The sequence below is a fragment of the Panthera tigris genome, chromosome A3 (genome assembly GCF_018350195.1).
Source record: "Panthera tigris isolate Pti1 chromosome A3, P.tigris_Pti1_mat1.1, whole genome shotgun sequence".
Classification (NCBI taxonomy): Eukaryota; Metazoa; Chordata; class Mammalia; order Carnivora; family Felidae; genus Panthera; species Panthera tigris.
In genome coordinates this window covers 103,351,735-103,473,630 of record NC_056662.1, presented here as the reverse complement: position 1 = coordinate 103,473,630, position 121,896 = coordinate 103,351,735, and the positions used below count along the sequence as shown (strand labels likewise).

The window sequence follows — 121,896 nt, the reverse complement described above, 5'->3', positions numbered from 1 at the left end:
ATAACCTTCAGTAAAGTGGTAAACGTGAGTAAGAGTTTCCCTGAGTTCTGTGAGCTGCTCTAGCAAATTAATCAAACCCAAGGAGGAGGTGGTTGGAACCTCCAATCTGTAGCTGGTTAGTTAGAAGCACAGGTAACAACCTAGGGCTTGTGACTGGTATCTGAAGTGGGTATGGGAAACAGTCTTGTAAGACTGAAACTTTAGCCTGTGGAATCTCATGTCACATCTGGGTAGATAGTGTTAAGAATTAAGTTGACTTTTCTGATACCCTGCTGGTGTCTGGAAATTGTTTGGTGTTGTGGTGGAAGAGGGGGGAGAGGATCCCCCCCCTTGCCATGTTGGAATTGGATCCAGAAACCTTAAAAGACTATAAGACTACCTTTACTTCTGATGCCAGCCTCAAGTGCCAGAGGTTCTCAGCCACCCACACTTCTGACTGATTGGCTACAAAGTCAGGGGTTCCCATAACCTTGATAATTCACTAGAATGACAGAACTCAGGAAACTTACAATTACAGTTTTATTATGATTTTTCTGAGAGAGAGAGAGAGAGAGCTGGGGAAGGTCAGAGAGAGAGAGAGAGAGAGGGAAAGACAGAATCCAAAGCAGATTCCAGGCTCTGAGCTGTCAGCACAGAGCCTGATGCGGGGCTCGAACTTGTGAACCATGAGATCATGACCTGAGCCGAAGTCGGACACTTAACTGACTGAGCCACCCAGTTTGCCTCAGTCAGGGGCACCCAGGCATCCCTACGGTTTTATTATAAAATACATACAGGGTGAGGTCTGGGAAAGTCCTGGACGTGGCCCTTCCATGCCCTCTCTCCCCAGAGTCAGGTACATTATTTTTGTGGCACAGCAATGTGCTAACCGACGAGGAATCTCCACGGAGCTTCAGTGTTCTGGGTTTTGCCTGGAGTTTCATTATGTAAGAATGATTGATTAGATCGCTGGCCGCATGGGTGAAGTCCATCTCCCAATCACCCTCCTCTCTCCTGAGGTCGGGAGGACTGGCTTCATAACCTGTGACTCAAAGCCCCAAATTTCTAATCGATTGGTGTATCTTTCTGCTGACCAGCCCCCATCCTGAAGCTATCCAGAGACCCATCAAGGGTCACCTCGTTAACATAACGAAGATTCCTGTCACTTAGGAGTTTCAAACGTTTCTGAGGATCTGCCAGGAACCCAGGTTGAGACCAGACAAATTTTTTATTATACCGTGGGGTGATCTGCATCTTTGAGCATAAGCTCAGAATTTCATTAGCATCAATAGCCTCTGTTATTTTATAACGTCTGCACTTTCAGGAAAGCAATTCTGTCCTCTCATGAAATTGGTAACCAGTTGGTATTCTTGCTCAGACTGGGTTTGCTTCCGTCCCTTCAAAGAGCTGGACACTTCCCAAGCTAGAGAAAAGAGCTAAATCAAGGCTCAGACTCGGTGACTTCAAAGCATCCGTTTCAGAGACAGGCCTGACAGATGTGTACGCAGCTGAGCACTGACACAATTCTTGTCCGTGTGTCGCCGTCTGAATTGGGTCCCGTAGCTTGTCCTTTTGGAGACAAAGGAACGGCATGAGGAAACGGAAGTGATACCATGAGTTACTTGTCGCCTGGTTTACCAGATGCCCCATTTTCACACGTACGTGGTGTTAAAATGAAGACAGTTGAGACCATCCGGACTTTATTTAACACTTCATAAAGCAGCCGGTCTCCATTCTCAAGAGTGCAGAGCATGGTGAGGCATGTGAGAAAGTGGCAAGTTTTTATACAAAATGAACAACGAAGAGAAACCTTTTTTAAAGGGGAAAAGAGGGGTGCCTGGGTGGCTCAGTCGGTTAAGCGTCCGACTCTTGATTTCTGCTCAGATCATGATCTCGCAGTTGGTGAGTCTGAGCCCCCACATTGGGCTCTGTGCTGATAGTGCAGAGCCTGCTTGGGATTTCCTCTTTCCCTCTTCTCTGCCCCTCCCCTGCTCGTGCTCATGCTCTCTCTCTCTCTCTCTCTTTCTCTCTCTCTGAAAAATAAACCTAAAAAAAAAAGGGAAAAGGAAAACTTTGGAGTTAGTTAGGGATCAGGGATTGGTCTCCTGGATGGTGCAGCTTCTGGGCAGATAGAATCCTTATAAGAACATGAGACTTTCTTTTTTCTGTTTTTTTTTTTTTTTAAGTTTATTCATTTTTTGAGAGTGAGAGAGACAGAATGTGAGGGGGAAGGGGCAGAGAGAGAGGGAGTCACAGAATCCGAAGCAGGCTCCAGGCTCTGAGTTGTCAGCACAGAGCCTAATGGGGGGCTTGAACTCACGAGCCATGAGATCATGACCTGAGCTGAAGTCGGACACTTAACCCACTGAGCCACCCAGGCCTGTCCCAGAACATGAGGCTTTGAATGTTAGGTTTGGGTTTGTGGATGTAATCTCCCTGAATTAATAATGCCTGGGCTAAGGAGGAAGGTAATGTTACCAGACACACGTCAACCTTAAGAGGCTACTCAGCCTTTGCAGCATTTACCTAAGTTGTATTTCTATCATATAAGGCTTTCTGTCTGGCCTGCTACTTTTGCGGTCACTGTCCCTACAGTCACCCTCATACTGTCATCTTGTATCCTTGTATCTTTGCAGTCCCTTTGCCTTTGCATGTTGATGCACTACATCACTAACCCCTGTGTTGTTCAAGCCTCAGCTGTTGTTCTTTTGCCTTTATTGGGCTATCTTCCTAGTGGGCTATACAGTCAAAGTAATGAATGTAAGGTTAACTGAAATAATTTTTCTCCTGTGGTTATGCCACAATGGAATGGAATTGCATACGTTTGTTTCAGTTTGCTTTTGATTTTTAGCGACTTTTTTTTCCTGTTAGATTTAGTGTTTTCTTTTAATGGTTATTTATTTATTTTGAGAGAGAAAGAGTATGTGAGTGGAGGATGGGCAGAGAGAGAGGGAGAGAGAGACTCCAAGCAGGCTCCACGCTGTCAGTGCAGAGCCCGAGGCGGGACTCTATCTCACCAACCATGAGATGGTGACCTGAGCTGAAATCAAGAGTCGGACACTTAACTGACTGAGCCACCCAGGCGCCCCTAGATTTAATGTTTTAAAGTTATGTAAATATTTACCAAATTCCAAAGTCAACATTATAAAACAAGGTGTATTCAGAGAAGTTTACTTTCCATCTCTATTCCCTCCCACCTCCTATAGGCAACATCTACAACATGTTATTGGCTTTTGGTGTATCCTTATTTCTTTTGGAAAATATAAATGTACAATATACACATTCCTCCTATTATACAAACGATGGCGGAATTTACATATTGTTCCTCACTTGCTTTTTAATCCGTAGTACCTCTGACAATCCCTTGCATGGCAACACACAGAGAAAATCCTCAGTCTGGGGAATCCATGGACTTCACATAGGGCAGCTCTCTCTGCCTTGGACCAGGACTTTGTCTCTTGGAGGAGGGATATGAAAAATCCAGCTGGCCTTGGGGCGCCTGGGTGGCTCAGTCAGTTAAGCATCCGACTTCCGCTCGGGTCATGATCTCGCGGTTTGTGAGTTCGAGCCCCGCATCAGGCTCTGTGCTGACAGGGGCAGAGCCTGGAGCTATTCTGTGTCTCTCTGTCTCTCTCTGCTCTCCCTCCCTTGCTCATGCTCTGTCTCTCTCTCTCTCAAAAATAAATAAACGTTGAAAAAAAATTTTTTTTAAATCCAGCTGGTGTCAAAACTGGCTGGTCTCGCTCTGGGGAGCCAGGGAAAGGCACCATGACAGTTCACAGCCTGATTGCTTCCAAAAGTGAGGATCCATGGGAGTCAAGTCCAGAGCCCCTGATGTCAGACTGCCTGCCATGGGCGTTCCCAGCATGTGCCACGGTGCTCGGCAAGGTGGTGGAGCCTACAGTAAGCCCATCGAGTCTGTTTGCAGACTTTATCCTGGGGAAAAAGGAGGCAGGCTCATCAGAGGTGAGTCTGTAATGAAGCCATGGGTCTTTAGAAGGGAGGGCACTCCTGAGGACAGTGTGGTGGTGATTTTTGGAATCTGTCTCTTCCCTACTCCTGGACACATGTCTAGCTCCTGAGGCAAGACAGGCAGGAAGTATAAGCTGCCAGTTTCCCCATTGCAGGCTATGCTTGAGGGCCCTGTTCACGAAGTGATGACATAAAGGGAAGACATGTCACCTGGGTCCCTTCTCCACACACCACCCTGGGGCTCCATGTCAGGTCAGAGAGTGCCCCGTGGGGGAGGTGGCACAGCTGCTCCTGGTCACATGGGAGAGATTCCTCAATGCTCCCAGAAACCTTGGCAAGATAAGAGGGAGGGGCCATGGTTCTGCATAGGCAGGGGAGGCAAGGGCCAGGTAAATCCGAGCTATTACTGTTACTGGATTTCCCAAAGTCGTCAGACCGGGGAGTACTGGGCAGCATGGGGGACACTGTAAATCAGTTTCCCAAGTTGCCTCATTTCCCTCCTCAAACCTTAGCAAAGTGGCCAGACTCCTCCATTAGAAGCCATGCCCTGCAATGTCCTCATCTAAAAAGAGAGGACTGTCTGGACAAGATCCAGGGTGCCCCCCGTGCTGACACTTTGTGGTTCCATGATTTCTGCAAAACAAACTGAAGTCCCCTGAGAACAGTCTGTGCCTCACCACAGAACCCTGAGCCCTGGATCGTAAAGTTCTTGCCCTAGGTGTCCATGAAAGCGGCATCCAGAAAATTCACCGAGGCCCTGGGGTGAGTCCTGTTGGCGTAGTGTGATATAGGGTATATCTAAGAGCCCTGGGTCCTCTGCCTCAGAGAGCAGCATGCCCTTGGGCCAGTCGGCTAACATGACAGTCCCTCCTCTGCAGAAGGAGCTAGAGGAGACACGGCCGTGTCAAGATCCAAGGAGCCACCGCATGTGGGAATGCTCTTTACATGTTCTAGCCGAGGGCCCACCTCTCAAACAAGAGCCAAGGGTCTGGGGGCAGCACAGAGTACGCCCAGCAGCAGTGTATGGCCTCCCTCTTGCGTGGAGGGTCTAGGGCTATAGAGTAGCCCCCGGACACAACCCCAGATGCCATCCCCAGTCCACTGTGGACCAGTGCATCTTTCTGCGAGGACCGTGCCGCTGGCTCCCTTCATTTCCCTTGAGGCCCAGCTGTGGGGACCCTGGCTCTTGCCCCAGCCTTCTGCTGCCTGATAAAGGACTCAGAGCTGCCCTGAGGAGTGGGCTACTGTGCAGGGGGAGGCGGGGGGTGGGGAAGAGGAAGAAGGAGAAGAGAGTGCTGGTGGACTTGGAGTAGCCGGTCCCAGCTGTTTCTGATACCAGCCACACTCCTGCCCTTCCCCAGTTAGGGTGTCCAAGCCTTCCTTAAATTTTGTGAACCGATGCACTTCCATTTCGCCGAAGAGAGTTCAAATTCGGTTTTATTATTGATAACTGAGAAAGTCCTGGTTCTTTTAGACAGTCCGAGGGGACCCCATTTTTTTTTTCATCCTGATGTGCTCTTTAATCCCCATTCCCTATTCCCTTATCCCTCCACCCACCTCCCCTCTGGAAACCATCAGTTTGTTCTCTATAGTTAAGAGTCTGTTTTTTGATTTCTCGCTCTCTCTCTTTTTCCTTTGATCATTTGTTTTGTTTCTTAAATTGCACATGAGTGAGATCATACATGACTGACTTATTTTGCTTAGTATCATACTTTAGGGGGACAACATTTTATGTCTTCTCCGTCCCTCCCTCCTTTCCCTCCTCTCTTTCTCTCTCTCTCTCTCTCTTTGTGTGTGTGTGTGTGTGTGTGTGTGTGTGTGTGTGTGTATAGTACCTACATATATGCATATGTGTGTTTATATAATATATACACAGTTTTTTCCCTGACATTTAGAGAAAGCTGCCCTTTTACCCCTAAATACTTCAATTTGCATTCCTTTTTTTTTTAAGTTTATTTATTTTGAGAGAGAGTGTGCAAGCATGGAAGGGGGAGAGAGAGAGGGAGAGAGAGAGAATCCCAAGCAGGCTCCACACCATCAGTGCAGAGCCTAACACAGAGCTCAAAAACTCACAAACTGTGAGATCATGACCTGAGCTGAAATCAAGAGTCAGATGCTTAACCAACCGAGCCACCCAGGGGCCCCCAATGTGCATGCTTAGAAACAAGAACATTCACTTATATATCTACAGTACAATTAGCAAAACCAGGAAATTAACAATGATACAATAATATTATTTCATCCATCTTGTTTAATTTTTCCCAATTGTCCTAACCACGTAACGGTCTGCTGTGCAGCAAGGCTGTGAACCACCGGCTTAAGCCAATGGCTTCACATTAGAATCACCTTTGGGGCAGGGGTTTAAAAATACAGACGCCTAGGCTCTACCTCTAGAAATTGGATTTATTTATTTATCTAGTGCGTCTGCACTACTGAGCAATTTTTAAAAACCCAAGGTTACTCTAATGTGCAGCCAATGTGAAAAACAGTTATTTGAACTGATAGTGGTCATTTCCTTCCATTGCTTTATCATATTTTTAGTGATTGGTTTTGGATGGGGACGCAGGGTTGAATAGTGTTCCTCAAAAGTTCGTGTCCACCAGGAACCTCAGAATGTGACCTTATATGGAAATAGGGTCTTTGCAGATGTAGTCAAGTTAAGATGAGGTCATACTGGGGCGCCTGGGTGGCTCAGTCGGTTAAGCGTCCGACTTCAGCTCAGGTCACGATCTCACCATCCGTGAGTTCGAGCCCCGCGTCGGGCTCTGGGCTGATGGCTCGGAGCCTGGAGCCTGCTTCCGATTCTGTGTCTCCCTCTCTCTGACCCTCCCCCGTTCATGCTCTGTCTCTCTCTGTCTCAAAAATAAACATTAAAAAAAATTTATTAAAAAAAAAAAAAAAAAAAAAGATGAGGTCATACTGGATCAGGGTCGGTCCTAACTGATGTCCTCAATAAGGAGAGGGAGATTTGAAGACTCAGGGAAGAAGGTCATGTGACTGTGGAGGCAGCTATAAGCCAAGGTGCACCAAGGACTGTCAGGAGCCACCAGAATCTAGCAAGAGGCAAGGAAGGATTCTTTCCTGGAGTCTTCAGAAGGAACAGGGCACATTGCTGACACCTTGATTTCCAACTGCTGGCTTCCAGGACCATGAAAGAATAAGAAAAAATATCTGTTGTTTTCGGCCACCCAGTTCATGGTAATTTGCTAAGGCAGCCATGGGAAACAATACAGCGGGCATAGGGCCCAGGTAAGACCAGGAGGCCTAAGGGCAATTCTACCGGGTCATTTCTTTGACAACCTTCCCTGCCAAATTCCTTCCCAGATTCAGTTTCCTTGAAAGATTCCTTAGGGCTGGTTGCCAAGTGCTGTTGATTCTCCCCACTTTGGGCACCTGAGAGGGTAACTCTTTTCTGTTCCCTGGAGCAGGTGTGCCGTGTGAACAGATTGGTGCTCATCACTTTGGGGCGCCTTATCAAGCCCATGGGCAATTTGACCTACTCTCGTACTCTGATGCCATGCTAGCGATTCTTCAGATGGGGGTTGCTTGGTCCAACAGGCCCCAGAGTGATAGGTGACTTGCTGGGAACCCCAAAAATCCATCCAGAAGTCTTAACAGGGGTATAGGTCAGACTCTTGCCACAAGAGGCTAAAGGCTAGAGTTTCCCGAGTTTTAATTGGCCTTTATTGCTCAAAACACTTCTGTTTTATCTTTTACTGATAGAACTTGGAGAGCCATTGCCTTTTCCAACTCTGAACATCCCTGGATTTGTGGACTCTCTATTCCGTTTCATCGCTGCTTGCAAACTGCTCAGTTCTTTCTAAGTTCATCTCTTTCTTATTATAGCTAGTCAAACACAGCCAACAGCAGCCAGCAAGCAATGCTAACATTGTCTTTTTAGCATCTTCTCCTCCGGGAGCAATGAGGTCGTTGGCTATATTCTCTGTTGGGCACAGTTTTATCAAACGTTTGCCACTTTGTGTGTGACATGAACTTCCTTCTGTTCAGCTTTGGTTAACAGCATCCTCACTGCCCCTCCCAGTCCCTAAGTCAGTGTGTGTGTGTGTGTGTGTGAATATATATATATATATATATATATATATATATATATATATATATACTATGAGATCATGACCTGAGCTGAAATCAAGTCAGATGCTTAACCAACCAAATATATATATATATATATATATATATATATTTTTTTTTTTTTTTTTTTTTTTTTTTTTAAATTTCAGCAGCAATGTTCTTCCAGTAGCTTTGAGGCTAGACTAGATTGTAGTGGGGTAGCAAACAATGCTCCAAAAAATCTTAGTGGCTTACAACACTAAGCCAAAACAAACAAACAAACAACAAAGGTTGTGGTTGTTTTTTTTTCCCCCCTCACTCAATCTACATGCACTTAGTAACTTGTTTTTAGCTTACAGATCTCTGACTCAAGAGGAACCACACCCTGACTTGAGGGAGAGCCACTGGGCATCCCCCACTGGCCTTGGACTTGATGTTGTGACAGAATGGGAATTTGGTTGCCTCTTTTAAGGAGTGAAGAGTATAGCTTGCCTGTGGAAGGAAGAGTGAGACAAATGTTTAGCTAGGTTTAGTAGTCCCTAGTGGGCAAAGAGGGTAGATTTAGTAGTTATTAGTGCTGCTTGCAGATTATTTGGGGTGTTGGCTTTCTGAGTACGGCCAGAATGGTACTTCCTTCTCCTATACAGTTAGAGTGAACTGCCTTGGCCGGTGGATTGTGAGTGGAAGTCACACGTGTCCTTGAGAGCTGGAAGCTTTAAGAGCCTGTGTGGTCACACAATGGTGGCCGTTGTGTCTGCTGGGATCTGGAAGGAGGGACCGTGGAACAGAACCCTCATGTGGCGTGGGTGAGAAATACCCACGTATCTTTATAAACCCTAACGTTCGGGGGTGGTTTGCAACCACTGCACACCTGGAATGGTTTGGGGGTTGTTTCTCACTGCTATCCTATCCTGACTGATATAGAAGGAAACCCCCCTCACCCGCCGCCAGTTTCTGCTTGGCACTATGTGTTGTTTGGAGCTGCTACATCCAAACAATGGATGGAGGAGATAAGATATGAGACGAGATAAATTAAAAAAAAAAAAAAGATGAAGATAACACACTGAAAAAGGATAGTAGAACAAAAAGATGGAAACAGAACACGGTCCCTGAGTAGAGCTACTGAACTAGCCCTGGGCACTCTCCTACTTCCAGCCCTCGCATTATATGAGAAAAACAATTCCCCTTCTTCATCACATTTGCTTGGGTATTGTCACCTGGGGCTGCACAGATGTTGTGTCGGACAGAATACAGGCCCGCCAGGGGCACCTGGGTGGCTCAGTCGGTTAAGCGTCTGACTCTTGATCTCGGCTCAGGTCATGATCTCGAGGTTTGTGGGATCGAGCCCCGCATCGGGGTCTGCGGTGGCAGCACAGAGACTGCTTGGATTCTCTCTCTTCCTCTCTCTGTGCCCCTCCCCTGCTCACACACTCTCTCTCTCTAAATAAATAAATAACTTAAAAATTTTAGGGCGCCTGGGTGGCTCAGTTGTTAAGCAGCCGACTTCAGCTCAAGTCATGATCTCACAGTTCATGAGTTCGAGCCCCACATCAGAGTCCGTTCTGACAACTCAGAGCTTGGAGCCTGCTTCAGATTCTGTACCTCCCTCTCTCTCTGTCACCCCCCTGCTTGTACTCTCTCTGTCTCTCTCTCTGAAAAAGAAAAAAAAAATTAAAAAAAATTGTTTTAAAAAGGCCTGCCAAAGATATTCATGTCCTAATCCTCAGAACCTGTATGCTACCTCACATGGGAAAAGGGATGCTACAGGTGTGATTTTAAGTGTCTGATTTTAAGACAGAGATTATCTGGGGGCGCCTGGGTGGCTCAGTCGGTTGAGCGTCGGACTTCAGCTCAGGTCACGATCTCACGGTTCGTGAGTTCGAGCCCCGCGTCGGGCTCTGGGCTGATGGCTCAGAGCCTGGAGCCTGCTTCGGATTCTGTGTCTCCCTCTCTCTCTGCCCCTCCCCCATTCATGCTCTGTCTCTCTCTGTCTCAGAAATAAAAAAATAAACATTAAAAAAAATAAGATAGAGATTATCTTCATGTGATTATTTGGGTGGGCTCAATGCAATCACAAGCGTCCTTGTAAGAGGGAGGCAAGAAAGTCAAATCAGAAGAAGGGAATGAGCAGTAGAAGCAGAGGTTTTTGTGATGCACTTTGAAGATGGAGGAAGGAAGGGAATAGGAGCCAACGGATGAAGAAGGTAGCTTCTAGAAGCTGTAAAAGATGAGGAAAGAGATTTTTCTCTGAAGCAGAGTCAAGCTCTGCTAAGACCTTGATCGGCCCTGTGAGATCCATCTTTGACTTCTGACCTCCAGAACTCTAAGAAGATACATCTGTGTTGTTTTCGGCCACTCAGTGTGTGGTAATTTGCCACACGGCCACAGGAAGCTGATAGAGATGACCTCTGCTCACCTAATGACAGCAGACAGCTTCCTAACTGCTGCACTGCATCCCCAGCAGTTCCCTCCCTTGCAGAGTGATTTTTGGAAGGAAAGGGCTAACATTTCCTTTGTATTCAAAAGAATAGGGGCGCCAGAGTGGCTCAGTCAGTTAAATGTTGGAGTCTGCACGTGGTGCCTGCTTGGGACTCTCTCTCTCTCTCTCTCTCTCTCTCTCTCTCTCTCTCTGCTCCTCCCCCACTCGCACGTGCTTTCTCTCTGTCTCTCAGAATAAAAAAATAAAACAAAAAAAGAATCAATAAGATGAGAGTTATCCAGAGGAAAGGGATAAAAAATCGCCACTTAGGTTGTAACTCCTTTCCTACGCCCCAAAACCGCAAGAGGAGGGTCCTGGGAGAGGAATTCCGTGTTCCTGTCCGTTGTCTTGCTCTGCCTGCGTCTCCCAGCTGCTCTGGACCGCACCGGCTGCAGGCTGGCTACCCCCAGATTACAGTCATATTAGAGGTCACTATAAAAGGTCCCATTTTGGGGCTGGGGAGGTGGGGCAGGGATTTGAGCCGAGCAGCAGCTGAGTTGGGGCCAGAGGTAGACCAGTCCCTTACCGGACCCGGAGAGCCAGGCAAAGAGGCTGGCACGCAAGGCCGGCTGAGTAAAATGCCTCCGCTCTGAGCAGCCGGGACTCCCGTGCCCACGTCCACCTGACCGTTTCCCTCTCTAGGGTTCTAATACTTGCTTCTGGTGCACCCCCAGACCGGGGGGACAATTGAAATGGCATGGGCGGTAGAAGCTAAAGCCCCAGGGCGAGGCGGTGGACTTTGAGCTTCCTGGAGGGCGAGAGACCACCCTAGGAGCCCCGACTTTCTGGACAGCTCGTCCCTCGTGCCCAGGGAGCAGTGTCCCGGGAAGGCCGGCTGGGAAGGGGTGGGGCTGGGGCAGGGGACAAGTAGCTGCGGAGGGAGGAGACCGCCCCCGGGCGGCGCGGATAAGAGGGCGTGCGCTCCGGGCTGCACGTGCCGGCATCTCAGAGGAGGAGGCGCGGAGGGCAGACGGCCCCTGGGGTTCCCGCGGCAAAGCCGGAGGCCGGGCGGCGCGATGGAGCCGGCTCCGGACCCGGGGCTCGGGGACTCGTCCCTGCACCGCTACCTGGACGGCGAGTTTTGGAGTCTCAAGAACGAGCCCCGCAGACTCCTGGGAGGCAGCCCGCTCTTCCGCCACAGGTACTGTGCCGCCGCAGGCCGGCTGGCCGTGTGCCCTCGGTCTCCGCGCGTCCCCGGGGGCACCGTCCGGGGTGCCCCGGGCCAGGACGAGGCATCGCCCTCCTACCCTGTGCAGATGGTGGGCTCTCCTCCGCAGAGGTGCGGGCACCGTAGACGGCCGCGGACCTCACAGGCCCGCAGGGAGGGTGGCCTCCGCCTGCCGGCTCCCTCCTACGCGGAGAGTGAAGGGGTGGGCCCGCCGCCGCAGGCGCGGTGATTTCCTGAGAGTCGCGGCTGGAAGGTTCGGCGCGGTTTCTAGACCTCAGTTGTTTGAATGCCCGCCTTTCGTGTCCCACTCCGGGTGGTGGGAGAAGAGGCAGAAAATCCGGGATGGGGTGGGCGTGGACGGCGACCAGGGTCATTGTGCCACCGGCTACGCAACGGGTGCACCGGGTGCGCCCGACCAGGTGCGCAGGAAGCGGGCAAGACAGCTTAGGCTGTGGATGGTGTCTGCCTGGAAGAGAGGGACTTTTATTGGCACGGGGATGGACTGGCCCTGCGCAGGGCATATCTGGGCCTCTGGGGTGGGACGGACTCCCAGGGGCCCAGTACTTGGTTCTAAGGGGTGCTCAAGTCCACAAGGTCATTTGATGCCGGGACAGGTCTGAGAAGTGGACAGAGGGGCGGGTGCTGCTCAAGTTCCATGGAGAGAACTCAGTGACAGGCAGTCAGAACCAGAACTCAGCACGTGTGTCCTATTGTGGGCTCTTTCTCCTGTGCTGGGTAGCTCACCCCTTCACAGGCAGTCTGAAAAGCCCACTCTTAGAACCAAGCTCTGGAGTTGTAGCTTAAGGAAGCCCTTAGTAAAAACGCCAGTATGTTGCGAAGGAAGATTAACTAGCTGGCAGTGCCCAGTCCACCCACTTTGAGCTTCTGTCTTAAGAATGAGCTGGGCTGAGGGGTGCCTGGGTGGCTCATTCGGTTAAGTGTCCAATTTCGGCTCAGGTTATGATCTCAAAGTTCGTGAGTTCCAGCCCCATGTCCTCCCTGTGCTGACAGCTAAGAGCCTGGAGCCTGCTTGGGTTTCTGTGTCTCACTCTCTCTGCCCCTCCCTGCTCACGCTCTGTCTCTCTCTTTCAAAAATAAACAAACATTAAATGAAAAAAAAATTTTTTTAAGTTTTTTTTAAAGTTTGCCCATTTTTGAGAGACAGAGAGAACAGAGCATGGGCTGGGAAGGGGCAGAAAGAGAGGGAGACCGAATCCAAAGCAGGCTCCAGGTTCTGAGCTGTCAGCACAGAGCCGGGTGCGGGGACGCGGGGATCGAACCCACTGACCGCGAGATCATGACCTGAGCCGAAGTCAGGTGCTTAACCGGCGGAGCTGCCTAATTTTTGACAGGCACCCCTAGGTTTTAAAATTTTTATTTATGTATGTATGTATGTATGTATGTATGTATGTATGTATGTATGTATGTATTTATTTATTTTTAAAGAATGAGCTGGGCTGAGGTGGAAGCAGGTGCCTTGCCCTTGGGGAAGAAGCTGGGGTTCCTGCCCTGGAAGGGGGTGGACTTAGGGACAATGAAATGTGAGACGTGTAAGAGGGTGAGTATGTCCTGGAATGTCTTCCCTGCTTTCTCTTTATGTCATGGTTTTCAAAGTGTGGTCTAGGGGTACCCAAGATCGTTTCAGGAGATTCAAAGGGAAAACCAATTTGATAATAATGCTAAGATGTTATTAGCGTTTTCACTCTCATTTTTTCACAGTGTTCAGTGGTGGTTTCCAGAGACTACATTAAGTATAATATCCCAACAGATTAAATACAGAAGCAGATATGAGAATCCAGCTATCTTCTTTTTTTTTTTTAATTTTAACTTGTTTTATTTTTTATTTTTTTAAATTTACATCCAAATTAGTATATAGTGCAACAATGATTTCAGGAGTAGATTCCTTAGTGCCCCTTACCCATTTAGCTCATCCCCCCTCCCACAACCCCTCCCGTAACCCTCAGTTTGTTCTCCATGTTTATGAGTCTCTTCTGTTTTGTCCCCCTCGCTGTTTTTATATTATTTTTGTTTCCCTTTCCTTATGTTCATCTGTTTTGTCTCTTAAAGTCCTCATAGGAGTGAAGTAATATGATATTTGTCTTTCTCTGACTAATTTCACTTAGCATAATGCCCTCTGGTTCCATCCACGTAGTTGCATATGGCAAGATTTCATTCTTTTTGATTGCCAAGTAATACTCCATTGTGTGTGTGTGTGTGTGTGTGTGTGTGTGTGTGTGTGTATACACACACATACATACATACCACTTTTCTTTATCCACTCATCCATGGATGGACATTTGGGCTCTTTCCATACATTGATAGTGGCTATTGTTGATAGTGCTGCTGTAAACATGGGGGTGCATGTGTCCCTTTGAAAAGCACACCTGTATCCCTTGGATAAATGCCTAGTAGTGCCATTGCTGGGTTGTAGGGTAGTTCTAGTTTTAGTTTTTTGAGGGCCCTCCATACTGTTTTCCAGAGTAATGCAAACTGCACCAGCTTTTGCATTCCCAAGAGAATCCAGCTATCTTCTATGAATCCCTTCCATTAAAGGGATTTGTAAAAATGCAAAAAAAAAAAAAATGCCTCTTATTACTAAATTTTGGGGGGAGGCTAGAAAATATAGTTTTTTCATTAAAAATTTAATGAGTTTAATACTATTACTTTTCTTTTTCTTAAAATTTTTAATGTTTATTTATTTTTGAGAGAGAGAGTGAGAGAGAGGCAGAGAGAGAGGGAGACACAGAATCTGAAGCAGGCTCTAGGCTCCGAGCTGTCAGCACAGAGCCTGGTGTGGGCCCAAACCCACAAACCACGAGATTGTGACCTGAGCCAAAGTCAGACGCTCAACTGACTGAGCCACCCATTACTTTCAAATGGTTTAATATATATTTAAATATTTTTCTGTCATAATTTCTAATGTGGTAAATATCAATAAATGCTTGAGGGTCTCAATAATTTCTTAAGAGTTTATTTTTCTTCTAGAGCAGTTTTAGGTTTACAACAATATTGGAAGAGAGATACAGAGATTTTCTGTATTTTGCCTGCCTCCACACAGGCATAGTCTCCCCCATTATCAACATCACCCACCAGATTGATACTTTTTTTAACCAAGATTGAACATCATGATCACCCCAAGTCCATAGTTTATGTTAGGGCTTACTGTTAGCATTGTACATTCTATGGGTTTAGGCAAATATATAATGGTACGCATTTATCATTATGGTTTATTATACAGAGTATTTTCACTGCCCTAAAGATCCTTTGTGCTTTGCCTATTCATCTCTCCCCACAAACCACCCCTGGCAACCACTGAACTTTTTACTCCATAGTTTTGCCTTTTCCAGAATGTCATGTGGCTGGAGTCATACGTCATTAGCTTCTTTCACTTAGTAATGTGCAATGAAGCTTCCTCCATGCCTTTTCATGGCTTGAGAGCTCATTTCCTTTTAGTGCTGAATAATCTTTCATTGTCTGGACGAGCCACAGTTTGTCTATGCATTCAGCTACTAACGGGCATCTTGGCTGCTTCCAAGTTTTGGCAGTTAGCAATAAAGCTACTATAAACATCTGCGTGCAGGTTTGTTTGTTTGTTTGTTTGTTTATTTATTTATTTAAGAGAGAGAGAGAGAGCACATGAGCAGGGGAGAGGGGCAGAGGGAGAGAGAGAGAATCTTAAGCAGACTCCATGCTCAGCGCAGAGCCCTAAACAGGGCTGGATCCCATGACCTTGGGATCATGACCTGAGCCGAAATCAAGAGTCGGACCCTCAACTGACTGAGCCACCCAGGTGGCCTTGTGTGCAGGTTTTTATGTGAAGGCCTCAACCGTTTTTAAGAGTACAAAGAGGTCCTTTCAGTCATACTTTGCTCTGCTACAGCCCTGTCTACACATGTCTACACGTCTCTATTCCTGTACTCGTCAGTCTTCTCAGTGTCATTCCTAGGCTGTTATCACTTTGCCTTTTTCAGTTTAGGGAACTGCAATTTATTTATTTATTTAAAAAAATGTTTTAATGTTTATTTATTCTTGAGAAGAGAGAGAGAGCAGGGGAGGAGCAGAGAGAGATGGAGACACAGAATCGAAAGCAGGCTCCAGGCTCCGTGCTGTCAGCAAAGAGCCCGATGTGGGGCTCGAACTCATGAACCATGAAATTGTGACCTGAGCTGAAGTCAGACGCTTAACCGACAGAGCCACCCAGGTGCCCCAGGAACTGCAGTTTAAAATATGGAACAAGGGGTGCCTGAATGGCTCAGTCAGTTGAGCATCCAACTCCAGCTCGGATTATGATCTCACGGTTCCTGGGTTTGAGCCCTGCGTTGGGCTCTGAGCTGACAGCGAGGAGCCTGGAGCCTGCTTGGAATCCTCTCTCCCTCTCCCTCTCTCTCTCTCTCTGCCCCTCCCTTGCTTGTACTCTCTTCCTCTTTCTCTCTCTCTCTCTCCAAAATAAGTAAATAAACATTAAAAAATAAATAAAATATGGAACAAAATTCTAATATTCAAACTGCTGACTTGGGCCAAGTAGAAATACTTCCCTGAGATTGCACCACTGGCTTTGGGATAGAGGGAAAGGCATACCAGCAGGTCACAAAGCCAGCAGGTGACTTGTTTCCCAGTATGACCGTCAACAAGTGATTTCACCTTACTGAGCTGCCATTTGCATATCCACTAGGTTATTATGTTGCTCGGATGAGAAACTGATGAATAGGTATTCAGTGATGCTGGCTGTGGTGTGATACCACCCCATTCCCCCCCCCCCAAAAAAAAACCCACCAAAAGAAAAACACCAAAAAAGAAAAAGATAAGAACACCATTATGCTAACAAACACTTTTCTCTTCTTTCCAGTTCTCGTTTACTGGCTTCATAAGTTTGGAGTTGTGATAAGAGCATAGACTAAATTTCATATTGTTTTTCCCAAGTGATTCAAGATTCTGATCTCTATTCGAAAGGTCACGCTGTACTATCAGATTTGATCTTATCACGTGCTAGAAGACAGCGATCCTCATTTCTTGATGTTTTAAACGTTCTGCCAGAATAGAACGCTCCATAGGAGACCAGAAATAAAACTTCTCTAGTCACTGATTTGCTGAGGTGTCTGGTCCTCCTCCTCCTCAGGCTTTTGAAGTTAAAATGGTGTTGGGGGTGGGGTAGGGTTTGTGGCCTGTGGCCACAAGGTTCCCTGAGTGCCATGTGTGTGTGTGTGTGTGTGTGTGTGTGTGTGTGTGTGTGTGTGTACAGTGGGAAGTTTGTACGGGGTCAGGCACTCCCAGGACATAAGAGGCTGGGAAATAGATTGCCTCTAAAAGACCAGAGGTTGTGTAATTTCCTGTGCGCATGATGACTACCCTCCTCAAGCACTGGGGTTCGCCTTCTACACTCTGCTCCCAGGGGCGGTGTGGACGCAGTCCAGGCTCCCCTCCTAAGGAATGGCTTGCCCTGTCTCCCAAAGACTGGCTTGTCAGGCTGACTCCACACTGTCCCACTCCGTTAGAGAGTCCCCCCAGCCCCTGGGATACCACGGTTGCTGAGGGCCAGGCTGCCCTGTGACAGCATGCTGTTTATTTTGACAGGGGGAGGATTTGGGGAGACTCGAGGTTCCTCACTGGGGTTTGCGAGGAATGTTTAAAAGCAACGTGTGAAACGAGATACGCTTTTAACGTGTTTTTGAGTGAGTTTCTTGGCAAACGGGAGCTCTTTCCTGAGGGCCGGGCTGGTGAGTGGGTGTGCACGTGTGTAGGTATGGCACAAGTCCCTCAGGACAACAACCTACAAAGCCCCACTAGATGTTGCTGGTCTCTTAAAACCTTTTACCTGCCCTTCCACAGGGTTCCCCTCCCTGGCGTCAATGTGGTGGCTCCCCTCACCCCTTCTTTCTCTCTACTCCCTTGGCTTCCTCTCCCTAGAGCAATGCATGCATCTCTTCCTAACTGTTGATAATTTTCCCCTTAAGTCTTCTTTACATATGCAAGTATACGTGAAGCCGGTCTCATCGCAAAAGGCCAAATAATTTGGAAAACTTGAAAGGTTCCTAAGCTGTCCCCTCCTCCAACTGCTTTTTTCATTGTAGTCAAATACACATAAAATCAGATTGACCACTTTTTAAAAAATTTATTTATTGGGGTGCCTGGGTGGCTCAGTCGGTTAAGTGTCTGACTTCAGCTCAGGTCACGATCTCACAGTCCGTGAGTTCGAGCCCCGCATCGGGCCCTGTGCTGACAGCTCAGAGCCTAGAGCCTGCTTCACATTCTGGGTCTCTTTCTCTCTGCCCCTCCCCAGCTCATGCGTGTGTGCGCGCGCACTCTCTCTCTTTCTGTCAAAAATAAATAAATATTAAAAAATTTAAAGTGCTCACTTTGGCAGCACATATACTAAAAATTTTTTTGAGGAAGATTTATTTATTTGCTTTTGAAAGAGAGAGAGAGAGATCTCAAGTGGTGAAGGGGCAGAGAGAGAGGGAGAGAGAATCCCAAACAGGCTCCGCACTGGCAGCGTGGAGCCCGGTGTAGGGCTCGGCATGGGGCTCGAACCCACAAACCATGATCCGGTAGCAGATTTTTGATTACAAATTCGATTTCCTTACTGGTTATGGGTCTGTTCAAATTTCCTATTTCTTCCTGTTTCAGTTTTGGTAATGTATATGTTTCTAGGAATTTTTCCATTTCTTCCAGATTGCCCATTTTATTGGAATGTAATTGCTCATAATATTCTCTTATTATTGTTTTTATTTCTGCTGTGTTGGTTGTGATCTCTTTTCTTTCATTCTTGATTTATTTGGGTCCTTTCCTTTTTCTTTTTGATCCAACTGGCTAGTGGTTTATCAATTTTGTTAATTCTTTCAAATAACCAGCTTCTGGTTTCATTGATCTGTTCTGTTCTGTTTTGTTTTTTGTTTTTTTTGTTTTTTGGTTTTGATAGCATTAATTTCCGTTCTAATCTTTATTATTTCCTGTCTTCTGCTGGTTTGGGGTTTTATTTGCTGTTCTTTTTCCAGCTCTTTAAGGCGTAAGGTTAGGTTATGTATCTGACATCTTTCTTCCTTCTTTAGGAAGGAGTGGATTGCTATATACATTCCTCTTATGACCGCCTTCGCTGCATCCCAGAGTTTTTGGGTTGTGGTGTTATCATTTTCATTGACTTCCATATACTTTTTAATTTCCTCTTTAACTTCTTGGTTAGCCCATTCATTCTTTAGTATGATGTTTTTCAGTCTCCAAGTATTTGTTACCTTTTCAAATTTTTCTTGTGGTTGATTTCGAGTTTCATAGTGTTGTGGTCTGAAAATACGCACAGTATGATCTCAATCTTTTTTGTCCTTACTTAGGGCTGATTCGTGTCCCAGTATATGGTCTATTCTGGAGAACGTTCCATGTGCACTGGAGAAGAATGTATATTCTGCTGCTTTAGGATGAAATGTTCTGAATATATCTGTTAAGTCCATCTGGTCCAGTATGTCATTCAAAGCCATTGTTTCCTAGTTGATTTTTTGATTAGATGATCTGTCCATTGCTGTGAGTAGGGTGTTGAAGTCTCCTACTATTATGGTATTACTATCGATGAGTTTCTTTATGTTTGTGATTAATTGATGTATATATTTGGGTGTTCCCACATTTGCCGCATAAATGTTTACAATTGTTAGGTCTTCTTGGTGGATAGACCCCTTGATTATGATATAATGCCCTTCTGCATCTCTTGATACAGTCTTTATTTTAAAGTCTAGGTTGTCTGATATAAGTATGGCTACTCTGGCTTTCTTTTGTTGACCATTAGCATGGTAGATGGTTCTCCATCCCCTTATTTTCAATCTGAAGGTGTCTTTAGGTCTCAAGTGGGTTTCTTGTAAACAGCATATAGATGGATCTTTTTTTCTTATGCATTTTGTTACCCTGTGTCTTTTGATTGGAGCATTGAGTCCATTGACGTTTAGAGTGAGTACTGAAAGATATGAATTTATTGCCATTATGATGCTTGTAGAGTTGGAGTTTCTGGTGGTGTTCTCTGGTCCTTTCTAATCTTTGTTGCTTTTGGTAGTTATATATATATTCATCTTTTCTCCCCTCAGAGAGTCCCCCTTAAGATTTCTTGCAGGGCTGGTTTAGTGGTCACAGACTCCTTTAATTTTTTTTTTTGTCTGGGAAACTTCTTATCTCTCCTTCTATTTTGAATGACAGCCTTGCTGGATAAAGAATTCTTGGCTGCATATTTTTCTGATTCAGCACATTGAATGTATCCTGCCACCCCTTTCTGGCCTGCCAAGTTTCTGTGGATAGGTCTGCTGCAAACCTCATCTGTCTTCCCTTGTAGGTTAGGGACTTTTTTTCCCTTGCTGCTTTCATGATTCTCTCCTTGCCTGAGTATTTTGTGAATTTGACTATGATATGCCTTGTTGATGGTCGGTTTTTGTTGAATCTAATGGGGGTCCTCTGTGCTTCCTGGATTTTGATGTCTGTGTCTTTCCCCAGGTTAGGAAAGTTTTCTGCTATGATTTGCTCCCATAACGCTTCTACCCCTATTTCTCTCTCTTCCTCTTCTGGGACCCCTATGATTCTGATGTTGTTCCTTTTTAATGAGTCACTGATCTCTCTGATTCTTATATCGTGCTCTTTTGCCTTAATCTTCCTCTTTTTTTCTGCTTCATTATTCTCTATAAGTTTGTCCTCTATATCACTGATTGTCTGTTCTGCCTCATCCATCCTTCCACTGCTGCATCCATCCATGATTGCAGCTCAGTTATAGCATTTTTAATTTCATCCTGATTATTTTTTACTTTTTATCTCTGCAGAAAGGGATTCTAATCTATTTTCGACTCCAGCTAGTATTCTTATTATCGTGATTCTAAATTCTGGTTCAGACATCTTGTTTGTATCTGTGTTGGTTAAATCCCTGGCTGTCATTACTTCGTACTCTTTCTTTTGGGGTGAATTCCTTCGTTTTGTCATTTTTGAAGGGAGAAAAGGAATTAATGAGGTAGAAAAATTAAAATTAAAAAATATTAAAATTAAAAAATTAAACACACACACACACACACACACACACACACACAGATCGAATAAATGATGCTAGATCCTGGGTGTGTTTTGGTCTGGGTGTTGAAAGTGGTTTGACAGAAAGTGGTTTTAGAGAAAAAAGGCGGGGAGGAAATCGTTTGAGAATTTGAAAAAATGAATACACTGAAGTAGACTAAAATGAGATGATGGGAGTAAAATAGAATTTGAAAAAATTTACACAAAAGTAAAGAATATAGTAGAAAAATTTTAAGAAAAATATTTTTAATAAAAATTAAAAATAAAAATGAATTTTTTCACTTTCTGTATTCAAGAAAAAGAAAAGAAACGAAAAAGAGAAAAAAAGGAAATGTTTTGAAAATTTGAAGAAGTGAATACACTGTAGTAGACTAAAATAAAGTGATGGAAGTAAAATAGAGTTTGAAAAAATTTACATAATAGCAAAAAATGTAGTAAAAAAATGGAAGAAAATGTTTTTAATAGAAACTGAAAGTAAAAATGAAGTTTTTCTGTTTCTGCATTCAAGAAAAAGAAAAGAAATGGAAACGACAAAAAAGAAAAAGAAAAAAAAGGAAATCGTTTGAAAATTTGAAAGGTTGAATACACTGAAATAGACTAAAATAAAATGATGGAAGTAAAATAGAATTTGAAAAAACTTACACAAAAGTAGAAAATATAGTAAAAAAATTAAGGAAAAATATTTTTAATAAAAATTGAAAATAAAAATGAATTTTTTCTCTTTCTGTATTCAAGACAAAGAAAAGAAGTGTAAAAGAGAGAAAAAAAAAGAAAGAAAATTGAATAGATGGACCTGCTAATAGATTGAAATAGGACTGAAATTACTTTGTTTTCCCCTAGAAGTCAGACTATGTAGCGCTTTATAGTCCATAAACTAAGTAGGCGGTGAGACTTGTGTTCTTGAGGAATGAGGTTGGCCCACTTGGGCGGGGCTCAGTGTAGCGGCTCCGTTCTCCACTAGATGACGCTGCTAGCCTACTGGGGTGGAGTGTTGTGGCACTCGTACGTGCATAGGTGCGTGCGCGGGAGCGGTGAAACTGGTGCCACCCAGCTACCCAGTCCCTAGTATTGGAACTCTTCTCCTTGATCAGCCATCGTGTACCCGTCTTCTGTCTTTAGCTTTTGTCCACTCCCCGCTTTTTCTCTGTCTATGACCAGGCCCCAGGCAGTACCTCTCTCCTGAGTTTTGTCTCAGATGCGACTGTTTTCCCCGACCCCTTACTTCTGAAGGACTGTGGCTTTGACCCGTTCTGCCCCTCTATGGGAGGGTCTCACCGAGCAATGGCCGAATGCTGGCTGCAACCAGGAACACTTGCCAGATCCTGCTGCTGCCGGTGCCCCGAGACTGCGGCCAGGTGCCAGCCCGCCCCAGAAAAAGTTTGCTAGATAGTGTAGCAGCAGCTTTTCAGGGATTATGGAAAATCACAACACACATCTGGCACCAGGCTTCACCCTTAATGACCTTGTTCCAGTACCAGTGAATGTGGCCGTTTTCTGGGGCTGCTGGGACCAGGTGGTTTCAACAGTCTCTACCAAATGTCCTTCCAGCAGTGGAACCGTTTTTCCGTGTGTGGCCCAAGAACCTCCCGGACCCCACCCTGTTCCTGGGGATTCGCCCTTCCTACCAGAGCACCACCAGGTATCGAGCTGCAGAGTTGCAACCTTTGCGCTCCCCTTGTTTACAGTCTTAATGGAATTTAAACCCACTCCTTTCTCCTTTCTCCCTTTTTAGTTTAGTCCCTGCAGCTGTTTCCAATTTTCCACTTTCTCTCCAGCTGCTTTTTGGGAGGAGTGCTTTTCCCGTATTCTCTGCCCCCCCCACCGCACCCCCCCCCTCAGTCTCTGTCCTCTCTCTGCTCGCAAAAGCACCTCCCTTCCCTCGCCTTCTTGCTCCCCAATTTCACTGATTTCTGTGGTTCAGGTTGTGCAGATTGTTGTGTTAATCCTCCAATCGACCTAAACAACATACTTAAACCACCACTTCTTGACTATATAATGACTATTATAGAAAACGAAGATCTCACTGCTGCATTTTCTTTGTCTATGCTCTGAAAATCACCGTGTCACCATTTTTGTTTAAATCACTATCCAGTATTCACATTGCTGTGACTATATAAATATTATTCCCAGCTGTGCCCCATAGTGCACTGTGTTTCATTTCCTTTCTTTTATAACTTTTTATCATTTTATCAGTTTCTCCTTTGTTCATTTGCTTAGTTTTCTATAAACTCATCACTGACACCACAGTTTGGTATAGAATGGTTACACTCCTCTCAACTTAGTAAAACCTGTAAGGTAATTGGCAATTCCACTCCCCCAGCCCCTGTGGACACATCCCTTCTGGAGACCTCCTTCTGGGGCTTCTGTCTGGACTGGCTTTCTATGTGTTTCTTCAGTATTATCTTACGAATTGCCTTTGAATCTCCTCTGTATTCCCAGGCTTTCTCTTTCTTAGTTACCCTTTGTGGAGTATGGCCACAAATTCCTTAATGCTACTCCCACTGAGAAGTGTGGTTGTGTCCCCTCCCCTTGAATCTGGGTGGCTTTGTGACTGCTTTGGCCCACAGAATATGGCTGAAGTGACAGCATGCTAGTTGCCAGGCTCAGGTCTGAAGAGACTGACACCTTTCACTTCCTGTCTTTTGAGGTCCTGAGCGTCCATGTAAAATGGTCTGCTAGCCTGTGGCTGGTCCATGGAGAGAGGCTGCAGGAAGAGAGGTGAAGAGTTGCTAACCATTCCCAATGGCTCCAGCTCTCAGCTGTTGAAGTCATCTGAGCTGGGGCTCCAGACACTGTGAAGCAGAGACAAGCCATCCCTACTTGTTCCCATGTGTCCAAATTCCCGATAGGAAGCAGAGAGATAGAAGAATACTGATGCATTGCTCTTTTAAGCCGCTAAGTTTTGGGGTACATTGTTACACAGCTATGGAGAACCAGAACAGTCTTTCATCTAATAGCTTCCTGAGAAAGAATATAAGAGAAGTCACTTTTGGAGATTTTTGAGATGTTTATGTCTGAAGATGTTCACCATCCAATTGACTGAATGTTCTTCTGGGTATAGAATTCTAGGCTGGAAATAAAATTTCCCCCCGATTTTTAAAGGCTTCATGCCATTGCTTTTGGCTATGTATCCAGCATTGCTATGAACAGATATTACCTCTTCTGCACCCTGACCTTTTATAAATGGCTTCTTTTTCTTCCTTTTGGAAGCCACAGCATTATGAGCATTCTTCTTTAGCACTGGGTGTTGCATCATTTACAGAGTGATCTGATGTGGGTGTCTTTTGCTTTCAGTGTGTCGGGCATGTAATGGGCTCTTTAATCTGGAAACTCACACTCTTCAGTTATTTGCACTATTATCTGGAACTCCTTTTGTTTAGATGTTGAAACTCCTGACCTTGTCCTTTGATTTTCTTATCCTTTCTTCCTTATTTATCATCTAATTCTTTATTTTTTTGTTCTACTTCCTGGGAGATTTTCTCTACTTATCTTCCAACTCTTCCTGAGTTAAAAATATCTTCTGTCATATATATTTTTTAATGTTTATTTATTTTTGAGAGAGAGAGAGAGCGAGCATGGGAGGAACAGAGAGAGAGGGAGACACAGAATCTGAAGCAGGCTTCAGGCTGTCAACCTGTCAGCCTGTCAGCTGTCAGCACAAACGTGGAGCTTGAACTCACGAACCGTGAGATCATGACCTGAGCCAAAGTCGGATGCTTAAATGACTGAGCCTGCCAGGCGCCCCTCTTTGTTCCTTTTTGTAATAACACCTGTTCTTGTCTTCTGATTTCAAAATCTCTTACATTTTTAGATGTTCCTTTCTATTCCTCTGCTTTGTCTCTGTTTCCTTTGGTTTTCTTTTTTTCCATTTGTACCTTTGACCTCTGATTTTTGTGTGTGAAGCTTTCCTTAAATGTCTAGTCCATCTTGGCTGTTTGCTCACAATAGGAGCAAAATAAAAAATACAAGTAAAGTTCTGATTGTAAACAGGCAGGGTTGCTGGCCACAGGCTTTCCTGATCACAGAGTAGCCCCTTTCAGTGACAGATCAGTATTACGTTTTGTTTTGGACAGAGTTCCTTTCTCCAGAAAGGACTCTTTTAGTTTTCTGAGGAATGGTGGGTAGAGGATGAAGGACAGACAGGTCATAATCCTGGCTGCCTAAAGTGACCGTGAGCAGGGCTGCTCCCTACATGACTTTAGGCTAACTAGAAAATGCTCCTCTCCTAAGACATTTGACTTCTGTTTGCTGGAGAATGCATGTTAACTCTGATTTTGTTAGAACAAGTCACTTTATAGCTATCTGGTGGGAAGTTGTCAAAGCTGCCCGTGATGTACAGGCCATTCCTGATGTTTGGTTATGTCCTCAATGTTGGTAAGTGGGGCCTCTGGCTGAGGGGTCTCCCCCTGGCCCCACTGTTCTCAGTGTGCATCTTCTCTGTTGCTCTCTCACGTCTCCTTCTCCTGACAGTGAACCTTCAGGCTGTGATGAGCTGGGGGAGGGGACTTGGAGCTGTCAGAGGTGCCTGGAGCCTCCAATCCCCAAGCCTTAGTGGAGTTCAGTTGTACCAGCTGGTTGACTTCCCGGCCCCATAAACTTGGCATTCTCTGTTCTGCGATGTCTGCTCCCCATTCACCTGCCTGGTCACTTTTTGGCTGCCAATATGTTGTTGCTATCCTTTGTCTGCTGTCAGTTTCTCTTCAGTTCTTGGTTGGCCCATGTGGGTAGTCACTCCTGTTTCGGGTGCGGAGACGGAAACACAGCTCACATTGGCTTCAGGCGCAGAGGCTGGAATTCAAGTGCATGGGTGGTGCTGTCAGGAGCCCAAGCATTGGGCTCTGATTGCCTGTCAGTCTCTTCGTAACGATGGCTTTATGGAGCACGTGCAAACCTCTGTTTGTTCTGAAACTGTCTGTGGGCTTACTAAGGGCGCTGCAGACTCCTTGGTCCCTGAGTGCTCTCCTCACCTCCTCCTTGGCTGCCATGGGAGAGTATTGACTCAACCTCTTCTTGACCCTTGAAGGATCTCAGGCCTTGAAGTCTGGGTTGTAATTAGCCCCCAAGGGAATTTCCATGTCCATCTTTCCAGTTCCCATTTACTTGCTTTTTTAAAAAAATTTTTTTCTGTTTTTATTTTATTTTTGAGAGAGAGAGCGTGCGCAGAAGGGGGGAGAGGCGGAGAGAGAGGGAGACACAGAATCCAAAGCAGGCTCCAGGCTCTGAGCTGTCAGCACAGAGCCCAACATGGGGCTCGGACTCGTGAACTGCGAGATCATGGCCTGAGCCAAAGTCAGATGCTTAACTGGCTGAGCCACCCGGGGCGGGGGGGGGGGGGGGTCCCGGTTCCCATTTACTTGTAAATGGACAGGTAGGAGGATAGGTGGCTCTCAAGGTTCAGCAGGGGACCCTGGCTCCTGTGCATGTTGTTTAGCCCACTGAGGGTGATTCCTACATAGCTGTCGAACGGGTTGTTGTTGAAGACGAGGGGTTTCCACTTTGGCCCCTGCAGACCATGTGTACCATAACGTTCAACCAAAAGCGTCCTTTGTGTGACCAACAGTGTCACCACAGCTGGAAACACAAAGCCCAGCAAGCTAGCAGACTCCACCATTCCATGGGCAGGGCACAGCCCTAGGAGGGCGTCAAGGCCTGCTTATGCCTGTCGACCACAGATCTAGCCATCCTCCAATGCACTTAGTTAAGTGGTGCTGCCCGCCCATTTCTGTTTCCTCAACCAACCTCTCTTGTGTCACTTCAGCCTCAGCACCTCTTATTCGCACCCCCCAAAATAATCCTCTTTGTTTGAGATTTCAAGTCTCCTTTCTAAGCCAGATGCCGTCCTGGAGGCTGGGATCACAATGATAGCCTGGAGCTATGAGAGCCACCCCTCGGGCTGAGCTGGTGTGGCACCCTCGGAGTCCTGGTGGGCAAGGTCGAGCCAGCAGCAGTCTCTGGCACGCATACCTTTACCTAGTGAGGGAGCATGTCTGAGTTTGTTGAAAGTTCCTATCTTTTGTCTTGGGTGATTGTACCTGTTCCTGTCTTCCGCTCATTTGGTCATATATCTCCTTTCACTTCCTTCCTGCTCCCTTCCGACCCTTTCCTCCTTACGTCCCCTTCCTGCTCCCTCCCTCCTGGGGACTTCCTCTCTCAGCCCACACACACCCCACTTCTCAGCGGATCCTGCAGAGAGACCCGCTTCTTGCTCCCCTGCCTTCTCACTGCCCCGGCAGCCCGTCCTGACAGAACCAAGGAAAGGTAAATGCTAAACCGAAAGCTTTCTACCGCAGAAAACAACCCTGCCGTCCCTGGGGAGGCAGGAACGGCTCTCTGGCCACCGGAGGTCTTAATGATAATGTGAGAAAGCTCTCTCAGTGTCACGCTGTTTGGGGACCCTCCTTCTCCTCCGGTGTCTTCCAGTCTAGAGGCTGAGCTCCTTGAGGGTAGGAACAGGCCGGATCCGTTTTGAGTGCCCCGTGTTTGGTGTGGTGCAGACGCTTACCGAAAGCGCGGGAAGGAAGACCGAAAGGAAGGATGGAGAGGAGGCATCTCTTCACCCGCAGTTACTGGCCGGCAGGCCTAGGATGCGGGAATGTGGATTGGCAATGCCTCCCGGGATTCCCATCACATTTCTGTCTCTGGCCGGGAGGATCTTTTCTCCCGCCTCCCTCCTTTCTCTCTCTCTCCCTGCCTTCTTTCTGCTACTTTCGTGGAGTTTGCCACTGAGCAAGTGTACTTCTCTGTGGTTGAGCGAACCCCACAGCTACAATTAAACCGCAGTGCTTAGAAAACCCTTCCCGTAGCGTTTTCTGTCACCCTTGTTGGTTCAGGGCCTTAGTCTTTGACACTTACCACAGGATGATTTAACGGTTTCTGTTTCCATTCAGGGTCAGGTCATCCAGGCTGTGCGAGGGCTCCCGGGGGTGGGTGGGGGCTCTGGAAGGTGGAAGGTCAAGTTGTGAGGCAGCTGTGGCACTTACTGGAAGACTGAGGGTTTCTCTTCTCGCTGCTTCTGGGGGTCTGTTCTTCACCGCTGCCTTTCATTTGTGCGAAGGCCTGGCAGTGGGTCCCGCCTCATTTCTTAAGGGAGACGGAGCGTTTTGATTTTTGCCATTTTCAACGAGAAGAGAGTGACCGAGGGAGTTTAACCTGGGCCAAGCTGGAGATGTCTCCCGAAGCAAAATGATAAAAGGGACCAGGACAAAAGAACAGGCTAGCGAAGCAGAGGCACCAGAGTTGATTTCCAAGTTCTTGTCAGTATGCACTCCAGAACGTGGGTGCCGCCCGGATAAGGCTCGGCACCAAGGATATTTCTTGTCAGGAGGGCATTCACATTTGGTATCTGAAAATGTGCTTTCCATTGCCCTAGAGCTGATTTTTGATTTAGATTTTGAGAGGAAAAAAATAACACACAACTGCTTTTTTAAAGTGGTTTTCGGTTTGTTGGGTTTTTACAAGGTTTTTCAAAAAATGCACCAAGATCTGTTTTGTTGTTATTATTGTTGCCTTGTTTCTTGTCTCTTTTCAAAATGGACTTAATTTTGGAATAATTTTCAATTTTTAGAAAAATTGTGAAGAAAATAGAGTTCCCGTATACCCCTCATTAAGTTTCCACTGTTGTCAACATCTGACACAACCATGGTACGTTTGTCAAAACGAAGAAAGCAGCACTGGTTCATTACTATTACCTAAATTCTAGACTGCATTAGAATTTTCTCACTTTTTCCACCAGTGTCTTACTTCCGTTCCAGGCTCCCATCCAAGATGCCACATTACGTTTTGTGGTCATGTCTCTTTAACGTCCTCTGACCTGTGACGGATCCTCAGTCTTCCCGTGCTTTTCTTGACCTCGACACTTTTGAAAAGCTTTGGTCGTGTATTTTGTTGAATACCCTCAGTTTGGTCTGCCTGATGTTTTTCTCATGTCTAGATGGAGGTTATGGGCTTTTGGGAAGAGTATGAGGGCGAGTACCCTTCTCGTCAGTCATAACAGGGGGTACATGCTATCAACATCAGCGGCGATGTTAACCTTGAAACCCCGGGCGGGGTAGTGTTTATCAGATCTTTTCATTGTAAAATGACAGTTCCCCTCTGCAAGCAGGTCGTTAAGCGCAGCCGACGCTCATGGGACAGTAGTAATGGTGTGGAGACAGGTGAAGCCCCACCTGCTAGAGGGGGAGGTAGCTACACAAATTATTTTAGGCTATTCATATCTTTTCCCTATGTATTTATTTATTTTAACTATTTGTATCACTATGGACTCCTGCAGATTTATTTTATGACTGTGTTACAGTCCAGTAGGACGTCATTCATTTTGCTGTCCTCGTCGTTCCAGTGTTGACCCCAGGGGGCTCTTTCAGTCGTCTCCTGTGTCCCCTTGACACGCCTCCAGCCTTGGGGGACTTTTTTTTGAAGGACTTCTTTACTTTCTAATACCGCAAGATGTTCCGGGCTCATCTTGTATTTTCTCTGCCCATTTCTCCAGTGAGCCCATGTTCCTTTTATTTGAGAATAGTTTTTAGAAACCAAGATCTGTCCTTGAAGGTCTCATTTTTACATAAGGAAATGATGCCCTACCATAATTCCCCTTTCTGGTCATCTACTTTCTTCCAGTTTTATATTTAAAAAATTTAAACATATAACGGAATTGAAAGACTTTAACACTGAGTTCCATATACTCACCACCTAGATCCTACCATGAACATATTATTGTATTTGCTATATTACATGTTTGTTCATTTACACCTCCCTCTATCCCCCATGATTCACTCTTGGGATGCATTTCAAAGTCCCCCCTCCCCCCAGATAATTCAGTGTGCATATCATGAACAAGACTTCAAAATGTGTTCAGGTGTTTGTTTTGTCGTGTTTTGCTTAAAATGCAATGCAATGCAAAAATCTTAAATGTCCACTCGCAGAGTTTTGACACCTGCATACGCCTATGTAACTCAAACCTCTTATCAAAATATTGAACGTTACTATCACCCCAGAAAGTTCCCTCATGCCCTTTCCACTCAATCCTTGCTTTTATCTTCCCAGAGGTAACCACTGTTGTGGATCCCCCCGCCCCTACTATGTTTTAATTTTGTCTGTTTTAGAGTTTAATGTAAGTGGAGTCGCACGATCTGTTCACTCAGCATATCTTTGGTGGTATATTAATTCAACGTAATCCTGTGCAGCAGTGAAAATGAATGAGCCACAGCTGCGGTAGATTCCAAAGATAAATCTCACTAGCCATGTGGAGCAAAAGAAATGAGACACAAAAGAATACATAGAGTCTAATCTCATTTCTGTAATATTCAGAAGCAGTCAAAAATAATTGATGGAGTTACAGGTCAAGAGCGCAGCCAGCAGTGGGCAGGAGAGAGGGAGTAATGACTGAGAGGGAGATTACGAGGAGATTCTGTGTGCTGGTGACATAGTGTGATTTTCTTTGACGCGGATGAGGATTATATAGGTGCGTTTTCTTTGTGTTAATTCATTAGGCTATCATTTTATGACTCATGTCTTATTCTTGGTGTATTACATATTGTTAAAGTGTTTTAAAAATAAGATATTAGTTCCTGCCCGTCAGTTGTGTGTATGTGTGTGTGTGTATGACAATGCCACGTGTATTATTTATCGATATGTCACACATGACCTCAAAACTTAGCATCATAAAAAGTAATATGTATTATCTCACCTGGTTCCTGTGGGTTGGGATTTCAGAGCGTCTTAGCTGGGTGGCTCTGGGTCTGTCATGAGGTTGCACGTAGGACTTCAGGTCTGAAGTCCTATGGAGGTTTGACTGGGGCTGGAAGATCCACTCTCAAGATGGTCCACCCACATGACTGTTGGCAGGAGGCCTCAATTTCTCCCCGTGTGGGACTCTCCATGAAGCGACTTGAGTGTCCTCATATCATGGCAGCTGGCTTCCTGCAGAACAAGTGATTCGAGAGAGCTCAGCATAATGTTTTCTAGGTTAATACACGTCATGCATGTGTATCAGTAGTATATTCCTTTTTATTGCTAAGCAGTATCCCATTCCATGGGATCACAGTTTATATAATAAATCACAGTTTATAATAAATCACAGTTTGTTTCTCTGTTCTCTTAGTGATGGATACCTGGGCTGTTTCCAGTTTGGGGCTGTTATGAATAAAGCCGATTTGAACGTTCTTCTACAAGAATTTTGTGAGCATTTTGTTTCTTTTGGGTAAATATCCAGGAGTGTAATTGTTAAGCCATAGGGTAGATACATGTTTAATTTTATGAGAAGTTAACAGGCCTTTTCCCAAAATGATTGTATCATTATATATCTTCACAACAAAGTATGAGTTCGGTGGCCCCTCATCCTTGTTAGCATTTTATTTTGCTTTATTATTATTTTTTTCTAGCCATTCAGGCAGATGTATAGTGGTATCTCATTACGGTTTTAATTTCCATTTCCGTGGTGACCAGTGTTGTTGAGCACTTTCTCGTGTGCTTATTGGCCATTTGTATATCTTCTTTTATAATTTGTCCATCTTCTTTTATAATTTTTCTTTTTTTTCTTAAAAAAAATTTTTTTTAACGTTTATTTATTTTTGAGGAAAGAGACAGAGCCTGATGGGGAGAGGGACAGAGAGGGAGAGGGAGACACAGAATCGGAAGCAGGCTCCAGGCTCTGAGCTGTCAGCACAGAGCCCGACGCGGGGCTCGAACTCACGAACCGTGAGATCATGACCTGGGCTGAAGTCAGACGCTCAACCGACTGAGCCACCCAGGCGCCCCCATAATTTTTCTTTTTTAAAAGAATGTTTATTTATTTATTTTGAGAGAGAAAGAGCATGAGCAGAGGAAGGGCAGAGAGAGAGAGGGAGAGAGAGAATCCCAAGCAGGTTCCACGCTTTCAGTGCAGAGCCCGACCTGGGGCTCCGTCCCACGAACCGTGAGATCATGACCTGAGCCCAAACCAAGAGTTGGATGCTTAACCAACTAAGCCACCCAGGCATCCCTCCTTTAATTAAAAAAAAATGTTTATTTATTTTTGAGAGAGAAAGAGAGAGAGAGAGAGAACACAAGTGGGGGTGGGGCAGAGAGAGAAGGGAACAGAGAATCCGAAGTGGGCTCCTCACTGACAGCAGCAAGCCCGACGTGGGGCTCACACCCACAAACCCCTCAAGGTCACAACCTGAGTTGAAGTCAGGTGTTCAACCGACTGAGCCACCCAGGCACCCCCCCCCCCCACCCATTTCTCCTCTAGAGTCAGATTCTCCCTGTAACTCTCTCCTCTGACAGCCACCGATCTATTCTTCAGCACTATAATTTGTCCTTTTGAGAATGTTATAAAATTGGAATCATATAGTATGTGCCTTTTTTTTTTTTTCACTCGACACAATGCCTTTGAGATCCATTCAAGTTGTCGCGTGTACCAGTGGTTCACTCCTTTTTTTGCTCAATACCACCTTGTACAGATGTACCACACTTTAGTCCCCACTTGGGGGACATTTGGACTGTTTCTAGTTTGGGGCAGTCGGCAAGTGGCTGCGAACATTCATGTATAAGTGTTTGTGTAAACAACGGATTTCATTTCTCTCGGGTAAATACCTGCTATGGGATTGCTGAGTTCCATTTAACTTCGTAAGACACCGTCAGCCTCTTCCAGAGTGGCTGTACCATTTCTTATTCCCGCCACCAGCAAAGGAGAGGTCCAGATGCTCGACATCCTCCTCAACACTCGATACAGTCAGTATTATTTATTTTAGCCATTCTAATAGGCGTTGATGCTTATTTCTGTATTTATTTATTTACTTTGTACCTTGTAGTTTGCTCTTGATTGCACACGTGAGACTTCCTAGACAGGTATCTGACTTCTGCTGGGTGTCTAAACCCCCCGCCTCTCCGAGGGAAGATGACATTAGTACCTCGTTTCAGTTCTTGCTGGTGGCACATGCTGGGGCAGAGGGTTTCAAGCTTGTTCTTAGTAATGGCACCGTCTTCCTTCCAAGCAAAATCCTACACAGAACACCAGTAGATAAGTCAGGTGATGGTGGGACTGCTGGGGGCAGAGCTGGGCCCTCTGTGTACCCCCACAGCTGTCCTCATGGTGTCCCACAGCTCCTAATCCTGACACCCACACCATCCACCCAGGGCCTGCCAAGGCTCTTAGTTCCACAGGGCCTCTGTCCGCAGTCTGAGGCATGGAGAATAATGTTTGCCATATCTTCGTATCTTACGGATTGAAGAAGACAGAGAAATTATGTATGTTGAAATACCGCAAAATAATCCTGGTGGATGATTTATGCCCCATTGTTATGCAAAGAGCATCTGAGGTGTGGCCTATGAAAATTGTTAGGTGTGGAGATTGATATTTAAAGACTGAAAGCGCACAGTTATTCATGTTGTGTAGAAATTTGGAGAGTTTCAGGGTGGGCGCTATTCTTAAAATCCCGTTTTTTTCCATTGCCGAGGTGGTTACTTTTTTTTATTGAAAAGTGTTAGGAATCTAGGTATTTTTATTAAGATAGTCAGATGCTCAAGGTTTCAGGCAGTTTCCAAGACTTCTTCATCCTGCTTTAATTTCTTTCTTGCCTAAATGCCTCGTGGTGGCAGTTCAAATGAAGAGCAATTGCCATCTAGTGGTCATTTTAAGTGCACAATTTAAAAAATTAATACACATTTAGAGAAACCTTTTATCTTTGCCTCCTTCCCCCCCCCCCGTTTTTTTTGTTTTGTTTTGTTTTGTTTTGTTTTGTTTTTTGACAGAAAGAGAGCACAGGGGAGGGGCAGAGAGAGAGAGAGAGAGAGAGAGAGAGGGCGAGAGGGGGAATCCCAAGCAAGTTCCAAACTGTCAGCATGGAGCCCACTGTGGGGCTTGAACTCACGGACCATGAGATGATGGCCTGAGCCAAAATCAAGAGTCGGACGCTCAACCAACTGAGCCACCCACGCACCCCTAAAATATTTTTTTAAATGTGTTTTTTAAAAATACATCTCAATGTGATTGAAAAGTCAGAAGACATAAAAAGGTAGAGTGCTATTTCCCATTTGCCAAGTTTCCCCCATTTCCACCCCACATACACAAACGGTCAACACTGTTAATAGTTTCTGTGTGTCCTTGAAGAGAATGACAATAGCAACAATATATATGCAAGCAAATATGTAGTCTTCTCCCCCTGCTGCTTTTTAACAGTAAAAGTAATATATTCACTTGTTTGCACCTTGCTTTTTTCATTTAAAACGTATCTTGATGGGGCGTCTGTGTGGCTCAGTCTGTTGAGCATCTGACTTCAGCTCGGGTCATCATCTTGCGTTCATGGGTTTGAGCCCCATATCGGACTCTGTGCTGACAGCTCGGAGCCTGGAGCCCGCTTTGGATTCTGTGTCTCCCTCTCCCTCTGCCCCTCCCCTGCTCGTGCTCTGTCTCTGTCTCTGAAAAAAAAAATGTTGAAAAAAAATGTTTTTTCTAAAACTTATCTTGGCAATTTCCTTATGTTGGTATGTAGAGAGATCTTTCTTTTTCTGTAACAATCTCATTATACGGATGCACTGTCCTTCACTCAATCACTCATCTTTTAGATGCTTGCAATGTTGTGCTGCTGAATTGCTGTTTCGGCCCGTGTAATATTATACACATCTCTGGTAGTGCGTTTTGGGAGTGAGGGTGTGCAGGGGAATGGGGTAGACCTCTCACTGAAATGTCTAACTTGTCTCTATTGAGGAATGTTCTTTAATGTCTCTTGATCCGCATTTTTCTTTTTTGAATACAGAATTTCTTCAACTTAGGTTTTAATAGTTGGGAACTATTTAAGAGTCACCCAGTTTTCTTGAGTTTATTTTATAGTTTTTAATAATTTGTCAGGTGCTTTGGCCAGTGTGTGTAGTATCTGTGCACGAACCATCCTCACTTGACCTTGCAGTATGTTTTATTTTTCTGCACAGACTGACACAAAATCATTACTAAAACTTGACTGCTATGAGATGCTTAGTGTCAGTATGAGCATGAAGCTTAATTTTTTTTTATGTTTATTTATTTTTGACAGAGAGAGAGAGACAGAGCGTGAGCAGGGGAGGGGCAGAGAGAGAGGGAGACACAGAATGTGAAGCAGGCTCCAGGCTCCGAGCTGTCAGCACAGAGCCCGATGCGGGGCTCGAACTCACAAACTGTGAGATCATGACCTGAGCCGAAGTCGGACGCTCAACTGACTGAGCCACCCAGGTGCCCCTGGAAGCTTAATTTAATGCGAGAATAGATGTGAATTAAGAAAAATTTTTGAGACAGAGAGAAAGAGAGAGAGAGAGAGAGACAGACAGACAGAGGCAGGCAGGCAAAGGGAGAAGTTGTGGGGAAGGAGCAAAGGGAGAGGGAGAGACTCTTCAGCAGGCTCCCCACCCAGCGTGGAGCCCGACGCGGGGCTCTGTCTCACATGCTGAGATCATGACCTGAGTCGAGATCAAGAGTTCGGATGCCCCACAACGTCCGAGCCACCCAGGTGCTCCCAAAATTTTAAAATAGATGAATAACAACCATTTTATCAAAAAGTGACTGGAATGGAAATGGGAAGAAAATAGCCAATACTTCTGTTCTAGAATCTTGTCTGTGTGACCCACTTCATGGCATTCCCATAGACTTTACTGTGTGGTCTTTGTAGTTTGAAAGGTCACTTGATCCACATTTTTCTTTTCTTTTCTTTTTTCTTTTCTCTTCTCTTCTCTTCTCTTCTCTTCTCTTCTCTTCTCTTCTCTTCTTCTCCTTCTCCGTCATCGTCGTCGTCTTCTTCTTCTTCTTTTTGATTACAGAGTTTATAATGAATAAATACTGGAGTTTATTAAAAAAGAGGATCCATAGCTTATGTGATTCTATAACTTACTCCTCACATGTGTAACGAAATCCAAAGGATAAAGTTTCCGGAAGGGTAATTGCTGAGTCAAAAAGTAGGTACACTTGTAGTTTTGATAAATAATGTCTAATTGCTGTACATATAAATCGTACCGATTTATACCTCTCTCCCTGCCTCCCCTAGGCTAGCACATAAGGGCATCTGGTCTCCATAACCTTACCAACACAGGGTGCTACCAGACTGTCCAGATTTGTTCACATCATAGGTAAAAATGGATATTTCAGTGTAGTTAACTTTTATTGCATATGACAGCAGAGAGTTAAAAATATATTTGTGTCATTTGTGTTCCTTATTCTGTGGGCCATCTGTTCAAATACTTTGCCTACTTGTTGGTCTGTTTTTAATGAGTTATATAGGAGCCCTTTAATTAGGGAGACTGGCCCTTTGCAATGACGTCAGTAATAAATATCTTGTTGCATTTTGTCCTTTGTCTTTTGACTATTCTTACAGTGTTTTGCCATGCAAAAGTTTTTGTTATTATGTAGTCATGTGTATCAGTTTTCTTTTCTTTTTTTTAAGTTTTTATTCATTTATTTTGAGAGAGCCAGAAAGAGAGTACATGCAAGCTGGGGACGGGCAGAGAGAGAGAGAGAGGGAGAGAGAGAATCCCGATCAGGCTCCTCACTGTTAGCGTGGACCCCACTGAGGGGCTTGGTCTCACCAATCGTGAAATCATGACCTGAGCCGCAGTCAAGAGTCGTATGCTTAACTGGCTAAGCTACCTAGGCTCTTCCAGTTTGGGGGTTGCTGGAGGTAAGCTGATCTAGAATGGCCTTGGATGAGACAACCAGGCTCTTCCTCACATGTCTCTCAGTTTATACCTTGCCTCCAGATGGCAAGCTAGCCCAGGTATGTTCTTAGATTAGCTCAAGCATATTCCCATGGGATTGCACAGGAGCAAGGGAGGAAGAGAAATGGAGTAGCTCTTTTTTAAGACTTTTCTTTCTTTTTTAAAATTTTTCTTTGTTTTTGAGAGACAGAGAGAGACAGAGCACAAGTCGGGAGGGGCAGAGAGAGAATGAGACACAGAATCCAAAGCAGGCTCCAGACTCTGAGCTCTTAGCACAGAGCCCGACGTGGGGCTCGAACTCACAAACCATGAGATCAGGACCTGAGCTGAAGTCGGACGCTTAACCAACTGAGCCACCGAGGCGCCCCAAGTCTTTGCTTTTCTCAAGTCTACCAATATCTTAATGACCAAAGCAAATCATGTGGCCAAGCCCAGATTCAAGGGGTGAGGAAGTACAGTCTGCCTCTTTAGGAGAACTGCAGTGTCAAAGCGCAGGGATCAGAGGACATCTGGCAAAGGGGCCATTAAAAGAGTCAATCGAACACGTGTATCACCTGTACATAGTTTTATCTGTTTCTTTCAAATTTTAATTTCTCGAATTTCTTTCCTTTGTCAAATTGCATTGGCTAATACTGCGGGAGTAATGTTTAACAACCTCTGAACGGTTTTTTTCAGAGCCCAGATTTTGGATTTATTAGTTATTACTTTTTCTGTCTTCTAACTGATTGCTTTTCTACTTTTCCTTTAATAATTTATTTTTTCTCCTTTCTTTTAGTTTAATTTTTTTTTTCTAACTTCTTTAGTCAGCTGCTCAGCAACTGCTGGTAACACCCTACCCTGATCCCTTCACCAAACCTGTATACTCATCTCGTAGCTACTGTCAGTGTTGACTGATATCAACTCACAGCTGAACTTACTGGGAATTGTCCTGGACTCATGGGAGTTACTGTCCCAGGAAATGCCTGAGGTTATGCTTTCTGCCCGTGATTGAATGACAGGATGGGACAAGTCCGTGGTGCCATTTATACTCCAGCCTGTCCCATCGAATCAGGCTAAGGCTGGACTTCTGCCGAGCCCACAGTTTTGCAAGCTCCCTGTGCTCTGTGTGCTCTGAAGGTCTGTCCTCGCTGATGCCCATGAACCCCACTGCACACCCACACTGCCAGTCGCCAGTGGCTTGCTTCCCCCGCCTGCGTTCCTAAAGATAGTCTAATATTTGCCCAGCAACTCTAGACCCTTTTCACATCCTTCAGCTAGGGAGAACAGGCTTTTCTTGGAGTATTTTTTGTCTCTGCCTGCTGGAAATTCTGGGTTAGAAGATTCTAAAGCATCTTGTGCAGCATAGACAGGAAACAATAAGGAGACTCAGAGAATCCCCTGACATGCCATTCCTCAAGCCCTGAATGCCCTCTAGGTGGCCTGCCTTCTTTGCACCTATCAGAATCTTCCTATGTTTGTTTATTGCGTACGGTTCACGGGTTTTTTCCTTTGTAAGAGGGAGAATCTGGGAGAAAGAATGGGGCTATTTCATGCTGGCAGAACCAGAAGTCCTCCATTATGTAGAATTTCCACCAATAGACATAAATAACCCTAAGCTCATAGATGATAGTAAAATATGACAAAATAATTAGGAAGTGATGAGTTTGAGTCTTTATTGCCTTTATTTATAAATGTAATTTATTGAAGTGTAACTTCATATAAGTTAATTTTTGATAATGGCTGTGTTTAAAAACCAGTTCACAAAAATTCTTTAACATCTAACAGTTGCATCCCATGAACTGATTTAAGCTGGCTTTATTACACCACTGGTTCCACTTAACATACAGATAATATTTGGTCACAATTTTTTGACCAGATCTTTTTTCTGGTAGTGTTTTGCCTTGTTAATGGATTTGCTGCTCTTTTTCTCCACTTTTCTTATAGGATCATTGTATCAATTCTATGCTAGTATCTTTTTATTACTTGTAATTGGATTACTTGAATACAATTGGATGATTGCTGGCCTGACCTTTTCTTTTCTATTCTTTTCTTTTCTTATTTTATTTATTTAATTGTTTTTTAAAATTTACATCCAAATTAGTTAGCATATAGTGCAACAATGATTTCAGGAGTAGATTCCTTAATGCCCCTTACCCATTTAGCCCATGCCCCCTCCCACAACCCCTCCAGCAACCCTCAGTTTGTTCTCCACATTTATGAGTCTCTTCTGTTTTGTCCCCCTCCCTGTTTTTATATTATTTTTGTTTCCCTTCCCTTATGTTCATCTGTTTTGTCTCTTAAAGTCTTCATAGGAGTGAAGTCATATGATTTTTGTCTTTCTCTGACTGACTAATTTCACCTAGCATAATACCCTCCAGTTCCATCCACATAGTTGCAAATGGCAAGATTTCATTCTTTTTGATTGCCAAGTAATACTCCATTGTGTGTGTGTGTGTGTATACCACATTTTCTTTATCCATTCATCCATTGATGGACATTTGGGCTCTTTCCATACTTTGGCTATTGTTGATAGTGCTGCTATAAACATGGGGGTGCATGTGTCCCTGCGAAACAGCACACCTGTATCCCGTGGATAAATGCCTAGTAGTGCAATTGCTGGGTCGTAGGGTAGTTCTATTTTTAGTTTTTTGAGGAACCTCCATACTGTTTTCCAGAGTGGCTGCACCAGCTTGCATTGCCACCAACAATGCAAAAGAGATCCTCTTTTTCCGCATCCTCACCAACATCTGTTGTTGCCCGAGTTGTTAATGTTAGCCATTCTGACAGGTGTGAGGTGGTATCTCTTTGTGGTTTTAATTTGTATTTCCCTGATGATGAGTGATGCTGAGCATTTTTTCATGTGTCGGTTGGCCATCTGGATGTCTTCTTTGGAGAAGTGTCTATTGATGTCTTTTGCCCATTTCTTCACTGGATTATTTGTTTTTTGGGTGTTGAGTTTGATAAATTCTTTATAGATTTTGGATAGTAACCCTTTATCTGATATGTCATTTGCAGATATCTTCTCCCATTCTGTCAGTTGCCTTTTAGTTTTGCTGATTGTTTCCTTCGCTGTGTAGAAGCTTTTTATTTTGATGAGGTCCCAGTAGTTCATTTTTGCTGCTTTCTTTGCTTTGCTTTTATCTTTTTTTAAAGTTTATTTATTTATTTTGAGAGAGTCAGAGAGAACATGAGTAGGGGAGGGGCAGAGAGAGAGGGAGAGAGGGAGAATCCCAAGCAGGCCCCACATGGTCAGTGCGCAGAGCCTGATGTGGGGCTCAAACCCACAAAACCATGAGATCATGACCTGAGCTGAAATCAAGAGTCAGACACTTAACCAACCACCCAGGTACCCCTGGCCTGGTTATTCTAAGAGGTTTCAGGGTTGGGGAGCAGGAGAAGTTGGGATGGTGGTTCAGGGTTGTCCCTTTTCATAACATAGAACCTTTTCCCTTCCTTGCTGCCACAGAGATAGACTGCTTCTTTAACACATGGCCTGTCCCTGTGATTCTGCACACTGCCCGGACCCTAAACCTGGCTCAGGGACCAGCGAGCCTTCTTACCTGCTAGCTCATTGCCATCCTTATCTTGCTCTTCCAGATTAAAGCTCCAAGTTAAACATCTCAGTGTGTACGTCTTACATTAGGAAGCGCATTTTTGCCAGTGTGTTTTAAGATTTGCCACCATTTGGCCCTTGTGCTGTGATATCTCTTTCTGTGGTTCTTCTTTCCACCTCCTCCTGCCCAAATCCTGCATCAATTCAGATGCATTAGCAGGTATTACCTCTATGTGAGTATCTGGAGATTTTTTCCTGACTCCTAGTTTCATTGAAAATGGAATTTTTGTTTTCTGTTCTCCTGAGGGAAAATGTTGATTGAATGCAGTAATGTGTATACTGAAATCCTCACTAGTGGTTTTCAGATCAGGTCTGCTAGCTGACTCATAAAAAGAAAAAGAGAAGATTCTTCTGTTGGGGAGTTTCTGTGTCCATCTGGCATTCTGGGGGGTGAGTGTTGGCATTTATTTTACATTCCAGGATGAATGGTGGGTCCCCTTGAATTTTTTGTTACCTGCCAGCTGAATGGATGGGAGAAAGTCAAGATAATCAGATTGGTTCTTGTTTGGTCTGAGGCAATCAACCAGCAGGTATTTAGGAAATGTGAGACACTGTGCCGGTCCAGAGGGCTAGACAGTTCAAGACTTGGACCCTGCACCCATGCAGTTTGTATTTCTTGTTAGGAATGAACTTTATATAGGGATAGTATATGTATTTGGCATGCCTTTTGGGACATACATGGGAACGCTGTCTCCAGGATCTGGTCATGAAACTATAGGAAGAAAATAAGTTTAATGGAGCGTAGTGTGGCCAGCCTTGGGTTGGGTGCTGAGACTGTAAAAATGGATCTAACAGAGTTTAGGGGGGTGGGGTGGTAACTAAGGGTATGAATGGAGGTTAATACTATTGAGCACTTACTATATATATGCAAGCACTGGGAACTGGGATAAGCATTTGAGGTGACAATCCTCTGAGTTATGTGCAATTATCATTCCCATCTTCCAGATGGGAGGATGGAGGTACTAGGAAGCCAGGTCACTTGATGTTGGTCACACAGAACCAAGGGTCAAACCTGAATGAGGTTTCTTCCAGGCTCAGGTTATGCTTTGCATTTAAACATTTTAGATGGAAGAGTGGAATCTCCCCCTCTGTGTCAGTTTAGGTTTGTTGAGAAGAAGCAAATGCCAGGATGGGACTAGATGAGTGGGTGACTTATGGGAGGGGCTGGGGTCTGTGAAAGATAATGTAAGGGAGCTGGAGGAGGTGGAGAGAAGCTTCAGAGTGTGTGCAGGCAGGGATGACACTGTGGAATGAGAGAGAAGGGCACAGTGCAGTTATAAGAAAGTCTCAGTGGGCCAGTGTCAGAGGGGGGTGTCCTGACATAAGTTGCCTGTTGGGCAATAATGGCCTTGATCTAGAACGTTACCCTACTCAATCATAGCTAGGAGCAGGCAAGAGGAAAGTAGCCTGGGGTGAATGCCACTACTACTTCCAAGGTATGGCAGCTGGAGCTTGTTTGGAAACTGCTCCCAACTCTGGGTTCTCTTGAAGGAAACTCTAAGTGACAGTCCTCATGGCCAGTACAGTCCACCCCTTGTACCACACAGGTCACTCTCTTCTCCCCCCCTCTCCCTAGTAGCTGCTCTTGAGTCATTTTGGGTACATGAAAATCTTTTGCACCTGAAGAGGGGATGCTGGAGTCTTGTTTTAAAGTCACCCTGTCAGGAAATCCTTCTGTCTTTCATTCCATTTGTACCCCACTATATTGAATACATGGTCTATGTTACACACATAGCTGGCCTCCTTTGACCTGCAGTATCACGTAAGAGAGGGAAGAGGTGTAACAAAGCTGTCTGCTCTGTCACATCCCTTGGTCCAAAGGCTCTACTCAGAGTCACCAAGTCAGTGCCTTAACACTCATTTTGTATCTGTTCTTCACAGGTATGATTTAAGTCTGGATGAAACGGGAGCTTTGACATTTCAGAGAGTGCAGTTTGTCATGGGTCTACCTCTGTTAAAACGTGCAATTCAGGAACAGGTATGTTTCATTGTTATTTTGCTGTGATGTGTATATGAGTGAGACAGAGAGACAGAAAGAGAAAGAAAAATATTTTTATTTTTGTTGTTTACTTCTGTGACATGTGGAAGGACGTTTATTTTGTCCCAGGGAAAACTGTCATTGGTATGGGGAAATGCCTTCTTCAGCCCCTTTTTTCTTTCTTTCTTTAATGTTTTTTAATTTATTTTTGAGAGAGAGAGAGAGAGAGGGAGTGGGAAGGGGCAGAGAGAGAGGGAGACAGCAAATCCGAAGCAGGCTCCATGCTGTCAGCACAGAGCCCAGTGCGGGCATGAATTCACGATCCATGAAATCATGACCTGAGTGGAAGTCAGACATGTAAACAACTGAGCCACCCAGGTGCCCTTTCAGCCCTTTTTTCCTGCCCCACTCCCCCGTAACCTAATTGATCTCCTTCCCTTGGCCCACACATTCACGTCTCTGAAGATCACAGGCTAGGGAATTGGGGACTCAGCAGAAGTAATGACATATTTGTTTGCAAAAGAAATGTAATTTGGGGCGTAAATTCAAATATCTGAGAAATGCAATGAACTAATTTGATAGGCTTTTAAAGCAGTTAGACTTGTCCAAAATGTATGAGTCTTGTTTGTCTAAACATTGCCATTCTAAACTCAGTGAAATTATTTTAGTCAATTTAGCCTCATTAAAAAGAAAGAAGGAAATAAAGAATATGTGATTAGAGAACTCCTTCATGAAGTGAACATTAGGAGCTGTATGTTTTAGCCGAGTTTAAATTGATTTCCAGGGGCGCCTGGGTGGCTCAGTTGGTTAAGGATCTGACTTCGGCTCAGGTCGTGATCTCAGGGTTCATGAGTTTGAGCCCCAAGTGGGGCTCTCTACTGGCTGTGCAAGATCCCACTTCGGATCCTTGGTCTCCCTCTCTCTCTGCCCCTCCCCCCCATCCCCCCCCCCCGCGCTTGCACTATCTCTCAAAAAAAATATTAAAAAAATTGATTTCCATCCATTTCATTCAACTCCATAGCTTCCTTAAACCTAACACTTTCATTAAACAAAACAAAACAAAACAAAACTCCTAGTGAGACCCTAGGAAAGGGGCTTGAATGAGGAATAAGCTTCAGGAACCTATCCTGCAGTGAGCCTGGCTCTTTCCTGCCCAGTGCAAGCTGTGGAGGGGAGTCTGAGGACCGAGGGGATGGAGGTCTTCCCCATTCTGGAGGCCATTGAAGGCTTGTTTCTGTGAAATGTGGATCAGAGCCAGTGGGGGACCTGAGGTGAATAGATCACCACCCTGCCACCCCCTGTGGTTGGCTGTCCTGAGCAAGGACAGACCCAGGATCATCTTGTCAAAAGGTAGAGCTTTGGCACCCCCTGTGGGAGTACTGTAGCCACCTCCGAGGTGACAAGGGCACACTTAGAAGGACAGCATGTGGAAAGAAAATGCCCACATAACAGAGGGAAGCATGCTTGCAAAGCCTGAAAAATCATTTCATACCAAGCAGTTTGGCAAAGTGGATTTTAAGCTAGTAAACTGCCTCTCAGTTGAGCATACGTTCAGAGCTGTGAATATAACCGGCAAAGAAAAAAGACAAAAAGCAAAAGACCCCAACCCTCTTCGATTTCAGCCACTGTATGAGTGAGAGTCTGGTCTCCAGTGCATCTGGCATGGGGCTAGATGGAAGGTGAAATCTTGACACGTGGTCAGTCTCCTCTTAATCAGTCCAATATGTCTATAGCCTCACTCAGTGTCAGTATTCAAGACCGGATGTGACAGTTGATCCCTTAATGAAGTTTACTAATTGCCGCTCATCCTACTGAGTCTGAAGGATTAGCCTGTGTAATCTTGCTCCTGCCGAAGCTGTTGATCCCTGGATCCAATTATCTTGCTGTTTCAGTGGCTCCTTCCGTGGTCTTGGGCAGCCTGGACAACCCTGTCCTGGTTGATTAGGTTTATTCCTCCAGGAGCCACAAGATTGGTCCCAGACAATCCCTCCGGTTCATTTCTGTGACTTACTTCAGCCCATTTGGCGCTTTTCTCTGCGCGAATTCGCAAAAGCCAATGAACCTGAAGGAAATTAAACTAGTCGGTCATCAGCACAGCAGGCTCATCTCTTTGGGTGGATGTCACGAAACTCAGCGGCACATCTATTTTTGAAGGCTCTCAAATTCTGCCCTGTAAACAGCTGGAGGAGCTGTCCACGTCCAGTAATTCTAGAAGGAGTGTTACATGATTCATTCTGCCTCTTAATAAAAATATTGAGTCATGGCTATACTGCCTGTTCAGAGAGCTTTCCAGGTCTTTCCATCCTTCCCTGGCCCCCGTTTCGTGTTGCTGTTAACTTTTGTGGATGATCCGATGAGCTCCAAGGCAGAATGCTGTGTGGAATGTGTAATGATGATGTTCTTGAGGACAAATGAGGAGTGAGTCTCATTCGTTCCAGGTCTCTATGGACAGGCCACCGGCCAAGAATAAGCCATTAAAATGTTTCCACTCTGTGTTTTCCCCTCTGCCATCTGCAGTAGATTTGAGATGTCCTAATAATTTCAAAAGGAAAAAACAATATCCGAGTCTGACTACAGAGTGTGTCTGCACACGCACAGTGTGAACATCGTTGCACCTCGCTGACTTCTCACGTGCCCGTTTCTGGTGATGCCACATTTGTGGCCCTAAGCCAACTGTCCTCTTCTTCCCCTGTGGAAATCCTGGGTGGGGGAAGCCACCGACTCCCTGTATTTCCAGAGTTGGGGAGACAGAGGACCTAGGCGGGAGATCTACTTTATGGGAACACTGAAACTGGGGTCGACTGAGGCTGACGGCCTGCACCAAAATCACCATACCCAATAATGACAGCTCAGACTTACTGAGTACGTATTTAATGCCAGTCACTAGCACCAAGAACTTTAAATGGATGATCTCACTTAATATCCACAACATCCATAATGGTGTTTCCAGTTTACAGATGAGTAAATTGAAGACGGGTAATTGGCCCGAGGTTATACATCTACTAAGTTGTATATGTAATGAGTGGAACACAGATTTGAACCCAGCTGGTCTGCTTTTTGAGCCCACTTAAACCTGGCCGTTCTTATCCCTGGCCGCACATTAGAATTGTCTGGGGGAACTTTCCAAACTCCTGCCGTCCAGGCTTTCACTCAATCAATCAGTATTTAAATTTCCCAAGTGGTCCAGTGTGTATCCTGGCTTGAGTACTGCTCTCTTATCCTTCTTTCCCAAGACTCTGCTGTCTACCCCAAATTGTTCCCATTCAGCACTTGGTCTCTGCCAGTCATGTTTCAGGGCTGACTTATAGGAATGCTCTGTCCCAATGTTTCCTTTCCCCAGGAGGAAGACAGTTGGGATCAAGCTGTTCCTGGCTAACAGGAGTGAGGAGTGAGGGCAGATATTTGAATAATGGAGTACCCATTCCATGCCTGCGTTGCCTCCCCCACCCCAACATCTTCTCTCTCATCCCGAGTTCTGCTTGTCCTCATCCCCATGACCCACATGGGTGTTGGGCATGGCAGCGTCATTATTATTTAAACCCGTGGCTCTGGAAGTATGGTCTGAGGACCCGTGGGGGTACCCAAGACCCTTTCAGGTACTACCTGAAAAGTAGATGTCCAACTACGTGTGTGTGACACCAGATTTTCATCATAACCTTCAACCAAAACAACATATGGCAGCAGACTGAGCGCAGAAGCAAATATGAGAGTTTAGCTGTCTTTCGTTAAGCCAGATGCTAAAATAATTTGTAAAAATATAAAACAACGTCATTCTTCTCACTGATTTTTTTGGTTTGGGAGTTCTTTATTTTTTTAATGTTCTCTTTCTTTCTTTCTTTCTTTGTAACTTTATTTATTTAGAGATTGAGAGAGAGAAAGAGAGATTGCGCAGGGGAGGGGCAGAGAGAGAGAATCCCAAGCAGACTCCACACCATCAGCATGGAGCCCAATGGGGGGCTTGAACTCATGAACTGTGACATCGTGGCCTGAGCCGAAACCAAAAGTCAGGACTTTAACTGACTGAGCCACCCAGGCGCCCCTTTTTAAAGGTTTTTTAAAAAACGTTTATTTGTTTTGAGAGAGACAGAGAGTACGAGCAGGGGAGGGGCAGAGAGAGAGGGAGAGGGAGTCCCAAGCACTAACAGTGTGGAGCTCGACTGGGGGCTCTATCCCATGAACCACGAGATCATGACCTGGGTTGAAGTCAAGAATCAGATGTTCAGCTGACTGAGCCACCCAGGTGTCCCAGTTATGGTGATTTCTCATAAGAATCATGTCAGTTACATGTAATGGGTATAGTATTATTATTTTTAAATGAATAAAAAATTTTTAACCTCTCAGTTTGCATTACTAGTATGGTATCTTGATAGACATAACCTGCATAAACAAAAGCTCTTTGGAATCCTCAATAATTTTTAAGAATGTAAAGGGGTCCAGAGACCGTAAAGTTTGAGAACCACTGATCTAAAACCATCCACTGTCGTCTCAGGAAGTCCACTCTCAGATCAGTTTGAAGGGGAACTGGCAGGAGATTAGTGGCTTTATATTTGTATTTATCATAGTATAATTATTATTTCGGTCAGAATTTTAGTCTAGGTTTAAGATGGTTTTTGTCTTTTTTTTTATTAAAAAAATTTTTTTTAAATGTTTACTTCTGAGACAGAGAGAGGCAGAGTGTGAGTGGGGGAGGGGCAGAGAGAGAGGGAGACACAGAATCCGAAGCAGGCTCCAGGCTCCAGCTGTCGGCACAGAGCCCGACGTGGGGCTCGAACTCACAGACCGCGAGATCATGACCTGAGCCGAAGTCGGATGCTCAATAGACTGAGACACCCAGGCGCCCCTGTCTTTGTTTTTAAAGAAATACCAGGTGGGCGATCATATCTAAAATGGAGTAAGACTCTGAGATCAGCTCACCTTAGAAGGTATTTAGGAATGGGAAGAGTGATTGCATTCCTAATTAACCCCCGAGAAAAGGAGTAGCCTTTCCCAGCAAGTTACGCAGAATCCACAGGTGTGTTGTGGAGAAAGAGCTCAGTAGAGAATATTCCGTGAAGGTGAGGATGTCTACTCTGCCACAGGCCCTTTACACCAGCCCATCCTACTCAGGCCTGCCCTGCTGCCCATAGACACCAGTGCCAGCCCTGATAGGTCCTGCAGACCATGACCAAGTACACACCCCTGCCCCCCCACTCCCTTCCCTGTACTGGTTCTTGGCCTGCTTTGAGCTCTTGGCTCTAACACTCTAGCCTTAGCTCTGCCCTTGGCCCTCTGGCTTCTGTTTGTACTGGAACCCAGGCTCTTCCTAGTGGGCTGTGACAGGCTGCCCCTGGCTCTCAGTCTTGTGTGCTGCCTTTGGCAGGAGGCCCTGTCCCAGCTCCAGCTTTACAGACTTGGACCCTGGCCACTTGGCCAGCAGTCTGGCCAGGCCAGCCCTGGCCACAAGGGATGCTGTGGAGGATTTGAGCAGAGATGACAAGACAGAGTGGCCTGTTTACAGAAGTTCCTCTGTGTAGATTGGCATTTAAAGTGAGTTGTCATCTATGATGGCCACAGGAATTATTTGAGAGAAGATGCCAGGAGTGAGTTGGGATCCACCCAGGGACTCCAGAGCAGCCGGAATCCCAGTGTTCTTTATTTATTGCACTGTAGACAATTTGGCACAATGAAAACTTATTTTGGGGCTTAATTATTATTCTTACGGTGAAATGTCATGTTAAAATAACAATAGTTATTACTTGCTGTGATTTGCTAAGTCCCTTCTCTGTGGCAGGTGAGGCGATTCACTCATTTTACAACTATTTATTGAACACCTACTATGAGCCAGGCATTGTTCAAGAGGCAGTGAACAAAGCAGACCAAAATCACTTGTTTTTTTAAAAAAAATTTTTTTTTTTAACGTTTATTTATTTTTGGGACAGAGAGAGACAGAGCATGAACGGGGGAGGGGCAGAGAGAGAGGGAGACACAGAATCGGAAGCAGGCTCCAGGCTCTGAGCCATCAGCCCAGAGCCCGACGCGGGGCTCGAACTCACAAACTGCGAGATCGTGACCTGAGCTGAAGTCGGACGCTTAACCGACTGAGCCACCCAGGCGCCCCCAAAATCACTTGTTTTTATGGAGCTTATATTTTAGCCTGGGAGGAGGCAGACAATAAAAGAATCAACAAGTAAATTCATATGTCAGATGGTTGTAGACGCTGCAGATAAAAATCAGACATGGTGAGTAATAAAATGATTGGGAACAATAAAAAAAAATCAAACATGGTAAACTGGAAAAGAAGCAAAACTGTCTCTCTTCACGGGCAACATGATCTTTCGTGTTGCAAACATGTAGAAAACTGTTTTACACTAAAATTAATGTAAACTATAAAGAGACTTTGCATTAACATGAAAGTAAGCTCGTGCCTTTTAAGCTAGTCATCAGTATGACACGTTCATCATTACATGCCATCAATGCTGATAAGCTGTGTCATAACATTAATGACAAACACAAAATTTCCAAAGCAGCTAGGAATTTGGTAAGGAAGCGTGTGCTGCGAAGAGAAGAGGCATTAAATTTAACGCAAGAATCTGGAAAATCCTAAACTGTCAGAATACCACACTGATGTTGTTGCGAAAGGAGATAAATCTCCTTAGACAGAGCCGTGGGCACGGCACCTTTCATTGTTCCTGACATTGGGCTTTCCTGGAGTAGTCAAGGCCCCTGGGGAGAACAGAAGTACAGTGGTTACACACGGCCTTTGTCGCAGGATTCTCCCAGCACTCTCCTCAAGCACCCTACCCTACTGTGTGGCTCCCCCAGAGAATCAGCAGAGACTAAGGAGCCAGCAGAGAATAAAAAGAACCAGATGGGGAGGCCATGGTCAGAAGGTTGGATTTTCTTGCAAAAGTAACTGGAGTCATTGGAGGGTTTTCATAATGTTGGGTGGGAGGTAGGGGAAGGGAGAGGCAGGGGCAGCACCGCATGATGCTTATTTTTAAAATAGTATAGTGCCTTGATCAAAGTTTACCAGTTGATTCAGAAAACATATACGGAAATGTGAAAGATCTGTAATCATGAAAGCAGTCCTGAAAGAGGACACCTGTGGAGGACCTTCATTACATATTTCAAGACTTATTATAAAGCTACTCAAGATGATGTTGTATTGGTATAAGGACAGACAAGTAGATTAATGGGACATTACGGAGAATCCTGAAATAAGCCCATACATATATGACGATGGATTTTTTAACAATGTTGCCAGGGCAATTCAAGGGGAAAAGAAAAGCCTTTTCTTTAATGGTGCTGGAACAAGTAGATAAATATGTAGAAGAAAGTTTACCTTGATCCCTATCTCATAGTACACGCAAAAATAATTTGAGACGTATTATACACCTAAACATAAATTCTAAAATTACGAAGTTTGCAAAAGAACAAAGGAGAAATGTCCTTTGGGCCTAGGGTGGGCAGAGGTTTCTTAGAGAGGACCCTCCCCCACCCCAAATGCTAAACATGTCAAAGAAAAAACTGATAAATCGGTCTTTATCAAAATCGAAGACTGTTTTTCATCGAAAGCCATCATTAAGAGAATAAAGGGGCAATCCACAAACTAGGAAAAGATATCTGCAATGGATATATTTGAAAAAATTATGTCCAGATACAAAGGATTTGTACCTATGTTACATAAAGAATTCCTAGCGCTCGATGATAAAAGGACAAAAAACCCAATTTAATTTTTTTAATGTTTATTTATTTTTGAGAGAGAGAGAGAGAGAACACATGAGCAGGGGAGGGGCAGAGAGAGAAGGAGACACAGAATCTGAAGTAGATTCCAGGCTCTGAGCTGTCAACACAGAGCCTGGCGTGGAGCTCGAACTCATGAACCGTGAGATCATGACCTGAGCTGAAATCAGATGCTTAACCAGGGAAACCACCCAGGTGCCCCAACTATGTAAATTTTTAGACAGCAGAGATTGGTCTTATTTATGGTCACATTTCCAGGACCTAGTTCAGGATATGACACATATGAGATGTTCAATAAATATTTGTTTAGTGAATCAGTTCTAGCGTTGGGAACTCCTGAGGATAGAATGGTACTGAGAACAGAAGGACATTTTTATGATTTTATTATGGGAACAAAGGAGATAGAACCTGATAATTTCAAAATGTTTGCTGTTTTCGGGGCACCTGGGTGGCTTAGTCAGTTAAGTGTCTGACTTTGCCTCAGGTCATGATCTTGAGGTTTGTGAGTTCAAGACACAGCAGGGGAGGGGCAGAGAGAGAAGAAAACAGAGAATCCTAAGCAGGCTCCTCATTGTCAACACAGATCCTGGTCCGGGGCTCGAACTCACAAACTGTGAGTTCATGAGCTGAGCTGAAGTCGGATGCTTAGCCAGCTGAGGCACCCAGGCACTCCCAGATAACCCAATTTAAAAAATGGGCAAAGGACTTGAATAGACACTTTATGGAAGTATACAAATGGCCAATAAGCATGTACAGATACTCTTAGGATCCGTAGTCATCTGAGAAATGCATATTTAAACCATACTGTGATGACATTTCATTCCCTCCAGAAGAGCTAAAAATGGAAAAGCTGCATAGTACCGATGAGGATGTGCCGAAACCAGACGTCTCCTATGTTGTTGATAGCAGTGTGAAATGGTATAACCGTTTTGAAAAACTGTTTGGCAGCTATTTACGATGCTAAACACAAACCTACCCTTTAACCTGGCGATTGCATTCCTGGGACTTGACAAAAGAAATGGGAACATATGTCTACAAAAAGACTTCTACAAGACTTTTACAGTTTGAATCACCCCAAACTGGAAAGAACACCAATGTTCATCAATAGGAGATTGGACAAACTGTGGCATATTCATAGATGGAAAACTACTGAGTCGTAAGAAAGAACTACTAACACACAAACAGAGATGCCTTATTTGCATGAAAGAAGACAGACACAAAAAAGGTACATCCTGTATGATTCAATTTATGTAAATTAAACAACAGGCAAGGTTAATAGATAATAACACGAGAACAGTGGTTGCCTGTAGGGGTAGGGACTCTGAAAAGGGGTATAAGGGCTCTTTCTGGGGCAGATGGAAACATTCTATAATCTTAATTGGCATGATGGTTATATAGGTAGATAACTGACCAGAACTCATGGGCTCAAGCTCTGGGCATTTCACTATATGTAAATTTTACCTTAATAATAAAAAAATATCATAATGTCTGAAGTTTGGAGCAGAGTAGAAGCAGGGAGGCCAGCTGAGGGGCTTTTTAGGACAGTCCAGGCACAAGATGGTGATGGGAGATGTTAAGAAGTGGCCGGACTTGGGATCTCTTTTCAAGGGAGGGCTGAGGATCGGTTAGCCCAGTAGGCAAGAGTCGCATTGAGAGCAGGCCCCGGATGACTGAATCCCTGAAGCCCATTTATTTTGTTTGTGTATTCTACTCTAGCTCTTTCTCTTTCTAAAACAATTCAAGGCTAATTATAACAAAGGACATGTATTCAACAAGACTGAGAAGACATAACTAAAATAGAAAATTGAAACCAGAAGGTAGAAGCAGCAAATATACCAGTTTGGGCACTGATAATAGAAAACTGATGTCAGGAACCTCTTTCTGTCCGGTACCCTTGTCTGGGCACCTAACTGGGGTTGCAGATGCGTTATAAAGGGGGTGGTGAGGGTCATTTAATATCAGAGAAAAGACAGCTCAAGCAGTGCTGAATCAAGCTGATTTTGGTTGAAGAAGAAAAATATGTCTTTGGAGACTGTCTGGACTTGTAAAACCAAAAATGTACATTTTTGTGGAACTTGATTTACAACAGAATATTGCATCACAAAGGTCTGATACATCAAGTGGTCTACAAAGAAATGGGGAATATTTTAGAGGAAACTACCTTCCTTCCATTTGAGACCATCTATTATGCAGAAATGTAAATAGGTTCCACACTGTCAGCGCAGAGCCCAACATGGGGCTTGAACCCACAAACCATGAGATCATGACCTGAGTCAAGATCAAGAGTTGGATGCTTAGTCGACAGAGCCACCTGGGTGCCCCACATGTTGATTATTTATTGATCATTATCAGTACAGACACCATTATGTTGTCAGTCGAATGAGAGGGGGGGCCTTGTCTATATTAGACATTCTTTAATTAAGAATAATAAATGAATCAGAAATGAAAGAATGGAAGAAAAGAAAGAGTTTATGTGTGGAAAAGATGTTTAAAATATATGCCAGTGAGGCAGTCCATCAAATTAAGCCTAGTCTTAGTTCTGGAGCTTTTCCTGACGTCTTAAAATAGACCAATCCAAATGAATGCTTAAATCACCATCACAGGATTAATGGCAAACTGCTATTGGCATTGCCCATCAGATCTAATAACAAAGATTGCTGACTCGTGCAGAGACTGGGGAAGGAAAATAATCATCATAAATAATTCAGAATGCACCAAGATGGCTGAGTTTGGGGTTGATTCTTTAGCAAACGTGATTGAATCGATTTCGAACTCGTGAGCACAAACGACCACTTGCACAGCGCTAATGACAAAGGCATGCATGCTCTTGCATCAACAGTATCAATGGAAGGAATGAACTATGAAGAAAACTGTGAAGAGTCGGAGATTCTAAGGGATTTACTTACTCCTGATGGTTTAGGTTTGGCGAAAATAGAGCAGGCGGGTTAATGTGAGGAAGGGTTTGTTGTAATGAGGTAGGGTGGGGTGACTCTCAGAAAGATCACCCGGGTCCTGGGGCTTCTGTAAGCTTAATAGTGAGGGGTGGGCACCAGATGTTCACATGGGGAATGTGAAGATCTTGTCCCTGGCCCTTGCTTTCCCACTTACTAGGTGACCCTGGTTGGACGAGTCTTTTGATCTCCTGAGCCCGGACTTTTCTCTCTGTGATATGAGCTCTGTACTTCCTGTCCTTCTTAGCCTCTTACAGAGAGTTGTGAAGATCCACAGGACAGAGGACACATGGGCCCTTAGAGAAAGTCCGCGAATCCCTGCCACGGTTTTTTGTTGTTTTTTTTTTTAATTTCTTATTTGCTGGTAACTAACTCTCCAGTGTGAGCTGAAGCTGGAGCTGTGCAATGGTTCATGCTCGAGCCTGGAGATATTTTAAGACCTAATCAATACAAGATGCATTGGGTTGGAGCCAGTGTGAGAGTCATAAATCTTGACAGTTTTGCTGTTTGATAAAATTAATAATGCTCGAGAGAAACATCGCAGAAAGCTACAAGAGGGGAAAACCTAGTGTATTCTGGGGAAAAAGCGTAAGCCGTTGTGGAAACTGAGAGTCACCCTGGGAAGGTTGGTTACCATCCTGATGCTGGTGGGGCAGTTTTCAGGCACATGTCCACACAGGCGCACACACCACACGTGTATACACACATGTACCCAATAAGCAACAAGCTCCAGCGCTGTTGGTTGGGTCTCAGGAGAGACTGGAAAATTAAGGAAGGCTAGCATTAATTCCAACAATGGATAATTGCAATTTGCACACCCAGGGGCCAACCACCGTCTAAGGAAATGCTGCCTGCTTCTGAATTTTTTTAGAGTTTATTTTTACTTATTTTGAGAGAGAGATAGAGAGCAAGCAAGGGAGGGGCAGAGAGAGAGAGAGAGGGAGACACAATCCCAAGCGAGCCCTGGGCTGTCAGCACAGAGCCCCATGCGGGGCTCGAACTCATTACAAACCTCGAGTTCATGATCTGAGCAGAAACCAAGAGTCCGGCGCTTAACCCACTGAGCCACCCAGGTGCCCCGTGAATTTTAAAAGTAAAACAGCGACAGGGGTTCTGCCCTGTCGCCTATCTGGCTGGTGAAGTGTGTTCATGGAACTTTGGGATTTGTGGCTGTTGTGTACAGCGAGAGAGAGGAGGGCAGTGAAGGGGGACCGGGACCTCATTGCGTTTTATTTATCAAAGCCCTGAGAAGGTCTAGAAAGGAAAGTGAAGAATATTGCTTTCTCTGTGTCCACAGTGTTCCCAAACCTTCCGGATCCTCTGTCTTCAGATCAAGGTTGTCGCGGGGATCCGAGCCAGGCGTCCCCTGTTGGTGGGAATGTCCCTTGGCTCCAAGAGGCCGTGGCGCCCCGCGTTGCTAGGCAGAAGCGTGGGGGGTGTCAGGCTCCTGGGAGCCGCGAGGGACAAACTTGGTCAAGGCAGCATGAGGCCCGAGGGCAGTCTGCCAGGAGCCTGGCCTCCACGCGGGTGCAGTCGACTCTCCTCTGATGTGTCAGAGACCAGAAGGCCGCATTAAGACATTGCATGAACACATTTATTTCAGTAGGGTCATGGGAAGTATTCTTAATCAAAAATTTGCTTTCATTGTGTTGAATTTTTATTATGAAAGTAACATAACGTTTATTATAAAAAATACTAAATTCAATTAGCGTGTTAATTTACTTAATTTCAAACCGTAAGGAAACCTTGACGTTGGGTCTGTCACGTTTTCAGGCAGAGAACACAAAGAATTTTGTCAGTTGGAGCCTGGCCATAGGAGAAGTCCTTTCCGTGGCGGACATGGCCACAGGAGTAAAGGTGAGAGGCTCTGGGCACCCCACCCTTGGTGAGCTGATAACCTAGTTTTGAACAGCAAGGGGTACAAAGTGGAACCCTACAGGTATCAGTCTATTCACTGGAATAGACGCAACATGGTACGCCTTACGACCCCTCGCCCTGATTCCTCTCTACCCATTATATTCAACCTTGTATTTGTTTTTTCTTTCGTGTTTGTTTGTTTGTTTAGTTTTACTGCACCGTGTCAATCATTTTCACCCGTTATAAAGCTAAATTTTCATAATCATTCGTGATTCTTCACTTAAATATTATCACTAAGATCGATCCGTATTATAGCATGCCACTGCATTCGTATTTGTTTTTTTTTTTTTTTAATCTTTTTATTTTGAAATACTAATGCTCACAGGAAGTTACAAAAATAGAAGAGAGTTAAATGAACTCTTCACCCAGCTTCCCTCGGTGGTGACGTCTTCTTTAGCTTTTAGCACAATGTAAAACCAGGAAATCAACCCTGCTATAGTACTCTACTAGTACAGTATTAGACTACAGACCTTATTCAGATTTCACTAGCTTTTATGTACCCCGTGTGTGTGTGTGTGTGTGTGTGTGTGTGTGTGTGTGTGTAGTTCTATGCAGTTTGGTCCCATATGTGGATTCATGCAACCACCACCGCCCCAATCAAGATCTAGAACTGTTTCATGACCACAAAGAAACGTCTAGTGCTACCCGTTTGTGGTTGCACCCAGTCTCCACCCCCTCCCTGTCCTTTGGCTACTACTAATCTATTCTCTGTCTCTCTAGTTTGGCCATTTTGAGAATGATATACAGATGGAAGTTCATCCATTTTTCCTATTCCTTTGCGTGAATATACTACAACACTTGGAATTCTTAGGCTTCTCCATTTTTGCTGGTCAAATGGGCAATAAAATGGCATTGCACTGTGGGCTTGCTTTGCACGTCCCCAGGTCACCAAAGGTGAACAGAATAACGCATGAAGTGTGAGGGTTGTGGCTCCTCATGGTACCCCGAAGTCCCCAGCGGAGGGTCATCTGTGTGGCATATGTATATGCTCTCCTTTCCCTCCCTGGACACCACTGCGCCTCAAAATACGTCCCTGCATCCAAAAATTCCGTCCTGATGTCCCCAAAGGGGAGAAATACCTAGAACACAAAGAGAGAATGAACAGAGAGGAAGCCAAGTCAATCGTTGGTGAGTCCAAAATGGCAGTTATTTTTGTTTTGCAGTGTAGACATTTAAAAAATGGGTAGGAACTGTGTTATTTGTATTTTTTGTTTTTTAGATTTTTATGTTTTAAAGTAATCGCTACACCCCACATGGGACTTGAACTCACAACTCCAAGATCAAGAGTCGCGTGTTCTTTGAGCCAGCCCGATGCCCCTAAAAATGGGTAGGAATTAAAAACAAAGAAATTTGTGAGTGCCATCTGTGGTGAAGGCATCCACCATTAGGCCCTTTGGGGGAGAATGGCTTCCCTGTGATTTCAGCCAGGCAGGGTCTCTTCCCTCCTGGATGGGTTGGCTGTTTCTTCCAGATGGAAGAAATCCAGCTGAGATACAACGGATGGATTTCCCTCTCAGAAATACTAGGGGACCCTGGTCTAGACTCAAGATCCTTACTTTGTGTTTTTACCGTATTTCTCCCTACCGGCCTTCTTTTCAGCAAGCCTGTGGTGAGGGGTGACCATGCAGAAATCACCATCGATTCCAGCATTCTAGGTGGGGAGCCCTCTCCTTGGCAGCTTTAGGGTCTTGCACGGATCCTAGTGCATAGAATTGCACAGGGGATGTTTGAATAACTAAGGGAGAGGCAGCCTGCGGTTTAAGAAACATTTCAACCACTTGCAATGTGTGGACGTTTTTTGGATTTTGGTTCAAACAAACTAAAAAAAAAAAAAACCCAAAAAACAAAACTATGTGTCAGTGGGGGAAATTTGAACTTTGGATATTTGGTGATATTAAAGAATTATTATTAATATATTTTTAGGTGGGGTAATGGTTTTAGGGTTACATTTTCAGAAGGAGTCCCTTTTACAGGTGTATGGGATATATTTAGGGATGGAATGACAGGATGTAAACTTCAGGATTACCTGGGGTGTAGCATGGGAAAGTGGATCGGGGAAAAGACACAGCAAAATGGACCACAAGCTGGTCATTGTTGAGTTCATTATACTCTTGTATTTTGGTTAAAATTTTCCAAAACAAAAGGCTTTTAAAAAAGTTTTACTCCTGGGGTGCCTGGGTGGCTCAATTGGTTAAGCGTCCGGCTCTTGATTTCAGCGCAGGTCATGATCTCATGGTTTGTGGGTTTGAGCCCCGCATCAGGCTCTGTGCTGACAGTGCGGAGCCTGCCTGGGGTTCTGCCTCCCTCTTTTTCTGCCCCTCCCTGCCCGTACTCTCTTTTCTCTCGCAAATAAATAGAATGAACACACGCAAAAGTTTGGTTCCTGAGTATCCTAGATGAAAATTTGAATAGATTTAAAGAAACAGGTCTTTAGAAATGCTTCTCTTATCATGCCACTCCTCTCCTTAAAACTCCTTCCCCTTAGGCTTTAGAGAAGCCCTCCTATTTTTAATATGGCCCACGGGCCCTTATGTGGTTTGACCCTACTCACTTCTCCAGACACCTGCTGTATCACTTTGTCCTCCTCCCTAGGAGACCTGACATTCTTTTGTTCCTGTCACCCACCTTTGGACCACTCTTGCTACCACCTAGAATAGATTTTTTCCCCTCCTTCACCTGCCTGACACCTGCTCCTTCTTCAAGCCCCAGCCCACGTGTCCTCCGCGCAGGGAAGCTCCCTTCAAGCCTGCAGTTTAATTCCCTCTACTTGTGGTCATCTGTCTTCATACCTTTGTACCTTACAGTTTTCTATCACAGCATGTGCCCGCTTTGAACTTACCCATTTATCTGTGTGTCTAATTGCTGTAGGTCTCTTAGCACCACTAGAGGGCAAACTTCTTGAAGAAGCTCATCCCCTGCGTTCTTGTTATATATTATCAGGACATGAGAATGAAACGATTACAGAATACATAGCATCAAAACGGTTACCGGAAGGGTTACACATAGAATTATCACATGACTCAGGAAATGCATTCCTAGGTATACACCCAAAAGAATCGAAAGTAGGGACTCCAACTTGTATGCCGGAGTTCATCACAACATTATTCACAGCAGCTAAAAGGGTGGAAACAAACCAAGTGTCTGTCATCACATGAATGGATAGACAAAATATGGCCCATGCACATGACAGCATATTATTCGGCCATAAAAAGGGATGAACTTCTGGTCCATGTTACAACCTGGATGAACTTGGAAAACATGATGCTGCGTGGAGCCAGACACAACTGGACAAATATTGGATGGTTCCACTCACATGAAGATTCTTTTTTTTTTAAATTTTTTCTTAATGTTTATTTATTTTTGAGACAGAGAGAGACAGAGCATGAACGGGGGAGGTCAGAGAGAGAGGGAGACACAGAATCTGAAACAGGCTCCAGGCTCTGAGCAGTCAGCACAGAGCCTGACGCGGGGCTTGAACTCACGGACCACGAGATCGTGACCTGAGCCGAAGTCAGATGCTTAACCGACTGAGCCACCCAGGCGCCCCTCACATGAAGATTCTTGAATAGGCAAATTCACAGAGACAGAAAGTAGATCATGGGTTACCAGAGGCCGAAGGAACAGGAAAATGGGGAGTTCATTGGCACAGAGTTTTTGTTTGGGGTGATGAACAGTTATGGAGGTAGATAGTGGCAATGGTTGCACAACAGTGTGAATCTAATTAATACCGCTGAACTGTATACTTAAAAATGGTTAAAATGCAAACTTTATCTTAAATGCATTGTATCACAATAAAAACGAAACATTAAAAATTTAACAAAAGTTACCATTAACCCTGTTTGCCTTCCCACACATCAGTCATTGCAGTGGACTTGTTTTTCTTGTGCTTGGATCTCCCAGACAGCTAGAGGAACATGTAGACTGTGCCCCTGAGCCTAGCACAAAAGGGCCAAGGCTGTCTTTCCTGTGGGCAGTGGAGGGAGATGTGATGTGCTGGGAATACAATTCCTGTGAGCCCTGGGCTGGTCAGGGCATCCCCAGATCTCTCGGCCAGCCCAAGGGCAGCTGCTGGCCTCTGCCTGCTTTCCTTTTACACCTTCCCATGAGCTGGCTGTCAACTTGATGTCAAGGACGTGTCAGTGTCAGTTCATCTAAGTCATCTGTGCCCACAGGCCTGGGCCCCTTTTCTCTCTCCCTCCATGTCTGTGCTATCTAAAGGCTGTGGGTGTCCCTGAGCGCTTTGGACAAACATAGTTGGACTAACACAGCCAAGTGTTGGCAGGGTCAAGGCTGGTTCTGAGAGCGACTCACAGCGAGGGGGGTGGGAAAGTGAGAGGCGCCAGGGGAAGACTTCCTTTACTCAGGGCTTTGAATCCCTGCTTTAGCTTGGGAGCCAGCCCAAGGTCTTGTACCAGACACATTGATGCAATCTGGAAGGATTCTAGGGCCCAAAGAAATGTGACATGCTGCCTTTTCTTCTTCCCCACGACTGTTCCCCTTCTTCCTTATTTGAACCAGCCCACTATCTGTCTTAGTTTGCTTGGGCTGCCTTCATAAAATATATAGATTGTGTGGCTTAAACCACGGAAATTTATTTTCTCACAGTTCTGGAGGCTGGCAAGATCAAGGTCCAGCTGATTCAATTCCTGGTGAGGACTCTCTCCCTATAGATGGCTGCCTTCTTGCTGTCTTCACAATGGAACTGGGCAGAGAGATCGAGAGAGGGAGGGAGAGAGAGAGAGAGAGAGAGAGAGAGAGAGAGAGAGAGAGAGAGAAAGAGAAATAACACTCTCTGGTATCTCTTATAAGGGCATTAATCCCATCATGAAGGCCCCACTGTCAACTTAATTGGTTCCCAAAGACCCCATATCCTTCTACCATCACATTGAGGATTAAGGCTTCAGCACATGAATTCTGGGGAGAACCTAATGCAGTCCGCATAGCATTATCCTTTCTGGGGTCACCATTGTCTGAAAAAACACCTGCAGTGCCTTATTTGCTCTTGGAACGAAAAGACTCTAAATGCACTCGAAGGTTCTTTAGGAGAACCACTGTTGGAGTACTGTGTAGGAAGGGCCTGGCCTAATCACAGCTGTGGCACTGGCAGACTTCCTGGCCTGCATGACAAACCTGCCTGGTCCGTCGTGGCACGGAGACAGTCAGAATGACGTGGGTTTACCTTCTGTCTCTGGGACCTCTCCGTCACAGTTCACGGATGCTCCTTCTACATCCAAGTTCATGATGGGTGACCTTGGTTTTCTCTCCTGTGAAGATGGTCCTGCTAATGCCCATTCATAGGCTGTGTTCAGATTCAAATTGATGATGCCTATGAGGAGCTCCATGCCATGGCTGGCATGTAGCAGGAGCTCGATAAGTGGTGGTGACTGTGCCCCCCCCCCCCCCCAAAGAAAAGATGTGGTCCAGAGCCCTTCCCGGCAGTCTTCTAGGTAGTGGCTCCGTTGGTGGATTGAGGTGAAGTCGATCTGCGTTCCAGCTCCAGCCCACCAGCTTTCCCTGCCATGGTGGGATTATACTTCTTGCTAGTCATCGTTTGGAAGTTAAGAAGCCCCCTTCTGGAACCCTGTCGGCCTGTCCTGACCGCAGTTCCCAGCCCCCAGGAAGCTCTTGTTGTGGCCTCCAGAGGCTACTGCCAGCCGTCACTGGACAAGTTGTGGTCATGACCTCATGCCCCTGATGTAGCTGTCCTTTTCCTCCTCCAGATAAGTGAGAAAGGAGAAGAGGGAGCTTTCCCAGACAACACAAGGTGCGCGCAGATTTAGAGTTTTTGTTAGGTGTCCTCCCCTTTTTCTCATTTCCTTAGCACTGCTGTCTTCGGTCTTCTCAGAACAAATGGAATTCTTTGGGTCCTGTCCACCGAGGTGGACTGGAGGCCAGGGTGCCCACAGGGCACGATGATAGCAGTGGACACTGCTCTCTGAAAGGACACTTTGCCCTGTGCCCTCATGATGGCTTAGTGCCCTTCTTCATTCAATCTCTGTGTCCTTGTCTTAGCGAATCCATTCCCTTCTCTCTGGCTGCTCCTGCAAGCATCCCCCACCCCTGCAATGGGCCTCCATCCGTCTGGAGACTCGGGACAAAAACCCAGGTGTCACCTGGAGCCCTCTCTTGCCTTCTTCTCCCAAATCCAGCCCATCAGCTCTGTCTCCAGAATCTACCTTGATTGCCTCTGCTTCTCACCCCCTTCACCACCGTAGTCTGACCACTGCTCTTGGACTCACCTCAGTGGCCGCAGCGTGGGCACCTCCTTGCCGGCTGGGCTGGGATCCATGCCACTCACGAGAGGCACCTGCTGAAAGCTTATGTTAGGCCAGGGAGTCATCTGCATAGGATGCTCAGGGGGGCGCCTGGGTGGCTCAGTCGGTTGAGCGTCCGACTTCAGCCCGGGTCACGATCTCGCGGTCCGTGAGTTCGAGCCCCGTGTCGGGCTCTGGGCTGACGGCTCAGAGCCTGGAGCCTGCTTCCGATTCTGTGTCTCCCTCTCTCTCTGCCCCTCCCCCATTCATGCTCTATCTCTCTCTGTCTCAAAAATAAATAAACGTTAAAAAAAAAATTAAAAAAAAAAAAAGAATGCTCAGGTGCTCCCCCTGCGTCGGCCCCATTTGGTCAGATTATCTGCGTTTCAGAGAATGTGGCTTTGGGAACACACTGCCCAGCCCATGAGGGAAAATTCCCCCATTTTAAGTGACTGTGTGGATTGGGGTCATGCAGACACCGCCTCTGTTAACTGCTGCGGTTTCTGCAAACCTACAGGTTTCACTCACCAGCCCAGTGCTCCTACTAATGGCATTTAATGAATGGAGGTTTTCAACATGTGGATGAAATATTTGCCCCACCCCCGTTTTCTAAAGAGGAGGAAAGGATTTAAAATCTAGAAAAGGACTATATTTGTAAAGAATGCATTAGCCACCCGCCAGAGAGATTTAGGGGTAGAGAATTCAATCTGTTTTAGTTTTAGAAAAACATTTTTCTTTAACTTGATTTCCAAGATGGCTTATGGGGGAAACATTACTATTTGGGTTGATTGCATCTTTCCAGGCTGGAATTAGCAGTGTATCACAATGGTTCTGTGGAGGGGGTGCTGAGTCATCAGAGTGTTGAGCGTTTCTGAGGATACTTTATGCTTCTCCAAATGAAAGCACTCCATATGTCAGATGCTATTAATGACATTTGTCTTTCATGATGTCAGAGCGTTTCATCTGGTCAGGCCGTTAAAGCTGAAGTGCCCTTTAAGACAGCGAGTGCCAGGCTGACCATGCACGTGGAGGACAGGGACTAGTTCTCGCCCGAGGCTGGTGCCAGTTCCCGGACAGGAGCATCTCAAGATTCTGTTCCCACCATTTCCCTTCCTGCAAGGTCTTCCCTGGGGTTACTTTGTCTGCTAAGGCTCATTCAATTATAGCGACCCCAGGAAGAAAAGGTACCTAGGGGCTGCTGTATTTGAAGAGTCCAGAGTGCATCAGGGTTCAGGGGTGGATGTGTGGCACCTGGTCTCTCTCATGTCTCTGCTTGTCTCCTTCTCCCCACCTTGACCCCATGTGTTGGTTTCATATACCAGTTCTTGCGAAGGCAAGAGCGGCCAGCGGCACTGGGCCTCCGTTCTTCCAGGTCCATTGCATTGAAAAAGAGAGAGCTGCTTTTCTCTACTAGCCCACCCATGTGTCCCAGAGCCCACTCTGGTTGGATCCATCCAGATCATGGGTCTATGCTGAAGCCATCCCGTAGGGCCATGATATTATGCAGATTGGCCAGTCCTGGGTCCCAGGCTTATCCTAGAGCTGGGGGTGGAGGTCAACATCAGCCACAAACCACTTGGACTGATTGTGGGGGAGGAGGGCTCCCCAGAGGAAAGCCGGGGCTGTGTGGTTGGGACAGGAGAAGGCGTGCTAACCTGCAAACACAGCCATTGTCTGAGCTCTTCTGTCTTTGTCATCAGTCCCCTGCTCCCTTCAAATGGCCTCACTCCAGTCACCCTTCCTTCTCATCTTCCTCCTCATCTTTCCCCTCCTTCACTTCCTCCTTGCCAGCAACGCTTTCCCAAGGTTTATAAATGACCAAAGTACTTGGCAGTTGACCGTCACTGAATTCTCGCAGCAACCTTAGGAAGTGCTATTAGGCATGAGGCAGCTTGGGTGGGGACCCCAGCCCTGCTCGCCATCTCAGGGTGCAGCCTTGGGCTGGCCAGTCCCCTCTCTGGAAGCTCAGTGTCCTTATCTGTCACGTGGGGGTGATAATGTGTTTTTCCCAGGGTGGTTGTGGGAATCAGCGAGCTTGTGTGTGTGAAGCTCAGTGATCGGAAGGCTGAGGGCTCAGTAAGAGTGGGGGCGCTCATCGCTCACTGCTTTCGTCAGAAGTGGGAATAAGGATTGCTATTCGTCCAATGTCCCACAGCCAGTGGGTAGCAGAGCTGGGCTTCGAGCCCAAGCTGTCTCATCTCATCCCAGGCTGAGTTCCTGCTCGTTTTGCAGCATTGCATCTTCCATCAGCTTTCCTGTTGCTCATGGCCGGGCTCACCTCTGCAGGCTGGGCCAGTGCCTGGGGTCAGTGCACAAATACTTTGCTGCACATCTTCTACGTACCAGGCACTAAGCTAGCCCTTGAGCAGACAAGGCAGACTGAACATTCAGAAGGGTCATTTGAAAGACAGACAAAACTGGTGGTGTCATAATTCCAGATTTCAAGTTATATCACAAAGCGGTAGTAATTAAATTTTTTTTTTTTTGGTAATGTTTTATTTATTTTTGAGACAGAGAGAGACAGAGCATGAACAGGGGAGGGTCAGTGAGAGGGAGACACAGAATCTGAAACAGGCTCCAGGCTCTGAGCTGTCAGCACAGAGCGCGACGCGGGGCTCGAACTCACGGACCGCGAGATCATGACCTGAGCCGAAGTCGGCCGCTTAACCGACTGAGCCACCCAGGCGCCCCCAAAGCGGTAGTAATTAAAACAGTATGGTACTGGCACAAAGATAGAGATGTAGGTCAATGGACTTGAACAGAAAACCCAAAAATTAAACCCACAATTATACAGTCAGTTAATCTTTGACAAAGGAGGAATGAATATACAATGGGAAAAAGTCTCTTCAACAAATGGTGGTCGGGAAACTGGACAGCAACGTGGAAAAGAATCAAACTGGACCACCTGATTTCACCATACACAGAAATAAACTCAAAATGGATTAGAGACCTAAATGTGAGAACTGAAACCATAAAAACCCTAGAAGAGAGCACAGGCAGTAATCTCTCTGACATTTGCTGTGACAACGTTTTTCTAGCTATGTCTCCTGAGGAAAAGGAAATAAAAGCAAAAATGAACTATTGGGAAAACATCAGAACAGAATGTTTCTGCACAGTTAACAAAGGAACAATCAACAAAACTAAAGTCAACCTACTGAATGGGAAAAGATATTTGCAAATGACATATTCAATAAAGGATTAGTGTCCAAAATATATAAAGAGCTGATACAACTCAATACCCAAAAAACAAATAATCAAATTAAAAAATGGGCAGAAGACATGAACAGGCATTTCTAAAGAAGACATACAGATGGCCAACAGACACATGAAAAGGGGCTCAACATCACTCATCATCAGGGAAATGGAAATCAAAAGTGTAATGAGATATCACCTCACACCTGTCAGAATGGGTAAAATCAAAACCACAAGAAACAAGTGTTAGTGAGGATGTGGAGAAAAAGGAACCTTCTTGCACTATTGGTGTGAATGCAAAGTGGTGCAGCCACTGTGGAAAACAGTCTGGAAGTTCCCCAAAAGGTTAAAAATAGAACTACCCTGGGGCACCTGGGTGGCTCAGTCAGTTGAGCGGCCGACTTAGGCTCAGGTCATTATCTCACGGTTCATGAGTTCGAGCCCCTCGTCGGGCTCTGTGCTGACAGCTCAGAGCCTGGAGCCTGCTTTGGATTCTGTGTGTGTGTCTCTCTCTGCCCCTCCCTGGCACATGCTCTATCTCTCTCTCTCTCTCTCTCAAAAATAAATAAACTTAAAAAAATAATTAAAAATAAAACTACCCTACTATCCAGGAATTGTACTACCAGGCATTTACCCAAAGAATACCGAAAGAGTAATTCAAAGGGATACGTACTCCCTTATATTTATTGCAGCATTATTCACGATAGCCAAACCATGGAAGCAGCTCAAGTGCCCACCAAAGATGAAGGGATAAGGAAGATGTGGTATATATACATAATGGAATATTATTCAGCAATAAAAAAGGATGAAATCTTGCATTTGCAACCCCATGGATAGAGCTAGAGAGTGTAACGCTAAGCAAAATAAGTCAGAGAAAGACAAATACCATATGATATCACTTATACGTGGAATTTAAGAAATAAATGAGCAAAGGGAAAGAAAAAGAGAGAGAGGGAGAGGGAGAGGGAGAGGGAGAGGGAGAGAGAGAGAGAGAGAGAGAGAGGACAAACCAAGAAACAGACTCCTAACTATAGAGAACAAACTGATAGTTACCAGAGGGGAGAAGGGTGGGGAGTTAAGGGAAATAGGGAATGGGGATTAGAAAGTGTACTCACCATGATGAAATGAAAGAAAGGAAAGTGAAAGAAGACAAAAAGAGTCATTTGATGGGCTGAACTGGGCAGCCCTGAGGATGGAGAACTGACACTTTGTGGTGCTGGGTCCTCCTCTCCAAGTGACAGAACCATGGGCTATGTCTGCGGACAGGGACTGGAGCTTCCCAGGCAATGAAAGGAAGGGCACGGATGCCTTGCTGCTGGTGGGGCTTACGTAAGGCTTGATGAGCTGAACAGACGCTCCCTGAGTGGCCCTTGACCAGGGGTTTCATTGTCATTAAGTTGTTGACTGTTGCTAACGATGGCCGATGTTGTGCTTGTTTTCAGCGTGGAATAATTCACTGGCTATTTGGTGGCGCAGTCAGGAATCTTGGAAGCCCGGGACATGTGACTAAGTGGCTTCAGCCACTCCAGGTATGGCACGTACCTCAATAGATGTCTTCCGTGGAGAGCCTTAAAAGTTCACAGTAGCTAGATGTGTGCGTGTGCATGTTTGCAGAACAAGAAAAGAAATCAGAGAATGGGTGGCGGCAAGAATCTTGTTCAGAATGAGAATTTCAAGACTAGCTTCTAAAAATTGTATTGTTATCACATTAGCTGCCGCTGGGCTGAATTCTTACAATTCTCTCCAATTCACCTCTTCCCCTCTCACTCATACTCTTGATCATCAGAGAAGTCTCTGTTAGAGCAACCTCCTGACTAGCTAATGCCCTTATACTGTCTGGTAAACTCCAGGGGCAGAAATACACTGGGATGTTCGCAGTGACCGAGAGGGGCCACGGGAGCGACGTGAGAGGGATCCAGACCCAAGCCACCTTTGGCCTCTCTGCGCAGGTGAGGATTCTGCCCATCATTCTGCAGTTCAGGGTGGCAGGAGACCTGTTCAGAACAGGACTCTCCTTCTTCCTGAGGCCATCCTCTTATCCTCTGTGTGTGCTGTCTGGCGTGAGGTGCTCAGATTCGAACAAATGGGTAAGTGCTTCAGTGGAGGTGGGCATACGCTCAGCTTTCACGTGTCCAATATCGGCCAACACAGTCACAGCGCCCACTATGTGTGAGCGCCGCTCCACGTTCTCCACATGCACTCATGAATTGGATGCCTTGTGACAACTCTGTGAGAACAGTACTGGAGCCATTTTGTCATCCTTCCCGAAAGCAGCAGGTAAATGACTGGATGAGATGCTTTTGTCTGCACTCCCCTTTGCCCGGTGTGGCAGGAGGGTGCTGTGTGGGCTGGGGCATCCTTACCGGGAGCCACGCCCTCATTGCTGGCATTAGGCCGTGTTTTTAACCGTGACCTGGGTGAGAATTCACATGGCAACCAAAACAGAATGTCACAAAACGGTCTTAACTTTTACTATGTTTGCTGTATGTGATGAACTTTATTAGTTTTCCTTCCATTCTCATTTATAATTTTTTTTTTAACATTTATTTATTTTTGAGACAGAGAGAGACAGAGCATGAACAGGGGAGGGGCAGAGAGAGAGGGAGACACAGAATCCGAAACAGGCTCCAGGCTCTGAGCCGTCAGTACAGAGCCCGACGCGGGGCTCGAACTCACGGAGCGCGAGATCCTGACCTGAGCCGAAGTCGGATGCTTAACCGACTGAGCCACCCAGGCGCCCCAATTCTCATTTATAAAAAACAGTTCATCAAGACTCTCTAGGGGCGCCTGGGTAGCTCAGTCAGTTAAGCATCTGACTTCGGCTCAGGTCGTGATCTTGAGGTCCGTGAGTTCGAGCCCCGCGTCGGGCTCTGTGCTGACGGCTCAGAACCTGGAGCCTGCTTCTGATTCTGTGTTTCCCTCTCTCTCTGACCCTCTGTCTCTCTCTGTCTCAAAAGTAAAAAAAACGTTAAAAAAAATTTTTTTAAAAAGACTCTCTAAATTGATCTCTCTCTACTGATGCAAGGTGAAAACCCTGCTGTATAAATTTACAGATATCACTATTTCTTTAGTTCCTGCTCCCCCTGAATAAAGAAAGTAACTATTGGGGTGCCTGGGTGGTTCAGTCATTTAAGCGTCCGGTCATGATCTCCTCTCAACTCAGGTCATGATCTCATCTCACAGTTCATGAGTTCGAGCCCCGCATCAGGCCCTGTGCTGACAGCCTGGAGCCTGGAGCCTGCTTTTGATTCTGTGTGTCCCTCTCTCTCTGCCCCTCTCCCACTGATGCTTTGTCTCATTCTCTCAAAAATAAGTAAACATTAAAAAAAAAGAAATTAACTATTTATTTATTTCACTCCCCTTCATAGTTTCTTATTTGATTTTGGGCTTTCCTAAGAACTACAAAGGAATACATAAATTTTGGAGTTCTTTGTAGAAATGAGTTTGGGTAAATATATGTGTGCAAGTATGGTACATGAGCGTAGGTATGGCTACTCAGTCTGTTCTTCCTTTTTTCTGAGTTTGTCTTTCAGAATCTGAATTTTTGTTAGCAGGTTTTCCTGGCCCACAAATGCTAATTGAGGTGATCAGAGTTTACGTTTTTTTTAAATGTTTATTTATTTTTGAGAGAAAGAGCGAGAGACAGAACTCGAGAGGGGAAGGGCCAGAGAGAGAGGGAGACACAGAATCCGAAGCAGGCTCCAGGCTCTGGCTGTCAGCACAGAGCCCGACGTGGGGCTCGAACTCCCGAACCGCGAGATCATGACCCGAGCCGAAGTCGGACGCGTAACCGACTGAGCCACCCAGGCGCCCCATAGAGGTGATCAGAGTTTAGAATGACAGATTCAAATGATGGTTGTTTGGGACTATGTTCATCCTGTCCTGCCCAGGTGATACTTCTCTACAATAGTCATTGATGTCCAAGGTCATAGCAAGAATAAGGACTGACAGTTAATGAATGCTTGCTATGCGCCTGGCTCAGTGTCGATCCCCTTCTGTTTAGTTTACTGTCTTCCCTCGCAATAACCATCCGGTAAACGTGATGGTAAGCCGCTTCTGGTAATGTAGCACATGTGTGCTAGGCATCAGGCTAAGCAGTCTACATGTAACATTGTGTTAACTATCCTATAGTTTTGTAGGAAGGTATTATTGTCCCTATTTTCTAGGCAGAGAAACTGAGGCTCACAGAGGGTAGGAAAAACGGGCTCTGAGTACGTGGTTAATGAGCGAGTCTGGTTCAAGTGGGTGGGACTGCCCTTAACAGTTGAGCTCCTCTGCCAGTGGCGGGATGCTGACCGAACATCTTTTGGGTTTTAGGTCGGTCAGTTTTTTCTCTCCCTAAACCATGGTACTGAGGTCACCTTGCTCTTGTTAAAGGGCGGGGGCGGTGGAACTGCATCCAGAGTTCTTATTTATTTGTTTCTTTTTACAATTATTATTTTTTTTTTCCCCCACCAAAATCACTTCCCCGTGTGGGTCCCCTTTTCCCCAAGCAGCATAAACGATTTAGCTACCTGGTGTGCTTCGGCAGCTGCCGCTTCCTGCAGGGAAGCCGCAAAGTTGAAATCATAATGATGAGGACACTCTGGAGAGCGCTGTGCCTCCGGTAGGAGTGAGAGAGAGAATGAGCCCATCATAAACTCAAGCCACTGAGAACTGACAGAGCGAGGGGACGGGTTTCTCCCTCATCGCTTTCTGTGTTTCCCCCCTCGTTTCCCCTTTAAAATGCTAGAGCGTATCGAATGAGCCCTCTCTCCCTCAAGGACTGTTCCAATCTCTTACATTTTCTTGGTCGTTCTTCTCTGTGGGTTGGCTGTTTTATTTTTATTTTTTTGGACAGTGGCTAGGTTAGTGGTACGGATAATTAAGAAGCCAGAGAGAGGTTTATTTTTACATTTTGTGCTAAATAGCAAAAATGAATGAGGCTAAGAGCTCTCTGGCCAAAGACTTTTTTGTTTTGTTTTGTTTTGTTTTAGTGCTTACAGTACTGACCAATTGGTTGGCCTTCAACAACTAATTATGGTAGGAACCAACACACATGGTGTGCATTATTTAGATCCTGCTTTAATGCCAGCATTTTGGCTTATGCGAACTTTCCAAATCAAGTGTCTTTGCCAGAAGTGACAAACCTCCTTTCCCAGAGTATATCAGATGTGTACGGGGATGGATGGCCTCCTGCCTCTTCCCCAGCTCACCAGATCTTTCCTGCCAGGACAGGGTCATTCTACTACTTCTCTTCCTACCCTCCAGGGGTAAGCACCTCTTCGCCACATGGGGTTTTGTGGGGGTTTTTTTTGATGTTTTGTGTGTGTGTGTGTGTGTGTGTGTGTGTGTGTGTGTGGTGTTTTCGTTGTTGTTGTTACTGCATCCAGCCTCAAATAATTCCTTTCTTTGAGAAGTCCTGGCTGACCTGATAAGACAAGGGCAGTCTCCAGAGACTTCTCTTAAAAAAAGATTCAGCTTGTCCACTTACGTTTCTGAAAAGCGCTCGCACATGTTAAAAGTTTCCCTGTGCAAACATATGTCAGAGAATGTTTCCTTAGGCTTCAGGAGTGTATTTCTTGGCCAGTGGGAAAGTGTAGTCTATGCACCTGAAAATCTGAATTCTGAGATAATCTTCACACAATCAGTCGCTTGTTGGTTTAGTTCAACCACATCTTCGATACTGTCAGCTCCAATTAAAGGTGCAATCCTGCCCTTTTGCCGTTGCCCCTGGATTCTCCAACCTGTCCCAGGGACCCCACATTCAGAGCTGGCAGTTATTGTCAGTCCCTTCTTGTCAAGAGGCTGAAGGGTAACTCGGGTGGCAGGCAGAATTAGAGGTGAAGGGGAGCATTTCCACTGGGATTCTGTACTGGCTTCTGGAGAGGGGGAAAGAGAAGACCGAGATTGAACAGAGCCTGAAAACAAAAGCCCTGTGTGTTCTTCTGACCCAAGTTTATCTCAGGCTGTATGGGGCTGGAATCCTCGGTCACGCTGTGGAGACAAACTGGGTGGCATATTGTAAGGTTCTTTGCCTTATAAGATGGAGAGTTATTTACCAATGCTTCAGTTTAAGGGCTTATGCATTTGGGGGAACTTTTAATTATTATCTTCATTGACCAGGAAAACAGAGGGGCAGGTTCTGAAACGATCATCCTAAGGGTCCAATGAGGTTTTTTCTTTTTATAAAAATCAGAATTGTGTGGACTGAGATTCTAAGCCATGGTGGAAATAGGTCATCGTTGTCTATTAGGCTTGCTATCAGCCAGGCATATGGTTTTGGCCCTCAGTTGGTTGCTATTTAAACAACAGACCCATATCAATGAGGTAGGGATTTTTAAGCCTGAGCAAGAGTGGAGGGCATGAGGAACTAAGTCATTTGGCCAGAAGGGGCAATGCCCAGCAGGCAAAATAAAACACATAGATGTGGACTCATCCAGCTAGGGGTCCCAGGTCATTAGATGTCCCGTCTTTACCTGTGAGCCTTGCCAGTGGGGTGTTTGGGAGTGAGAGTATATATAACCAGGGGTTGGGGGGTTTTGCCTGCTCCTCTGCTGTGAGGTCATGATGTGGTTCTATTTCACAGTCTTTACTGCACTGAGCCAACGGGTTGAAATGAGCCATAAGAAAGCAGAAACTCGAACGCGCTTTTTCTGTGTAGGAGTTCGTAATTGACACGCCGTGTGAAAATGCTGAGAAGATGTTCGTTGGAAACGCGATGCGTGGGAATTACGCGGCCGTGTTTGCTCAGCTCATCATAAATGGAAGGTCTCAAGGTTTGTTGCTGGCGCAGAAAGCGAGAATAATTTCCTTTACGATTACTATCTTCCAGCAAGTGCTTTACCCTGAAAGTGCATTTTACGGCACCGTTTTTGGCTTGCATAAAATTCAGTACCAACTTTATCTCTTAAATATTTACGATGACAAAATTTATGATTACATTTTGGCATGACAGTAGTCCCGTGTCCCCCCCCCCCCCCCCCCCCCCCCCCGCTTACCCACAGTTTTGCTTTCCGTAGTTTCCGTTACCTGCAGTCAGCTGTAGCCTGGAAAGAGATGATCCTTCTTCTGACGTGCCGTCAGAGGGTCAGTAGTAGTGTTCTCTGCATCCCAGGGCCTACATCATTCCCCACACATCTCATCATTCCCCGCACATCTCATCATCTCATACCATCAAGAGAAGGGTGAGTGCAATGTAAGAAGATATTTTGAGACAGAGAGAGCACAGTCATGTACCTCTTTTTAAAAAATGTTTAGGGGCGCCTGGGTGGCTTGGTCGGTTAAGCGTCCGACTTCAGCTCAGGTCATGATCTCACAGCGCGTGAGTTCAAGCCCCGTGTTGGACTCTGTGCTGACAGCTCAGAGCCTGGAGCCTGTTTTGGATTCTGTGTCTCCCTCTCTCTCTGCTCCTCCCCTGTTCATGCTCTGTCTCTCTCTGTCTCAAAAATAAATAAACATTAAAAAAAATTTTTTTTTAAATGTTTATTTTTGAGAGAGCACAAGTGGGCGAGGGGCAGAGAGAGGGGGACAGAGGATCTAAAGCGGGTTTTCTGCTGACAGCAGAGAGCCCCATGTGGGGCTTGAACTCACGAACTGTGAGATCATGACCTGAGCTGAAGTTGGACGTTCAACTAACTGAGCCACCCAGGTGCCCCCGCATAACTCTTACTATAGCATAGGGTTATAATTGTTCTATTTTATTATTAGTTATTGTTGTTAATCTCTTACTGGGCCTTATTCCTAAATTAAACATTATCATAGGTATGTATGTATAGGAAAACGCATGGCATGTATAGATGGGGTTGGTACTATCTGTGGTTTCAGGCATTCACTGAGGTCTTGGAACATATCCCTGTGAACAAGGGCGGGGGGGGACTGCTGTATACGATTCAGTCATAGAACTGGCTGAGCTTCAGGATCAACACAATTGTATACTGTCCCAGGAAATGAATAAAGCTCTAATTATATCTTTAGAAAAGAGAGTTTATTTTTTTTTTAATGCTTATTTATTTATTTTTGAGAGAGATAGAGAGTGAGTGGGGGTTGGGGGGCGCAGAGAGAGAGGGAGATAGAATCCCAAGCAGATTGTGCACTGGCAGCACAAAGCCTGATTCGGGGTTCGATCCCCTGAACCATGAGATCGTGACCTGAGCTGAAATCTAGTCAGATGCTTAACTGACTGAGCCACGCAAGTGCCCTGAAAAGAGAGTTTCGCGCTCTTTGTCATCCTTAGGGCCCCACTGTTGCACTGTTCCTGTCCGCGATGAAAACGGAAGCTTGTACCCAGGAGTGACGGCCGTTGATACGATGTACAAAGACGGTGAGTCCCCAGGTGACCCCTCCTACCCTCATCTGCATCTTTTGCTGCTCCCTGCCTCCCTCCCCCAACCCGAGGGAGGATCTATAATAATTCACCAGAGCAGTGAAGGCAGAGAAGACTCTGATTTTGAAGCCCGATGAGAGTCTTTTATGTGAGAGCTGTTGGGGAATGTTGAGGATTGCCATTTAGGAATGTGCACTGGCCTCATTTTCTCCCAGCCTCTCGCATTTTCTAGTCGCGAGGCAGCTTCGCCCTGGGTAATTTTGCCTCCTCTCCTCTTCTTGGATGTGTGGGCTCTCAGAGGGTGGGTTGAGGTGCTCTCTCTCCTGCCCCTGAGCCACAGCCTGGTGTTGGTGCCCAGGAGGCCCCTGATGAATCCTAAGGACCGACCCGGCTTGCTGGGGCTGTTGTACCGCAGGCTGAGTGGCTTAAACAACAGCACTGTATTGTCTCACGGCTCTGGAGGCTCTAAGTCCAAGGCCAAGGTGCTGGCAGGGTTGGTTCCTTCTGAGGGCTGTGAGGGGGAATCTGTGCCAGGCCTCTCTCCTTGGCTTGTCCATGGCTGTCTCCATGCTTACATGGCGTTCTCCCTTCTCGTGTGCGTGTCTGTGTTCAGATGTCCCCTTTTAATAAGGACACCAGTCCGTTGGATTAGGGCAACCCTGATGATCTTTTCTTAACTTCGTTACCTCTGTAAAGACCCTATCTGCAAATAAGGTCACATTCATAAGTACTGGGGGTTAGAACTCGAACGTGTGGATTTTGGAGGGCGGGGGGCACAATTCAATTTATAACACTTGGTGAGAGCAGGCCATACCCGTGGGCTCCACCGGTTGTCCACAGCCAAGGCCAAATCAAACCAAAGAAACAGGTGGGGAGAAGGAAAAAGGAAAGAAGAAAAAGAAAAGAGGGAGAAGAAGCCGATCCTTCGGTGGAGGGGATAGTCTCGCCTTGGCCTGTCAGTGTTTACTGACCGCCTCCACGGCTGCTGGAATGGGCAGTGGGTGGGGTTGTGAGTGCTCTAATTGTATCTCTCAGGGGTGACTGAGGCCCTTGCTGGCCTTGCCCCTTGAAAGCACCTCTTGAGCAGAGGACCCAGCTCTTGTGAAGTGGTGCCAGACATTGAAAACACAGGCAACTTCAGAAAGTCTGCTTTGGTTTCCTTGTAAGCTCCTACCTGCAACCGTGTCCTTGTCAAGGGATGATGTTCTAAATAAAGACATTTACTAAGTAAAGACTTTTTTTCCCCTTCAGATTAAATCTTTCTAAGTGCAGAATGAACAAAAAGTAGACCCCAGACTCTGATAGGTATCATTAGGAAAAGGGCCCAGGGGCTTTCAGGAACCTTCTGGGGAGTTGGGTCACCCCAGCCACCCACTGCTGTTCTTGTGGCCATTTTCTCTTGTCTTTTTAGACACTTGGCTTCACACATGTACCCCTTGTGCTGGGAAGGAAGCACTGGGAAAGAGGAAAAATTTGACTTCTCTATCACCGGAGGAGTAAGCAGCTTTCCTGCCTTCTCTGAGTTCAGGCTGACATTCCTTCTGTTGCCTAGAGCTCTTCCTTTCCAAGTCACAGCACCGAGATCCTCCACCTGAGCCCAGGAGCACAGAAGGCACAGCTCCTCAAGAAAACAGAGAGCATCCCCACCCCCACCCCAAATAGGGAAGCATCAGCCATTCTGGGAGTGAAAAAAAGGGTTTTGAGTTTTAGTGGAGACAGGCCTGGGAAGGAGCAGGGGTAGTGGTTCAGATGCTAGCATGGATTTGCCCCCTGCAGCTCTCTTCTGCTCTCTCTAGGCCTGCGTGGTGTGGATAATGGGATTTTAATATTTTGCGAGGTTCGGATTCCAAGGGAGAACCTTCTGGATAAGTGAGTAGTTTTCTCTTTAACTCAGGTTGACTGTGTGTATGATCTCGTTGCTCTCGCAAACTAGGCCTGGTGTCTCCGTCTCGTGGGCTGCACGTCTAGGCCGTCTTCGAACCACTCCCAGAAGTCTCTTGACTACCCACTGGAAAATGTGGATACAAAAATAGAAATAAATGAATATTACCCAGAATGCTGTTACCCAGACTAAATGATTGTTGCACACACTCTAATGTGTAACTCTAGACTTTTTTTCCATGCTAATGTACCAACAGAGAGAGGTATGTTTAATTTTTACTGCATGAGATCCACTTATAAATTCTATGTTTTATAATTCTTAATTCCTGTTTAACATTATGTCAAATGTTTTTATGCAACAGTAATTACATATACGCATTACCATTTTCAATATTGCCATGATAGACTATTGAATAAGTGATCTATGATTTATGTAATCCATCCCTTATTGTTGGGCATTTCGGTTGTTTCCTTGAAAAAAAATTTTTTTTTTCTATTATACACCAGGTAGTGTTTGTCTTCTTTGCGGGTGGCAGGAGATAAGGTATGGCCTTTCAGCTTAATAGGCTGTTGTAACCCGTACTACTTGGATGGATAATGTCAGAGATGCTCAGTGTCACTATTTCCCAGCATCCCACTGGTGTCAGGGGTGGGTTAAATGATGAGGTGAAGGCTTCTTCTTCGGGCGCACTTTGAGGGTGGAGCTCTAGGGGTTCACATTACGCTTTGCCAAGGCCAAGAAACACGAATTACCTTTATTTTTCTCAACAGCATTTCATGTATCCGATGAAAATCCTGACCTCCAGTGCTATTGAAATCTGTGAAAAAGCAATCAATCAAGCTGTGCATAATCAGCTGTCTCCCTGCTTTATGATAGATTTTTCTTTGACACTTCACTCCTTTTCATTGCCTGCAAGCCCTTGCCAGCAGATGCCAAAAGTTTCAGAAAAATGTGTGGGAAACAAACTGTAAAAGGACCAAATTCTGTTGACTACCCACCTCCCCCCGCCCTGAAGTGGTAGGAAATAAAATAGAAACAACGAAAGCATCTTCGCAGTGATCCTGATGTGTGCTGAAACCCTTAGGCCCCCTCAGGAGCTATCTGTGCCCGTGACAGCAGCCCTGAGGACTGCCAGCCTTCCCCAGAGGTGCCTGCACATTTCCTGGCCACTTATCAGCCGCACTCCCCTCTGGGAGATGGGGAAGAGGGAAGGAAAGCCACATGTGGAGCTCCCCATGTCTCACCCACTCTAATGAGCTCTCAGTGGCCTGGCCAGTCTGCCAGAAGCTGGACCCATTGGTTTAGCATTCATCCAATGCCCTCAAGATTAGAAAGTTAGATTCAACCAGAAAGAAAAGTGATAGTGAACTACATGATCTGTAGGAGGTTTGAGAATAACATAGAATTTTTTTTGATAAGCAAGATTTTATTTTATATTTACAGTTTATTTATTTTCAGAGAGAGAGAGAGAGAGAGAGGGAGAGAGGGAGAGAGAGGGAGATCACCCAAGAGAGAGCACGCACGCAAGCGGGGGAGAGGCAGAGAGAGAGAATCCGAAGCAGGGTCCAGGCTGTCAATGTGGAACTCGACTCAGGGATTGATGACTCTTGATTTTGACTCAGATTGTGATCCCACGAACCGTGAGATCATGACCTGAGCCTAAATCAAGAGTAGGACACTTAACCGATGGAGCCACCCATGTGCCCCAAGCAAGATTTGATTTTAAAGCCATTCCATTGGTATTTAAACTGCCCCCTAATATACCAGAGAACAGCAGTCGCAACACAGGTATTTTGAAGGAGGAGCCCCATTTTTGGGGTGTTGATAAAATGTATTCCAATAAATAGATGTTCAGATTCATTGGAATCCCTATGAAAATCCCAGTTACCTTTTTTTTTTTTTCAGAAATTGAGAAACTGATCCTAAAATTTATATGGCAACACAAGAGATTCAGAATAGCCAAAACAATCTTGCTAAAGAAGAACAAAGTAGGAGACTCACACTTCTGATCTGAAAATTTATTACAAATCTATAGTAATTGAGACAGTGTGATTATTACAGTGGATCCCCCTGAAAGTAGGTGGGAGGCAAAAAAGAAAAAGAAAAACCACTGTATTGGCATAAGGATAGATATGCAGACAGTGAAGTAGAATGGAGAGTCAAGGAATAAATTCTTACATTTATGGGAAATAAATATTCAACAAGGGTGATAAGACAATTTAACGAGGAAAGAATAGTCTTTTCAAGAAATAGTGTGGGGACAACTGGGTATTCACATGCAAAAGCCTGAATTTGGACTCTTATCTCATCCCATATATAAAAATTAACTCAAAATGGATCACAGATAGAGGCGCCTGGGTGGCTCAGTCGGTTGGGTGTCCTGGGCATCCAGCTCTTGAGTTCAGCTTGGGTCATGATCCCAGGACTGTGGGATCGACCCTGCAAGCGGGCTCTGCACTGAGGGTGGAGCCTGCTGGAGATTCTCTCTCTCTCTCTCTCTCTCTCTCTCTCTTTCCCCCCTCCTCCTCTGCCCCTCTCCCTGACTTAAGCTCTCTCATTCTCTCTCTCTCTCTCAAAAAAAAAAAAAAAAAAAAGATCATAGATGTAAATGTAAGGGCCAAAACTGTAAAGCTCTTAGAAGAAAACTTGGGTGTGAATCTTTGTGACCTTAATTTAAGCACCAAAGCACAAACAATCAAACAAAAACAGAGATAAATTAGACTTGAGTGAAATTAAAAAACTTTTGCAACTCAAAGGACACTATGAAGAAAGTGAAAAGACGATGCACAGAATGGAAGAAAATATTTGGAAATCACATATGTTGTAATATATATATGATACGTGTATACCATGTAGGTCATTTGCAAACCATACATATGTAGTATCCAGAATACAAAAGGAACTATTACCGTTCAACAATAAAAAGAAAAATGACCCATTTGAAAAATGAGCAAAGATCTGAATAGACATTTCTCCCAAGAAGATATGCAAATGGCTACTGAGCACATGAAAAGATGCTCAGCCTCATTGTCATTAGGGAAATGCCAATCAAAACCGCAATGAGACACCATTTTGCACCTGCTCAGATGGCTATAATAAAAGAGGCAGGCCATAATAAGGGTTGGCGAGGATGTGGAAAAACGGAAACCCTCCTACGCTGCTGGTGGGAATGTAAATGGTGTTGCTGATTTGGAAAAGAGTTTGGCACTTCTTCAAAAGTTCAAAATTTTCGTAGGAGCCAGCGGCAGCTCTGTTCCTGGGGAGGTGTGGGAACATTGTTCACAAGAGAGTTGAAAACACGTCCGCCCAAAAACTTGTACACACGTGTGCATAGCGTAAATATTCATAGTATCCGTAGAAGGGGAAACGACCCAAGTGCCGATCAACGGATGAATGGATAAGCAAAATACGGTGACTTCAGACAATGGAATATCATTGGCCCACGAAAAGGAAGGAAGTATATGATACATGCTAAACCACGCGTGAACCTTAAACACAGTGAGCTGAGTGAATGGAGGCAGACACAAAAGCCACACGTGGTATGATTCCGCTGATGTGAAATGTCCAGAGAAGACACATCCACAGAGATAGAGAGCAGCTTCATGGTTTCCAGGGCCTGGGGGTGTGATGGAGAGTGACCGCTAATAGTGTGAGGTTCCTTTTGGGGTGGTGAAATGTTGTGGAGTTGGATAGTGGTAATGGTTGTACAAGTTTGTGAAGGTGCTAAAAACCATTGCATTGCACGCTTTAGAAGGGATTTTATGGTATTTGAATTGTATATCAACCACAAAAAAGCGGATCGATGTGTGGTCTTCACACTCGGGCTCCGCTGTTGGCTCAATGAGGGTGGTCCTTATCCTTCTTTTTGCCCGGAGCCGCTACTGAGTCACAGGCTGGTGGTGGCAGGGAACCTGCTTTTACTTTTCATGGGTCATGCCTTTGTCAGAGTCTCCTGAGGAGATCTTGCCTCACCCTTGACTCTGCTATCTTGCGAGGGCGGTTCCAGAGACCTGTGGGACAACCCTGTGTGTGCATATGGTATCCTTTCTAGTGGTGCCAAGTTCTTCTTTTGTGTTAACCCTGCCCCTCTTTTCCACCTGCTTCTTCCCTACCCTAGGTTTGGCTCTGTGGCTCCAGATGGGCGGTCCCCTTCCCCTATTAAGAACAAGAGTGCAAGATTCAACGGGATGCTGGCAGCGCCGACCCCTTCAAGGTTAGCTGTGACTTTCCAAGCTATGGGTGCCACGAAGGTAGTCGACTCTGATTTGAATTTACATCACTGTTTATTCTCTGCTTATTCCAGGGATGGGTAACAGTTTCAGGAGCTGAGTTTCCTGAGCCACAGTTGGTATAATGTGGCTAAGGTTCATGGTTAGATACTGAGAAGCGCCAGTTGGCCATACCCAGAGAGCATTTCTGCACCCTTCTTATCATGGGATCCTATCCATCGGCATCTTAGATGTGCTGCTGATTATGGTGGGTGGAACATAGGCACTGTGGCAAAAGAGCCACAAACTTTGACCCTGGGGGAACGGGTCATTCAGAACAGACGCATCTGCTGGAGAAGCAGCTAAAAGCTGACATGTGAGGGAAGGCTGGCATATCTCAGCTGAGTTTACTGGGGAGCTTTGGTGGTCGTGTGGCTTTTTGGGGTGTGACATTCAGCGTCACAGGTTGGAGTCCATGAAGCCAGACCCCCGGAAGGCATCTCTACCTCGCCTCCTCCCATACCTTCCCCAATACCAACTAGTTTGGAAAGAGCAGCCCAGAGAGGAAAGTTCTGGAAGGCTCCTGCTCCTCCTCCTTCTCCTCCTCCTCCTCCTCCTCCTCAAGGCTCAGCATTATCTGTTCTCTGGGCCCTTTTCATCTCTTTGCATGAGGGAAAAGCCTGCTTTAAGCTCCACTGAGCTTGGTGGAGCTGGAAGAAAAATTAAGAAACCCATGAATATACATTGTGGCTTGAATCCAATTTTTCCATCAAGAAGGAATAAATTTCATTCACCTGACATCAGCACAAAGTTGTCTGACTAGCAGGAAAATCCTTCTTTACTCATTTCCACTATGTTGGTCCGGCTTCCCAGGAAGCCTGCCTGACAGGAGCTTCCCTGTGTTTTGTGTTTCCTGTCAGCTGGTACGACTGTGATGCCGTGAACACCCACACTCCGTACCGAGCCAGTGACCTCAAGTCTGCCCATGGGCACTGCTTCCCGCCCTTGTTTTTCGGCGGCCCTTAAAGGGTGTTCAATTCTGAAGCCCCGCGTCAGGAGTGGCTCAGCTGGTTGGTCCCCTTAGCTGAATCATCTGACAAATGAATGAGCTTGTGATGAACTGGGTGCAGAGGTGAGGCCAAGGCTCTATCCAGCACAGCATCAGAGTGCTGAGGAGGACTTCTTCTTCAAGTCTGTCATAGAAACCATTGCAGCCATTTCGAGACTCCAGAAAGAGGCAAAAGGAGAGAAGCCAGTGAGCTGAGAATTACGTTGTAGATGGGACAAAATCGGATTCAGGATCAGCTGGTGCCTCGATGGCAGTATCTGCATAATATCCCCTGTGATGGCAGGAGCCTTGGGGTCCCTTTGCGGAGAGTGTGCTCAGTGAACATGAAGGCCCCTGCTGGCTCCCGGCTAGAAGGCAGTGCAGAAAGCCTATGCTTTATGTTTCCGAGTGGGCGATGCTGTGTGAAGGACGCCCAGGCTGCCGGCAGCCCCATTAGCTCATTCAGCCTAGTGCTGGAGTCCCGAGGGGCAGGATCAGGACAGCAGAGACGGGGAAGTGGCAGACCTTCTGGAAGAGACTTGATTTTAAGTATCACCAGATCTGGAGCAAAGAAGATGGGAGAGAGGAGACAGAGTGGATGATTCTTTTCTTTTATGTTTATTTGATTTTGAGAGAGAGAGAGAGAGAAAGAGAGAGACAGCATGAGCAGGGGACGGGCAAGGAGAGGGAGAGAGAGCATCCCAAGCAGGCTCTGCACCGTCAGCAGGGAGCCCAACGCAGGGCTGGAACTCATGACTCGTGAGATCATGACCTGATCCCAAATCAAGAGTCGGCCGCTTGACTGGCTGAGCCGCCCCGGCGCCCCCAGAGTGGCTGATTTTTTAAAAGGTGTGCATTCTCCATTCTACTGAACGCTGGCACCGTAGAGGCATTATCTTGATCATGGGCTCTGAAGTCAGAAAACCGAGGGCTCCAGTCTCAGCCTAGACATGACCAGCAGTGGGGTCGTGGGCAAATCAAGAGCCCTCCTTAAGCCTTAGTTTCTTTGCCTGTGAAACGGGCCTTGTGATAACGGTGAGGCATGAGTGAGGGGGGTGTGTAGAGCATTGGCACAGAGCAGATGTTCAATAGCTCCGAGCCATTACTGACGTGATGCCTGTTGCCAGTGCCGCTGTTGCTGGGAAGACAGCAGCTGGCTGTAAGAAAGGAATAAATAGGCTTTTCCAGGAAAACAGATGCCTGGAATCCTGGCCTGCAGGTAATGAGGCAAGTCTGAGACGTTTTGCACAAGTGCGTAGTTTCCTTTGGATTCCTCTGTATCTGAAGCAAAATGCAGTGGCCGTGAGTCAGCACCTGCCCTGCCCAGGAGGCAGGTCGACTCTGTGACAGGGAGACCCGCTCGCGGAGCCTGCGACTCTGCACGGTTCGGGTGCCCCCGCTGCGCTCGGCCCTGATGGACAGCGACCCTGGCCACTGTGATCTCATCGCGCGCGTCTCGGGCGAGGATGATCTCACCCGTCCTCTTGGCAACTCCTCCTCTCCTAGGGCTCAAACGCATGACAGATGTTTTCTCGGCTGAAACCTAAGACGGCCCTGCTTGTTCTGCTCTCGCTGATGAGTGGAAAAATGGATCCTTTTCTCCTCCGTGCATTCCTCATGTATTAGAAAACTGTCACCGCGGCTCCCCATGGTGACATTTTGCTCAAGGCTGAGCATGCCCCGTCCTTTTAAACTTTGCCCAGATGTCTTATTCTTCATGGTTCTCTCTCATTTCCATAGTTTCTCAGCATTTTCAGATTTTTCTCTTAAAGGCTTGCCTTAATAGCCTTCCTCCAATTTGTGTCCAGAGTGCTGTGCCAGATTAAGTGATTAGCAGGAACAAAAGGAAAAGGAAACCAAGATGTTTGGCAGGGGTGGGAGGTGGGGGCTTGGGAGGGTTCTGTAGCTGAAGTGGGGAGGCTGGGAGGCCTTTCCAGAAGGAGGAGGGAAGTGGGGGAAAGTCACCGTGAGTTTGGAGGCAGAAGTAGAGGGAGTGTGAAATGTGAAGGAGGTCTAGCCCATCATTTTGGGTTAATTTTGTGTGGAAGTACATATTTCAGCATAAGACAAGCCGGTCCCCGCTCGCCTAAGGGTCTTCCCTAGTCTTTTTCTTTTTTTTGACGTTCATTTGTTTTTGAGAGAGAGAGAGAGAGAGAGACAGAGAGAGAGAGTGCAATCGGGGGAGGGGCAGAGAGCGAGGGAGACAGAATCCGAAGCAGGCTCCAGGCTCCGTCCGAGCTGTCCACACAGAGCCCGAACTCACGGACAGTGAGATCATGACCCCTGAGCCAAAGTCAGACGCTTAACCGACTGAGCCCCTCCCTAGTCTTTTAAAGTAGGTATTGCACAGAAGCGGGGTCTCTCCCCCAGAGTCCCGAGCCGCTCTGGGAGGGGCTGGGGAGCCTGCATTTGCAGCAAGTTCCCAGGTGATGCTGCCTTTACTGGTTGGGCACCGCACTTGGAGAACCCTTGTGCAGAGCGGATGCCTACCGTTGTAACTTTCCAGCCCTGTCCCAGCCACCTTGTCACCCTCCTGGCCTCCGAGGGCCCCTAGGATCATGGCCCAAGTTCTCTTCTGGTCTCTAGTGACTTGCATGACTTCTCACTCCACCCTCCTTCTCACATGCTGTTGTGCTGCCTAGCAAGCCCACCCCCACTTTTCACTTGGTGAGTTTTTGTGTACATGTCAGAGCTCAGGCGAGTGTCCCTTCTTCAGAAAGGTCACAGCCTACGGGTGGTGCTTCTGTCATGTGCCCAAGGCACTGCACTCCCCCTTGCAGCATTTATTATGGTTACGACCAGCTAAAGACATGATAGGCCGTTTCTGCATCCTTGCTAGCCTAAAAGCTCATTGCAGTGCGGGCCCTGCCGGCTTCATTCACGGCTGAGTGTTCAGCTTCCCACATGGTAGGGCACATAGTAGGAGCACAGCGAGTAGGAGTTGACAGAACGAATGAAGAATGCATCAGAATCCACAAACTGATTTGTGAACTAAGCATTCAACACGTGTTTATTCTCATGCCCCACACCCCAACCCCTCGACCCATTCCAGGGTGGCAGGGAAGAAGGATGTTGCTAACCCCTTCCTTCGGACTCTACATGTAATATGTGCTTTACAGGTGTTAACTTCTTTCTCCTCACAACAGCTCTGAGAGAGTTCCGTTGGTATATGGGGAAACTGAGGCATGAGGAGGTTAAAGGAATCTGTCCAAGGTGGGCATTGAATATACATAGGCTGACTCTGCTGGTCCTTGGTAAGGGAGACGGAAGGAAGGTCATACCCTAGTATGTTGTGTAGATAAGATTGACATGTAGATATTATTGAAAGATACGGTTGACTTCGGTGGGAACAGGGGCAGCCCAAATGCACTACATGAAACCTAAGAAGCTGGAGGTTCTCAGGCATGTTCATGAGCTGCCCAATTAGCTGAGTTACAGCTTTGGGCCACAGAAGGCCGTGAGCTGGCCTGTGAGTTGTTGGCTGAGGAAGATCCTCACCACAGCCGCCAACCAGGTCTGCAGCTGCTGGGAGCCGTGCTCCTCCTTCTCACCTTATCCTAGTGCCAGTGCTGAGGCAGGCAGAGGGAAGATGCCCCATATAAAGTTGTTCGGTTGAGATGTGTGGGAGTGACATGCATGGAAACAGCTGGAATGTTGTGCTTACTCCAGAGGCCATTAACAGCATGGACTCCGGAACCAGCCTCTTGGATTTGCAGCCTGCCTCTGCATGACCTTGGCAAGTCACTGAGCCTCGCCACGCCCCTAAAAAGAAACACAGCACTGCCTCGTAGAGCTGTTGTAATACAGGCCTGAGTGGGTCAGCACCTGTAAAGGGCTTCTAGGGTGCAGGCATACACTAAATCGTCAATACGCGGAGGCTGCTATTATTATTATAAGGGATGTGGGGGCTTATGTGATCAAGGTCAGGAACGTAGATCGTGAAAATGACCTCTGAGGTTGTGGGGATACCAAACTGGGTTTATAACCCATGCTCAGCCCTTTGTGGTACTGGTGCTTGAGCTGACAGTGGAGAATTATGAGGCTGAAGCTGGATGTGGCTGGAAAATGTCTGTGGTCATGGGTGTCTGTGGATATGGGATGGAGAGCAGTGAGGTCCGTGCCATCTGACTGTCTTCCTGGGGTGCAGTGAAGGACACATGGTCTTGAGAGAAGAGTGGAGAGAGTGAATGACCCTCTCTGAGTCATAAAAGGTTGCGGTATGTATGATGGTGGATAGCTTTTCCCACTTCCTGGGGCTGAAGGGAGAGCAAAGGGAAGAAAATGGTTTCATGTGGGACACTCAGAACTTGTGACGGGAACATGATCTTTTCTGATAGTGAGCCTTGTTGGACATGAATAAAGGGCCTGAGGAAGGTGGTAGGGTCCACGTTTTCAAGAGAGTCTCTCTCTCCCCTATTGATGGGAGTGCGGGGATATCCTGGCCTTGAATAACCTTTTCAAGACCTTTGACTGTAAGGTTTCATGGAGAATTAGAACAACAAAGAAGAAGAGGTAGGGGGTAAATGAGCCTTCTGAGTCAAAGTGAGCTCTTTAAACCACAAGGGGCGTGATGGCGTGTTGGATGAACACAGCTGAGCAGGCTGTGTGTTCCTGCTGTTCTCTGGCCTTAGCTTGGGGCTTCCCCTTCACCCAGGCTTTGACACATCCTCAGAGATGTCTGGGATGTGAGTGTTCTTACCCTGGTGCTGGCTCCTGCATCTGGCTCTGTGTGCTTTAGTCACTGGCTGGGGCTGGGGCTGGGCAGCTCGTGTCAGAGTGTGACAGTTTGCCTGCCCTGACAGCCATGAACCAGATGCTATGACATTTTTCCCCGAGTTGATGCTCCCTCAGTCCCTAAAATTAATAACCTCAATTTCTGTGGCTACCACTATGATAATATCAAGTTTTTGTCTGTTTAATTCTTGCTAGGAGGTCACCCACTGTAGTTTTCTTCTGGAATCATTTTATGTTTACCTCTCCTTCTTGTCACTCAGTTTGATCTTATTTTTATCATTATAAATAGAACATTTAGTGGGCAGAGACTATGTCTTTTTATTCAGCTTTAGTGTAGGTCCTAGTAGAGCACTAAAAGTCATGCAGTCTTTTTATCCTTCCTTCCTTCCTTCCTTCCTTCCTTCCTTCCTTCCTTCCTTCCTTCCTCTCACCTCTCCATCCATCTATCCATCCATCCATCCACTCATCAATCAGCCTGTCAATCTTCACACTATAGACCCACCTGTCCATTCATCCATCTGTCTGTCCATCTATCTGTCCATCCAGCTCACCCATTCATCCATCTGTTTATCCACTGATCCACTCACCTATCCATCCATCCATCCATCCATCCATCCACCCATCCATTCATCCATCCATCCATTCATTCACCCATCTACCCACCCATCCCACTTCAAAGACTCTGAACACAAGGGTGATCCATTCATGAAAGATTTCATAGTTAACGGGGAGCTATAGGATGTTCTAAAGAAAAGCAGTCACCTTTCTAATGGATACCATATTTTAGAAAAACTCCCTAGGCAAGAGTGTGTCAGGAGGAGTCAGAGGCATACACCATCCTCCAGAGCCTGGCCCTCACCCAACAGTAAGGACTAAGAAGCATCTCTGTAGGGTCTTGTACCCACGAGGGCTTGGGGTGGGGACTAAACTGAATGGGATTGGATGGAAATGGAAGTACTCTGACAATGATCGCACTGAGACTTCTGCCCTGTCAAGAGGCATGGAATAATGGAGGGTAGAGTGAGGGGAGGAGATGGGTTCCCTAGAGTAATGTCTTGAAAATGTGTGATGCTCACAAGTGTGTGTATCATTGAAATTCAGGAGGCAAAGTTGACTGATGTTTATTCCGTTGACACTTTTGTGATGTGGCCAGTCATTTGGTATCACAGAGAGTTGGAGCACTGAAAATGGAGCTCATCCTGTGTCAGTTGTATACTTGTCTTTTTAGACGTGTATGCTTTGAGGAAGTAGATTCACATTGCTCATCTCGTTCTACTCAGGTTGGCATTATTCTTTCTCTAGCGTCCTCACACATACATACACAGGTGTAAGGGGCAGAGTAGCAGGACTTGTTCCAATGCCGGGGAAGACCCATGGGATGGATAAAGGGTTTGAGCTGGGTGAGCCTCAGAGGGGCCATCTGTGAAATAGTTTCCAGTTTTCTGGTGTAGAAACTTCTTCCCCAGGTTGACCGCCAGAGGGTAGCAAATACCAATAATGACTTGCAGATTATTTTTCTTATCTATTTCTTTGCTTTTGTATGGAAGAAAAGGCTGGGATTTTGTTGCTCTCATCAGTTTAGCGCCTTGTCAGCTATGAGTGCTGATTATTACAAAGTGGTCAATATAAGGAGAATGGGGGTGCATCAGCTGAGTAACCGTCTGGCTCAAGACCAAGATTGTATGTAGGATGCAGTTATCTGGATGACTCTTCAGGATATAATTTGACTCACAAATGTCTTAAAAAATAAGTTTGCAGCATTTGGGGCGGGCGTGAAAATGGTGAAAAATTTTATCTGTGGTGTTTCCATGGCAGTTTGCATTTTTAACAACTGAAATTTAAACATTGATTCTTTAAAAGGCACATCTGCTGCCTTTTCCCCCAAAGAGCAAAGAGCTAAGGATCCAGTACAACTACAGAGAAGGAGCACATGACGTGAATTTTTGAAGTGGTTATTTTAAAGAATTACCGTTTCGAATGTACTTCGATTCTGTGAGCCCATGTTGGATGAGACGCTGTGGGTAAGTGAGCGGAGCCGACCGGGAGCAGGTGTGTGCCCCCTGGGAGCTCCTGGTGTAGCCAGGGAACTGAGATACTTCAGCATTGTGAGGGGCTCCCTGTGAGGAGGCCTCCAGGGGTTACACTGGCAGGAGGGGAGAGGGCGTGGCGATGGTATGGAGAATAACCCTTCATAGAAGGAGAGCCCTGAGATTTTTATGGTTGGAAGCGACCTCAGAGATAAGAGTCCGGTGCAGCCATTTCTAAATGAGGTCTCCGGGTCTCTCAGGCACAAAGACCTAGAAGTTGACCTCCAGCCCTCCAGCACTGAGCAAAGTCTCCAGGTCACATCTGCAGGTGGACAGCCCGAGAGCGCAGGTGGTATATGGAGTTTTTCCGTGCCGTAGGAGAGGAAAGCCTTGGGCATCCCTCCCCCTTTGATGTGGCCAAGGAATGTGAGATGTCTGTGACTCTGAGAACATTTCAAGGAACAGAGCTCTCGTGAACTAAGTCATCAGAGGCTGAGAAAACCTTGTAGGAAACCCCAGTCTCCTCAAACCCTGCACTGTGGCCGTGGCGGCGCTGAGAGCGGCGGTGACGCTGTTGCCAGTGTAGACTGCTTCCAAGCTGCTCTGAGCCCGGGTCCTGCCTCGGGCTTGCCTTCCTCGGCTCTCGCAGCCCGCTCACCTAGGACAGGTAGAAAGAGCGCCCAGGCTGCGGCTGTGAGGAGCGTCATCGGCCCTGTTGTCCGTCTCCGGGGAGCATCATTTGCACCAGCCAGGAGGTCAAGTGTGGATGATGAACGGCTGGCTTGCTGTCCTTAGGAGCTTGTCTACCGGAAACTTGATACTCCGTGTAGCACAAATGCCCGTGCAGGCCTCCGTACCTTTTCCTTCCTCCACATTTCATTAACTCCATTCTTCCGTCCCTGTGGATGAATCTGTGCGTTGGTAGGCTCTCAGAGAAAAAGGCGACAGGAGCTCAAGCCGTCACCAGATAATAACTCCACGTACTGAGTGCCTCCCTGAGCGTTTTATACGTCGTCACTCCTTTAGTTGTCACGGCAGCCCTGTGAGATGGGTGCCGTCACCATCCCCGTCTTCCAGATGAGAAAACGGAGACATGGAAAAATGGTAACAGCTCGCGCTGGGTCTACCGGGCCTCACAAGGCGGCAGCCCGCCGCTGGGGTCCTGCCCTTTGCCCGCACCGGGATGGCTTTTTCAATCCTCAAGCAAGGAGTTCTGTGAGCCCGGCCCGGACCCTGCTCACCGACACTCTGGGACCACTTTGGCGCACGATCGTATTTGCTTTGGTTAACCAAACCAAACCAAAAATTAAAAAAGGAATTCGTCTCCATTTAAAAACGTGGCAGTTCCACTGAGACTGGGATCTGGCAGATGCCAAATGGTTAGCGGCTGGGCCAGAATCCCGGCTTCTTTCTCCACTGTGGCCTGGGACCTGATTTGTTTTTTAGCGGCACTGTCTACTTTGCATGATCGCCGTGTGTCACAGTGGTCCTGAGCATCCATCTGTCTGTGTGCTGGGAGCAGGACTGGGGAGGGGAGACAGGCTGACCCAGCCTTTGTATCCAGTGTCCTTCTTTTATGGGCCAAAGGTCCATTCATAGTGAACATTTGTTGAGTGTGTACAACTCTGAGCTCAGTTCAGTGGGATGATTTTTATTTTTATTTTATTTTATTTTTTTAAATGTTTATACTTTTGAGAGAGAGAGAGACAGAGGCAAAGAGAGAGAGAGAGAGAGAGAGAGAGAGAGAGAGAGCACGAGTGGGGAGGGGCAGAGAGAGAGGGAGACACAGAATCTGAAGCAGGCTCCAGGCTCTGAGCTGTCAGCACAGAGCCTGATGTGGGCTTGAACCCATGAACCACGAGATCATGACCTGAGCTGAAGTCGGACACTTAACTGAGCCACCCAGGTGCCCCTGTGTAATTATTTTTAATTTTTAAGAGCTCTTTCTCTTAACTATTCATTTTCTATAGGTATATGTTTTTGTTTTTTAGATGCAGTAATTCTGTAATCTCTCTATAGAGATCAGTTGGAGATTTTTTTCAGAGTTCTCTTCTCTAAATTCTCAGTTTTTTTCCCCTACAGGGTCAGTTGGGATCAAGTAGAGAGAGAGAGGGTTGGGGGGCAGAGAGACTGGAACTCATCAATTACAATCAATGTGAGGTTAGTGCTAAGATGGGGTTATTAGCAGGATCAGGCCAAGGGCCACCAGGATTAGCGTAAGCCATTCAGAGGAGTGTTCCCCCAAAGACTTTACACTGACTTTTCAAGGATAAGTAGAAACTGCTTGGGAAATAAAGTGGAGGAAGAACATTCCAGGCAGAGGGGAGACCATGCATGAAGGCACAGGGGGGTAAACCAATGAAGCCCATTGTGGATGAACAGAAGGCTCTGTGTGGCCAGAGTTCGTATGGCCTGCTTGAGAAGTCATAGTGGTTACCCACCCCCCTAACCAAGCTGGCGGGTAAGCTGGGGCCATAATGGAAAAGGGCTCGTGAGCCATGGAGAACCTGCGAAGGAAGGGTTGCATGCGGGGTAAGAACGTGACCAGAAATGCATTTTAGATAGACTGTCATGGCAGATGGGTGCAAGATAGAGAGGGTGAAGGGTCCAGAGTTGGGACTAGGATAGTGGTCCAAGTAAGACATGATACACCGTTGGTATGGAAGGGGTGAGGGAAAGAATAAGGTGTTTATGGGAAGGACAGAATAGAGAGGATATTGGAGATGATTGGATGTGAGAGACCAAGGATGACAGCAGGTCTGGCTTTGGTGACTGCGTGACTTGAATTCATTCAGGGAGTTAAGAAGGAGTTGCCTCCTCTGCTCCCACCAATAGAAATTTTCCTATAAATATACACCTGGCTTGACTCTACCCTTTACTTACACTACCACAGGGGTTGTGCGGTGACCTACCTCGCTGGAAAGCTGGAGATCAATACCTTGGCATTTTTGGAGGCCTGCTGTCCCCCTTCCCCCTTCCTCAAGGAGCTGGTGTTGAGGGCTGGCCCCTTCTCATGGGGAGGGCTTCCTGTCTAGTGTTGCTGGGACTGCATGGACAAGTGCGTCTGAGGCTGGACTGCGGTATGAGCGAGTCCGCTTCCTCTAGCCTGGCTTGAATCAATAAGAAAGGCGACATTTTGGCCTGTGTCCGCTGTTACTTGCTTTATTTCTCAATTAGCATAAAAGCCAGGTGGGGGTGCCTTGTAAAACGCAATGTAGGGACCATAAAAGGGAGGGATGTTGGCCATATTTAAGCACAGTCCCCTGCTCCTGTGAGGATATGTGGCCCTACTACATTATTACACGGTTTAGGGTAGGGGGAAATCCTGCCTGCGTTGTAGGGAATCCCTCTGGATGAGACTTGATCACAGTTTGGAGACGTGTGGCTGGAGCAGGAAGATGTAAACTGAAGAATGGACACTCCCTGCCTGCAAGGTTGGCCCTGGGTGGAGTGCCTGAGGGCTTCTATGGAATCACCTCTATTTGCTGCTCAGAAAACTCAGAAGCAAGTAGGTCTTGCTTGGGGTGCCTGACCTGGGAGGTCAGTCTTTGGGAATGTCAGCTTTAAGAGAGGAGGATCTGTGTCTTCTTGGTCACTGTTGTCCCCTCTGAACTTAGGACAGGGGTTGGCACTAAGTAAGCACATAGTGAATGAATGGATGGATGGATGGATGGATGGATGGATGGATGGATGGATGGATGGATATAGGGATGAAGGGAAGGCTTCTTTGATGGAGAAGAAGTCAGTCCAGATGACAGCTCCATGGAGATCAGATGCATGTCATTTGGTGGCATTTTAAATGAATTAAGGGCAGTGGACCCTGATCTGAATCTTTAAAAAAATTAAAAGCAGATATTCTCCATTTCTTCTGTGTGTGTACCAGACTTTCATTTTATAACTCTGGAGCTTGCCCACATCAGGGTATATTCAGTCCATGAAGGCGTCTATACAGGCAGAGACTATTTGGGGTTTTTTTATTTCCTGCAGAGCTCACTTGCTCCCTGGCTCACCCTTGCAGATTGCTCATGGGTGAGCCTCATGGGTCTGACGACATTGTCAGTGTGACTGGAGTGCTATTCTGGGCAGATGACGCACAGGTCTGGGGATGGTCCCTCATTCTCTAGAGATGGCCGAGTAACAGGATTAAAGCTTCAGAGCACGGCCCCGGTCCCAGCCTGGAGGAGCTGGGTTAAGGGGGATTCTTTCTGGGCGACAGAAATGATCTCATACTCAGCACTACAGATCCGACTGAAGTTCCTCCGACGGGCCACACCTTGGAACATCTGGGCTCTGCCCATGACTTCCCCATCTCCTTTGCCATTCAGCCATTCTGTCCAAGGGTAGCTGTCCTTTCCTCAGGAAACTTCCCCGCCCTTGCAGCTGCCCTTCCTGCGTGGAGCCCTCACGGCACCTCGCGTGTGGGGCCCCAGATGTCAACTGTTGCCTGCTTCTCCATCTGGCAGTTAGACTGGCAGCTGCTAGAGGACGGGGGGCCTCACGCAGCAGCAGGTGCCGAGGAGGCCCTCGATAAATATCTGTGAGCTGATTCAGCCCCGGGGACTCCCCAGCCCCTCGCCGGCATCTTTGCTCTAAGGAAGTCCAGGAGCAGGGAAAGGGAGCTGCCATGTGCTGACTGCTCACTGACGGGCCAGACGCGCGATGCTGCGTGTGCATTTTCTCACCCAGCGCTCATGACAGCTCTACCCTGGTTCCCACTTTACAGATGAGAAGACAGAGGCCCTGTGAGCTAAGGTAGCTTGGCAAGGGCACACGGCTCACGTGGGGCAATGCAGTGTTGTGCCCACCTCGCCCTCGAATGGCTTGAGGGTCCCTCTTGAACAGCTCTTGTCAAAGACCCCCTTTTAAAAAAATCTTTCTCTTGGGGCACCTGGGTGGCTTGGTCGGTTAAGCGTCCAACTTCGGCTCAGGTCATGATCTCACGGTCCGTGAGTTCGAGCCCCGCGTCAGGCTCTGTGCTGACAGCTCAGAGCCTGGAGCCTGTTTCAGATTCTGTGTCTCCCTCTCGCTGACCCTCCCCTGTTCATGCTCTGTCTCTCTCTGTCTCAAAAATAAAGAAACGTTAAAAAAAAATTTTTTTTTTTTAAATAAAAAATCTTTCTCTTTTTACCTGAAGTATAGTTGACATACGATAGTATATTAGCTTCAGGTATACAACACAGTGATTTGACATTTACGTACTTTACTCTGCACTCAACGGGAAGTGTGGCCACCGTCTGCCACCCTGCAAAGTTATTACAATATCACTGACTATCTTCCCTATGTTGTACTTTTCATGCCCGAGACTTATTTATAACTGGAATTTTGTAACTTTTAATCCCCCTCACCTGTGTCGTGCTCCCCTGCCCCTCCTCTCCGGCAACCACCAGTTTTTTTTTTCTCTGTCCTTAATGAGTCTTTCTGATTTTTTTTTGTTTGTTCATTTGTTTTGTTTTTTGGATCCCATATGTAAGTGAAATAAGACGCCATTCGTCTTTCTCTGTCCGACTTATTTCACTTAGCATAATACCCCCTAGGTCTGTCCGCATCATGAATCGCAAGATTTCGTCCTTTTCATGGCTGAATCAATCCATTGTGGTATTTACGTACCACATCTTCTTTGCCTGGTCATCTATCAGTGGACTCTTAGGTTGCTTTCATATCTTGGCTGTGGTAGACAATGCTGTAACAATAGCACATGTCTTTTTGAATTAGTGTTTTTCTTTTTCTTCCGGTAAATACTCAGAAGCGGAATTACCGGGTCGCACATATTTCTGTTTCTAATTTTTTGAAGAACCTCTATACTGTTTTCCATAGTGGCTGCACCAATTTGCGTAAGGGTTCCGTTTTCTCCACATTCTCGCAAACACTTATGTTTTTTGTCTTTTTGATAGTAGCCATTTTGACTGGTGTGGGAGGATATCTCATTGTGGTTTTGATTTGTGTTTCCCTGATGATGAGCGATGTTGAGCATCTTTCCATGTTTTTGTTGGCCATCTGCATGTCTTCTTTGGAGAAATGTCTGTTCAGGTCTTCTGCCCATTTTTAAATCAGATTGTTTGTTTTCTTTGGTGTTGAGTTGTATGAATTCTTTATACGCTTTGGATATTAACCCCTTATCAGAAATACTGTTTGCAAATGGCCTCTCCCATTCAGTGGGTTGGCTTTTTGTTTTGTTGATGGTTTCCTTTGTTGTGCAACAGCTTTTTAGTTTGATGTAGTCCCAGTTTTTTATTTTTGTTTTTGTTGCCCTTGTCTGGGGAGACAGATCCAAAAAAATATTGCTAAGACCAATGTCCAACAGTTTAGTGCCTATGTTTCCCTTTGGGAAATTTATAGTTTAGGTCTCACATTTAGGACCCTATCCATTTTGAGTTTATTTTTGTGTATGGTATAAGAAAGGGGTCTAGTTTCATTCTTTTACATGTAGCTGTCCAGTTTTCTCAACACCACTTATAAAAGATAGTCTTTTTTCCACCGTATATTCTTTTTTTTTAAGTTTATTTATTTTGAGAGAGAGAGAGCACAAGCAGGGGAGGGGCAGAGAGAGGGAGAGAGAGGATCCCAAGCAGGCTTTGCATTGCCTGACATGGGGCTCGAACTCATGAACTGTGAGATCATGACCTGAGTCGAAACCAAGAGTTGGACACTTAACCGACTGAGCCACCCAAGTGCCCCTTCTCATTGTAAATTCTTGCCTCTTTGTTGTATATCGATTGACCATATAAGTGTGGGTTTATTTCTCAGTTCTGTATTTTGTTCTATTGATTTATGTGTCTATCTTATTTTTGTGCCAGTACCATGCTGTTTTGATTAATATAGCTTTGTAGTATTGTTTGAAATCTGGGCTTGTGATTTCTCCAGCTTTGTTCTTCTTTTTTTTTGAGATTGCCCTGGCTGTTTGGGGTCTTTCGTGGTTGCATACAAATTTTAAGATATTGGTTCTAGTTCTGTGAAAATACTGTTGCTATTTTGATAGGGATTGAATTGAATCTTTAGATTGCTTTGGGTAGTATGGATATTTTCACATTATTAATTCTTTCATTCTATGGGTATGTTCCATTTATTTGTGTCCTCTTCAGTTTGTTTCTTCAGTGTCTTATAGTTTATAGAGTACATGTCTCTCGCCTCCTTAAATTTATTTTTTAAATTAAATTATTCCTAGATATTTTATTTTTTTGTTGCAATTGTAAACAGGGTTATTTTCTTAATTTCTCTTTCTGCTAGTTTGTCATTAGTGTAGAGAAACAATATACAGAAGTTTCTGTATGTTAATTTTGTATCCTTTAACTTAGCTGAATTCATGTATTAGTTCTAAAAGTTTTTTGGTGGGGTCTTTAGGGTTTTCTAGATGTGGTGTCATGTCATCTGCAAATAGGGACAGTTTTATTTCTTCCTTACTAATTTGGATGCCTTTTAATTTCTTTTTCTTGTCTTATGGCTGGGTCTAGGACTTCAAGTGCGACATTGAATAAAAGTAATGAGAGTGGACAACCTTGTCTTGTTTCTGGTCTTAGAAAAAAAAAAAAAGCTTTTGGCTTTTTACCTCTGAGTATTATGTTATTGTGGATTTGTCATATATGGCCTTTAGTATGTTGAAGTGTGTTTCTTCTATACCCACTTTTTTTTTTAAGATTTTTATTTTTTTAAGTAACTTCTACATCCAATGTGGGGCTTGAATCCATGACCCTGAGATTAAAAGTCACACGCTCCACTGAGTCAGCCAGGCGCCCCTATGCCCACTTTGTTGGGAGTTTTTATCATGAATGGTTGTTCAATCTTGTCATAAGTTTTTTTTTCCCCCTGTGTCTATTGAGATGATATGATTTTTATCCTTCATTTTGTTATCGTGGTATATCACATTGACTTAATTGCAGATATTGAATCATCGTGTCTCCTGAATAAATCCCACTTGATTGTGGTAAACGCTCTCAAATGTATTGTTGAATTAAGTTTGCTAATATTTTGTTGATGACTTTTGCATCTATGCTCATCAGGGATATTAGGCTATAATTTCCTTTTACTTTTTTTTTTTTTTTTTTTTTTTGTAGTGCCTCTGTCTGATTTTGGTATCAGGGTAATGCTGGTTTTTAAAATGAATTTGGAAGCATTCCTTCCTTTTCAATCCATTAAATCTTCTTAAAATATTTGGTAAAATTTACTTGTGAAGCCATCTGGTCCCAGACTTTTGTTTGTTGGGAGTGTTGTGATTACTGATTCAATTTCATTACCAGTAATTGATCTATTCAGATTTTCTATTTTTTCCTTATTCTGCCTTGGAAGATACATGTTTTTAGGAATTTATCCATTTCTTCTAGGCTGTCCAGTTTGTTAGTGTAAACTTTTTTGTAGCTGTCTCTTAATCTTTTGTATTTCTGCAGTGTGAGTAGTAACTTCTTTTTTTTTCCTTCCTGATTTTATTTATTTGCATCCTCTCTCTTTTCTTATTGATGAGTCTGGCTAATGGTTTATCGATTTTGTTTATCTTTTCAAAGAACCAGCTCTTAGTTTCATTAATCTTTTCTACTGATTTTTTTCAGTCGCTATTTCATTTATTTTCATTCTAATCTTTATTATTTCCTTCCTTTTACTAACTGTGATCTTTGTTCTTCTTTTTCTTTTACATCCTTTGGGTGTAAGGTTAGATTGTGTATTTGATCTTTGTTTCTTGAGATGGGCCTGTATTGCTATAAATTTTCCTCTTAGAGCTGCTTTTGTTACATCCCAAAGATTTTGAACCACTGTGTTTTCATTTTCATTTGTTTCAAAGTTGTTTTTTTTTTTAATTTCCTCTCTGATTTCTTCATTGACCCATTAGTTGTTTAGTAGCATGTTGTTTAATCTGCATATGTTTGTGTCTTTTCCAGTTTATTTCTTGTAATTGCTTTCTAGTTCTTTACTGTTGTGGTCAGAAAAGATGCTTGATATGATTTGTCTTCTTAAATTTATTGAGACTTGTTTTGTGGCCCAACATGTCATCTGTCCTGGAGAATGTTACATGTGCATTTTAAAAGAATGTGTATTCTGCTATTTTTGCTTGGGAATGTTTTGTATATATCTCTTAAGTCCATCTAGTCTAATGTATCATTCAAAGCCACTGTTTCCTTATTGATTTTGCGTCTGGATGTTCTATCCATTGATTTAAGTAGGGTGTTAAAGTGCCTATTATTATTATATTACTGTCAATTTCTCCCTTGATGTCTGTGGATATTTGCTATATATATATTTAGGTGCTCCTATTTGGGTACATGGATATTTACAATTGTTATATCCTCTTGTTGGCCTGATCCCTTTATCATTAGCAATGCCTTTCATTACCTCTTTTTACAGTCTTTGTTTTAAAGTCTGTTTTGTTGTGTCTAGTATGTGTTGCTGCCCCAGCTTTTTTTTTTTTTTTTTTTTTTTTTTTTTTGCGTACATTTGCATGGAATATCTTTTTCCATTCCTTTACCTTCAATCTGTATCTGTCTTTAGGTCTGAAGTAGGCGGCATATACATAGATCTTGTTTTTCTATCCATTCAGTCGCTACTTGAAAGACCCTCTATTTTGAGGCTGCACTGGAGAAGGAGTGTCAGACAAGGGGACCCAAAGTGCAGCAGCTTAGGGCACCTGGGTGGCTCAGTCGGTTAAGCATCTGACTTTAGCTCAGGTCATGATCTCACGGTTTGTGAGTTCGAGTCCCACATCAGGTGAGCACAGGCCCTGCTTTGGGTGAACCCGAGCCCCACTTCTTGTGAACACGAGCCCCACTTCTGATGAGACCCACTTCTCTCTCTCTCTCTCTCTTTTTCTCTCCCTCTCTCTCTCCACCTTCACTTACTTGCACCCCCCCTCTCTCAGTAAACACACACACCCACACAAACACACATATACAAAGTGTGGCATCTTAGATTTCTGGAAACTTTCATGCCTCTTGCTTGGATAAACTCTGACCTTTGAGCCCACTTGGCCCAGGTGATATTCTGAGGATTAGATCCTGTCTATCTCTAGGTTTGTGGGAATGATCTTAGACTCAAACTTGATTTTTGTTGGCAGGGACATCATAGGTCAGGCAGTCAGGGTGATGGGCATTAGCACCAAAGCGACCCTATTGGGCCATGATTTCTTCATTAATTTTCATCTGATGAGAATGTTGTGGTGAGTAGACTTTTTAAAAATATTTGCATATCTCATTTCTTTGTCTAATTAGCATTGTAAGAACAATGTCCCAGTTTTCATGCTTGAATAAATAACTGTCATGGTATAAGGCGCTAAGGGGCTGGTTCACCACAGCGCTTTCTCTTTCTTGCATTTGGCATCTCATCTACGCTTTGTTTCAATGCACACTCCAGACATTTCTTTTAAAAGAACTCCTCTTGTCAGCCAAATAATACCTTCTCCTGCCATGAGAGATCTCCTAAATTTAGAGGACAGTTTTGTCCTTGTCGTGGCACAACGCTGAGCATCAGATCACAAGAGGCGCTTAATACAAAAGTATACTCTGCGCCTATACTCCGGTTTTAAAGTAAGTGGAATTTAAAAATGGGGGAGTTAGTTTAAGGACGGCCTTTCTTCTGACACAGCTCCACTTTCATATATGACCTTACAAATCTTCTCATTTATTTGCTTTAGTCTACTATACAGGCCAAAGACATGACCATATTGTATGTTGTGGAGGACAGAGCATAATAAAAGTCCTTGCACTTAAGGGGTTTTCAGTCCTGCTGGAAGAGCAGGGTGGAGACCTGAAAGGATCCTACACCGACATTGGTGTCCTGGGAGCACGTTGAAGCTTGTAACGAGCACAGCTGACTTGGCTACCATGCTGCAGTTAGAGGCCAGCTGGGTGGGCATGGGGAGAACACATTGGGTTTTAAGAAGCATAATTTTCAGAACACTGGAGGGGATAGTTCTGCTCACTGCCTGGAGTAAGGTTGATTTCTGGACTTGGTTTGTAAATCGAGACCCAGACAAATGGAGCCAGTCTGGAGACGATACCCAGGATAGTAAAAGGATTTGACACCACGCCGTGCTAGGAACTACTAGAACATCTGGGGGCATTTAGCCGGGAAGAGAGAAGATCTTGGGATGGAGAGGCAGGATAGCAACCATCTAATAAACTGGGGCTATCGGAGGCAGCTGGGAAGCAGGTTCGGATCAGATGATGGAGGGCTTTTCTTGCTTTGTTAAAGATTTTGCATTTTATTATTATTATTTTTTTTTGGCAATGGGGCTCTACTGATGGTTTATAAGGAAGGAAGTGATGAGAATTAGCTTGCAGTCCAGGGAACACCCTGGTTTAGAATGGAGAACACAGAGGAGGAACAGGTATAGGGAGGAAAGCATGAGTTTGCAGAAGCATCAGGCAGGAGTGGGGAGGCTCTGGGATGCATTGGCCGAAGCTGGGAAGAGTAGGTGACATCGTGCAGGAAGAAATAGTCATGAGGGACTCTGGAAAAGCCTACGTTTAAAGGATAAGCTAAAGGGCATGGTGGGGGAATGCAAGAGATTGGTCAGGAAGTGGGAGGAAAACTAGAAGATTAAATCTTTGCGGAAGGCAAGAGGAGAGAATTTCAAGAAGGAATGTGTGGCCAGTGAATCCACAGTAATCATCACCATTTGGTGAATGACGTTCATTTTTTGAGTACCAGCCATTTTGCTAAGTGTTCCCCATACCCCATTTCCTTTCATTCTTATAGGAGTTCCACAAGGGAGACCAGAATGTTGATATTCTATAGATAAGGGGCTGAGGACCAGGGTATTAGGCTTCGTGGGAGACAGAATGTTGGCTTTAGTGTGAGACAAGCTGTTTGAGTTCCACCTCTGCTTTTATTAGCTGCACATACTTGTACAGATTACTTGGTTTTTCTTCTCTAAACAACATATAATGGCCCAGTTTCCTGAGGATGTTGATGGGATTCCATAAGCTATCGTCTTATTTTAAGTGATGTCCTTCACATGGCGCCCAACAGGCAGGGGTCCTCCATAGGCTTTAGCACAGTCTTGGTTATTCCCCAGTGTTACCTACCTGGTAAGTGGTGGAGTTGAATTTGAACTCCTGCCTGTGTGGGACCATGTCCTGTGTCATGCCTTCAAACAAGGGAGGTGATATGGGACCAGAGTTGAAATGCCTGTGGGGTGGAGGAGTGGTGTTTTAGAGGTAGGAGTAACTTGAGCATGTCTGAACCCAGAGGGGAAAGAGGAAGTAGGAAGGGAGAGATCGATGCTGCCAGAGAGAGGGGGATTGCCTGGTGGGAAGGTCACAGGGAGACATATGACAAGCCATTAATACACGGATGGAGGAATGATGCTGAAGCCAAAGCAGATGTTTCTTCTTTAGAGACAGGAGGGACAGAAAGTCTGAAGAGAGGAGGAGACAAAGAATCTTCCAGCAGGGGCAAAAAAATTGAGAACACTCTAACCAACTATTTCTATTCTCTCAGGAATGCAGAGTTAAGTCAAGGTATGAGGAAGGAGATCAGGGGTGAGTCGGAAACTTTGCACCAGGATGCCCAGTGTTTATAGCCCTGGAAGGTGATAGGGTGGGAAGAAGAGAGGCAAAAAAGAAGAGGGCTTGTGGAGATCATTGAAGACCCAGTCTTGAGTGGCTTGCTGTGATGTAACACACATTTGTGACCAGGCAGTATGATGATGTAGGTAGTATTGGGGGCAGTGGTAGGGAAATGAGGTGGTTGGATTGGTCCCGATTTGGAAATTGGGTTGCAGAAAAACAGAGTGAGATGATGGCTGCTGGGGAGGTGTGAAACAAGGGAGCCCGGGAGATGAGGGTGAGAGGGAATGGGACAAAGGGACGCTGGGTCTGAGGGAAATCTTTCCTCCTTCTGCCGTTGTTGAATACCCAGAGTATGTTAGGAACTTCTAATGAAGAACATATATGACTCACTTTCACATCTCATTTTCAAAAAAGTATAAGGCATCTGTATGGAAAATTTTGTGGAAAAAATGGCTGTCATACCTCCTAAGCTGGATTTTACTCAGACTGTTACGACAAGTGCAATCCATTAAACCTGGGCTCTCAAAATCCCTGGTGTCATGGTCATGTACCCCAGTCCTATGATCAGTCATTTTTCAAGGACCCCTGGTTCCTTTTGTTGGAGAATGGTTTTAGAAACCAAGATTTGGGTGCTAAGTGTTTTTGTTGCTACTAGAATGTTGTTACTTCCAGGGCCTCCCAGTTGATAGAGCAAGGAAATATGTCTTTATGCTAACCTATGTGTATACAGGTTTGTGTCTGTTTGTATCTATATGAAGCTAAAATTGAGTTCATACTGATGTCTCAGCTCTAATCCATCACCACATGGATAGGATATATTCTAAACTTTTCCTCTAGATTGTCTGCCACCGCCTGCTTCAATGGTGAGAAACCTAGCTTCAGCCATTTGCCATCTATTTATTTAATTGTTCAATTCCAGTATGCATGCATGGTGGTTTCAGAATTGCTACCTCATTCGCCCATGGGAAACAATTTTATCATCCAGAGTACAGTGCTTATGTGCAGTTTATTTTGCTTTTAGCTTTACATTCTACACTCAATTCCTAAGTCACTTATTTCTGTACCTCTATCTCCCACTCCCTTCAGTGAGGTCGTTTCAGTAACTTTATCTCCCTCCCCCTTCAGCGAGGTGGTTTTCTACATTTGCGATAGATTCTTTTGTCACAGTCTGAATTCCATTCTGCAGTCTCCTTAACTTGTACATGATTTTTTTAAAAAATCGCGTACTTTCAGTTAGTTTTTTTGTGCTGTAAAGTTCTGTGTGTTTTGACAAATATATAGTTTCATGTACCTACCATGACAATATCATCCAGAATAGTTTCACCACCCCCGAATAATAATACCCTGTGCTTCCCCGGTTTAGTTCGCTCCCCTTCCCAAACCTCTGGCAACCACTAATCTGATTACCAGCTACAGTTTTACCTTTTCCAGAATGTCATGTAAATATAATCACACAGCGTATAGCCTTTTTAGACTGGCTTCTCTCACTTGGCGATATGCATTTAAGATTCATCGATGTTCTTGCATGGCTTTTATTGCTAAATACTGTTCTACCTCATAAAGGTACCACAGTTTTTGTTTTTGTTTTTTTTTTTACTGTTTATTTGTTATTTTTGAGAGAGAGACAGAGTGCAGATGGGGGAAGAGGCAGAGAGACAGGGAGACAAAGAATGTGAAGGAGGCTCCAGGCTCTGAGCTGTCAGCACAGAGTCGGATGCAGGGCTCAAGCTCACGAACTGTGAGATCATGACCTGAGCCGAAGTCGGACGCTTAACCGACTGAACCACCCAGGCACCCCTAAAGGTACCACATTTGTTTTTAATCCATTCACCGATTGAAGGACATCTTGGTTGCTTCTAGTTTTTGGTAATTATAAGCTGCTATAAACATTTACATGTAGATTTTTGTGTGGATATAAGTTTTCAAATCGTTTGGCTAAATACCTAGGAGTGCTATTGCTGAGTAACTGTGTGGTAGAACTATGTTCAGCTTTGTAAGAAACTGCCAAGCTGTCTTCCAAAGTGGCTCTGTCAGTTTGTATTCTTACTAGCAATAAATGAGAAAGTTCCTGTTGCTCTGGATTTTTGCCAGTTATTGTCAGTGTTTTGGATTTTAGCCATTCTAATAGGTGTGTGGTTGTATTTAATTGTTGTTTTAATTTGCATTTCCCTGATGACATATGAAGTTGAGCAGCTTTTCATATGCTTATTTTCTCTCTGTATATTTTTTTGGCAGTGTCTCTTTAAATCTTTTGCCCATTTTTGAGTTGTTTTATTGTTGAGTGTTAGAGTTGTTTGGCTATTTTGGATATCAATCCATTATCATATATGTGTTTTGCAAAGATTTCCTCCTAACTTACGGTTTTCATTCTCTTAACAAAGTATCTTTGATAGAGCAGAAGCTTTAAATTTTAAAAAAGCTCGGTCGATTTATTTTTCTTTTATGGATTGTTTTTGTTGGTGTGTCCACAACTCAACATAAACCCAAGGTCATATAGATTTTCTCCTATGTTTTCTTCCAATAATTTAATGGCTTTGCATTTTACATTTAGGTTTGTGACCCATTTTAAGTTAATTTTGTTTAAGGTGTAAGGTCTGTGTCTGTCTTTCTTTCTTTCTTTCTTTCTTTCTTTCTTTCTTTCTTTCTTTCTTTCTTTCATACATGGATGTCCAACTGTTGCAGCACCATTTATCAAAAAAGGTGATCCTTTCTCAGTTGAATTGCCTTTGCAGCTTTATCAGAACTCAGTTGACTATATTTGTGTGGGGCTATTTATAGGCTCTCTGTTCAATTCCATTGATCTATGTGTCTGCTTTTTCTCCAATACCATGCTGTCTTAATTACTGGAGTCTTGAAATGAGATAGTATGCGTTCTTCAACTTTATTGTTCTTCCTCATTGTTTTTGGCTCTTCTAGGTCCTGTGCTTTTTTATATAATTTTTAGATTTGTCAAAAACGATAGAATAATTTCTTGGGAACTTGATTGAGATTGTATTGGGATCTTAAGAATTGACAGATTAAAAATATTGAGTCTTTTGATATATGAACATAGAATATCTCTCTATTTCTTTATATCTTCTCTGATGTTCATTTTTCAAAATCTTTTTTCCCCTTTCATTTGGATAATTTATATTAATCCATCTTCAAGCTCACTGACGTTTTTTTTAATGTTTATTTTTCAGAGAGAGAGAGAGAGAGACAAAGCATGAGCAGGGGAAGGTAGAGAAAGAGGGAGACACAGAATACGAAGCAAACTCCAGGCTCTGAGCTGTCAGCACAGAGCCTAATGTGAGGCTCGAACTCATGAACTTTGAGATCATGATCTGAGCTGAAGTCAGACGCTTAACTGACTGAACTACCCAGGCGCCCCATCACTGACTCTTTCTTTAGGCATTTCCTTTCTGCTGTTAAGCCTATCCATAAACCTGTTTTATTTTCAGATATTGTGTTATTCCATACTAAAATATTCATTTCTTTTTTGTTTTTATCTTTCACTTCTCTGCTGAAATTTCCTGTCTTTTCATTAATTAGAGTGTATTTTCTTTGATCTCATGGAATATGGTTATTGAGTTAACTCTTAACAACATGGGTTTGAATAGTACAGATCTACTTATACATGGATTAAAAAAAATATGGCACAGTACTGTAAATGTATTTTCTTCCTTATGATTTTCTTAACATTGTCTTTTCTCTAGTGCACTTTATTATAAGAATACAATATATAATGCATATATCATCCAAGATATGTGTTAATTGACAGTTTATGTTATTGGTAAGCCTTTCAGTCAATAGTAATCTATTAGTAGTTTAGTCTTTGGGGAGTCAAAAGTTGTATGTGGATTTTCAGTTGTGCAGGGGGTTGGTGCCCCTAACCTCGGCATTGTTCAGGATCAACTGAATATTTTCTTGAAAGCCCTTATTTGATAATTTCAATATCTGGATCATTTTAAGGTAGGCAGTTATTGAAAGTGAGATTTTCCTGGTTCTTCATAAAATGAGTAACTGTGGATTATATCCTGGGCATTATGAATATTATGTTTTGGGGACTCTGAGTTACATCACATTCTTTTTTTTCCAAATGTTATATTCTTCTGAGGAAAGTTGGTGGTTTATTCTAGGAGACAATGAACTTGGTTAGACTCAAGGCCCAACCTTGAACTTTGTCTTAGCTTCTGTGGGTTTGTCTCAGTTTAACTCTTTAAGCTTTTGCTGCACTGCTTTGTCCCTCCAATGCATGCTGGCCTCGTGGTTGGCCTGAGATTCATCCAGAGTTATTGCACAGGCTCAGGGGTTCCCCTTCTTCTACTCTTGCCTCTCTAGGATTTCTCCTCATACTCTTGTGACAGTAGTTGCCTTTACTTATTTTCCTAGTCCCTTTAGCCAGAAAGATAACAGGTTTTCTCTCAGTTTTAGCCACCCATGCTGCACTGCTCCTCAACCGTGGCCTGCGTTCAGGGGGAAAATAAACAGGAAAAAAAATTCGGGAAATTCACCCTGTGCCAGTGGCTACTCTGTAATCTATCTGTTTGTTTTTACTCTCCAGAATTCTCAGTAGTTGTTTTTTTGTATTTTGCCTAAAGTTTACAGCTGTGATCTGTGGGAGGGTTGACCTGGAAAGGGCTCACACTGCCATATTAGAAGTGAATTTCTGGGACGCCTGGGTGGCTCAGTTGGTTAAGCGTCCAACTCTTGATTTTGGCTTAGGTCGTGATCTCGTGGTTCATGGGACTGAGCCCCACGTCTGCGATGACAGCATGGAGGCTGCTTGGGATTTTCTCTCTCCCTCCCCCTCTCTCTCTTTCTGCCTACTCGTGGTCTCAAAAATAAATTATTACCTCAAAAATAAATAAATAAACATTAAAAAAAAGGAAATGAATTTCTGCCTGCTTTTTTCACCTAACATTATTTCTTGGAGATCTTCCCAAGTGAGCATACAGATGACTTCCTCAGTCTTTATAATAGTGCCTAGTGGTTCACTATAGGAGGACATTTATGTTGTTTCCAAAGTTTTGCTTTTAGAGATAATGCTGTATCAGTTGTCCTTGTACCCCTCTACTTTGCTCTGAGGTCGTGACGGAGAAATGTCTTGGGCCCTCAGCTAAGGTTTTTTTTGGAATCTTGAAAAACATTCATTCCTTTGGTAGCAGTATGATTTCTGTTTCCTCCTATGGTTGACTGAAGCCTGGGCCATGTTTCTGGGCATATCCAGTGGCAGGAAGATGTGGAGGAGAGGAGAGGTGATGAAGAATGCCAAGTATTCCAGAAGTCTTAGAGATTGCTCCCAAGCACTCAGCTCAGAAACATTAAGGAAGTCTGATGGAAAAGGACAGTGACAGCTCTGTCTCATCCCCACCCACCTGGGTGTTTTATTTGATTTACCATTTCTGAATTGGTGATTCATCAACAAACGATAAAAGGCCTCTTTGGACAAAAATGTAGCACATTAAAGCAAAGCTTTCTCTCCTTGTCTGTCTCTCCTCCAATTCCTTTTATGCAATGGCCAAGGCGAATCTTTCAGAAGCATCACAGAGTCTGTCTCTACTTCATTCAGCATTTTCTGATTGTTTCCAGGATCACGTTCTCACTGTTTAGCATTGTACTCAAGACCCATCATACTCCAGTCCTAAATATCCCCAGGCATTCAATCACCTTGGTGACTTCCTGCCTAACTCAGATTCCTTACTAGTAAGCTATTGCTGATGCTGAGGTCCCCACGTGATGCCCTCCCTGTTCTCCATAGCTATCTGAATCCTGCCGATCCCTTGAGACCCAGCTCAAGCCCCAGCTCCTTTGTGAAAGTTTCTTGATCAACCTCTCTCACAACAAGATTACCCTCCTCTGAACTCTTGGAGTCTGGCACTTTACACAGTGGGTCGTGAAGCTATCTTCTTGGTTTATATTATGCTTTCTGAGCTCAGGGACCATGCCATGTACCTTTTTATGCCCTTCTTGGTGTCTTGTACACAATGGGCTTTTTATACACATTGATGATGGGTTGGAACCCTGTATTTCACATGCATTAAATGGGCAGTTTCCACACAGAGAGAAACATAACACAACTTTGTCATTGGTGGCCATTGAACCAAAACAATGCAATGGTCATCCTGGTATTACAAACATGTCAGATTAAAGTTTGAAGACATCCACATAGCCTTCTGAGTTTTGGGGATGTTGTTTTGCTCATTTCTCTCTTGACTTTTTAAAAATAGCAATTAGGATCTTTGGTGTGCAGTTTGTCCTGTAATCTTTTCTTAGGTTCTCAGAAAAACAACCCAGCTGGGTGCCTTGTACAGACATGTCCCCCTCACCACAGTGAGGAAGCAGAATGTTCTTGGCTGCTATGTGGCTATACCAGAACATGGAGGCCACAGGGAGGGCTGTTCTGTTGTCTGTCCGAGTCAAGGGGGAAAATACAGACTTCTGCGTGTTATGAACACAGCCAACTGCATATCCACATTAAAGAAAAGAAACAAACACAAAACCCATACTTTAGCAGATGTTCATTGAGCTCCTGCTGTACATCTGGTACCGGGGTAGGTATGGGGCGGAAGATAAACATAAGTGGCAGAAAGGCAGGTGAGGTAGGCTTAGGGTCTTGGCTTTATCATCCGGCCACTGGGAGTCCCAGATGAGTCTTTCACAAGACTCAGTGGTGTGATCGTTGGCTCTGATTTTTCAGCTGAAGAAAAGAAACCCCTTCAAAAGCTCTCTCTTGTTCTTCCTGTGAGAAAAGGTGACGTTCTCAAGGCAGTGGCATGGGGCTAATGGGAAAGGACAGGACCCAGAGCAACTCATCTGGAGGTCTTGTTTCTTTTTTTTTTTTTTTTTTTTTTTCATCTGGAGGTATTGACTGGGGCTCGCGAGTGGTTGGGTGGGTGAGCTGAGGATGAGGGGGAGTCACATGTTTTACTTTTTAATGTGGTTGTAACCTCAGTGGTAAAATACATATTGCTTATGTTCTGCCTCTTTCGTATTACATCCTAAGCTCGTATCCCTTGTTACTAGATGCTTTTCTTTTTTTCTTTTTTTAATTTTTTTTTTAACATTTATTTTATTTTTGAGACAGAGAGAGACAGAGCATGAATGGGGGAGGGTCAGAGAGAGGGAGACACAGAATCTGAAACAGGCTCCAGGCTCTGGGCTGTCAGCACAGAGCCCGACGCGGGGCTCGAACTCATGGACCGTGAGATCATGACCTGAGCCGAAGTCGGCCGCTTAACCGACTGAGCCACCCAGGCGCCCCACTAGATGCTTTTCTTAATTGTAAGTCTTAGTGGCAACAAAATATTGAGTTCAAGTGTTATATTGACTGAATTACTCGTATAATTATTATTAATATTTACATTATTTCAATTTTTTATCTTTGTACATAAGACTTGAGCGTGCATCTTTGGGTTTTCTCTTTTATGTTATTTCCTTAGGGACGATCTAAATGGCTTAATAGTGTCATGACTTCTTGACACATTGTGTCAAATTGTTTTCCGAGTGGGCTATGCCCACAGGTGTGAATGTGCTCCTTCCACTTCTGGCATTTGTTATGACGAGACTGTTTTTTCTAGATCTAATTCTTGTAACCTTCAACAATGACTAACAGATAGTGAGTGCTCATTTTGTGCAAACACTGTGGAGCACGTTGAGTGCATCATCTGATACAGCCTTCTTTACAAAGCTAGGAGAGAGTAACAGTAGGTATCCCCAAGTTAATGCGAGGAAACTGAGGCACGGAGAGATGGAGCCATTTGCCTAAGGTCACATGGTTCAGAAATGCTGGACCTGGGGTTGGAATTCAGATGGGGTCTTTGGGGAGACCTTACCAAGGGTAATCGCCAACTTGTACTGTCTCACTGTTTAAACTTCCATTTTGGGGGTTTCTGAGGAGGTTGAATGTTTTTCCATATGTTTAGTATTTGTTGTATTACTTAGTGACTTTCCATTTTATGTTCTTCGTAGTTTTTACTTACTAAACTTCCCACTCCAACTCCATGCCAATTTGGAGTGCCAGTGCATTACAGTCTAAGTAGCCCCCACTTCAAGTGGTGGGTTTGTGTTTTGGGGTCCTTATTGGGTCAAGATGGCAGTCAGCGCTGGTCTGGCACCTCACTGATGGCCATGGGATGTGCTGGCCTCCCCCTAGCTGTGTCGCTTGGGCTTGATTACTCCTTGAGAAGTTTGTTCTTTCTCTTCAGAGGAAGAGAAGGCACCCTGGAGAATTGTCCTGGAAATATTGAGAAAACTCAGATTATTTCTTCCGTCTCCTGATGAGGCAGTGACGGGTGATAGCAACGTCTATAAACCAGTTGAAGGTGTTTTTGCTCTTGTGTCTTCTGCGACGTTTCTTCTCTGTGATTACACGATCACACTTCAGCGGGGCTCTCTCTGTCTGGTTGTGTCCTTCCGTGAACCTGGTCCGAGGCGGGGGAAGAAGAAGAAAGATCTTTCTCCCACTCTGCTAGGTGCGCGTGTGCAGGCATATTAGTCACTGCCTCTCTCACATCCATCGTTTTAGACAAATTCACTTCTCTCACGTCAAAGTCTGAAGTTACCTCCTGTAGATTGTACCGACCTAACAACTCAAATCATGACAGGGAACCTTTGTGAGAATTTGTTTGGGGTGGGGGTGGCACACTTATTTCCAAGAGACTGTAGCCTTGTTCTTTTACCTAGTTTCTCGAGTCTTTGTTTTGAATTTTTGTCCTGGTGGGACATAGTTTAATAATATCCCTCTGCCAAAGCATTCACGTTGTAGGCTGATGAAGACAGCATCCCGAGATGAAAATTGCATTCGGGTATGCAAAAAAGTACATGGTTCATAGCATTTTGCAATGTAATTTCCCCCACATTTTTTCTTCGTTAAATGTTTCGTGAAACTCACCATTCACTACCAGCTTGTGTTAAAACATTCAAATTACGCGCTACACAAGAGTGTAAAAGCGTGATGGTCCTTTTCTACTCCATTCCTTCCCACCCCACAATTTGATAGTCTTCCACATGTCTCTCCTTATAATTATGTAAATAATTATCTAATATCAAATATCACTTCAATACCTATTATACACATCTACCTTGTATTTGCAATTTGGTTTTTACTTAAAAATACGTTGTGTCTCTTCACAGTGAAGCTACTGCACTCTTTTCTTTTTAAGTCTATTTATTTATTTTTGAGGGAGAGAGAGAGAGGCGGGGAGAGAGCACAAGCAAGGGAGGGGCAGAGAGAGAAGGAGAGAGAGAATCTCAAGCCAGCCCCGCGTTGTCAGCACGGAGCCCAATATGGAGTCGACCCCACGAACCGTGAGATCATGACCTGAGTCAAAACCAAGTGTCAGACACTCAACCAACTGAACCACTCAGGCACCCCTGCCCTCTTTTTGAATAGCTGTGATCATGTTTTATGGAAAGCCTCATCTTAGCCTTTGCTCTATACACCTGGAAAGAGGACCCAGTTTTAAAATTTTTTTGTGTGTAATTTTTTTTTTTTTTTGGTCAAAACTAAATAGAGGAGAAAGTATGGGGTAGTTCAAAGGAAGATAAGTGTTTTTAAGTGAGCATTTGGGAAAATTCAACACCCATTCATGATAAGAACTCTCAGAAAAATAAGAATAGAAGGGAACTGCTTCGACTTGATAAAAAGCATCTACAAAAAAAAAACCCAAAAAAACTATAGATACTATCATCCTTTATGTGAAAGACTAAATGCTTTCTCCCTAAACTTGGGAATAGGGCAAGGATGTCTGTCTCACTACTTTTACACAGCATAGTGCTGGGATTTCTAGTCAGTGCAAAAAAGCAACAAAGGGAGAAAAAGGTGTATAGACATGAACAGAAGAAGTAAAAATGACTCTATTTGCGGATGACATGATTGTCTGCGTAGAAAGACCATGGAGCCTATAAAAAAAGTCCTGGAACCAATAAGTGAATTTAACAGTGTTGCAGGATACAAGATAAATATACAGAAATCAACTGCATTTTTATATATTAACAACAAATATGTGAAGACTGAAAAAAACCAATATTGTTTATAATTGCTGAAAAAAGAGAAATGCTTAGGAGTAAATCTAACAAAACATATGTGGGAATTACATGGCGTTTATCTTACAGAAATGAAAACTTATATTCATGCAAATACCTGTACACAAATGTTTATAGCAGCTTTATTTATAATCGCCCCAAACTGCAAATAACAGATTAATAGACTGTGGTGCATCTATCCCATGGAGTTCTATTTAGCAAATCAAAAGGAATGAGCTCTTGGTGCATGTAACAACCTGGATGAATCTCCAGAGAATTATGCTGGATGAAAAGATCTAATCCTAAAGGGTCACATACTGTATGATTCCATTCTTGAAATGACAAATTCAGGAATGGAGAACAGATTGATGACTACCAGGGGCTAAACAGTGCGTGAGTGTGGGAAGAAAGTGGATGCACTTATAAGGGCAACACAAGGGATCCTAATGGTGACAGGAATGTTCTATAGCTTAATTGTACTGATGCCAATATACTTAATGTGTAGTTATGTGAGATGTTACTATTGGAGAAAACTGGATAAAAGACACATGGGAACTATCTATATTATTTCTTTACATAATTCCTAACACCTGCATGTGAATCTACAACTATCTCATAGTAAAGAGTTTAATTTAAAAATAGGGGTGCCTGGGTGGCTCAGTCAGTTAAGCCCCTGACTTCTGATTTCGGCTTAGGTCACGATCTCACAGTTTGTGAGTTTGAGCCCCACGTCGGGCTCTGCACTGACAGTGCAGAACATGCTTGGAATTCTTTCTCCCTCTCTCTCTGCCCCTCCCCACCCCCACTCTCTCTCTCAAAATAAATAAACTTAAAAAATTAAAAATACATTGTTTTTTCAATAATGGATCTACCATATTGTTTTTCATGGTTGCTGACATATTTCATGGAATGCCTTATTAATTTAGCCTGTATCTTATGAGCCTGGGTAGAGGGATTTTGTTTATGTGTTTTGTGTAAATTTTTTTTTTTTTTTTTTTTTTTTTTTTGGTAAAAATTAGAGGAGACGGTAGGTAAAAACTAGAAGGAGGAAAAGTGTTTTCCTTTCTTTGAAACAAGTTCCTTAAAACTAATTTTGCATTTTACATTAAAAAGAGATATACGGGGCGCCTGGGTGGCTCAGTCGGTTGGGCGGCCGACTTCGGCTCAGGTCATGATCTCGCGGTCTGTGAGTTCGAGCCCCGTGTCCGGCTCTGTGCTGACAGCTCAGAGCCTGGAGCCAGTTTCAGATTCTGTGTCTCCCTCTGTCTGACACTCCCCCATTCATGCTCTGTCTCTCTCTGTCTCAAAAATAAATAAATGTTGAAAAAAAAATTAAAAAAAAAAAAAGAGATATACTTTCCTGGGAGGTTTACTCTTGACTTTGATGGGGGCCTGGGGGTCAGAATGGGTCAACAAGCCATGGTGGGGTCTCTAAGCTGCTGTGACGGCTACAAGGGCCTTTCATTTTCTTGTATTTAACAGCCCCAAATCCACCTTAGAAATGCCCTCAAATACTTTCATCACTGTCTGCATTTGAGGGCGTCACCTATTTTTTCCCTTTAGTCCTGTACATTTCCTTTTCTTCTCTTCAGCCTCTCCCTCCTCCCCTGGCTGACTCTTTGACTTAATAATCAAGTTTTCACTTAAGTAATATTTGCGCCCAAAGTTCCAGTTAGGTATTCTGTGTTGTAGGCTGCACACAGAATCCAAGTCCATTGTCATGCTGATTTCTCTTAAACAGAGGTTAGGCTTTCTAGGAAAAGAGGGTGTGGTCTATGACATTATCAAATACCCGACCATTCATATCAAGAGAAGCAAAGAAACCAAAATCCACGATTATTTTGTTTGAACCCTAAAACCTAAACAATACATTCGTGAACAAACTGTAAGGATCAGCGGAGTGATTTCAGTAGTTCATGAACTATTTGGCAGCCCTGTTTGTCCATCTCTGGGTACCAGGCACACAAAGATGAGGAACCAGGTCCTGCTGCACACTTACTGTGCTGTGACACGGGTGGACAGACCATGGCCACTTAATGACAAAGACAATAAAGAGCTGGCCTCCAGAAGCCCTTACCGTTGCCAGGCCCTGAGAGCTTCCTCCCCTGTAGCTCCTGGGGGCTGCATTTATTTCACCTGTCTGCACAGGAGGGAACTGAGGTAGAGAACAGGGGTTCCTCCACCTGCCAGAGCCCCACAGCTGCTGGGGCTCGGCCCCTGGAAAATGCCTAGCAGAATGGGCCCAAGGTGCTATAACTGTGGGGTAGCTATGACTCAGGACTAACAAATGGTTTCATTTTGGGTGAATCGGGGGATAAGGCAAGTCCTTGTGAAAACCCATCTACATGTTTTAAGACCAGTGTTGTAACGTTTAATCCAAAACGATAGTGACTGGCTCAGGTTCTTGGGAACAGCAGCGACGAACAGCATCATCATTGGTCTTACCTTTTTAGTCATCTGGGGCCTAGAGGCTTAAAAACAACCAGTTTTCTTAGGTTGGTTAAACAACCACTGCCTACACTTCAATGTTAGTCCAATGTCAATTTCCATTGATTTAGCAACTCATCTTTTACATCAGGTTTTTAAAGTTTCAGATCTACATCCTCTTCTTTTCCTAAACATTAGTGTGTCTTTTTCTTGATTTTTTTTTGTGTTTTTTTTTTTTTTAATTTTAAGGGACCAAGGAAGGAAAACATCACAAAATAAACTCCGTAATGAAGAACACGTCGCTCCTTTTCTTCCTTCTGCCTTCCTTGCCGTTTTCTCCCTCTTTCGAGGGGAATGGCAGAAGGGAGGGGAGGGCTGCAGCCTGTTGAGGCTCACCCTTGGCCTCCTGGGAGCTGGCCCTGTCCTTGCAGGTTGACAGCAAACAGTGGGTCTCGGCAGGGTGCACACACCTCTCCCCGCTAAGTGGGTGATCACCTGTGAGCACCAGGAGGCCTTGTTTCCCAAAACATAACCTCAGGCCTGACTGTGAGCCTGCCTGAGCTCCCAGTGGTTACCATGCCTGAGGTCGAGTGTAAGGCACTGGGCGGACATTAAGAGCATGTAAAATGAAAATAGCTTTACTATGTGTTATAACGTCATCATCGTCATCATCTTCATAGCAGTTAATAAGAGTCATCTACGCCCAGCACATTGTTATGGTCTCTCCGTACATCATCTCATTCAGTGCTTCTAAACCTACCCCTGGAGGAACAGCTAAAACACCCCCAGAGTTCCTGATTCAGTGGCGTTAGGGCCAGAGTGTTTGCATGTCTCGCAAGTTCCCAGGAGACGTGCATACTTGCTGGTCCACATCTCTGAGGTCTAAGTTAATCTGTCTAAAACAGCCACCATTTTACATTGAGGAAAAGGCGAGAAAAGTCAGGGAACTTGACCACAAAGCTCTTTGCTACTGACCGTAAGCATCTGTTCGTCCAGCAAGGTTAATCTTTCAGAGGAAGTAGCAAGTGCCTGAGAAAGCCCTAGATGGATGCCAAGGCTTCAGACTAGTGAGTTGTTGCACGTTGGCAGGGGTCTGAGAGTCAGGCACGGGGCGGGGGGGGGGGGAAGCGGGAAGAGCTGGGGTGATGCCTGGGGGAGGAGCAGCCCTGGAGGGTGCTGTGTGGGGAGCGTGGGGTCTGTTATTGCCTGGAGAGAACACTGCTAGAAAGACAGTCAGGGAAAGGGTTAAAGACCTACTCGGTGGCTCACTTTCTCCCTGTGCCGGCTTCCTGGTGTCCCACACGCTAGCTGTGTTTGTGTGGGCTTCTGTCTACACCATACCTCTTCTTTCCTTCAGGCTCCTTTCCCGTATTTCCCATAAAAGGGAGAGGAACAGTTGAAAAGTGCAGGAGGAAAATAAACCAGAAGCTTTTCTTTTTGAGTTTATTTTGTGATGGTATAAATCTTTGGACCCTTGCAATGAAAACAAATGAAAGGAAGCTAAAGAAAAAACTTCATGTAATTATAGGAAAGGGGGGGAAGACTCGCGAATGACACAAAAGCTCTTTCTAGATTTGTCATGCACAGATTCAGATTTTAAGATTTGAAAACCCAGGAGAGGCTTGGCAGTGTGGAAAGGTGTAGGGTGAGGTTGCAAGCTGGTGGCCCCCTGGCCAAATTCCACCGATACCTTTTGTTTGGCTCACGTAGCATTCGAAAAATATTCAAATCAGTTTAAGACGTGGGAATCTTCACGCTCAAGCCCTTGGCGTCCGGCTTTTCTTGAGGAATAGAGAGTGCTAGCACCGGGCCTGTGAGAGGGCATGGCTCCTAGTCATAGCCCCGGCCGGCATATCACCCCAGTCTAGAAAGTTCTGGGCCCAGACTTGGAGCACCACCACTCACCAGCTGGGCCACCTTAGGGCCGGCATTTAACAGACTCTTCCTCCTCACCTGCCCCCGGCTGCCTCGGGTGGGTGACAGCACATCACAAACACGAAGCACAGTGGACCCGTGAGGAGGGGATTCCCAACAACACAGGCACCCTTGGGCAAGCGGGCATTAGGAAGAGACGCTTTGCGACAGACCGCGGACAGGGAGGGGAACCCGCGTGAGGCAAGTGCCCTGCCAAGACAGCGTCACCCACTCCTTTCCTTAAAAAAAAAAAAAAAAATGTTTTTTAAAGGTGTTTAAAAATGTGTTTTCTGAAATTATTATGATTATTTTGCAAGATCCATGCAGACTACTTGGTGCTTTATAGGGCGTATCCGGCTACAGCTGGCGCACTTCGGGGGGTTTTATGGCAAATTATTCTCGGATTACTCTTTAATGCAGCGAGGTCTGCCTGTTGTCTGAGCTCCCTGGGTCATATAGAAAACGCTCAGACTTGATACAAAACAGCTGCCTTAGTCAGCTGTTCCAAAAAAGGAGCAGTTTCAGGCCGCAGCAGCAGGAAAAAGGTTTTTGTAGCTGGTAGAGATTCTGCAAAACGTTCAAGTACTCTTTCCTTGCCATTAAAACGTGATTTAATTTTGTTATTAACAAATTGTGTAAATCGAAAACGAGGTACTCGGAGTGGGAGTTTGTTAAGTGCATTCTGGTAATACTTACAGTGTGTCCTGGGGGGCTGTTCTCCCGGGAGGGCAGCAGGCACAAAACTCCAGCTGACCTCCGTGTCCCTGGGCCTCAGCCCTGGCTGGGCTGGGGTCAGGGGGGCCAACCCCTAGGCCTCCCTCGTCTCTCTCCGCTGGGCTCCTGCTGAGACCAGCAACAAAAGGGTCAATTGTCTGAGGCCTCCCTTTGTCCCTGGGGGCTCCATGGGCCTCTCTGAATGCCAAAGTGTCTCTGTGCACGTGGGTGAGTGCATGTCTGTATGAATGTGTGTGTAGATGTGCATCTGTGCCAGGGCACGCGTATCTTTGCATCTGAGTATTGTGTAAGCATGTGCGTGCACGTGTGCACATAGGAACACATGCTTCTTGGCATATGTGCACGTACGAGTGGTGTACCTGTGCATGCATGTGTGTGAGTGTGGATGTGCATGCAGGCATAAGTGTCCATGCACGCATGTGTGACTTGGGTCTGAGCGTGCACGTGTGTGTACATATGTGTGCACATGCAGGTGTAGATTGGGCCCAAAGTGTGCACGTGTGTGCGGATGCATGTGTGTCTGTGCAGACGCAGGCAATGGTGAGACTTGGTTAAAGCATTTCCGAGTTGCTGATGCTTCTCAGCAGGGCGAGGGCTTGTAGAGGCCTGACTGGCCCGTGGGCGTTTCTAATGCCAGGGCAGAAGACTATCTCTGGCTCCTTTCTCAGCAGATTACAAGTTGCCTTTGGTATTTGCTATGGTACAGAAACCTTAGGGAATTTTCTCCCTTCTCTGCCTTCTGTAGGGTCAGATGATATGTAGGAGTGAGGAGGAGCAGACATAGTGTCCTCACTCATGTTCCAACCTGGGGCTTTGTGGTCAGGCCTATGAAGATTTTTCTGTAGTGTTCCGGCATCTTGGCAAGGCTGCCTAATTGGATCCAGTGCGTTCCGTGTGGAGTTTAAGCCGTGTTTCCAGGATGGCTGTGAGATGCCCTGTTCCCATGCACCACATGAGTGGGTTCCCATGTAGCCCCGGGGCCTGTGCATGGGTTTGGATCATCTGGTTTCCCTAGCACCTTGTTACCTGGCCCATGGGATATGCTGCAGCTGGTCTGTGTGGTTCCACGATCCACACTTTTCTTCCTTCACAAAGATGTCCTTTTTAAAATGACAGGGAAAGCATATTTGAGAAGTCAGGAAAAGGCAAATAAAAGTGCTTAATTGAAATTCATCTCTGTGAAGGATTTATCTCCCAGCCCCTTTTAACCAGCACGGCTACCATTGAACAACTTCCTCTGCTTTTTTCTTAGTTTTGTCCCTCCCATGCCCATTTTCTCTCCCTGCTCCAGCAAAGGCGTGTCTTTCAACTGTGGAAAAGCCACCAATGAAGCAGTACTCTAAAGCTTACCAACACATTCAGTTGGTGAAATTATCTTATAATAAGCCTAACTGTAAGCCAGAACTTTTTAACTCCAGGAAATGTAAAGTGACGGGACATGTGAAATCTGTGAATTGCTCATCCTGACCTTTTTGGCTGTAGTTTCTGTTTTTATGTTCTTCCCTAAATAATTTCCTCCTTGTTCTTTAAATTCTTGATTGCCCCTGAGGCCTCTTCTTCTTCTGTTCACTTAAATCTCCCATATATATACATATGTATATATATACACATATATACACACACACACACATACATACATATGTATATGTATACATACATACATACATATGTATACATACACACATATATACATATGTATATATATACACATATATATGTATATGTACATATATACATATGTATATGTATATGTGTGTATATATATACATATGTATGTATGTATGTATATACATATATACACACACACACACAAACACATATACACACACACTCCTGGTTTAGTTGACAAATAATTGAATACACTCAGGTGAGTGTGATATGAAATCAGCTGGATGTTATATATTTCACACCTTCACTTTTAGATCATCTTTTTGTAAAATGAAGCCTAACTTCCCTGATCCCTAATGGCTTCTCCAATGTCGGTTCTGCATTTGGGGTATGCATTGATGATGACACACGGCCGAATCATTCTGGAGCTGAGCTCTTCAAACAATAGCTGGGGGATTTTGCAGCGTGTCAAGCTGGACAGAAGTTTGGGCTTTCTTTCTTTCTCTTTCTTTCTTTCTTTCTTTCTTTCAATAATTCTAACTGATTATAGTTGGCGTAATATTATATTCATCTCAACGGTTTTATTTCTCCTAACTCTCCATCCCCTTGCTTCTTCCTTACCCCTTCCACCCTCCCACGGCCCAGGGACTCTTGAGTCATCTCGTAGCATCCCGGAGAGCCCCATGGAAGTGACCTCCCCACCCCCACCGCCCTGGGGCCAACGTCAGGGAAACTGGCAGTGATGTGTTTGGGGATTTCAAGGTTGCACGTAGGCAGACTTTTTGCTCGGAAATGATATGATAGATGATGCTTGGGTTTTTAACTGCTGCCGAGTCTCTTAAGCTAGTCGTGCCACGGTTCAGCCACAGGGGGACCGTCGAGACTTTTATGGGCATGCTTGAGGCTGATCATCATTTTAACCCAATGAAATACTTTGTAAGTTCCAAAAACGAACTTAACAATTAAATTTTGGAAAATGAAAACATTTTCATAAATGAAATATTGCCTATGTATAGTAGCGGTAGTTACTATTTATAGAGTTTTTTTCCCACCGGCCGGTGCCTTCTGCCGCCAGGCCCACCTGTAGAGTTTTTCCTATCAGGCGGCACGCATCGTGTGTGCGCCACACACAGGTATAAACACCAAAATAGAAAAAGTTGCTTCATCCTTGCACGAGAAAATAATTATTTGCCCATGATACAGATGCAGACACCGTGACCCTGAGAGTTTAAATAACGCGATGCCCGTATGGTTAGCGGTTGAACTCCTGTGGCCTGACTCTTCTGGAATCCATGAACTAGCTGAGGCCCGTGCCGTATGATTCGACCCCCTCTTCTGCTTGAGAGGTTTCCGTGACCCCCCCACAGAGTAAAAAGGAAATCACAGTGCCACCTTGGCCTCTACTCGTCACTGTCTCCGGCGACTGTGTACCCTTTCTCTCGATGTCACACGTGCCCTCAGAGGTGCACCTTGCCGGCCTGGAGCTTATGAGATCAGTGTGAAGGTTCTGCAGATTCCCCTGGCAAGACTCTGGCCCGGGGTGGGGGGGGTGGGGGTCGGTTCAGTCCTCTTCATGGCCTGGGTTCCGCTCAGCACTCCTGGGGCAGGGCGAGTGGGGAAGGAACCACCCCCAGGACGGGGGTATGGCAAGCCTCAGAATCAGCCACACGCTGAATCCCGTCCTTTCACGGCTTTGTCTCAGAGCTGAAAGAGACCTGTTTTGCTCATACAAACAGAGAGTGGAATGCTGGTTGCCAGGGGCTGGGGGTGGGGAGATGTTGGTCAGAGGGTATAAACTTTTAGTTGTAAGATGAATAAGCTCTGGAGATTTAATGCACAGCATGGTGACTATAGTTAACAGTAGCATATTGTGTACTTGAAATGTTCTATCTCGCCAAAAAAAGGGAAAAAAAAGGTAATTATATGAAGTGATGGATGTGTTAATTAATGTGATAACACATGGTAATAATTTCACAGGGTGTATGTGTATCGAATCATCACGTTGTAAGTATTAAGTACGTACAATTTATTTGTGCATTATACCTCAATGAAAAAACTTTAAAACTTAAATGTAAAAGCATGTAAAGGAAAAAAAAAAGCAAAATAAATAAATAAATAAATAAATAAATAAATAAATAAATAAATAAAGGCTCTGTTATGGAAGGTGTCTCCAGATGAGAGACACCTGTCCAATTCACAGTGAAATATTTTAGATGTCTCTAAGACCCTTTGACAATCTGACTAGCCTTTAAGAATGATGTTGAAACCAAAGAAAAAAATTAAAAGGTGTTATTTATGAAATATAAGGAGTAGGAGATTTTAGGAAATGTTTGAAAAATAACGGACCGTCGTAAGTTAATTTTCTTGTGAACTCAGCATGCTCTTCATATTATTTAGTATGTGTTTTTCTCTCTTTTTAATTACAGCTTGGGCTGACGATAGCCATCCACTACAGTCACAGGTAAAGCTAAATTTTTTTTTTTTTTCCTCTTGAGGAATACCCTTCCTGGTTTATAGCTTTCGGTTTGATCGAATCTGTGGGTTTTCAAGCTAAATTTTGGTGGCTTCTCTGCCTATGGTATCAGTTCACAGCAATTAGAATTATTCCATTTGCTTCATTGATGAGGGCCGCTGGCTATTGGGAGGAATAGAGCTTTTACATAAAGGTCGTGGTAGGTAGCACATTTCTTTTAAAACAAAAAATGGACGGCTCTAGGGCAGGGACACAAGTGATTTCTGGGTAGTCTAGGGATAAGCGCAGAAATCAGGGATGTCCCGCATGAATGGTGAGGCTGGGCAAACAGAAAGCTGAGTGAAGGCTTGTTAGTGAAGCCCCTGTCCCCTCCCTGCCCCCCCGCCTTGTCTTAGGTATATCTGAGAATGGCTAAAAGTGCCATTTTTGGTCTTGCTTCATGATTTCTGCCTGTTTCTCAAGTGCATCATATTTATGAAAAATGTTGGTTTCTTATGCTAGTATCCAAGTACATGCATCCCCTGGCATGCATCAGAATGTATTAAGATGTTCATTAAAGGGGCGCCTGGGTGGCTCAGTCGGTTGAGCGTCCGACTTCAGCTCAGGTCACGATCTCACTGACCGTGAGTTCGAGCCCCGCGTCGGGCTCTGGGCTGATGGCTCGGAGCCTGGAGCCTGCTTCTGATTCTGTGTCTCCCTCTCTCTCTGCCCCTCCCCCGTTCATGCTCTCTGTCTCAAAAATAAATAAATGTTAAAAAAAAAAAAAAAAGATGTTCATTAAAGATCCAGTCTCAATGGAAGAGTAATAAGCAATGTCCCTCCTGCCCGTACACAACCTGTGCTCACAGCCTCCCCCAAGTGCCACCCGCTGGTCAGCTCAGGACATCTGGCCAGCTCTCCACAAACAAACCATAGTTACTGCAAAGGAGATCGCCTTCTAAATACGCTTGTCACAGGTTGTATGCGCTTGCTTACGGTTAACTGTGGCTCGATCGACCCGGTGGGCAGTCACAGAAGCCTGAAAAGCTGCTGGTGCACTGTGTGGGGTAGAGCAGGAAGAAGGCAGGACTGGGCTAGAACCACTTGGAACTAGGAATGAGTGTGTGGGAGGAAAGTGTTTCTGTTGGACATTTCTGGATACTCTTGAAGAAAGCTGCTCCAGAGATGCTCATGATTGCTTTTCGGTGTGTGTGAGGGAAGGTGGGGAATTTTGCCCATCCTTCCTTCCTTCCTTTTTTTTTTCTTTTTTCTTTCTTTTTTTTTTTTTTTTTAACAAATGCTTATTTATTTTTGAGAGAGAGAGAGAGAGTGCAAGTGGTAGTGTGAGCGGGGGAGGGGCAGAGAGAGAGGGAGACAGAGGATCCGAAGCAGGCTCTGTGCCGAGAACAGACAGCCGGATGTGGGTCTCGAACTCACGGACAGCGAGATCATGACCTGAGTCAAAATCGGATGCTTAACCGACTGAGCCACCCCAGTGCCCCTGCCCTTTCCATTCTTTTCCTTTGGTGGAACTTTCCTCATATTCGAGTCCTGCTTATCAAGACTGTTTTCTGCATGAGAGCTAAAGGGGCCTCCCTAAGAAAGCCAACGTCTTGCTCTAGTCCGGAGAACAAACATGTGCTTGTTCCCGCCACGGTAAGGGTTACTCTGTGGCTCTGTGGAGAGTTCTAACTTGTGCAGAAACTCAGATTCTTCCGGAACTGGACAAAACTTTCTTTTTAATACTTTGTGAGGCTGAGGGACTTTTGCCAACTATCAACCTTTTCGAATCAGGGAATCGGGTAAGGATAGCAGAGCAGGGGAGACCGGATGGAGGTCCCAGGTGGATGGTGTCTTTGGCCCCGTGCTTATTATGGGTCCCAGGCCTGTGTCGTGGAAAAGATTCCTGCCCGGCCTGCCTGGGGCCAGGGCAGGCCCCTGGCATCCTTCTGTACGGTTACCAACACCAAACAGAAGGTGGAGACTGTTGTCTGAGCTGAACATCTTCTTCATTTGGAAAGGGAAAATGTCTTCTTACCCTTGACTGGGTAGCGATTTAGATACACCTACTTTTCTGTGGAATTGGTGGCCGTGGGCGCTCTCTGGAAGGAAGCGCTTGGCTTGGATTAGGAATGACTCCTCCCTTTGGCTCCCCCTTCCCTAAAGCAGCCCAGTCTGGCTGAAGAAGTGTGGTTAGTAGACAGTGGCTATGAAGCTGAATAGAGACGTGGGCACCCTGAGTCATGGTCCTATAGGAGGTCCTACAGGATAGGCATTCCACTGTGGAGAAGGGGAAAAATGAAGTTGGGGCAGTTAAGCAGAGCCCATTTTAGAGAGGAGGGAGCTTTGGAATTACTCATCCGGGGGCCACGTTTATGGAAACCCCATGCCTATGGCTGCCTGAGGCCGCTGAGCTACCAGTGATCATGCTGGCAATATTCTGTGGGACAGGGGTTTGGAAGGACAGGGAAGATGGCCTGACTCTGCTTCACAGGGTCTGGGGCCTGCTCTGGAAGACTCAGGGAGGAGGACAGAGACATCTGAAGGCTCATTCACTTCTGTGTCTAGTCGGTGATGCTGGCCGATGGCCAGAGATCTCTGTTCCTCTCCGCACGCGGGTCCGTGTGGTCTCCACATGGGCTTGTTTGGGCTTCCTCACGGTATGGTAGTCGGCCCTCTCTGATTGAGTGTCCTGGAAAGGGAGAGCCAGGTAGAAGCTGTCTCCTTTCTGTGATCCAGCCTGGGAAGTCACAGAGCATCACTTCCACCTTACTCTGTTGGAGCAGACACAACCCCCTGTTGGCGTTCAGAGGGAGGAAGCAGAGACCCCGCCCCACAGTGGAAGGAGTGCTGGCCACATTGTAACAAGGACATGAGAGGTGGGGAAATCTTCATGAGGCCATTTTGGGAAAATGCTGTCTGCTGCAGAGCCCAGCTGAATGACAGGGTGCTTATTTAAAGCCGTTGTAAAAGGAAATTTAAGACACCGTCCTGGCTATAAGGCATTTACGAGCCGGGGAAACACAAGGGGTATGGGTGAAGAAGACTTAAGGATAGACGCAAATCTTATAGGAGGAGGTAAATCAGTCAAAGGAGGCTTCTTAGAGAAAGCGAATCTTAAACCATCCTCACAGAAGGCAGACTCCGTGGGCTCAGACAGTTGCCCCGCTAACTGATAATGCAGGTCCCTGAGCATACGTACAGGGACAATGTGGAGACTTTTTTTGGCTTGGGTGAGCCTGTGACAGGTGTAAATGCCCTATTCACACATCCCATTCACCCAAGCCTAGATGAGGTTACTGAGGAGCATTTGACCTGTCCATGTACCAACATCTCAGATGTAGTGGAAATGCAGAACGCATTATCAGAGGTTGTATTTTCCAGAAATGATTTCTGAAATATAAGGAATTGTGATGGAAAAGTTCCAGGAAGCACAACAGTGTCTGTAAATCTGTGGTGGGAAAGAAACCATCTTCTGGGAAGCCCCCAGTCTGCAGGAACCAACGACTCTTAAAACTTTTTTTTAATGCTTATTTATTTTGAAGGAGAGAGAGAGAGAGCGTAAGCAGGGGAGGGGCAGAAAGAGAGGGAGACAGAATCCGAAACAGGCTCCAGGCTCTGAGCTGTCAGCACAGAGCCCGGCGGGGGGGCGAGGGCTCGAACTCATGAGCAGTGAGATCATGACCTGAGCCGAAGCCAGGCGCTTAACCGACTGAGCCACCCAGGGGCCCCTGCCAGAACCAACGACTCTTAATAAGGTGTCGTGAAGAGCCGTTTGTGGGTCAGACTGTACCACCTGCCGTCACACCACCTTCTCTGTCCTGTCTCTGGGGTCAGCGGGCACAGGAGGAACTGGCCTGTCCTCTCAGAAGCCTGCATGTCCTTGGATTGCCTGGTGGTAGCTCTTCTGTCCCTCTGCTGCCTGTCACCCACTTCTATCCTCAGAGGAGAGGAAGAAGATGAAACCAGAGGGTGTGGGTTTCTGGTTATGTCTCCTCTTTAAATAAAAATCCTAGTTAATCTAATAAGCTAGCTTATTTAGATTAATTGAAGCTTCAATCCTTTCGTCGATTGCTTTTTTTTTAAATCTTGTTGGTAAAATATACCTAACATAAA

At 45.2% G+C, this 121,896-nt stretch overlaps 1 protein-coding gene across 1 annotated transcript; it reads left to right on the top strand.

Annotated features, from left to right (window-relative positions):
• The first annotated feature begins 3,788 nt into the window (after positions 1–3,788).
• On the top strand, positions 3,789–117,789 carry LOC102957303 (acyl-CoA oxidase like). The gene is made up of 12 exons (XM_042979846.1): positions 3,789–3,945; positions 7,380–7,524; positions 11,310–11,639; positions 41,812–41,908; positions 54,355–54,438; positions 65,387–65,473; positions 65,795–65,893; positions 70,588–70,702; positions 72,160–72,246; positions 74,046–74,118; positions 78,249–78,344; positions 117,755–117,789. The coding sequence occupies exons 1-12, from the start codon at positions 3,789–3,791 to the stop codon at positions 117,762–117,764; spliced, it is 1,380 nt and encodes a 459-aa protein (XP_042835780.1). The 3' UTR covers positions 117,765–117,789.
• The last annotated feature ends 4,107 nt before the right edge of the window (positions 117,790–121,896 follow it).

What these genes read in the sequence shown, in the direction of transcription:
- LOC102957303 (XM_042979846.1), top strand. Translation starts at nt 3,789, where the DNA reads ATGGGAGTCAAGTCCAGAGCCCCTGATGTCAGACTGCCTGCCATGGGC. An exon ending in AACGTGCAATTCAGGAACAG is followed by an intron (nt 41,909 to 54,354) that starts GTATGTTTCATT and finishes TCACGTTTTCAG; the next exon opens with GCAGAGAACACAAAGAATTT. An exon ending in AGGGAGAACCTTCTGGATAA is followed by an intron (nt 74,119 to 78,248) that starts GTGAGTAGTTTT and finishes TCCCTACCCTAG; the next exon opens with GTTTGGCTCTGTGGCTCCAG.